At 42.9% G+C, this 144,179-nt stretch overlaps 3 protein-coding genes and 3 pseudogenes across 3 annotated transcripts; 3 read left to right on the forward strand and 3 right to left on the reverse strand.

The window, feature by feature from the left end:
• Window positions 1-39,200: 39,200 nt before the first annotated feature.
• Window positions 39,201-40,270, reverse strand: LOC117034621 (THO complex subunit 4-like; annotated as a pseudogene).
• Window positions 40,271-41,042: 772 nt separating this feature from the next.
• ZNF550 (zinc finger protein 550) lies at window positions 41,043-51,776 on the reverse strand. Its single transcript, XM_033127766.1, has 4 exons — window positions 50,841-51,776; window positions 48,416-48,542; window positions 46,142-46,237; window positions 41,043-42,787 (listed from the first exon to the last, which is right to left on the reverse strand). Exons 1-4 carry the CDS (start codon window positions 51,000-51,002, stop codon window positions 41,703-41,705), a joined length of 1,470 nt encoding a protein of 489 aa, XP_032983657.1. The 5' UTR covers window positions 51,003-51,776; the 3' UTR covers window positions 41,043-41,702.
• A 7,314-nt stretch (window positions 51,777-59,090) lies between these two features.
• On the reverse strand, window positions 59,091-68,000 carry ZNF416 (zinc finger protein 416). Its single transcript, XM_033127729.1, has 4 exons — window positions 67,745-68,000; window positions 67,173-67,211; window positions 65,031-65,157; window positions 59,091-61,111 (listed from the first exon to the last, which is right to left on the reverse strand). The coding sequence occupies exons 1-4, from the start codon at window positions 67,775-67,777 to the stop codon at window positions 59,538-59,540; spliced, it is 1,773 nt and encodes a 590-aa protein (XP_032983620.1). The 5' UTR covers window positions 67,778-68,000; the 3' UTR covers window positions 59,091-59,537.
• Window positions 68,001-68,129: 129 nt separating this feature from the next.
• On the forward strand, window positions 68,130-71,322 carry LOC117034616 (developmental pluripotency-associated protein 2-like; annotated as a pseudogene).
• Window positions 71,323-81,541: 10,219 nt separating this feature from the next.
• LOC117035451 (zinc finger and SCAN domain-containing protein 4-like) lies at window positions 81,542-83,424 on the forward strand (annotated as a pseudogene).
• A 23,356-nt stretch (window positions 83,425-106,780) lies between these two features.
• Window positions 106,781-115,415, forward strand: LOC117034602 (zinc finger protein 530-like). Its single transcript, XM_033127758.1, has 3 exons — window positions 106,781-107,031; window positions 109,443-109,569; window positions 110,515-115,415. The coding sequence occupies exons 1-3, from the start codon at window positions 106,999-107,001 to the stop codon at window positions 111,897-111,899; spliced, it is 1,545 nt and encodes a 514-aa protein (XP_032983649.1). The 5' UTR covers window positions 106,781-106,998; the 3' UTR covers window positions 111,900-115,415.
• The last annotated feature ends 28,764 nt before the right edge of the window (window positions 115,416-144,179 follow it).

The following is a 144,179-nucleotide window of genomic DNA, read 5'->3' on the forward strand; positions in this document are numbered from 1 at the left end:
GGAAATGATCATGCTTGGATCTGTGTAGGCCCAGACAAGTTTGGCGTCTAGACACCTCTTTTCCAATTTTTAATGTCTCTGTCTCTTTCAATTCAAACTGAATGAATCTGGTAAAATTCTTTCCACATGTTGTGATCTCTCTATATCATTACGATCAAATCCATTAGAAAAATCTACCACCAAGTTTATTTCTGAAAAGTTTCCATTTCCTATTCAGGCCAAACCACGAAGTGCAATGTTTAATGCCTTTAAAACTGAAAAAGCTTTTGCATGTGTTTGAAAAGGTCTAGGAGCATGGGACTTGAGAATATTAGAGGACTTATTGTCTATCAGAGAGGGTCTTATAGGAACTATTCTAACATCCTTTGGTAAAATTCACATAAGCAAATATGCCATTTGTACCATGATAAAGTACAATTTAGTGACAATTAATATACCCACAGCTCTGTGCAATCATCAATCACCTCATCAAATAACCTCTATATAATTCATAACAATCAAGTGGAAAGTCTATACCATGGAGCAAATCCTTCCCATTCTCCCTTTCCTGTAGGTTCTGACAAACACTAACCTGTATATGGATTCTCTCTATATGGATTTGCTTATTCTGGCTGTGTCATGTAAATTCAGTCACATGATATGTGGCCATGTTTTCACTAGCTTCTTTCACTTACCATGGTTTCAAGACATTTCATCACATTGCCCATGTGATGGGCAATATCAGTACTTCATTCATTTTTGTGAGTGAATAATAGTTCATTTTAAGGATATACCATATTTGTTTATTCAATCACCAGCTGATGGGAATTTTGGTTTCCAATTTTTGATGATTGTGAATAGTGCTGCTATGAACATTTGCTTGCAAGTTTTGGAACACCTGTATGCAGTTATTTTGGGTATATATCTCTGGTCACATGGAATTCCTACGATCAACTTACTGGAGAAATGCCAAAACTTTTTCCACAGCAGTTATGCCACCTTACATTTCCACCAGTGATATACGAGCATTCCACTTCCTCCACGTCATATCCTCATCAGCACTTGATATTTTCTGTTTTTGTTGATCATAGCCATGCGTGTGTGTATGACATAGTACCTCTTTCAGGTTTTAATTCACATTTTACTGACTACTATGTGGTAGTATATTCATATCAAAATGTCACAGACTGTGTGGCTTAAATAACAGAAATATATTTCTCCACATTTCTGGAAATCCAAAATGAAGAGGTCATCAGAGTTGATTTTTAAAGAGGGTCATGTGACAGGGACCTGGTCACTGAAGTCTGCCCCTGAGGGCATCAGTAAAAAGACCCTGACTGAGCAGAACCTCAGAATCCGTTTTCCGTCCAATTCATCATGTGTCTGCATGGCACTGGGTCTTTATCCTTCCAAGCACCCACCTGGCCAATCCCAGCTGAGCCACCACATATGTCACAATAAGATATCTGTGACATCATCAGTCTCCTCTCCCAGTGGCTCCATCCACAGAAGGTTCTCGTCCACTTTCTGCCCCAGAGCCATATGCCACTACAGTCCTTCCCCCGCTGCTCTGACCTCCATCTGTGCCATTCTCGGTACTCTGTAGAACCACATACCCCACTGTATGGAGACACATTTGGGGCCCAGAAGCAATGAGTTTCCTAGGGTCACCTTGACATTTTGAAGACAAGAAATGTCTCAAACACACTGTCTGCTGCAGATTCGTTATCTCAGAGGGTCCATGACCAAGAGAGTGCAGGGACGAATTTGAGCACTGGAAACCATGTGGAAGGGGGCTTTGAGTTTTTGGTGTAGATTAAAATAAAATCAGAAAGACTTGGGTGTCAGTAATCGGGTCAGGTAACCCACATAAATTGAGTGAGGTCATGGGGTCATTGGTGGACAGAGAGGCAGGTTCCTCATATATCAGGCCCTCTGCCAGGTCTGGTGGGCAGGCTGTGCTCATCAGGACTGATAAGTAGAAAATATTAAGCTTGTGTTTTCCAAAGGGTAATTTCACAGTTCTGGAATTTCACAGTTCTGGATGTAGGGATTCCAGCCTACATCAAGAGTTGAGAAAGGGGAAGTGTCACTTTCTTTACGTGATGACTCAGGAGCTAGCACTGTTTATTCACGGGTCAAATTCTACTATTGGTCAAAGCAGACTGCCAAGTGTAGAGGGTAAGGTACTCACACCACTCTTTATGGGAGATATACCAAAGAATTTGGAGGTACAATACATTCTGTGTCAACAAATTATGTTACCGCGTGCAAAATATACAGACCGTCTCTCAAAAGAGTGAAAATTGGGAATGGTTGCTGAGATCAAACTATCTGAAAATTGAAGGAACACAGCACCCCATACCCAAAATGTAACAAAAGAAACAAATAGGTTTGCTGAAGTTTATGCTAACTTCTAAGGGGTTGAGAGTGTGAGAAGCACAGGAGGCCCACAACACCTCGATTATAGCATAGTCCAGACTGAAGTTACTTCACTATTGCCCAGGCCATCTTCCTGGTAAGGACTGCAGTTCATAGCTCTGCCCATTGACCCATCGCTACGATCCACAAGGAAAGGATCATGCTTGCATCTGTTTAGGCCTAGACAAGTTTGGTGACCAGAGACCTCTTTCTAATTTCTAATGTCTCTGTCTCTTTCAGTTCAAACTGAATGAAGCTGGTAAAATGTTTTCAAAATGTTGTAGCCTCTCTATAACACTACAATCTACTCCATTAGAGAAATACACCACCAGGGCTAATTTGAAATGGCCCCATCTCCTGTTTAGGCCACACCATGAGGTGCATTGGTTAATCTGTTTAAAACTGAAAAAGCTTTCTCATGCATTTGAAAGGGTCTAGGAATCTGGGACTTAAGAATATTACAGGACTTAGTTTCTATCAGAGAGGGTCTACTAGGATCAATTCTAATATTCTTTGGTTAAATGCACATAAGCAACTATGCAATTTGTACCACGATAAAGTACAATTCAGAGACATTTAGCATACCCAAAGTGGCCTGCAATCATCAATCCCCTCTATCTAATACCAAGCATCTAATTCGAAATCATCAAATGGAAACCCCAAACCATGGAACAATTTCTTCCCATTCTCCCCATTTTGCAGGGTCTTCCAAACACTAACCTGCATTCTGTCTCTATAGATTTGTTATTCTGCATGTGTCATGTAAATGCAGTCACAGGAATTGTGGTCATTTATTACTCACCTCTTGAAGCAATTCCTTCCCATTGTCTCCTTCCTATAGGTTCTGACAAACACTCATCCACATTTTGTCTATTTGGATTTGTGAATTCGGGATGTGTCCTGTAAAGATAGTCACACGATATGTGGCCATTTGTCACTAGCTTCTCTCACTTACCATGGTTTCAAGACTCATCCATGTGGTGGGCAATATCAGTACTTCATTCATTTTTATGAGTGAATAATATTTGATTTTAAGGATATACCATATTTGTTTATTTATTCATTAGTTGATGGGAATTTGGTTTTAACCTTTTGGTGATTGTGAAGAGCACAATTATGAACATTTGCTTACAATATTTTGAAAAACCTGTTTTCACTTCTTTTGGGTATATATCCCTGGTCACATGTAATTTCTACATTCAACTTACTGTAGAAACACCAAACCTTTCTCCACAGTAGCTACGCCATCTCACATTTCTACCAGTGATATATGAGAATTCCTCTTCTTCCACATCAAATCCTCAACTTTTTTTTTTTTTAATTTTTATTTATTTATTTTTAAAAAATTTATTGGGGTGACAATTGTTAGTAAAATTACATAGATTTCAGGTGTACAATTCTGTATCACATCATCTATAAATTACATTGTGTGTTCACCACCCAGAGTCAGTTCTCCTTCCATCACCATATATTTGATCCCCCTTACCCTCATCTCCCACCCCCCACCCCCTTACCCTCTGGTAACCACTAAACTATTGTCTGTATCTATGAGGTTTTTCTGTTTGTTTGTTTGGGTTTTTTTTTTTTTGGTTTTGTTTTTTTACTTAGACGTTTATCATTCATATCCCTCACACTGTGGACCCCCCGCCCCCCATCCACTATCTCTCTGACATCGCACCGAGCCATCCCATTTCCACTATCTTCACTCCCAATGCTGTACTCTGCCTATTGTAAATGTATACATACCTATATATACATATATATATATATATATAATATTATAGTTGGCATTCATTATTGTTCAGCTTCAGGTGTACAGTGCAGTGATCAGGCATCTACATCTTCCCTGAGATGGTCTCCCAAATGGGACACATGTCTATCGGATACCTTACAAAATCTTTACACCATTAGTGATTACGTTCCCCAGATTAATTTTCAAAACCCCGTGGCCATCTTGTGGTTACTGATTGTTTTCTAATCCCCTCACCTTATCCCCCCCATCTAGCAACCCTCAGTTTTTCCTCTTTGTCTCCAAAACTGTTTCTGATTAGTTCATTCACTTAGTCTTTTCTTTAGATTCCGCGTATAAGTGAGATCATATGATACTTATCTTTCTCTGTCTGACTTATTTCACTTAACATAATGTTCTCTAGGTCCATCCATGTTGTTGCAAATGGTAAGATTTCTTTCTTCTTTATGGCTGTGTAGTACTCCATTGTATAAATGTACCACAATTTCGTAATCCAGTCATCTCCTGATGGGCATTTCGGTTGTTTCCATGTCTTGGCTATTGTGTATAGTGCTGCAATAAACATAGGAGTGCATAAAGATTTTTGAATTGGAGTTTTGGATTTCTCCGGATAGATACCTAGGAGTGGAATTACTGGATCATAGGGTAGTTCCATTTTCAGATTTTTGACATACCTCCATACTGTTTTCCACAGTGGCTGCACCAATCTGCAATCCCACCAACAGTGCACAAGCGTTCCCTTCTCTCCACAACCGCGTCAGCACTTGTTGTTTGCTGATTTATTGATGATAGCCATTTTGATTGGGGTGAGGTGGTATCTCATTGTGGTTTTTATTTGCATTTCTCTGATGGTTAGTGAGGTTGAGCATTTCTTCATATGTCTGTTTGACATCTGTATGTCCTTTTTAGCAAAATGTCTCTTTAAGTCTTCTGCCCATTTTTTAATTGGGTCGTTTGTTTTTTGGAGTTGAGTTGAGTGAGTTTTCTATAGATTTGTGATATTAATCCCTTATCAGATATATCATTGGCAAATATCTTTTCCCATTCAGTAGGATCCCTTTTTGTTTTATTGATGGTTTCCTTTGCTGTGAAAAAACTTTTTAGTTTGATATAATCCCACATGTTTATTTTTTCTCTCACTTCCCTCGCGCAAGGGGATATATCAGTAAAAATCTTACTCCGGGTAATGTCTGTGAAGTTTCTTCCTATATTTTCTTCTAAGTAGTTTATGGTTTCAGATCTTACATTTAAGTCTTTAGGCCATTTTGAATTTATTTTTGTATATGGTGTAAGGAGGTGGTCCAGCTTCATTTTTTTGCATGTGTCTGTCCAGGTTTCCCAGCACCATTTATTGAATAGACTGTCTTTACCCCATTGTACATTCTTGTTTCCATTGTCATAGATTAAATGGCCATATAGGCATGGATTTATTTCTGGACTCTCTATTCTGTTCCATTGATCTATGTGTCTGTTTTTATGCCAGTACCATGCTGTTTTGATTACTGTAGCCTTGTAGTATAATTTGAAGTCAGGTATTGTTATACCTCCCACTTTGTTCTTATTTCTCAAGATTGCTGAGGCTATGTGGGGTCTTTTATTGTCCCATATAACTTTTAGGATTATATGTTCTATTTCTGTGAAAAACGTCGTTGGTCGTTTGATAGGAATTGCGTTGAATATGTATATTGCCTTAGGCAGTATGGACATTTTAACTATATTAATTCTTCCTATCCATGAACATGATATGTGTTTCCATCTATTTATGTCTTCTTTTATTCCTTTCTTCAGCGTCTTATAATTTTCTGAGTACAGATCTTTTACTTCTTTGGTTAAATTTATTCCCAGGTATTTTATAGTCATTGGAGCAATTGTAAATGGGATTGTTTTTTAATTTCTCCTTCTGATGTTTTATTATTGTTATATACAAATGCAACTGATTTCTGAATATTAATTTTGTATCCTGCCACTTTACTAAATTCATCTATCAGCTCTAATAGCTTCTTGGTGGAGTCTTTAGGGTTCTCTATATATAGTATCATATCATCTGCATATAATGACAATTTTACTTCCTCCTTACTGATTTGGATGCCTTTTATTTCTTTTTCTTGTCTGATTGCTGTGGCTAGAACTTCCAGCACTGTGTTGAATAGAAGCGGAGATAGTGGGCAACCTTGCCTTGTTCCTGATCTTAGGGGGGAATGGTTTTAGCTTTTCCCCGTTGAGTATGATGTTAGCTGTGGGTTTGTCATATATGGCCTTTATTATGTTGAGATATGATCCCACTATTCCCACTTTCTTAACGGTTTTTATCATAAATCGCTGTTGGATTTTATCAAATGCTTTTTCTGCATCTATTGATATGATCATGTGATTTTTAGTTTTCATTTTGTTAATGTGGTGTATCACATTAATTGATTTGCGGATGTTAAACCACACTTGCATACAGGGATGAATCCCACTTGATCATGGTGTATGATCTTTTTAATGTATTGCTGAATTCTGTTTGCTAATATTTTGTTGAGGATTTTTGCATCTATGTTCATTAGAGGTATCGGCCTGTAGTTTTCTTTTTTTGTGGTGTCTTTGTCTGATTTTGGGATCAGGGTGATAGTGGCTTCGTAAAAAGTGTTTGGGAGTCTTCTCTCCTTCTGGATTTTTTGGAAGAGCTTGAGGAGAATAGGTGATAATTCTTTTTTGAACGTTTTGTAAAATTCACCTGTAAAGCCATCTGGTCCAGGGCTTTTGTTTGTTGGGAGATTGTTGATTACTGATTCAATTTCCGTGGTGGTAATCAGTCTATTCAGGTTTTTCTGTTTCTTCTTGAGTTAGCCTTGGAAGGTTGTACGTCTCTAGAAAATTGTCCATTTCTTTCAGATTGTCAAATTTGTTGGCATATAGTTGCTCATAGTAATTTCTTAAAATTTTTTGTATTTCTGCGGTGTCTATTGTCACTTCTCCTCTTTCATTTCTGATTTTATTAATTTGGGTCCTCTCTCTCTTTTTTTTTAATGAGTCTGGCTAAAGGTTTGTCAATTTTGTTTATCTTCTCTAAGAACCAACTCTTGGATTCATTGATCTTTTGTATTGTTTTTCTGGTTTCTATTTCATTTATTTCTGCTGTGATCTTTATTATCTCCTTCCTTGTGCTCCCTTTGGGCTTATTTTGCTGTTCTTTTTCCAGATCCCTTAAGTGTGACGATAAACTGTTGATTAGTGATGTTTCTTGTTTCTTTAGGTAGGCCTGCAATGCTATGAATTTCCCTCTTAGGACTGCTTTCGCGGCATTCCATAGATTTTGCGTCGTCTTGTTTTCATTTTCGTTTGTCTCGAAATATCTTTTGATTTCTTCCTTGATCTCCTGCTTGACCCATTCATTATTTAGTAATAAGTTATTCAACCTTCATGAATTGGTGTGTCTTCCAGTTTTTTTCCTGTAGTCCAATATACAAAACACATACTACATTAGATCACTCAGCAAAGACTGAGAACCCTAGGGGTCTACCTAATACATCGAAGCAAACACAGAGAGTCAGCCAGAATGGGGAACAAAGAAACACATCCCAAATAAAAGAACAGAAGAAACCACCAGAATTGAAACCAAATGAAATAGAGTAAACAACCTATGAGAGACAGAGTTCAGAACACTGATGATAAGAATGTTTAAGGAGCTTAGTGACGATATAAAGAAGGATAGAGAAATCATAAAGAACAACAGTTAGAACTAAAGAATACAATAACTGAAATAAAGAACACACTTGAAGGAATTACCAGCAGTTTAGATGAGGCAGAGGATAGAATCAGAGATTTAGAAGACAAGTTAGCAGATATCACCCAAGTGGAACAACAGAAAGAAAAAAGAGTAAATATAAGATGGCATAGATATTGTGGAAAAGGATTTGCCATTTCTTCAGTAAGTTGAACCTAAAAGTTCTTGTGACCACAATTATACACCCAAAAGAACACAAAACAGGTGTTCCAAAACTTGTAAGCCAATGTTCATAGCAATGCTATTCAGAATCGCCAAAATGTAGAAACCAAAATTCCATCAACTGATGAATGAATAATGAAATAACTGATGAATGATGAATGGAAAAATATGGTACATTGTTAAAAAGGAATACATTCACTCATAAAAATGAATGAAGTACTGATACTGCCCACCAAATGGATGAGTCTGAAAAATCATGGTAAGTGAGAGAAGCTAGCGATAAATTTCCACATATCAAGTGACTGCATTTACATGACATCCAGAAGAGGCAAATCAATTTAGACAGAATGAAGGCTAGTGTTTTCCAGAACCTTCAGGCGGTGACAATGGGAAGTAATTGGTCAATGGAATGGGGTTTCTATTTGGTGGTTTCCAATTAGATAGAGGTTACTAGATAGAGTGATTGATGATTGCACACTGCTGTGGTTATACTAAATGTTACTGAGTTGTACTTTATCATGGTACAAATAGCATATTTGCTTATGTGCATTTTACCAAAGAACATTAGAATTATTCCCAGTAGACCATCTCTGATAGACTATAAGTCCTCCAATATTCTCAAGTCCCGGGATCCTAGACCCTTTAAAATACATGTGAAACTTTTTCAGTTTTAAAGGCAGTAACAACTGCACCACATGGTTTGGCCTAAAGAGGAGATGGGGGTTTTCAGAAATAAACCTGGTGGTAGATTTGTGTAATGGAGTATCTTGCAGTGTTATAGAGAGGCCACAACATTTGGAAAGAATTTTACCAGATTTCATTCAATTTGAATTGAAAGAGACAGAGACCTTAGAAATTGGAAAGAGGTCTCAAGACAACAAACTTGTCTGGGCCTATACAGATGCAAGCATGATTTTTTCCTTGTGGATATTAACAATAGGTCAGTGGGCAGAGGTATGAGCTGCAGTCCTTACCACGGAGAAGGCCTGGGCAATACTGAATGAACTTCAGTCTTTACTAGGTTCAAACCGAGGCACTGTGTGCCTCCTGTGCTTATCCCACTCTCAACTCTTTAGAAATTATGGTGCCTTCAACAAACCAATCTGTTTCCTCTGTTACGTTTTGGGAATGTAGGGTTGGGTTTCTTAAATTCTCAGATTGTCTGATTGCAAGAATCATTCCCACCTTTCACTCTTTGTGGAGAGGGTCTTATTATTTTGCATGTGGGAATATAATTTGTTGCCCCATAATGTGTTGTGGCTGCAAATTCTTTGGTGTATCTCCCATAGAAAGTGACATGAGTGCCTTCCCTTCTGCATTGGGCAGTTTGCTTTGACCTCCAGAAGAAGTCTACCCATGGAATAAATAGTACTAGCTTCTGAGCCAAGACTTAAAAAAGTGACTTCCCTTTCTGAACTCTTAGTACAGGCTGGAATACCAAACATACACTGTAGAAGACCCAACACTCTAATATCACATTGCAGAAAACACAAGCATAGGGTTTCTGCTTGTCAGAAATGCTAGCCTCGCCTGCTCATCGGACCTGGCAGAGTGCTAGATACATGAGAGACCTGCCGCTCTGTCCACCAATAACCTCATGACCTCACTCAATTCATGTGGATGTGCCTTGAAACCATGGTAAGTGAGAGAGGCTAGTGAGAAATGGCCACATATCTTATGTCTGCATTTGCATGACACATCCAAAATAGGCAAATCCATATAGACAGAATGCAGGTTAGTGTTAGCCAGAACCTACAGAAAGGGAGGGTGGGAAGGAATTGCTCCATAGTATGGGGTTTAATTTGATGGTTTCAAATTAGATAGAGGGTAGTAGATAAAGAAGATTGATGATTTCACACCACTGTGAGTATACTAAATGTCACTGAATTTTAGTTTATCATGGTACAGATGGCATATTTGCTAATGTGCATTTTACCAAAGAATATTAGCATTCTTCCTAGTAGACCCTCTTTGATACATAATATGCCCTCTAATATTCTCAAGTTCCAGGTTCCTAGACCCTTTCAAATACGTGAGAAGGTTTTTTAGTTTTAAAGGCATTAACCACTGCACTGCATGGTTTGGCCTAAAATGGAGATGGGGACAGTGCTGAACAGACACAAGATATAATGTTTATGTCTGATTTTCAGACCAGGGTGATAGTGGCCTTGTAAAAAGTGTTTGGGAAGCTTCCCTCCTTCTGGATTTTTTGGAATAGTTTGAGGAGAATAGGTGATAATCCTTTTTTGAATGTTTTGTAAAATTCACCTGTAAATCCACCTGGTCCAGGGCTTTTGTTTGTTGGGAGCTTGTTAATTACTGATTCAATTTCCCTGGTAGTAATTAGTCTATTCAAGTTTTCCGTTTCTTCTTGAGTTAGCCTTGGGAGGTTGCATCCTGCTAGAAAATTGTCCATTTCTTCCAGATTGTCTAATTTGTTTGCATAGTTGTTTATAATAATTTTTTTAAATTTTGCTTATTTCTGTGGTGTCTGTTGTCACTTCTCTTTCATTTCTGATTTTATTAATTTGGGTCCTCTCTTTTTTTTGATGAGTCTGGCTAAAGTTTTGTCAATTTTTTTTAATCTTCTCTAAAAACCAGCTCTTGGATTCATTGATCTTTTGTATTCTTTTTTTTTTTGGTCTATATTTCATTTATTTCCACTGTGATATTTATTATCTCTTTCCTTGTCCTCCCTTTGGATTCATATTGCTGTCCTTTTTTTCAGATCCATTAAGTGTAAGAATAAGCTCTTGATTTGTGATTTTTTTGTTTCTTTAAATAGGCCTGCATTGCTATGAATTTTCCTCTTAGAACTGCTTTTGCTGCATTCCATAAATTTTGGGTCATTGTGTTTTCAATTTCATTTGTCTCAAGATATCCTTTGATTTCTTCCTTGATCTCATTGTTGACCATTAAATATTTAGTAACATGTTATTCAGCCCTCACGTATTTCTGTGTTTTCCCATTTTCCCCCCTGTAGTTGATTCTAATTTCATAGCACTGTGGCCAGAGAAGACACTTGATATGATATCAATTTTTTAAATTTATTGAGACTTGTTTTGTGGCATAACATGTGGTCTAGCTTAGAAAGTGTTCCATGTGAGCTTGAGAAGAATGTGTATTCTGCAGCTTTGGGGTGAAATGCTCTGAAAATATCGATTAAATCCAACTGGTCCAATGTGTCATTCAAGGCCGTTGTTCCCATATTTATCTTCAGTCTGGAGATCCTGTCCCTTGTTGTCAGTGGGGTGTTGAAGTCCCCTACTATGATAGCATTACTGTTGATCTCTGTATTTATGTGAGTCAATATCTGTTTTATATATGTAGGTGCTCCTATGTTGGGTGCATAGATGTTTACTAGTATTATGTCCTCTTGTTGGATCAATCCCTTTATTATTATGTAGTGCCCATCTTTATCTTTTAATATATTCTTCATTTTAACGTCCATTTTGTCAGATATAAGTATTGTAACTCCAGATTTTTCTCATTTCCATTTGCATGAAATATCTTACTCCAACCTTTCAGTTTCAGTGTGTGTGTGTCATTTGATCTGAGGTGAGTCTCTTGTATACAGCATATGCAAGGGTCTTGTTTTATTATACACTCAGTCACACTATGTCTTTTGATTGGAGCATATAACCCGTTTACATTTAAAGTGATTATTGGTAGGTACATAGTTATTGCCAGTTTGTTATTTGTATTTCTGGTCTTCATTAGTTAGATTGTTTTCATCTTTCTTCTGTTTACAGAAGCCCTTTTAACATTTACTGCATTGCTGGCTTGATGGTCATGAATTCCTTTAGCTTATTCTTTTTTGGGAAGCTCTTTATCTCTCCTTCAATTTTAAATGATAGCCTTACTGGATAAAGCAATCTAGGTTGTAGGTCTCTGTTTTTCATCACTTTGAATACCTTTTGCCGCTCCCTTCTGGCCTGCAAAGTTTCTGTAGAAAAGTCATTTGATAGTCTTATAGGAGTTCCCTCGTATGTAACCCACTGTCTTTCTCTTTCTGCTTTTAGGATTCTATCTTTGTCTTTAACATTTGCCATTTTAACTAGAATGTGTCTTGGTGTGAGCCTGTTTGGGTTCATCTTGGTTGGAACTCTCTGCACTTCCTGGACTTGTATATCAATTTCCTTCCCCAAGTTAGGGAAGTTTTCAATCATTATTACTTCAAATATGTTCAAGATCCCTTGCTCCCTCTCCCACCTTCTGGTATTCCTATGATGCACATGTTTTGCACTTGATGCTATCCCTGAGGTCTGTTAAATCATTTCATTGCTTTTTATTCTTTTTTTGTTTTTGTTGTTCCACTTGTGCGATTTCTGCTAACTTGTCTTCTAAATCATTGATTCGATCCTCAACCTGCTGGTAATTCTTTCAAGTGTTTTCTTTATTTCAGTTATTGTGTTCTTTAGTTCTAACTGGCTGTTTTATGATTTCTCTATCCTACTTTATGTCATCACCAAACTCCTTAAATGTTTGTATCATCAGTGTTCTAAACTCTGTCTCTGATAGGTTGTTTTCCTTTATTTCATTTGATTCCAATTTTGGATGTTTCTCCTGTTTTTTTCTTTGGGACATATTTCTTTTTACCCCATTCTGGCTGACTGTTTTCTTCGATGTATTAGGTAGATCCACTAGGGTTCTCAGTCTTTGCTAAATGATCACTTGTAGTATGTATTTCTTTCTATTGGACTTGCACCAATTCCCTAATCTCCTGTGCATTTGCTCCAAAGGTATCCCTTGTGTAGTTTGTATTCTCCTGTTGAAGTTGGGCTTTAATTGTTTTTGGCTTGTCAGTAGGTGGGATTGACTCTCAGTCAGACTTGTGCCTACAGTGGAGGAGCTGCTGCGTGAGGGTTGATGGCTCAGATGAGACCTGACCACTTTGTGCTCTTGTGAATGTAGAGAATTCCCTCTGGTTGTGTCACTTGTAGGTCAAACCAGATAATATTCAGGTTTGGTCTGGAGTTGCCCTTGGGATGTGTTGAATCTTGTGCTTTGTGTGCTGGGCCCTGGTGTAGGGCAGTTTCAAAACAAAACAAATCAACAAGCACAACAACAACAACATCAAGAACAAAGAAAAAACCAAATACAGTCACATGTAAAAACAACAAATAATCAGCACTCAATGCAGGCAAAAATATCAAAAATACAACAAGAACAACAAAAAGTAGAAACAAACTGAATACAGAAAAATGGAAAGAGGGAGATAAGTAGGGCAAGGAGAGAAAAAAAAAGAGAGAAATGGGAAAATTACATATATATATACGTATATATACATATATATAGTAAAAATGATAGTAATACTGAACTAACTAACTAAATAAATAAATAAAAGCAGTGCCAGTCTTGCTTGAGCCCACCAAGCTATCTCCAGGTTTTCCTCTGCTGTATAAAAACACCTCTGTGCCTGGTGGAAGCAGAGTCAGCCACCTGGTATCCAGAGTGACCCTGAAACTGCATTCTATATGAATGCCTTTTGGGGTGTGCTTGGCAGTTTTTACAAAGTCACTGCAGTTTCTGCACTCACCCGCACAAATGTGTGCTTCTAGCACCATATCCAGCCACTGGGAGGTGGTCTTACTTTTTGTGCCCTGGTCTCCTGAATCTTAGGGCACTTGTTCCATTGGGGGTGTGGGAGGCGTGAGATTTCTGAGGTGCTGAAAGCCAAGTGCTGCCTCTGCAGCCTGCTGCTAACCCCTGGGTGTGTCTCCAAAGCAGTAATTGCTCTGCTGCAGGCAGGCCAGAAAAGGAGGAGGCTGGGAAGGGAGGTGCCTTCCATCTCTGGCCTGGTCTCTTCCCTAGGTCCCAACTGCAACTGGTGTTTCCAGGTCCTGAGCACTACAGTTCCTCTGGTACGTGACACTACTCCTCAGTTCAGGGACCAGCTTGTGACGCTAGAAGGGTGGGGTAGGATTGCTTTGGGAGTGTGAAGGAGGGAGAGGCTCAGGTATGGCATTGTTTTCTTGTCCTACCTAGGGCCCTGCTGGGGATCTCAGCTGAGGTTACTGCCTCAAACACTGGTTATGCTGCTTTCTTGGTAGGAGAGATTAGCTGTGGAACACAGGGAAAGAGCACACCACCTGGCTCTTGTTTTATCTGTTCTGTGTCCGGGGCCTCTGTTTCTAGGCAGCCATGGATGCAGGCCGCCTCTTTGCACCGCATCCTTCCCTCTTCATCTGCAAGCCTGGTTTGCCTACCTTCAAGTAATCCTTGTGAAAGTCTCTTAGGTATTCTGCGTGATGAGCAGAGAGTCTTTGGATGACTTATAGATGTTCAATTTGTGGTAAGTTCCAAAGGAGAACTCAATAAGCACACCTCGCTGTGCCCATTCGTATGACATCTACAAATTCTTTCATATATCTCCCATAGAAGGTGGCATGAGTCCCTTCCCCTCTGCCCTGGGCAGTCTGTTTTGACCTGTATAGGGAGTCAACCCATGGAATAAACTGTTGAGCTTCTGAGCCAAGACCTTAAGAAAGTGACTCTTCCCTTTCTCAGCTCTTTGTACAGCCGAGAAACCCTGACATACACTGTAAAAAGTTCAATACTTTGAAATCACCCTGTGGAAAACACTAGCATAGGATTTTCTGCTTGTCAGACCCCTGGGCCCACCTGTGCATTAGACCTGGCAGATGGGAGATATATGAGAGCCTGCCTTTGTGTCCACATAACACTGTGACATCACTCAATTCTTGTGGATTAATTGACTTGATTCCTGACCCCCATGTATCTGAGCTATAATGAACAAATTTTGATTTAATCACCACCAAAAACTCCATGCCTCCTCCTACATGGTTTTCAGTGTTCACCTTCATCCCTGTGTCTTCTTCTTTACAGCACCTCTGAGACACAGCATCCCCTGCAGATTGTGTGTTTGGGACATTTCTTGTCTTCCAACTGGCAAAGAGAATGTTGGCAACTCATTGCTTCTGGGTACCAATAGTGTAACTGTACATTGGGAAATCTGGTTCTACAGAGTACCAAGAATGGCACAGATGAATGTCAGAGCAGAAGTGGAAGGACATTAGTGGCATAAGTCTCTCAGGCAGAAAGTGGAATGAAGGATCTCTGTGGGTGAAGCCACTGGGAGAGGAGCCTGATGATGAAACAGAGATCACATTGTGACACACAAAGTGGCGAGGCTGGGATTGACCAGGTGACCTCAAAGAGATACTATGTCACACCCACAAGCATGGCTATGATCATCAAAGTCAGCAAATATCCAGTGTTGATGAGAATGTGGCGTGGAGGAAGTGGAATGCTGGTGGAAATGTAAGACGGCATAGCTACTTTGGAAAAAGGTTAGGCATTTCTCCAGTAAGTTGAACATAAAATTACCAATGAACAGAGATATATACCCAAAAGAACTGACAACAGGTGTTCAAAAACTTGTAAGCAAATGTTCATAGCAGCACCTTCACAATCAACAAAATGTAGAAAACAAAATTCCCATCAACTGATGAATGAATAAACAAATATGGTATATCTTTAAAATGAAATATATTCACTCATAAAAATAAATGAATTACTGATGCTGCCAACCACATGGATGAGTCTGAAAAACCATGGTAAGTGAGAGAAGCTAGCGACAAATGGCCACATATCACATGACGTCCCAATAGGCAAATCCATTTAGACAGAATGAAGTCTAGTGTTTGGTAGAAACTTCAGGAGGGGAGAATGGGATGTAATTAGTCAATGGTATGGGGTTTCCATTTGGTGATTTCCAAATAGATAGAATTTAATAGATAGAATGATGATGATTGCACACCGCTGTGGTTATACTAAATGTGACTGAATTGTACTTTATCATGGTACAAATGGCATATTTGCTTCTGTGCATTTTACCAAAGAGTGTTAGAACTGTTCCCAATTTTCCTTTTGTTATAGAAAATAAGTCCTCTAATATTCTGAAATCCAAGGATCCTAGACCCTTGCAAATATATGAGAAAACTTTTTCAGTTTAAAAGACATTAACCACTGCACCTCATGGTTTGGCCTAAAGAGGAGATTGGGCCATTTCAGAAACAAACCTGTTGTTGGATTTGTGTAATGGAGTAGCTTGCAGTGTTATAGAGAGGCCACAATATTTGGAAAGAATATTACCATATTTCTTTCCATCTGAATTGAAAGAGACAGAGATATTAGAAATTGGAAAGAGGTCTCTAGACTCCAACTTGTTCTCGCCTGCACAGGTGAAAGCCTGATCCTTTTTTGAGGGTTGTAGTGATGGGTCATTGGGAAGAGCTATGACCTACAGTCCTTACCAGTCAGAAGGCCTTGCAATACTGAAGAAACTTCAGTCTGCACTAGGCTGGAACCAAAGCCCTCTGGGCCACCTGTGCTTATCCTACTCTTTACCATTTAGAAGATAGTGTTGCCTTCAGTAAACCAATCTGTTTCCTCTGTTACATTTTGGGCATGTGGGTTTCTGCTTCTTCAATACTCAGATTGTCTGATTTCAAGAACAATTTCCAAATCTCACTCTTTTGAGAGAGGGTTAATATATTTTGCATGCAGGAATATAATTTATTGCCTCAGAATATATTGCAGCTACAAACTGTTTGGTGTATCTCCCATAGAAGGTGTCAAGAGTGCCTTACCCTCCACACTGGGTAGTCTGCTTTGACCTGTAGAAGAAGGTGACCCATGGAATGAACTGTGGTAACTTCTAAGCCAAAACCTGAAGAAACTGATGCTTGCCATTCCCAACTCTTGGTACAAGCTGGAATCACTGACATAAACTGTACAAAGTCCAGCACATTGAAATCACCCTGCAGAAAACACAAGCATAAGGTTTTCTTCTTGTTCGTCCCGCTGAGCCCACCCTGCCCATCAGAACTGGCAGAGGGCCAGTTATATGAGCGACCTTCCTCTCTGTCTACCAGCAACCCCTCGAAGTCACTCAATTCATGTGGATTAACTGATAGATTACTTTCTTTCAAATCTCTGAGGTATAATAAGGGGATTTTGTTTTAATCACTACCAAAAACACCATGCCCCCTTCTACATGGTTTCCAGTGCTCACCTTCATCCCTGTGCCCTTTTGGTTATAGCCCCTCTGAGCTACACCATCTCCAGCAGATGGTGTGTTTGGGATATTTCTTGTCTTCCAATTGGCAAGGTGTCTCTAAGTAACAGTGCTTTTGGGCCCCAAGTGTATCCCTGTACATTGGGGAATCTGGTTCCTCAGAATGCCGAGAAAGGCACGATGGAGGTTGGAGGAGAAGGGCAAGGATGGTAGTGGCATACGGCCGTGGGGCAGAAATTGGGACGAGGCACTTCTGTGGATGAAGCTACTGGGAGAGGAGACTGACAATGTCAAAGATATCCAATTGTGACACACACATTGACTCATCTGGGATTGGCCAGGTGGGTGCCGGGGAACATAAGAACCCCAGTGCCATGCTGACACAAGTGCGGGAGACTGGATGGAAAGGGGATTCTGTGGTTCTGCTCAGGCAGGGCCTTAATACTGATGCCCTGAGGGTCAAACCTCACTGACCATGTCTCTCTCACCTGATCCTCATTAGAAATCAACACTGATGGCTCATTCATCTTGGATGTCCAGAAATGTAGAGAAATATATTTTAGTTATTTAAGTGACACAGTCTATGACATTTTGTTATGAATAGACTAACATCAGAAGTAAGGGAAAGGTGAATGAAAACCACAGAGAGATTCTATGTCACACCCACAAGCATGGCTATGATGAACAAAAACAGAAGATATCAAGAGTTGGTGAGGATGTGACATGAAAGAAGTGGAACTCTCATACTAGAAAGGTAAGATGGCATAGCTACTGTGGGAAAAGATTTGTCATTTTTCCAGTAACTTGAATGTAGAAATTCCACGTGACCAGGGATATATACCCAAAAGAAGTGAAAAGAGGTTTTCAAAAAATAGTAAGCAGGGCCGGCCCGGTGGCTCACTTGGTTAGAGTTCCATGCTCCTAACTTTGAAGGCTGCCAGTTCGATTCCCACATGGGCCAGTGGGCTCTTAACCACAAGGTTGCCAGTTCAATTCCTGAGTCCCGCAAGGGATGGTGGGCAGCGCCCTCTGCAACTAAGATTGAACACGACACCTTCAGCTGAGCTGCCGCTGAGCTCCCGGATGGCTCAGTTGGTTGGAGCGCGTCCTCTCAACCACAAGGTTGCCAGTTCAACTCCCACAAGGGATGGTGGGCTGCGCTCCCTGCAACTAGCAATGGCAACTGGACCTGGAGCTGAGCTGCGCCCTCCACAACTAAGACTGAAAGGACAACAACTTGAAGCTGAACGGCACCCTCCACAACTAAGATTGAAAAAAAAATTGTTAGCAAATGTTCATAGCAGTGCTATTCACAATCGCCAAAATGTTGAAACAAAATTCCCATCAACTGTTGAATGAATAAACAAACATGGTATATCTTTAAAATGAAATATTATTCCCTCACAAAAATGAATGAAGTACTGATACTGCCCACCACATGGATGAGTCTTGAAACCATGGTGAGAGAATCTAGCAACAAATGGCCACGTATCGTGTGACTGCATTTACATGACACATCCAGAATAGGCAAATCCATATAGACAGAATGCAGGTTTGTGTTTGCATTCTGTGTGAGTGCATATAGTGTTTGCCAGAACCTACAAAAAGGGGAGAATGGGAAGGAATATCTCCATGACACAGGGTTTCCATTGGATGATTTTGAATTAGATAATTAGTAGATAGAGGTGATTGATGTTTGCATACGCCTGTGGGTATATAAATGTCACTGAATTGTACTTTATAAGGGTACAAATGGCATATTTTCTTATGTCCATTTTCCCAAAGAATATTAGAATTTTTCCTGGTAGGAATTCTCTGATAGACAATAAGACTTCCAATATTCTCACTTCCCAGGCTCCTAGACCCTTTGAAATATATGAAACAGGTTTTTCAGTTTTAAAAGCATTAACCACTACACTCCATGGTTTGACCTGAAGTGGAGATGGGATCATTTCAGAAATACACCTGGTGGTGGATTTGTCTAATGGAGTAGATTGTAGTGTTATAGAGACACCACAACATGTGGAAATAATTTTACCAGTTTCATTCCATTTGAATTCAAAGAGACAGAGACATTAGAAATTGAAAAGAGGTCTCTAGACATCAAACCTGTCTGGGCCTACACAGATGCAAGCATGGTCCTTTTCTTGTGGGTCATAGCGATAGGTCAATGGACAGAGCTATGAGCTGCAGTCCTTACCAGGGAGAAGGCCTGGGCAATAGTGAATGAACTTCAGTCTGGACTAGGCTGGAACTGAGGTGCTGTGGGCCTCCTCGGCTATTCCCACTCTCTACCCTTTAGAAGTTAGCATCGTCTTCATCAAACCTATTTGTTTCGTCTGTTACATTTAGGGCATGGGGGTCTGTATTCCTTCAATCCTCAGATTGTCTGGACTGTGAGGCATGTTTGTGGTTCTGCTCAGCCTGGGCCTTCCTGCTGAGGCCCTCAGTGGCAGACCTCACTGACAGGTTCACTCTCACCTGACCTTATATTTGACTTGCACCACTTACCTATTTTCTTGTGCGTGTGCTCCAAATGTGACCCTTATGCTGTGTGTATTCTCCTGTTAAAGTCGAGCTTTAATTGTTTTTGGCTTGTCAGTAGGTGGGACTGACTCCTTGGCTGACTAGTTGTGAGAATTGGCTATGCCCACTGTGGATGAGCTGCTGACTGTAGAGAGCTGCTGACTGTAGACACACCTCTGGGTGTGTCACTTGCAGGTCAAACCCAGTAATACTCTGGTTTGGTCTGGAGTTGGCCTCTGGGTGTGTTGAATCTTGTGCCTCTTTTGGCTGGTCTCTGGTGTAGGAACAAAACAGATCAACAAGTACAACAACAAAGAAAAAATCAAATACACTCACATGTAAAAACAACTGATAACCAACACTCAACACAGGCAAAAATATAAAAAATACAACAAAAAAAGGAGGAAAAATTAATACAGAAAAATGGAAGGAGGGAGGAAATGTAGGGCAGGGAAGAGAAAAAAGAAGAAAGAAAGAAGAAAAAAAAATATATGCTAAAAATGATAGTAATACCAAAAAAGAAAGAGAGAAAGAAAGAAAAGCAGCGCTAGTCTTGTTTGAAACCACTAAGCTATTTCTAGGTTGTCATCTGTGGTACAAAGACTTCGCTGCTTCTTGTGGGTGTCCAGAGTGACCCTTGCACTGCAGTTCTAGATGAGTGGGGCTATGTGGAATGGTCTGTAGTTTTTACAAAGTCAATGCAGTTTCTGCACTTGGCTGAAAAAATGTGTACTTAGAGCACCACAGTCAGCCACTGGGTGGTGGACTTATTCCCTCTTCCCAGGTCTCCTGAGTCTTATGGCACTTATTCTGTAGGGGGGTCTGGAAGGCACGAGATTTCTGAGGTGCTGAAAGCCCCAGTTTGCCTCTGTCATCTACTGCTGATCCCAGGGTGTGTCTCCTCATCAGAAATTGCCCTGCTGCATGCAGGCCAGAAAAGGTGAAGGTTGGGAAGAGAGGTACCTTCAATCTCCTGGTCCAGGTTTCCCTAGGTCACAACTGCAACTGGCATTTTCCAGGTCCTGACCACTACAGCTCCTCTGTAATCTGGCACTACTCCTCAGTTCAGGGACCAGCTCACAACTCTGGAAAGGCAAGGGTTATATTGCTGTGGAAGAGTGGGGGAAGGTGTGGCATATGCTTTTTTGGCCTACTTAGGGCCAAGGTGGAGATCTCATTTGAGATTACTGCCTCAAGTGCTGGATACACTGCTCTCCTGGCAGGAGAGATCAGCTTTGGGACACAGGGAAAGAGGGCCTCGCCTGACTCTTGTGATCTCTGTTCTGTGTCCTGGAGCCCCTGTGCCTCCACAACCTCGGATGTGGCTGCTTCTCCATACCACACTGTTCGCTTTTCCCCTGCTCACCCAGTTTGCCCACCTTCAGGTGATCATTGTGTGAGGCTCTTAGCTGTTCTGTGTGATGAATAGAGGCTTTGGATGGGTTATAGATGTTCAATTTGTGGTAAGTTCCGGAGGAGAACTCAAAAAGCCCACCTTGCTGCCACCATTGTTATGACATCTGCAAATTTTTTGGTATATCTTCCATAGAAGGTGGCATGGGTGCCTTCCCCTCTGCCCTGGGCAGTCTGCTTAGACCTGTTTGACCCATGGAACAAACTGTGTGGGCTTCTGAGCCAAGACATGAAGAAAGTGACTCTTCCTTTTCTAAACTGTTGGTACATGCTGGAATCACTGACATACACTGTAGAAAGTCCAACACGTAAAATCACTCTGCGGAAAACACAAGCATAGGGTATTCTGCTTGTCTGAGCTCAGCCTGCCCATCAGAAGTGGCAGAGGGCAAGATATATGGGCGACCTGCCTCTTTGTCCACCAATAATCCCGTGACATCACTCAATTCATGTGGATTAACTGACCTTATATTTGACCCCTATTATTCTGAGGTATAATAAGGAAATTTTGTTTTAAACATCACCAAAAACCCCATGCCACCTTTTACATGGTTTCCAGTGCTCACATTCATCCCTGTGCCCTTTTGGTTACAGCACTTCTGAGATAGAGCATTCTCCAGTAGACAGTATGTTTGCGACATTTCTTTTCTTCCAACTGGCAAGGTGACCCTAGGCAACTCACTGCTTCTGGGCCCCAAGTGTGTCTCTGTACATTGGGGTATCTGGTTCTACAGAGTATGAAGAATGACAGAGATGGGAAGAATGACAGAGCAGAAGGGGAAAGATGGTGGTGGCATATGGCTCTGGGGCAGAAAGTGGGACAATACCCTTCTCTGGATGAAGCCACTGGGAGAGAAGACTGACGATGTCACAGATATCCCAGTGTGACACACGCTGAGGTTCAGCTGGGATTTGCAAGGTGGGTGCTGGGGAGGATCACAGACCCAGTACAGTGTAGACACGAGATTTTGAGTCTGGACTGAGAGTGGATTCTGTGGTTCTGCTCAGGCTGGGCCTTCCTACTGACACCCTTGAGCGCCAACCTCACTGACTAGGTCCCTCTCACATGACCCTCATTAGAAATGAGCTCTAATGGCATCTTCATCTTGGATTTCCAGAAAGGAGGAGAAATACATTTCTGTTATTTAAGTCACACAGTCTATGACATTTTGTTATGAAAAGACTAACATGTTAGTTGTCAGGGAAACGTGAATGAAAACTTCTAAGAGATACTATGTCACACACACAAGCATGGTTATGATCAACATAATCAGAAAATAGCAAGTGTTGATGAGAATGTGGCGTGGAGGAAGTGGAATGCTCGTATATCACTGGTGGAAATGTAAGGTGGCATAACTGCTGTGAAACACGATTTGGCATTTCTCCAGTAAGTTGAGCATAGACATTCCATGTGGTAGAGATATATACCCAAAAGAAATGAAAACAAATGTTCCAAAACTTGTAAGCAAATGTTCATAGCAGCACTATTCACAATTGCCAAAATATTGAAACCAAAATTACCATCAACAGATGAATGAATAAACAAATATGGTATATCTTTAAAAAGAAATATATTCACTCAGAAAAATGAATGAATTACTGATACTGCCCACAACATGGATGAGTCTGAAAAACCATGGTGAGAGAAGCTAGCGACAAATGGGCACATATCGAGTGACTGCATTTACATGACATCCAGAAGAGGCAAATCAATTTATACAATATGAAGGCTAGTGTTTGCAAGTACCTTCAGGAGGGGAAAATGGGAAGTAACTGGTCAATGGTATGGCATTTCCATTTGGTGGTTTCCAACTAGATAGAGGTTACTAGATAGAGTGATTGATGATTGCACACTGCTGTGGTTATACTAAATGTTACTGAATTATATTTTATCATTGTACAAATGGAATATTTGCTTATGTGCATTTTACCAAAGAGTATTAGAATTGTTCTTAGTAGACCCTCTCTGAGAGAATAAGTCCTCTAATATTCTCAAATCCTGGGATCCTGGACCCCTTCAAATACATGAGAAACCTGTTTCAGTTTTAAAGGCATTACTGACTGTAACTCATGGTTTGGCTTAAAGAGGAGATGGGGTCATTTCAGAAATAAACCTGTTGGTGGATTTGTGTAATGGAGTAGATTATAGTGTTATAGATAGTCCACAATATTTGGAAAAAATTTTCATCAGATTTCATTCAATTTGAATTGAAAGAGACAGAGATAATAAAAATTGGAAAGAGGTCTCTAGACACCAAACTTGTCTGTGCCTACACAGATTCATGCCTGATCTTTTTTTTGTAGGTCTTAGGGATGGGTCAGTGGGAAGAGCTACCAGCTGCAGTCCTGACCAGTCAGAAGGCCTGGGCAATACTGAAGAAACTTCAGTCTGGAATAGGCTGGAACCGAAGTGTTTAGGCCACTGTGCGTTTCCTACTCTCTACCATTTAGATGTTAGCATCACTTTCAGGAAACCAATCTGTTTCCTCTGTTACATTTGGGGATGTGGGTCTCTGTTTCTTCAATACTCAGATTGGAGAAGTACACTGATTTCAAGAACCATTTCCAAATCTCACTATGTTCTTAGAGTGTCTGTATATTTTGCATGCAGGATTATATTTTGTTGCCAAAGAATATATTGCGGTGACAAATTGTTTAGTGTATCTTCCATAGAAGGTGGCATGAGCACCTTCCCCTCTGCAATGGGTGGTCTGCTTTGACCTGTAGAAAAAGCTGACCCATGGAATAAACTGTGCTAGCTTCTGAGCCAAGACCTGAAGAAAGTGACTCTTAACTTTCTGAATTCCTGGTACAGGCTGGAATCACTGACATACACTGTAAAAAGTCCAACAGTCTGAAATCACCATGTAGGAAACACAAGCATAGGGTTTTCTTCTTGTTAGTCCCACTGAGCCCAGCCTGCCCATCAGAACTGGAAGAGGGCCAGTTATATGAGCGACAATTCCTTTCTGTCCACGAGTAACCCCGTGATGTCACTCAATTCATGTGGATTAACTGACCTGATTCCTGTCTTTCAAATCTCAACTATAATAAGAGTATTTTGTTTTAATCACCACCAAAAACACGCTGCCCCCTTCTACATAGTTTCCAGTGTTCACCTTCATTCCTGCACCCTCTTGGTTATAGCACCTCTGAGATATAGCATTGCTATCAGAGAGTGTGTTTGGGATATTTCTTGTCTTTCAACCAACAAGGTGGCCCTAGGCAACTCTATGTTTTTGTTCCCTAAATTTGTCTCTGTACATTGGGGTATCTGTTTCTACAGAGTACTGAGAATGGTACAGATGGAGGTCAGAGAAGAAGGGGAAGTATGGTAATGGGGAAGAAAGTGAGAAGAGGCACTCCTGTGGATGAAGCCACTGGAAGAGGAGACTGACGGTGTCACAGATATCCCATTGTCATACCCGCAGTCGCTCAATTGAGATCAGCCAGGTGGTGCTGGGGGTGTAGAACAGCCCCAGTGTTGTGGAGACACAGTGGGTGAGTCTGGACTGTGAGGCATCTTTGTGGTTCTGCTCAGCCTGGGCCTTCCTACTGAGGCCCTCAGGGGCTGACCTCACTGACATGTTCTCTCTCACCTGACCTTCATTAGAAATAAACTCTGATGGCAATTTCATCTTCGTTTTCTCCAGATGTGGGGAAATATATTTTGTTTTTTTTAAGCCACACAGTCCATGACATTTTGTTATGAATAGACTAACACATTAGTAGTCAGGGAGATGTGAATCAAAATCTGAAAGAGATGAAATATCCTACTCAGAAGCATGGCTTTGGTAAACAAACAAAAAGAAAATATCAAGTGTTGATGAGGATGTGACCTGTATGAAGTGGAAAGTTTATACATAGGAAGTGGAAATGTAAGATGGCATAGCTACTGTGGAAAACTTTTGGTATTTCTGCAGTAAGATGGACGTAGAATTTCCATGTGACCGGAGATGTATACCCATAAGAACTGAAAACAGGTGTTCAAAAACATGTAAGCAAATGTTCATAGCAGCTCTATTCATAATAGCCAAAATGTAGAAACCAAAATTCCCATTAACTGAGGCATGAATAAAAAAATATGGTATATCCTTTAAATGAAATATTATTCTCTCATAAAAATGAATGGAGTACTGATACTGTCCACCAAAATGGATGTGTCTTGAAACCATGGTAAGTGAGAGAAACTAGTGACAAAAGGCCACATATCATTTGACTGCATTTACATGACACATCCAGAATAGGCAAATTGATATAGACAGAATGTATACTAGTGTGTCCCAGTACTGCCAGGAAGGGGAGAATGGGAAGTATTTGGTCAATGTTATGAGATTTCCATTATGTGGTTATGAATTAGGTAGAGGATAGTAGATAGCGTGATTGATGATTGCACACTGCTGTGGGTATACTAAATGTCATTGAATTATATTTTATCATTGTACAAATGGAATATTTGTTCATGAGCATTTCCCAAAGAATATTAGAATTGTTCCTAGTAGAACCTCTCTGATAGATAACAAGTTCTCTAATATTTTCAAATCCCAGTCTCCTAGACCCTTTCAAACACAAGAGAAAGCTTTTTCAGTTAAACCTTTAACCACTGCACCACATGGTTTGGCCTATAGAGGAAATGCAGCCATTTCTGAAATAAACCTGGTGGTGCATTTGTCCAATGGATTAGATTGTACACTTATAGAGAAGTCAAAATATGTGAAAACCAGATTTCATTCAATTTGAAATGAAAGAGACAGAGACATTAGAAATTGGAAAGTAGTCTCTAGACACCAAACATGTTTAGGGCTACACAGATACAAGCATGATCATTTCTGTATAGGTCGTGGCGATTTTTCAGTCAGTAGAGATATGACCTGAGGTACTTACTAGGGAGAAGGCCTGGGCAATACTGAAAAACATCAGTCTGGACTAGGCTGGATCTGAGGTGCTGTGGGCCTCCTGTGATTCTCCGACTCTCTACCCTTTAGAACTTAGTATTACCTTCAGCAAACCTATCTGTTTCCTCTGTTACATATTGGGCAAGTGGGGATGTGTTCCTTCAATTCTCAGATTGTCTGATTTCAAGAACCATTCCCAATTATCACTATTTGGCAGAGGGTCTGTATATTTTGCATGTGGGAATATAATTTGTAGCCACAGAATGTATTTCAGCTGCAAATTGTCTGGTATATCTCCCATACAAGGTGGTATGAGTGTCTTCCCTTCTGCAATGGGTGGTTTGCTTTGATCTGCAGAAGAAGTCAACCCATGAATAAACTTTTCCAGAATCTGAGCCAAGACCTCAAGAAAGTGACACCTCCTTTCTCAACTCTTGGTACAGGCTGGAATTGCCAAGATACATTGTAGAAAGTCCAACACTCTGAAATCACCTTGCAGAAAACACAACCATAGAATTTTCTGATCTTCCGTCCCGCCGAGGCCACTGGAGCATCAGACCTGGTAGATGTGACATATATGAGTGGCCTGCCTCTCTGTCTACCAATACCCCCTAATCTTACTCAAATCATATGTATTAATTGACCCAATATTTGACCCCCAAATCTCTGTGCAATAATAAGGGGATTTTTTAAAAAATGAACACCAACAACTCCATGCCCCCTTCTGAAGAGTTTCCAGTGCTCATGTTCATTCCTGCCCCTCTTGGTTACAGCACCTCTGAGGTACAGCACCTCCAAGATACAGCACCTCCAACAGACACTGTATTTGTGACATTTCTAGTCTTCCAACTGGCAATGTGACCCTAGGCAACTGATGGCTTCTGGGCCCCTAGTGTGTTTCTGTACATGGGGGTTTGTGGTTCTACAGAGTACTGAGAATGGCACAGATGGAGAACAGAGCACCAGAGGAATGACGGTAGTGACATATGACTCTGGGGCATAAAGTAGCATGAGACTTTTCTGTGGATGACACTACTGGGGAGGAGACTGAAAATGTCTGCTATATCCCATTGTGACACACGAGGTGGCTCAGCTGGGATTGGCCATGTGGGTGCTGAAGAGGATAACAGCCTCAGTGTCATGCCAACACAGGATGGTGAGGCTGGACGGAAAGGGGATTCTGGGCTTCTGCTCAGCCTTGGCCTTCCTAGTGACGCCTTCAGTGGCAGACCTCACTGACCGGGTCTCTCTAAACTGACCTTCATTAAAAGTCAACTCTAATGGCAACTTCATCTTGCATATCCAAAAATGTGGAGAAATACATTTCTGTTATTTAAGCCACGCAGTTATGACTTTTTGTTATGAATAGACTAACACATTAGTAGTCAGGCAAACATGAATGTAAACCTCAAAGAGATATTATGTCACACACACAAGCCTGGGTATTATTAACAAAAACAGAAAATAGCAAGTGTTGATGAGGATGTGACATTGTAGAGGTGGAACGTTCATACATTGCAGTTGTAATTGTAAGATGGCATAGCTACTGTGGGAAAAGATTTGTCGTACTACAGTAAGTTGAAGATAGGAATTCCATGTGACCAGAGATATATACCCAAAAGAACTGAAAACAGATATTCAAAAACATGGAAGCAAATGTTCATAGCAGCACAATTCACAATCGCCAAAATGTGGAAACAAAAATTCCCATCAACTGATGAATGAATAAAGAAATATGGTATAAACTAAAAATGAAACATTATTCATTCATAAAAATGAATGCAGTACAGATATTGCCCACCATATGAATGAATCTTGCAATCATGGTAAGTGAGAAAACCTAGCAAAAATGGCCACATATTGTGTGACTGCATTTACATGACACATCCAGAATAGGTAATCCATATAAACAGAATGCAGGTTAGTGTTTGACAGAATCAACAGGAAGGGGAGAATGGGAAACAACTGCTCCGTGGTATGGGTTTCCATTTGATGGTTTTGAATTAGATAGAGGTTAGTATATGGAGGTGGTTGATGACTGTGCACCTCTGTGGGCAAACTAAGTGCCACTGAATTATACTTTATCATTGTACAAGTGGTATAATTTCTCATGTACATTTTCCCAGAAATTATTAGAATTGTTCTTAGTAGAGCCTCTTTGATACACAATAAGTCCTCTAATATTCTCAAGACAGGCTCCTACAACATTTCAAATACCTGAGAAAGTTTTTCCATTTTCAAGGCATTAAACACTGTGCCTCATGATTAAGCCAAAAAAGTAGATAGGGACATTTCATAAATAAACCTGGTGGTGGATTTGTCTAATGGAATAGATTGTAGTTGTTATAGAATGGCCCAACATATGGAAAGAATTTTACCAGATATCATTCAATTTGAGTTGAAAGAGACAAGACATTAGAAATTGGAAAGAGGTCTCCAGGCACGAAAATGGTCTGGCCCTACACAGATCCAAGCATGATCCTTTCCTAGGGGTCATAACAATAGGTCAGTGGGCAGAACTATAAGCTGCAGTTTTTCCCAGGGAGAAGGCCTGGCAAAAGAGAAGGACCTTCAGTGTGGACTAGGATGGGACTGAGATGCTGTGAACCTCCTGTGCTTCTCCCCCTCTCCTTAGAAGTTAGCATCCCAGGTGACATCATAAAACTGGCGGTGTGAGTTGAGCCTCTGGAAATCTCCCCTGGAATTTATAACAAATTGAACAACTGTGACTCCATAAAAGACTCCCTGCACAGCAGACAGGCAAGACTGGGAAGCTCACTTCTGAAATCACCTAAAGGTGGGCAAATTGTGCAAACTGGGGAGGCGGGAAGGGAAAGGTGCAGAGACGGGGTCACATGGGCACAGGATGCAGACCTAGCTCGGTGCTCCGAGCTCACTGCATCCCAGAACTACTGCAGCTGTAGGAGAGGGAAGAACTCGGACTGCTAGGGCTCTGCTTATGGCCCACAGGGCTGAGGGGGCAGCATATAACACAGCTGAACCCAACGTTCACGGCAGAAAACTTGGGGCAAAAACTGAGGTAAGGCTGAAAACGGAGGAGTAAGCCCTCGCTACTGAGCAGAGAACGGAAGTCTTAGGCACTGAGATTAGCCACCCCACCCCTACCCTCCCAGAGCCCACCCCGCCCCATCTGCCCAATGCTAGAAGCGGAACAGTAGCAGTGTCAGATCAAAAGAACAGAATATTTGCAGTTCTGAGAACTGTGGTCCACAGACACAGACGCGCAGCCGAACTAGTTCTGGCAAAGGGGAGAGAGCTGTGGAAGCAGGACTGGATGTGGTGGTGGTTGCCGCCATTGCACTGGCCACCTCTCACAACCTATCCCACCCTTGTTCCCAACTGTCTGGATGGATCACTGCAGGAGTAAACAGAGCTACTGATGCACACAGGCTCTGAATCTGGGGCAGGAAAAGCTTTGGAACCTCAGAAGCTCTCCACATCCCCCCACAGAGGTAGTGCCGTATGACCATGGCCAACTGTTCACAAAGGAGAAGCCCACCTTCCAGGGAATCTCCCCATTGTGTGAGAAGCCAGAATAGTGCAGAGAAATAGCACTTCAGTGTGAGAGATAATGAAAGGCTGCATTCTGAGAGAAAATAAAACATTCTACCAACACCTACTGGAAAAAAAAAGAAAGATCTCTTTCTATCAACCTGTTGCAGAACCCACTCCTGTCGATGTCTAGGAAAAGAAATAATAAATCATTAATGGCCATGAATAACCAAGGCAACAAGACAGCTCAGAAAGAAAATGAATACTCTTCAGAAAATAAACTTAAAGATATGGATATATGTGACTTAAATAACAGAAAATTCAAGATTGCAGTTCTTAAAAAACTCAACAAAATGCAAGAAAATACAGAGAGGCATTTTAATGAACTCAGAAACACAATCAAAGAACAAATTGAACATTTTACCAAAGAGATTGAAATTTTAAAAAAGAACCAAATAGAAGTACTGGCGATTAAGAACACAATAGAAGAAATTAAGAATGAAATAGCCAGCTTAGGTAGTAGAGTTGACCAGATGGAGGAAAGAATCAGTGACATCGAAGATAGAAATCTGGAAATGACATGGATGGAAGAAGAAAGAGACTTGTGACTTAAAAGAAATGAAAGAACTCTATAAGAACTTTTGACTCCATCAGAAACAGCAATATAACAATAATAGGCATACCAGGAGAAGAAAGAGAGAAGGGAACAGAGAGTATATTCAAACAAACAGTTGATGAGAACTACCCAAACTTGTGGAAAGAACTGGATACTTGAATCCAAGAAACAAATAGAACACCTAATTACCTTAACCCCAACAGGCCTTCTCCAAGGCACATTGTATTGAAGCTGTCAAAAATCAACGACAAAGAAAGAATCCTAAAGGCAGCCAGGGAAAAGAAGATGGTAACCTACAAAGGAAAGCCCATTGGAATATCATCAAACTTTTTCAGCAAAAATGCTGCAAGTCAGAAGGGAGTGGAACCAAATATTCAAACTATTGAAAGAGAGAAATTATGAGTCAAGAATAATATATCCAGCAAAGATATCCTTTAGATATGAAGGAGGAATAAAGACCTTTCCAACATACAGAAGCTGAGGGAATTTTCTAAAACACAACCTGCCCTACAAGAAATACTAAAGAGGCTATTCAACCACCATCAACAGGGACTATTTGTGGCAACCAAATCATAAAAGGGGGGAGAGGAAAGGCCTGAACCAGAATATGGGACTAGAGAAAATAAGCATGATGAAGAAAATGGAAGACTCTAAATATCAAACTTTCTTTTACATAAACTTAATGGTTACTACTCAAAAACAAAAAAAAATCCAGAACTGAAATATATACTGTAATAAAAGAAGAAACAGAGGGAAAAATCATAGAATACCACCACACAGAAATAATAGACAACAAAAAGGCAAAGAAACAATGGACACACAGTCTTACCAGGAAACTAAAGATAGAATGATAGGAAATCCTCATATATCAATAATCACCCTAAATGTAAATAGATTGAACTCACCAATGAAAAGGCACAGAGAAGTAGATTGGATCAAAAAAATAAACCCAACCATATGCTGTCTCAAAGAGACACATCACAGCTACAAGGACACACATAGATTTCAAAGTGAAAGGGTGTAAACTGACACTCGAAGCAAATGGTATTCAGAGAAAATCAGGTGTAGACATACTGATGTCAGATGAAACAGACTTCAGGGTGAAAAAGGTAACAAGAGAATAAGATGGACATTTCATAATGGTAAACGGGACTATACAACAAGAAGACATAACAGTCATCAATATTTATGCCCCCAATCAGGGAGCACCGAAATATACCAAACAACCACTAACAGAAGTAAAGGGAGAAATTGACCAAAACACAATTATAGTAGGGGACCTAAATACATCACTGACAGCTATAGATAGATCATCCAAACAGAAAACAAATAAAGAAGTAGCAGCCCTAAATGACACATTAGATGAAATGGACATAATTGACATTTATAGAGCACTTCATCCTGGAACATCAAACTATACATTTTTTTCTAGTGTACATGGAACATTTTCAAGGATAGAGCATATATTGGGACACATAACTCGCCTCAGCAAATCTAAGAAGACTGAAATCATACCAAGCATATTCTCTGATCACAAGGCTTTGAAATTCGATATCAACTGCAAAAAGAAAGCAGGAAAAACCACAAATACGTGGAGATTAAACAACATACTTTTAAAGAACGACTGGGTCAAAGAAGAAATTAGAGGAGAGATCAAAAGATACACAGAAACAAATGACATTGAAAATACATCCTACCAAAATTTTTAGGATGCAGTGAAAGCAGTTTCAAGAGGGAAATTTATATCATTACAGGCCTATCTCAAGAAACAAGAAAAATCCCAAATAAATAACCTCATGTTACACCTTAAAGAACTAGAAAAAGAAGAACAAGTGAAACCCAAGGTCAGCAGAAGAAAGGAAATAACAAAAATCAGAGCAGAACTAAATGAAATAGAGAACAAAAAGACAGTAGAAAAAATTAATGTGACAAAGAGCTGGTTTTTTAAAAAAGATTAACAAAATCGACAAACCCTAGGCTAGGCTCACTAAGATAAAAAGAGAGAAGACATTAATTAACAAAATCAGAAATGAAAAAGAGGAAGTTATCACGGATGCCACAGAAATACAAAGGATCATCCAAGAATACTATGAAGGACTGTATGCCACCAAATTCAATAACCTAGAAGAAATGGACAAGTTCTTAGAAACATATAGCCTTCCAAGGTTGAATGAACCATGAAGAACTGGAAAACCTAAACAGATAAATCACCAGTAAGGAAATTGAATCAGTCATTCAAAACCTTCTCAAAAGCAAAAGTCTGGGACCAGATGGCTTCACTAGTGAATTCTACCAAACCTTCAAAGAGGATCTAATACCAATCCTGCTCAAACTCTTCCAAAAAACTGAAGAGACAGTATTCCCTAACTCATTTTATGAGGCTAACAGTACCCTGATAGCAAAACCTGGCAAGGACAACACAAAAAAAGAGAACTACAGACCAATATCTCTAATGAATACAGATGTAAAAATCCTAAACAAAATTCTAGCAAATCGAATGCAACAATGCATTAAAAATATTATTCATCACGACCAAGTGGGATTCATCCCAGGGGCACAAGGATGGTTCAACATACGCAAATCCATCAATGTGATACATCACATAAACAAAATAAAGGACAAAAATCATATTATATCAATTGATGCAGAAAAAGCATTTGACAAGATAGAACATCCATTTATGATTAAAACACTTAATAAAATAGGTATAGAAGGAAAATACCTTAACATAATAAAGGCCATATATAACAAAACCTCAGCTAATCTTATAATTAACGGTGAAAAACTGAAGCTCTTTGCTTTACGTTCACGAACACGACAGGGCTATTCCCTATCACCTCTGCTTTTCAACATAGTGTTGGAAGTCCTCGCCAGAGCAATCAGGCAAGACAAAGAAATAAAAAGCATCCAAATGTGGAATGAAGAAGTTAAATTGTCACTCTTTGCAGATGACATGATGCTGTATATAGAAAATTCTAAAAACTCCACCAAAGAGCTGTTAGAAACAATCAACGAATACAGTAACATGGCTGGCTACAAAATCAACGTACAAAAGTCCATTGCATTCCTATATACTAACAATGAAACCTCAGAAAAAGTAATAAAAAAAATTCCTTTTGCAATTGCAGCAAAAAGAATAAAATACCTAGGAATAAACTACCAAGGATGTGAAAGACTATATGTTGAAAACTACAAGACATTTTTAAAGAAATTGAAGAAGACACAAAGAAATGGAAAAACATTCTGTGCTCATGGATTGGAAGAATCAACATTATTAAAATGGCCATATTGCCCAAAGGAATATACAGATTTAATGCAATCCCAATGAAAATCCCAATGGCAATTTTTAAAGAAATAGAACAAAAAAATCATCACATTTGTTTGGAACCACAAAAGACCCCGAATAGCCAAAGCAATCTTAAGAAAAAAGAACAATGCTGGAGGTATCACACTCCCTGACTTTAGCTTGTACTACAGGGCAGCAATAATCAAAACAGCATGGTATTGGCAAAAAACAGACATGTAAACCAATGGAATAGAATTGAGAACCCAGAAATAAGCCCCATCAATATGGACAGATAATTTTTGACAAAGAAGCAAAAAATATGCAATGGAGAAAAGACAACCTCTTCAATAAATGGTGCTGGGAGAACTGGAAAGCCACATGCAAAAGAATGAAACTGGACTGCTATGTGTCACCATGTACCAAAATTAATTCAAAATGGATCAAAGACTTAAGCATAAGACCTGAAACAATAAACTGCATAGAAGAAAACATAGGTACTAAACTTATGGACCTTGGGTTCAAAGAACATTTCATGAATTTGACTCCAAAGGCAAGGGTGGTAAAAGCTAAAATGAATGAATGGGACTATATCAAACTTAAAAGCTTCTGCACAGCAGAAGAAACCATCAACAAAATAAAGAGGCAACCAACTGAATGGGAGAAGATTTTTGCAAACAGTGCCTCCAATAAGGGGCTAATATCCAAAATATACAAGGAACTCATGCAACTCAATAACAAAAAAACAAACAACCCAATTGAAAAATGGGCAGAGGACCTGAAGAGACATTTCTCCAAAGAGGATATACAAATGCAAATAGACATATGAAAAAATGCTCAACATCACTAATCATCAGAGAAATGCAAATAAAAACCACAATGAGATATCACCTCACACCAGTTAGAATGGCTATCATCAATAAGACAAATAGTAACAAGTGTTGGAGAGGCTGTTGAGAAAAACGAACCCTCATACACTGTTGGTGGGAATGCAGACTGGTGCAGCTGCAATGGAAGGCAGTGTGGAGGTTCCTCAAAAAGTTACAAATAGAATTACCATATGACCCAGCAATCCCTCTCCTGGGTATCTACCCAAAAAATCTGAAAACATTTATTCATAGAGACACGTGTGCTCCAATGTTCATTGCAGCTTTATTTACGGTGGCCAAGACATAGAAACAACCAAAATGTCCTTCGATATATGAATGGATAAAGAAGTTGTGGTATATATACACAATGGAATACTATTCGGCGGTAAGAAAAGATGAAATAGGATCATTTGTGACAACATGGATAGATCTTGAGCATATAATGCTAAGCGAAATAAGTCAGACAGAAAAAGCAGAGAACCATATGATTTCACTGATATGTGGTATATAAACCAAAAACAAGAAAAGAACAAGACAAACAAATGAGAGAAAAAAAACTCATAGACACAGACAATAATTTAGTGGTGTCATGCGGGGCGGCCTGAGGGGTCTCATCTCCCGCTCCCCACATAAGAACGCAAGATGTGACTAGGCCAAAAAGGAACACCCATGGAGCTATAGGTAGGGGAGTCATACAACTATAGTCTCACTGGAGGCTGAAGTCACCCGACGTGCGACCTGCTGTCTGCTTTTCTGCCAACTGACCGACTCTCACTTGCTAGCTGCAATCCACCATGCTAAGTGCAATCCGCTCTTGCTACTCAGCCACCATCTTCATGCTGGCCCCCAGTTTTGCTGCTAGCGTAGCCACAGCAGTTATATTCGTGGCCAATGGCTCACTGGTTACAGCTGACGGCCAACTCGCCACAGCTGATGGCCATCCAATCACAGTTGATGGCCATTTACTACCTGAGCCAGCACCTTTCTATGTGAGGCTGAGAGCCTGGAAACTGCTCTCTGGGGTTCTGTCCCCACAAGTGGTTACCAGAGAGTAAGGGGGGGAGGGGGTGGTAGATGAGGGTAAAGGGGATCAAATACATGGTGATGGAAGGAGAACTGACTCTGGGTGGTGAACACACAATGGGATTTATAGATGATGTAATACAGAATTGTATAACTGAAATCTATGTAACTTTACTAACAATTGTCACTCCAATAAACTTTAATTAAAAAATAATTTAAAAAAAAGAATTCTAACTTTTGTCCTAAGAATAATTACAAGACCATTACAAAGTCAAACAGAAGAGAGAATCTGCACTGGCTATTCCCACTTTCCAGTGGGTTCTTTGCCCAGTCTCTTAACATCACTCAAACTCATGTTCCCATTGATGCCTTCTCTGGGCAAATCAATACATAAGTCAAATCACATGAAAGTTCCCGCTCCATTCCCAGGCTTTTTTTTTTTTTTTTTTTTTTTTTTAATAGTCAGGTTTTCCATTTTAAATATTCTCTTTAAAAATACTGTTTATACTCTGGATTTATTCTTGTCAAGGGGAAGTGCCTATGAATATCTTTCACTGCTGCACAGAACAGTTACAAAGAGTAGGTGACAAATAAATATGTTTGTTTAATAAATTAATTTTGTCATTTGCAAAAACAGCCCATTTTATATAAGAAGTAACAGTGGATTCATATATAATACCTTGTATGCTGACAGACTCAGATGCTCTAAGAATAAATGTAAAATTAAAAGTAATTTTTAAAAATGCTAGGAGCATAATTTTGTTATGCCTGGATAATTTAAAAATCCAGGAAACATAAACATCTTAATAAAAATGATAAATATTTCCAATTAGTTTTTTTTTGATGGTTAGCATTTTTTGGTCAAAGTATTTTTTAATTAAGATATGTGCATTGTTTTTTCAGACATAATGCTATTGTACATTTTTTTTCCCCAAAGAGACACTTTTTTTAAAATGATTTTTATTGGGGAAGAAAAACAGGACTTTATTGGGGAACAGTGTGTACTTCCAGGACTTTTTTTCCAAGTCAAGTTGTTGTCCTTTCAATCTTAGTTGTGGAGGGTGCCGTTCAGCTTCAAGTTGTCCTTTCAGTGTTGCTAGTTGCAGGGGGCGGAGCCCACCATCCCTTGCGGGACTCGAGGAGTTGAACCGGCAACATTGAGGTTGAGAGCCCACTGGCCCAGGTGGGAATCAAAATGGCAGCCTTCGGAGTTAGGAGCATGGAGCTCCAACCACCTGAGCCACCGGGCCGGCCCTAAATAGTTTCATTCCATAAAACTAAAGACAGGCAAAATTTTAATACCAATGACAGAAAAGGCAAACTACATTGAAAAAAAATCAGAGTAGTGATTGACTGAGATTTACTGACTCAGGCAAGTGGGCATTCTCTGGCAACATGAAATTGTTCTATACCTTGATTGGGAAGTTGTTTCATGGAAAATGCATTTGTTGGTCACCAAATTGTGCAGTTAGCATTTATGCATACCCTGAATATAAATTGTGTTGTCAAAGAAGGCCTAGATGCAATGTTTCACCTGTGTCCTTATGAACATCCAATAGCCAGTTCTTGATTTCTCAATACCTTTCACTGCCAAAAAGAAGAAAAACTCCTTAGAAAAAAGGCTGATTCCTGGAAGGGCAAGGAAAGTTACAAGATGAAACTGTAACAGCTTTTGTACCAGAAAGAAGTGCCCAAAATGTGATGGTAACATGAAAAGAGGACAAAGAACCAGCTTGAAGGAACTCTCGTGGACTCAATCTGGGAAAATCTGAGCATCAATATAAATGACAGTGCTGGATTGCAACCCACTTAAAGATTTAAGGATCCATTGGGCCATACTGACATAAATTAATAAAAAATGAATCAATAGACAATTCATTGGAAAAGCTTACTTTCAAAGCAGAATGCCAACTAATAAATGTGGAAGATTGATGGAATCTGAAAGTCATCAGTGGTGATAAACTAGGGGGTGAAATATTGATGTGGATCAGTATATTTACATAGTTTCAAAATATATTCTGAATAATTGTTTATTAAAAATAAAGGGAAAGAGAATTTTTAGAGTCAAGGACACAAACTTACAGAATTGACTAAAATTAATATCAATATTGATAAACATGAACATCATGTGCCTCCTGATAAAAGTAACTTGGAAAAAGACACACTATCACTTTTGTGATTTCAACATAAAGCAATGCAAAAGTGAAATGCAATCAATAGGAAACATCAGAAAAACAGAGGGAAATTTTACAAAATAAATGATCTGTATTTATCAAACTGTCAAGTCCAAGGAACTCAATGAGACTGATAAACTGTTTCATTAAAGGAGTGTCTGGATTTGGTCGTGGACCAGGAAAAATACCAAGGGACAATATTAGGATGAATGATGACATTTGAATGTAGACTGTGAATTAAATAATAGTATCTTAACAATATTGAATTACTTAACTTTTGGCTTTTTAAAAAAGTTGATTGGATTTTCCTTAACATCTAAAAAATCTACCAAAAACTTGTACAATGCACTCAATATAATGTTACTAAGTCTTTCCCCTAAGAGCAGGCACAAAAGAAAAATAATTCCTATCTCTTCTGTCCTTCAATTGTATGGCAAGAAAAAAACCTATGCATATCCATTAGAAAGGAAAAAATAAACTGTCTTCTCTCACCTCTTTAAAATATGTGCTATAATAGTATAATCCACATCAGTCCAAATATTAATGTTGTAACGTGCCTTACCCTCATGTTTTTCTTTACCCATGTCCTGCTCTCTTCCTTTTTCCGTAGAACCCACCACATTCTAACATAGTATGTAACCCAAGAACATTACTAATTGACTATTTCCCTCAACTACAATGTAGGTTCTATGAGGACATGTCAATGTTTTGTGCATATGCATCTCATATACCTAGAAAAGTGCAATAGCACCAAATAATGTCACCTTAATTTTTGTACCCATTTGTACCACTCTGCTACTCATGCTAACTTTACTGATTCACTGCCCCCTTCAGATTCAGCACCGAGTGCCCTCAAATATGGAAAAAAGGTGATATTTGGGAGACAAAAGTCTTCAAGGTGATTAAGAATCTAGCAAAGCCAGAAAACTATGCACACTGTCCTGAAAACAAACAAAAAATAGAGCTCTTACTAACTTATCAGGAAGTACAGTTGTACTACGTGCATCCCAAAAATGTGCATGACCATGACAAAAATTTGAAGTGTGTATGTAGCCTTTTTAAAGGCTCTGAGGAAGGTCCCATGTCAGGATATTATAATCTTATATTTTTCTGAACAATAAATTTTTAAATCTAAGTTAACATTGATTATCTCGTGTAGCTTGAAAACTAATCTCAAAGAAAATCCCATCGAATGAATTTCAAAAGACCACATCCAATGCTAGAACCAAAGAAATGAGTTTATGGTGGCCACTGTGCAACCCACGCAAAACCTGCCACCTGCACATATACAGTCTGGATTCTCCTGTTAAAATCCCTGGCATTTTATTTTGTTAACCAAACATCACTCAAATATTTACATGATCAGATAATGTAAATCTTTCTCTGTATTTGTTTTTCTGAGCTTAAAATGAATTTACCTCAACTGTGTGTCTTATTTTACTGCTTTTACCTATAATTCAACCCCTAGAAAGCTGGGGGAGGGGAAACTTAGAAATGCCCAGTCCTCTACACAGGACTAAAGAACCCGAGAAACACCAGGAAAAGGAAAGAATTAGCACCCACCTGAGAAGGCCACACACCCACAGATAATCTCCACACTGTCAGAGGAAAATAAAGAAAACAAACAAGTAGCATGGACTCAAGAAAAAGTGGGAGTGTTGGGCATTTAAAACCACACGAAAAAGGATATTACTTATTAAAAAGCCTTAGACAGTCTTAAGGGCTGCACATTTTAATGCGGCAATCCATATGTGGATCCCTTTCTCTTTAGACATAAAAAATTGTCATGTGATTTTGAGCATTCTAATTTTTTTTTTCCAGTTCTACACACACTTCTACTTTACTATGGCAAAGGCGAAAACGCCACCTTCTCAACAGCAACCAGTAGAATTTATCCCCAAAATAACTCAGTACAAAACAGGTCTGTTTCAGAATTTTAAAAAGAAAAAAAAAAACCTTTACATGAGTTTTAAATCCTATTTTAAAACATAAGAGAGAAAACTCCATAATTGGCTATACAGCCCCAGTTCGCCATCCCCTCCTGCGAGGGAGCATGGACCAGCCGCCTGGATCCTGTCCTGTGCACAGGCTTGCTTGTCTGTTTACCTGGTGTCCGTTCTCGCGTTGTAAGCATCCAGATGGGCGTCCAACTCTTCTACAGAAAGCTGCTGCTTTGAACTCCTGCGGGTGCCTCTGCCTCTGTCCGGCTGCCTCCACGGGCGCCTCTCCGAGTGACACCGCCACCATAACCTCCAGAACCACGCTTTCTAGTCATCCCGCTTGTTTACACTCCGTGCTGGTCTCTGCTGTGTGTCAATCTGTGATATGATGAGCTGAATGTTCATCGGGCGGCCATCCAGAGGGACCCCGTTGTACTGTTTCACAGCTTTCAGGGCGTCTGCCTCCCATTCAAAGTGCACGTCGGCTGTTCACAGATTGCGACTGGAGTGGTCGTAGTTCACGACCGCCTTCTTCAGAGTGTCAAACTCAGCAGAGCTCCTGAATATCACCGTCCGACACTCCAAAATCCACACTGGACACCAGCAGTTTCCCACCCATCTCCAAGCCGGCACCACCCCAAAGCCACTGTCGAAAAGGTCATGTTGCCACTTGTCAGGAAGTTGTCTCAGCCTGCCGTAGGGTGCCGGGCGGTTCCTGCCACTGCTAACGCGGTGGCCTCCCTGAGATCCAGCCCCGCCGTGCGCCCCACCCCCAACCCCCGCTGCGTCTGCCTGGCTGGGTCCGGTTCAGCTTAATGATGTCATCGAGAAACACGTCTGTTTTGTCGCCCATGGCAGGCGTGGAATTGGCCTCAGCTCTGAGCATTTTGATTTTTTATAACTTCAAGGACCCCATGACGTGAGCCTTCATAGTTCTCACAAATTATGCTACTCATGGAGTATAACGCATAAATGGGACAAAGGCTTTCAACAAATGTTTGTACAGCTGGCCTCACTGTCCAACTTTCCTAACAGGACACCAGTGAACACATAAAAAACAAACAGCTGAGTTCTTTTTCTTTTGAACATTACCTCACCAAAAAATAAAAGTGATGAAAAGCTGCAATAGCCTGGGCACGGAAACCTGAGTTTGTGAAAGTTATACATATATATTTTCATTTATAATCTATGTCTGTTTCCTCCTTTTACTTTTCTTTTAAAAATAATGCTGAGATGGCATTCTCAGTGTAAACCTAGGGGAAGACCAGTGGCTGAAGGTTCTTGTAAGTGCACAGTAACCAGTGGGTCTGTGTCCTATGTACTCTCTCACAGGTATAGCAAGGCCCAAGCTGTGTCAAATTCCAATAGAACCCTCCATGACAAGTGGTAACCTGTCACAGGTTTTCTCACAGCAATAACAATTATGTGGCTCTTCACTATGAATTCTCAGATGGCAAGTAAGATCTTTTTCTTTTGGCTAAAGGCTGTCCTTAGTAGTTATATTCACAACAATTTCCCCAGTAAGTTCTCTGATGTTGACGGAGGTGGGCCCACTGATGGTGACATGCCTTCTCTCCTCTCTCTCAGGTAGGAGTCCTTCTGTTACCGGGAATAATGTTTGTACCTCAATTCTTGTTTTAACGAAGGAAACAATTCAGTCAAGAGACAGTTTGTGCAGCATAGGACACCAAGAAGTTTATTAGTAAAAGCAAGTACACTCCAAGACATGGAGTGGGCTGACCCAAGAGAGGAAAGCAGCCTCTCCTTACATTGTGTGAGGATTTTTATTTCTATGGGTAGAATTGTCTCCACCTCTCCGTTATCTTCCTCTCTCTCTGCTGAGGTGTCCCATCCTCCCTTCTGGTCCCCAAGGTTGTTTCTCCAGATGTAAGCATGAACCCATTAATTTCCCATGATTTATTTGAGAAGCTCATTAAAATGGTCCTGAGAAGCAGGATGTACGAGGTGTGATCAAGAAATATGGTTAATGTTTAATTCTTTTTAAATTACAGTAAAAGATACATTGCCATTAATGTCCCAAGTGAGAGCAGCTGCAAGAGGCCTCCTAACCAGGGCTAGCTCCCTCCTCCTGCTCATTTCTACCTTCCTACCTACCCTATCACTTCCAAGAGGGAGGGCTGAGCAGCGGCTAAAGGCTTCCTTACATGCACTGCATTTACAGGGCTTCTCTCCAAACTGACTACTCATGTGTTTGAAGAGTTGACCAAAAAAAACCTTTCCAACATTCTTTGCACTTAAAGGGGTTTTTCCTCCATTGTGGATCCCCTTACGAAAGGCCTTTCTATAGTCTTAGCACTGCCGGGGCTTCTCAGGTGTGGACCCTCTGGTGCTGCAGGAGGTAGGACCTGCGTTTGAAGGCCTTCCCACACGTGAGGCACCTGTACGGCGTCTCCCCAGTGTGGATGACAGAGTGCTGCAGGAGGTACGTGCTCCGGTGGAAGGCCTTCCCACACACCGCACACTCGTATGGCTTCTCGCCTGTGTGGACCCGCTGGTGCTGCAGGAGCTCAGCGCTGCACCGGAAGGCCTTCCCACAGGCTGTGCACTCATACGGCTTCTTCCCTGTGTGGATGACGTAGTGCTGGATGAGGTGTGCTCTGTTGCTGAATGACTTTGCACATTCTTTGCACTCGAAGGGTCTTTCTCCAGTGTGGGTCCTGTTGTGGCGAATGAAGGTCGAGCGGTGGCTGAAGGCCTTCCGACATTGGCTGCACTCATAGGGCTTCTCCCCTGTGTGGATGGGGCGGTGCTGCACGAGGTAGGACCTGCGCCTGAAGGCCTTCCCGCACTCTGTGCACGTGTAGGGTTTCTCCCCGCTGTGGATGAGGTAGTGCCGGATAAGGGTGGAGCTCTGACTGAAGGCTTTCCCACATGCGTCGCATTTGTAGGGCTTCATTCCCGTGTGAACTCGCTGATGGCGAACGAGGTACCACTTCCTGCTGAAGGCTTTCCCACATGCGTTGCATTCATAAGGCTTCATTCCCACATGAACCTGCTGATGGCGAACGAGGTACCACTTCCTGCTGAAACCTTTCCCACACTGCTTGCATTTGTAGAGGTTACTCCCTGTGTGAATTGTGGGGCCTTTCCCTGGTTCTTGCAGGTCACATTCCTGGAGAACATCTCCCCTAGAGACTCTCTCCTGTAACACCATGGAGTGCAGACCATTGTCTGTCCCTAATCCATCATCTTCAAGGCTCATTTTCCCAGGATGGGTCTCCTTATGGGAGTCTGTCTCTGGCCTCATTTCCAAACATCCTTCCCAATCACTGGCTTGCCCCAACTTGGAGTCCCTTGGAGATCCTGGAGTCAGGCTTCCCTTGAACAAGGCTCCTTCATACAAAGCTGGCTGAGAAGTGCTTTGCTCGCTGGTCTGAAGTTTTGTTCTGTCACCTGAAGAGAATCCAGGACATAAAGGGGGACTTTTAATGATACAACTTGGAAGAAACAAAAACACTTCAGTGGGCAAATGAGGATGAAAACAGCACTCTGACATTTGCTGTGTTTTTATGTCCCTATAACGTAGGTTTCTCATGATCTTTTATGGTCCTTGTACCCTTGATACCATTAAAGGGAAAATCTGGATGGCAGGCTGGACCAGGGCACAGAAGACCTGGAGTGGAGACTCCTCCTCACAGTCCAGAGTAAGGCAGGGAGGGCAGTTTTGATAACACTGGGGGACATGTGCCCCAAGAATTGGTATCTCTTGGTATTTCAAGAGTATTGGGAAGTGGCCTAACAAGACTGGGAAGACAAAGGTCATCTTCCCAGAGGAAGTGCCCCGTGAGATGGGTCCTGATGGAGAAGTCAGAATTGCCAGGACAAGGAAGGGGCACCGGTTGAAATGGAAGGAGTTAGCATGGGTAGATCCACACTTGAAGACTGCTGAAGAATTAAAGAAGAAAAGGTCACCAGATGCCTGGTGAAGCTGACATAGAAGGGATGGTTTCAGGAGGAAGGCAATAAAGACCCCAGAAGAGGGGCCCAGAGGGACACAAAGGGCCAAATGGCACAAGAGACAAGTTTCTGCTCTGAGGCATCAGTGTGATGGTGAAGAGTGAGGGCTCAGGGTTCAGAACACCTGGGTTCCAGCCCTGCCACCATCCAGTGAGCTAATCTTGGACGGACTTCTTTCTTCTTTAAGTCATAATTTCCTCGTCTGAGAGACTTGACTATGATACACCCCGTTTCCCACACTGCCATGAAGAGTAGATGAGAAAATGTCTGTAAAAGCGCTTGGCACACTTCTTGACAGGAGTGTTTACTAAATTATGTGTCATTATCCTTATTCTTTGTGATACTTAATTTTATATGTAAACTTTGCCAGGCTATCATGCTGAGCTGTCTGGTCAAACACCACTGTAGATGTTACTGTGAGGTACTTTTTAAATGTGATTAACACTTAAATCAGCAGACATTGAGAAAAGCAAACTACCCTTCATTATGTGGGTGGGCCTCAGCCAACCAACTCATGGTGTTAGGATGAGACCCCCACACTCAAGTCTGCAACATCAACTCTTCCAGCTCACTAGTCTGCCTCACAGATTTTGAAATCACTGAGCCATTACAATCGCAACAGCCAACTCTAAGATAAATCTCTATGTACATATACATCTTATTGGTTCTTCTCATTGTTGCACTGGGCAATTAGGATGACAGCAGTGACATCAGCAAGAACAAGCCAAGGAGAGGGATCTCAGTAAAAACCAACTCTGCTGACACTTTGATCTCGAACTTTCAGCCACCAAATGTGAGAAAATAAATTTGTCGTTCAAGGAGTGTGAACATGCACATGCGCACGTTCATGCACACAGATACACACACCGAAAAGAAAAAAAAGAACAATAAAACCAATCCACAGTGATAAAGTAGAAACAGTGGTTACCACTGTAGCAGGAGCTATTGACAAGGATGGGGCACCAGGAACCTGCCACGGTCCTGGAAATATTCACAATCTTGACCAGAGTAGCAGACACTTCAGTTTCAATATATTGTAAAAATTTTAAGCTGAACCCTTAAGATTTGTGCACATTACTATACAGCTCCTATATAAAAAAAAAAAATCAAGGAGATTTTAAACAATACATATACAAGTCAAGTGTATATACCTTTTCCAGAAATGAGACAACTCCTTCAAGGAACTTGTCTTTGTTAGTAGAGCGCACGTTAGTTGTGGGCTTTCACAGATCGAAAAGCATTTGTTTGATTTTTCCCCAAGTGTAAGTACCTTGAGCATATTTATATGTTGAGTAGACAGAGGATGAAGCACAGACAAGGCAGAAAACAAGAAGCAAGTTCCCTGAGAAGGTAAAGGTGTGATGTGGGCTCTGCTGGAGAGACTAGCCATGAGCAGAGGTAAGACATCGTCCACAGAGGACAAGAAGGGAAAGCACAGGTGTGAGACAGTCATAGATGAGCCTCTAAAGAGTCAGGGGCAGAAAGTAAAAGCACGTAGCCTTTGACATGATGTTGATTATGTGCTAAGATGTCAGTGACCGAGGAAGTGGTGACGATTGAGTGGCTGCAGAAGCCTGTGCCACAAAAAGAGTGACCAGAGGCACAGAGTAGACGGGGATGCCAGGAGTGTCTGGCATCATCCAGGCAGGAGACGAAGGACGAAGGTGGAGGTGATGAATTCAGGAGACAGAGATAGTGTCAAATGGGCTGGACTGCAGGTGGATGGCTGCTTGGTCTGATGGAGGCAGAGATGTTGAGGTGCTCAGTCTTCTCACCTGCTTGGATGGCAGGACATTCTCTGACCTGGGCGTGGGGACGAGTGGGCATGATCACGAGTGTCTTCTAAGCATGGTGAGCCCTCTGAGACACTTAAGTAGAGATGAGGTTCGGAACCTAGGGCTGATGGCGGGGTTGGCCAGACACTCACTGCCTGAAGGACCACGAGAGAGGAAAGACCGTGCGTCACTGTGGAGGACTCCAGTTACACGCAGAAGCACAGATGTGGGGCCAAGAAGGTCACACATCACCGAGGTGTTTCTCAGGACAAGTAGGGCAAGGAGAAACAGTGCAAGGGGCTGCTTCTGGGTGTCTGACGGACAAACAGGATGGATGGATGGATGAAGGCGGGAATGAGTGGGCTACCGAGGGCACATGGTGCAGTAGTACTTTCAGGGTGAAGAAAGGCCTCTTTTCCTCTGAGTCCAAGAAGTGAAGTGGTGTCACTATCACTCATGGTTAACGTAATTACATGGTTACAATAAAAACTGACTTTTGTCGACCCTTTCTACAGACCAGGCACTGGGCTAATACCTCATTACAACTTCAAACCACCCAGTCACATAGGAACTACCGTCACTAATATTCCAAGAGCAGGCTGAGATGACATAAGCCCAGCCTACTGGCTCTGTTCCCGGTCACACAGCTAAACCATATCCCCAGTCCTGAGCACCCAGGTGTAGCCAAATGCCCGGATCCTGTCAAAAGAACACATGGAAGGGAAGGATACGTGCAAAGGGGTGTGATTTCTCCCTCCCCCTATTGTTTCCCCTCTATCAGCTGAGTTATGCTCAAGTCACCGCAAAGCTGCATCCAGACACTAGAAGGTACCTGGGTCTCTACATAATGGTGTGGCTCAGAGCTGACCTGTTGATGTACATATACCTTGATGTGACAGAGAAACAACCAGAACTCCTAAGAGGTCACACAGTTTCACACACAAGTCCAGAGGCAGTGGTGCCCTTGTATTCTGAAGACTGCCATAACTCCACCTGACCACCTGGTGGCGCCCACCTGGACAGGTGCTACGTGAGATGCCTCTCTCCACCGTCCACAGCTTTTGCCCATGCTCTAGCAGGTGGGTCAACTCTGTCTTGGGAACCGGATGCCCTGTTGATGGAGAAAGAAATCAGACACAGGTGTTTTGCTAAGAATGAAACCTCTCCATCCTGTTTGGGACTTCATGACAAAGACAAGACCATGAATGAAGCTGCTCCCAAAATAAAGAAAATGCTGAGGTGAGACCTGGAAACCAAGGGCACAAGTCCTACTCTTGGGGTACAACTGCTGTGGAGGGTGGTGTTGTCTGTCTACACAACACCACTCCCCTTTGAACTTCACCAGTCAGAGCTACCACTCTACTTTCACACATAGCCACGGGCACCAGGAGGCGAGCCCATCCTTCCAGAAGGTTCTCTGACACCCCTTGATTCAGAATCCCCTATGGATGCCTGATTCCAACTTCAAACCAATAGAAACAAACTCTCCTGGGATGAGGCCTATGAACAGTATCTGTGAAATGTCCCCAGGGAATTCCCATGCCCAAAGAGAACTGAAAACTACTGGTGTAAATAAATGAGCAGATAGCATCCCGGATCATCAGTAATGAGAGGTAGGCAGGGAAGCTGAGCTGGATTCTCATTCTGAAGAGAAAGCCCTTATCCCCACGTGGGAAGAGAGGGCTGCACAAGGGGGCCTCAGTCACTGCCACCTCCTACACCCCAAGGGCACCAGTGCCCGGTCCCGAGAGAAGAGCAGAGAGCCTCATGCCACTGAGGACATAAGCGTGCTGCTGCTTGCCCAAATCCATGCGCCAGTCCCACCTGGGGCTTCCCATTAGGTGCCGTGTAAACATCCTTCAGGGGGAAGGCAGTGTGAGCCAGTCTTTCTGTAACGTGCAGCCAAATACATGTCAATAGAGATGGGAGGGTTCTTTGAACAAGGCCAGGGACTGAGCTACCAGGACCCAATGAAGTTGCAACTGGCAGGTTCTGATCCATAGCCCAGGATCCGTTCACACAAGTCTCAGTAAAAGTCACCGATGTGTGCTCCGTGCCCGGCACTGAGCTGCAGGGCTCAGGGAGGAGGAGAAAAGGTGAGTTACAGGGTCCTTTGGCTCTGCCAGGAGCCGAGCTAGCTCTCACCTTAGGGCCTTTTCTCATGCTGATTCCTCCACCTGGAGAAATCAGCCTTCACCTCCCCTTCTAGCTAGCTCTTAGCCTTTGAGTCTTAGCTCCAATGTCACTTCCTCAGATGCCTTTTTTGAAGCATCTGTGATACGTTATGACCCCATGGTTATACACTCCTAAACTCCTCTTACTTTTCCTTCTACAACTCATCATAATTCATCTAAGAACTGATGTCTATCTTTCCAGCTGAACTCAGAGTGATGGGTCTGCAAAGCACACAGCGTGCCATCATTACTGATGGTTTCTCTTTAAGCCAACACATTTTTTATTGTTCCTAAATATTTTATTCTAAAAGGAACTGTTTTGCTCTGGTAAATGAAAAAAGTCAATTTCACTTCCCACAATAGAAAGTCACCATCAAAATACAACCATGAAATAAAAATAATGCCAGTAAGTCCCAGCGAGCTCATGTAAATGGCTGAGGACGGTGAGCTGGAGGCTGTTTCCTGTGTTGAAAAGAGAAATTAGGCACAATTAGGGGACACAGAAGACTCAGCACTGATCTGATACTTTCTGTTGACAATGACAGTACGCCAGACAGAGAAGGAGAAAGGACTAGCTTTCTCAGGGTGTCTACCCATGGCACTTCATGACATCTCTATGTACTTGCTATGTCATTTCCTACCCCAATGGAGGACTATGGTCCAGGCCTCAGGAAACGTGATGATTATGTGACACCAGGGGCCTTTTTACCAAGATTGTGTTGTTTAGGAAGAGCCCTAGGTGGCACTAATGACAAATGCCATGTGGGGACCTGCCTGACTCACCCTCTCTTCGGAGAACAGCCAGATCACCCACAGCCCTGCTAACTGGGTCGTAGGGACATGTAACCCAACCAGGCTGCGCCAGTCAGCTCCCCTCCTGTGGAATCTAGAATACAGACCTCAGACTGAGGCCTGAGTGTGCTGGGCACTGGGATGAGGGTTTGTGTTTCAAAGGATATTGTTTCTACCCCAATGATCCCTGATGCAAACATAAGGAGACCAGGCAGGAGGAGAAGGGACCAAAAAACAGCAGGGGCTGTGGGGAAGTGGGAAGGTAGCTTCTGTGACCTTCTTGAGTAGCCAGAAATCAAGAAGGTTGAGATGTGAGCACTTACCCAGGGAGACCAGGAAGCTGCAGGTCTCCAGCATCACTTCCCAATACAGGGACCTCTGGTCCAGGTCAAGCTGTCCCCACTCTTCCTGAGTAAAGGTCACAGCCACATCCTTGAAGGTCACCAACGCCTGGAAAGTCAAACAAAGGTAATGGTGTTGGCTTTGTGTACTTGGATGGGATCAGAACCTGCCACTTAGTCGCTGGTGAAGGTGCAGAGGCCCAGGCCTGAACCACCGAGGTCTTCTGAGGGCTGAGCTCTACACAGGGCTCTGAGGAATAGGAGGACACGGTCTGTGGACAGAGAAAGAGAAAAACCTGCCTGGAAAAGCCACTGGAATTGACACAGACAATGACATTCCCAGGAGGACTGTGTAGCAGACAGTAAGTACTCTGGGATATCAGAGGAACAGGGAAATAATCATGAAAATAATTCCAACAGTGAAAACAGCAGCAGCAGCAGCTGAGCCTCCCTGGTGCTCACCGTCTGCCTGCCCGCAGCTAAGGGCCTCACACGCCGTGGTAGAGGGATTGTCTCCAGCTCTGGGGCCAGACTCCTGGGTTTTTGAATCAAAACCCCTGACTCTGACACTTGCCAGCTGCTATGTGAATGTGGGGAGGACATCATATCATTTCTCTAGGCCTCGATTTCCACGTCGGCACAGTAATCATTTCCATTTCACCAGGTAAGTCTGAGAACTAAAGAAGAAATGTTCACACAGCAAATACTGCAATGCCTGGCACTCCAATGTAATTTGGGACTTTTACTAACCCTCCAACAACCCAGGAGGTAAACGTCATCGTCACCTCCATGTCACAGTCAGCAGCCCAGGGCTCAGGCAGCTCTAGAAATTCACCCGGAATCTCACAATTAAGGAGGAGAGGCAGGATTTGAACATCCGTCAAAAGAAGGCCCAGAATTGCCAAAAGATGGGCAGGTGGGGGTCAGGGGTACCTTAGCTACAACTAAAGCGGCTAGGAAAAGACTATCGTCAGAGGTTACACTGATACACAGAAAGGATTCGGAGAGACAGCCCTGCAGAGACCTAGGGACAGGGACTCAGACAAAGGGAAGTGCAAGGGCAAAAGTTGCAAAATGGGAAGGAGTTTGGCAAGTTCAGGACCACCTGGCTGGGTGCCACGAACAAAGGAAGATCCGAAGAGGAGGAGCATGGAGGTGTCACCGGGCTGATCCAGGAGAGCCCTTCCGTCCACAGTGGGAGTTTGTACTTATTGTAAGAGTAATGGGAGCTCCTGAGAGCGAGACCCATTCATTCATTCAACCATTTACTGAGTACCTTCTACAAGCCCAGACCTTTCTAGGTCTTGACATAGAGCAGCAATAGGCACTCATGGTCCAGGGCTGGAAACAGATCCTAAACAAGCAACTAAGTAAATGAGCAAGACAACGTCAGAAGGCCCTAAAAATTCCAAAGACAAGAAAATAGAGCAAGGAGACTGAAGAGATTACAGTCCACTTTACATGGGGTGACAGGGAAGGCCTTTCAGGAAGGCACACTGGAGTGAGTCTGAAAGTGAGGGAGGGAACCACCTGGACGGGAAATTAACGAGTAAGACAAGTACTGACAGTGATCAAAGCAATAATGAGGGGTACTTAGGTTGACTGCGAGAGAATTACCTGGGCATCTCTTGTGCATTTATGTCCAAAAGGACACTACACTCCTATCATTACTATTTGCATAAACTCACTTTTCAAATAAGATTGAACCTCTTAAACAGGAAGATGGATTCACTACTGTCTTGGGACACCAGTTCCATTTGCTGTGAAATAAAAGATAAATTCCTTGGCCTTCTTGGCTCCCAGCCTGCCTGTCACCTTTTCTTCCCTAGTGTAGGAGCAATTCCAAAAACGTTACTCTTGCCTCTCCCCTACCCCAGTTCTTAGCTTTGTAGAGGCTAGAGGCCAGGGAGGCCCAGGGGTCAGCCTCCCGCTGTGGGGAGCCTCTAAGACCGACACAGGCCCGGGAGGCATCTCTTCGTGGAAACAGCTCCCGGAGCGATGCTCCCTGGCCCGTGCTGGACACTGGGCACGTATCACCCACGTACCCTTTTTTAGTTCCCTCAACCCAGAACGAGAAATTGTTACTATTCCTATTTTATACCCAGAAAAACAGAAGCTCAGGGCAGCAGCTCAGGGGGGCTTGCTCAAGGTCACAGCCTCGGAAGAGTTGTCCCACGCACGCAACGTGGGGTTAGGAGTCAAGGGAATTACAAAACCTACGTCTCTCCCTTCCATACATCATGGCAGAAGCAGGACCCGACGCCTGGAGCCCCTGACCTATATGCCGACTTTGAGCCGAATGTGACCTCATCCCGGGGCTCCGAGACACCACGGCCGGGACAGGGCAAGAAGTCTCCAGACACTGTCGTCCCGAGCGGGCGAGGGGCCTGGGGCACCGTCCACTCACCTGCGCCGTCTCCATCGTAGTTGCCATTGGACTGCGTGGTGGAGCTGGGCGTCCCGCGGGCTCAGCCGACCTTCCCCGGGTCCCACGAAGGCGCGGGCGGGGCCGTCCCTCTGTTCCAACCCCGCTTAGTCCCGAAAGACCCGCCACGACACCAACGGACATCCACTCAGGCAACGCCGGAAGTCCCCAACGCGAGCTAACAACGTCCCCTTTCTATGGCGTCATCGGTCTGGCGCACACCGCCCTTCGCGGAGCACAGCCTTCTGGGTAATGTAGTTGTGGGTTTTTTTTCTTGCATCCAGGAACATGAGCGATGCTGCGTCTCTTCTAGGAGCTAAGGGCCGAGAGGCCTAGGAGGAACGCTGGGAAGGGGCGTGCAGAAGCTCCAAAGAAGGAGGCGGGAACCTTCGGATATTCCTCAAGTGGACCGGTTGTATTTTTTGCTTCTTGTTATTTCATATACTTTTAATGGAGCGAGTAGACACACTATATTGTAAGTTTTTAAAACTTCGTCTTTTCCTTCTGCCTCAACATCCCCATAAATATGCTGTTAGCACCCCACTCAGGTGACCAGGTGCACCAGTGGGATCAGGCTGGCCCCTGACATAAGTTCCCTTTTTCGTCCTCCCCTTTGAGACAGGGTATGTAGCCTAGGAAATTGACAGCCCCCTCCAAGATACAAAGTGAAGTGCTTCACTGGTTACAACAGTAACAAAGTGAATGTATCCAGTACCTGCAGCTGGAGAAAAATAAGCACCATTTTCTTCCAGCTAGGCTGATCCCTATGACTGGGACCTGACCCTTAGCTAATTATAGTGTCATTATCATCTCATTTGCATTGTGGTTACTGCAACTCCCATCATGTATCTGTCGTATCAGTACCAGAAGAACCAAATAAGGAAGAAAAAGCAGAAATGGAAGATCTCTCCCAGGGGAGCAGATAAATGAACTATATCAATGGGACGTCTCCAATACCCCTGCCCTGGGATAGATAAATACCCCGATCTTGACCTCCTCGGAGCGACTCCTCTCTGAGTTCACCAACATTTTCCTCTGAAGTGTGTATTTTAATTTTAAATAAATCACTTTAACTGTCCTGCACCTGTCTCTTGAATTCTTTCTTGTGCGGAGACAACAACCCAGTCACCGCTGCTCCGGGTTGAGTACTCTCTTGATCAAGTCGAAACCTTGACCTAGAGACATTCCAACACATCAATGAAATCCCCTCATGCCATTTGCCTGTGTACTCACTCCCAACTCCCAATAATGACACTTACCTAAGAGTCCTCATTTTCTCTCTCTCTCTGGGCTCTCCTCCTGTTGAGTCCCATCCCTGGGCACTCATCCCATCTGGCCCCTACAGTGGGGTGGGGTGTCCTTATAAAAGAGGCCCCAGAAAGTTCTCTTGCTCCTTCCTCCAGGTGAAGACACAGAAAGAAGGCTGTTTGTGAACCAGAAAGAGGGCTCTTACCAGACACAAAATCTGCTGACACCTTGATCTTGGACTTCCAGCTTCCAGAAGTGTGAGACCAAATGCTTTTTTCCTATTATGACAGCGCCTGTGTGCAAAGGGGGCATCTTATTCCCAAGATAAACATTTGGTTATTGTTTGAGGATGATGTCAGTGATACAAATAATTATTCTAGAAATTGCTAAATAGAGTGAGGGTATCAAGCTCTTTTTTCTCTCTTTTCTGTACAGACTGTATTTTGAGGTAACTGAACAGATTACGGAAAATTCTTCTTCATAGAGGATTTCTAGACAATAAAGGCAAAATAGCAATACGATACAAATGTTTCAACAGCTCATAAAATAATCAACCACCCAATGATCATCACTGCATGCAGACACAGATAAAAGATGCATGGCAAATTGGTATTGGATAAGAAAACACTAACATTAGGACCTAATCACTAAAAACAGACACGCAGACAGACATCAGAGTGGGCTTATGTGATGCAGTCACAATTTCTCAGCACTGTGTGTGTTTGGAGTATTATGGCCAAAGGCTGAATCTGGATTTCAAACTTATTTGGATGGCAAGACTATTCACTGAAATAGGGGACGTTGGAGGCAAGATGGTGCAATTCTGTTACTCATGATGAGCTCAAGGTGTGTTTGAGACATTCAAGTGGAGATATTGGATTGACATGGGGGAGCATATGGAACAGATTCAGGATCTGAGTTGGAGCTGAACACAGACACCGACTGGCTGAGGAACCTGAAGGACAACTACAAAGGAAAAGCTACAACATGGCAGTGAAGCCAATCCCATCTTTTGATGGCTTAGTTGCCTCTGCAGTCAGATGTGGAATAGACAAGATCAAATATCATAATGATCTTTTTAAGGACACACAGGGCAGGGAGACATTGTGCAAAGGAATGCCTTTGAGTCTGATGGACGAAGAGGATGACAAATAAATGAATGAAGAATGTGAGAAACAGTGGGATGCACAGTATAGTAGATAGTTGTTTCAAGGTGAAGAAATATCCTTTTTCTAGAGTTGGGAATGCAGTCTACAAGAAAAATGTATGAGGTGTGACCAAAAAATACAGTGAATGTTTAAATTTAAAAATATATTACAATAAAAGACACATTGCCATTAATCCCCCTCAAATACTCCCCCTCACTTCAAACACACTTATCCCATCATTTCCTGCCACCTGCTAAAGCAGTTCTGGAAGTCCTCTTTTGTGTTGTACTATCGTGGCTGCCTTGATGTCCTGAATTGATTCAAAACTTTTACCTTTCATGGTCATTTTGACTTTGGGGAAGAGCCAGAAGTTGCACGGTGCCAGATCCAGTGAATAAGGTGGATGAGGACACACTGTAATGTTTTTGACAGAAACTGCCATACCAGAAGCGATGTGTGACATGGAGTATTGTCATGCTGGAGGATGAAACCATTTGCCCATTTCTCAGGCCATTTTCTATGCACATCATTTCATTTTTTAAAAAAATATATATATTATATTCATTTTTTAATTTTTAAATTTTTTATTGGGGAATGTTGGGGAACTGTGTTTTTCCAGGGCCCATCAGCTCCAAGTGGTTGTCCTTTAATCTAGTTTTGGAGGACGCAACTCAGCTCCAAGTCATCGCCGTTTTCAATCTTTAGTTGCAGGGGGCGCAGCCCACCATCCCATGCAGGAATTGAACCGGCAACCTTGTTAAGAGCTCACGCTCTAACCAACTGAGCCATCCTGCCACCCCTCCAGCAGCTCAGTGGCAGCTCACTGTCTTCAGTCTAGTTGTGGAGGGCACAGCTCACTGGCCCATGTGGGAATCCAACCAGCATCCCTGTTGTTAAGAGCTCGCACCCTAACCGAGCCATCCAGCCACCACACATCATTTCTTAAATGCTCTAATAAGCTGTTATAATATTCAGAGTTCACTGTAGTGATCCTGGGTACAAACTCAGCTTGCACAATTCCATCAAGGTAAAAAAACACAATTAACATCACCTTGATGTTAGATCTTGATTGATGCACTTTTTTCCCACAATAACTGGGAGACTTCCATTAAGAACTCTGAACCTTGGTCTCAGCATCATAACTATAGACCCAAGTTCCATCTCCTGAGATAACATGTCTTAAAAAGCTGGAATCTGAAGTGGCATGATCATGCAACTCCAACGAAAATGACAAACACTGTTGCTTTTCTGACAGTCAGAATACATGGAACAAATTTCGCACTCACTCACCTCATGTTCAAATCTGTTTTAAAATGCTTCGAACAAAGCCATAAGAGATGTTCAGATCCTCAGAAATTTCCCTAATAGTCAATCACCTGTTTGATCAAATCATTTTGCTTACTCTTTCAACATTCTCTTGAGTTTTTGATGTTGAAGGAGGTCCTGATCTCTCCTCATCTTCAATCGATTCACAACCCTTACAAAATCACTCAAACCAGTTGTAAACTATCTTCATGGTCACTGCAGCATCACCATAAACTAATTTTAACATTTTGTCTGTTTCTTTAGCACTTTTTTGCAGTTTGAAACAAAAATTCATGTTAATATGTTGTTTGTGATCCATGAGTTATGGCACACTTTAAAACACACCTTCTCAGGCGGCCGGATAGTTCAGTTGGTTAGAGCACGAGCTTCTGAGCAACAGGGTTGCTGGTTCGATTCCCACATGGGGCCAGTGAGCTGTGCCCTCCACAACTAGAGTGAAGACAACGAGCTGTAACTGAGCTGCCACTGAGCTCCTGGGTGGCCGGATGGCTCAGTTGGTTAAAGTGCATGCTCTCAACAACAAGGTTGCCAGTTCTACTCCCACAAGGGATGGTGGGCGCCCCCTGCAACTAAGTTTGAACACGGCACCTTGAATTGAGCTGCAGCTGAGCTGCCGAGGGGTGGCCCGATGGCTCTTGGTTACAGCGCATGCTCTCAACAAGGTTGCTGGTTCTACTCCCACATGGGATGGTGGGCTGTGCCCCCAGCAACTAGGTTGAAAACGGCAACTGGACTTGGAGCTGAGCGTGCCCTCCACAACTAAGATTGAAAGGACAACAACTGGACTTGGAGCTGATGGGTCCTGGGAAAAAACACACTGTTCCCCAATAAAGTCCTGGCAATACACACCGTTCCCCAATAAAGACCTGTTTCCCTTCCCCAATAAAATCTTAAAACACACACACACACACACACACACACACCCCTCTTAACTATAGCTCACACCCAACTGACTGCACCAAACAAGTTGAAACTTGTCACACACTGTTACTGTTACTAAGGTTCGATGTGCCACTTGCCAAATTGAATATCCCTGCCTTTCCATTGGATGGCACTCGGCAGCAGCATTCACCATATATTTTGAAGAGCCACTGTATATTACTACTATCCATTATGATTAATATTATTACATGGATATGTGGGAGCATAGATGGGTACATCCAGTTTAGATCACAGTTTGGCAGTTTTTTAAGTACTGAAACATGCACATACTTTGAAGTATTAGCACAAGAGAAATAAAACACATATTTATATAAAGAATTCTTCTATGCAGTTTATTGTTTCAGGTCTTATGCTTAAGTCTTTGATCCATTTTGAATTAATTTTGGTACATGGTGACAGATAGCAGTCCAGTTTCATTCTTTTGCATGTGGCTTTCCAATTCTCCCAGCACCATTTATTGAAGAGGGTGTCTTTTCTCCATCGTATGTTTTTTGCTTCTTTGTCAAAAATTATCTGTCCATATTTATGGGGGTTAATTTCTGGGTTCTCAGTTCTATTCCATTGGTCTATGTGTCTGTTTTTCTGCCAATACCATGCTGTTTTGATTATTGTTGCCCTGTAGTACAAGCTAAAGTCAAGGAGTGTGGTACCTCCAGCATTGTTCTTTTTTCTTAAGATTGCTTTGGCTATTCGGGATCTTTTGTGGTTCCAAACAAACCTGATGATTTTTTGTTCTATTTCTTTTAAAAATGCCATTGGGATTTTGATGGGGATTGCATTAAATCTGTATATTGCTTTGGGTAATACACTGTTGGTGGGAATGCAGACTGGTGCAGCCACTATGGAAGGCAGCGTGGAGGTTCCTCAAAAAGTTACAAATAGAATTATTGTATGACCCAGCAATCCCACTCCTAGGTATCTACCCAAAAAATCTGAAAACATTTATCCATAAAGACACGTGTGCTCCAATGTTCATTGCAGCTTTATTTACGGTGGCCAAGACATGGAAACAACCAAAATGTCCTTTGATAGATGAATGGATAAAGAAGGTGTGGTATATATACACAATGGAATACTATTCAGCGGTAAGAAAACATGAAATAGGACCATTTGTGACAACATGGATGGATCTTGAGAATATAATGCTAAGCGAAATAAGTCAGACAGAAAAAGCAGAGAACCATATGATTTCACTGATATGTGGTATATAAACTAAAAACAACAAAAGAACAAGACAAACAAATGAGAAACAAAAACTCATAGACACAGACAATAGTTTAGTGGTGACCAGAGGGTAAAGGGGTGGTGAGATATGGTGATAGAAGGAGGACTGACTCTGGGTGGTGAACACACAGTGGGATTTATAGATGATGTAATACAGAATTGTACACCTGAATTCTATGTAACTTTACTAACAATTGTCAACCCAATAAACTTTAATTAAAAAAAAAATTCTATGCCTATGTTCATTGCAGCTTTATTTCTAACAGCACCAAACTGGAAACAACCGAACAGCCCATTAACAGGTGAATGGGCAAACAAATAATGGAATAGCTAGAGAGAAGAATACTACTCAACAATAAAAAGAATGAACTATCCACATAAGCAACACTGATGAATCTCAAATAATTATGCTATGTGAAAAATATCAGAAAAAAGGGTAAGCACTTCCTAATTCAATTTATATAAAATTCTCGACAATGCCAACTAATTTTTTGTTAAAGAAAGTAAATCACTGGAATCCTATAGTTCTGGGAAGGACAAGGAGAGATTATAAAAGGGCACAAGATAAATCATGAATATGTTCAATGTGATTATGATGGTTTTATGAGCTTACATGCCTGACAAAATTTTTCAAATTGTACACTTTTGAGTATTTATAGGTTATTGCATGCCAATTATGCCTTAGTTAATTTTCTAAAAAATAGTTCAAAAAAACAAATCTGGATCTCCCACTCATTTTGGAAACCAGCAGTTTTAACAAGCCAATATTGAATCCACTCTTTTTCCTTATTCCTAGGGAAGGGCAACCCTGAATCAGCACAGGAAATCCTGGCAAGTAATGATCTGGGAAACACTGGCTGGATCCGTGGACAATGGGATCTCCATTCTCTGCTCTCATTTCCCTGCCTTTACTGCAATGCACTTAAGGTGAACAGTCCAGAAGGACAACAGGAATTCACACAAATTTAGACTATTTGCTCTGACAGTGACTTCAGCTACAGGAGATACACAGCTCAGGAGATCCTGTGGTTCCTCACAGTCATAGTCATAAGATTTGTGGAAGCACATTTAGAAGAGGCACATTCCATCTAGTTACCTGCAGGTTCCTCCACTACCTATTAATCACACCCAGGATTTCAGTACCAATTATGGTTGGAATCTGGTTCCCATAGTCTGAGAAATGACAGCAGTCTACAGAATTATGAACATCAGGACACTTGGCTCCTTTGTAGAACCTGGGGAAAAGCTTCCCCTCAACAGTGCTGGACATTATATGCCACCCTCTGGGAACAAGAGGAAAAATCATGCTGTTATAAAGGCACTGGAGCATGCCAAACAGGTGACCCATCCTCAGGGTGACCTATGATCTCAAAATAAATGGAGGCCACAAATCAGGACTACAAAGCATTGCATTGGTTCCTAGGTGATCTTGGGCAGAAATGCAAATTAGGCTGATATTGGAATGAGAACTACTCTCCATCATGTTGTCCCTGCTGAGGCACATGTGTTGAGGGCCCACCAAAGCAGTCCATCCCTTCATACAAACCAAGCCCAATTCTGTTTTCCATCCACCCTGCATAGTCAATACAACCCCCAAGATTAAAGGTAGCTTCAATAATAAGACTTTTATTATTGCACAAACCAGAACAACGGGAAGCAGACAGTTACGAGTTGTTGAATTGGAATGTAGAAAATCAACTACAATTGCCAGGAGAAACCAACAGTTTCCACGAAGAAGGTAACCTTCCCTGCAAGCCTACAACACAACCCACTCTTGGCCCAAACTGGGTCAGATTCATACACAATCAGAAAAGGGAAATTATTGTAAGGGTACAGACTACTCAAGATTTCCTCCAGCAAATGGGAGACAGCACAGACATACGAGGTGTGATCAAGAGATATGGTGAATGCTGTTGCTGAGTGCTATCCAATGGAAAGTTGATGTTGTGTTTTTTTTACCTTGATGGAATTGTGTGAGCTGAGTTTGTACCCAGGAACACTATGGTGAACTCTGAATCTTATAAGGGCTTATTAGAGCATTTAAGAAACAATGTGCATTAAAAACACCTCAAGAAATGGGCAAACGGTTTCATCCTCCATCATGACAATGCTCCATGTCTGTTGCTTCTGTTACACGGTTTTTTCTGTCAAATAAAAACATTACAGTTTGTCCTCATCCACCTTATTCACCAGATCTGGCACTATGTGACTTCTGGCTCTTCCCCAAAGTCAAAATGACCATGAAAAGTAAATGTTTTGAATCGATTCAGGACATCAAGACAGCCACAATAGCACAAAGGAGGACTTCCAGAACTGCTTCAGAAGCAAGAATGATGGGATAAGTGTGTTCGAAGCGGGGGGGGGGGGGGGATGGGGGGTATTTTGAGGGTGATTAATGGCAATGTGTCTTTTACTGTAATAATTTTTTTTTTTATTTAAACATTCACCATATTTTTTATCACACCTCATATGCCTTGCCTTAGGTACATCAGGGTAACTGATGAAATGCTGTGCAAGGTAGTAGAGGTGGATGGCTTCTACCAGAGAAACTGGCATGATGTAACTCTGGCAAGGGCCCTGGTGAGTTTAGAATATGCAATGCAGCTCCTGTAAGTCTCACACATACATGGAACTCATAGGAAATTTCCCCCCTCTGGATATTTGGAAGTATGAGGTTAAACTTCAGGTAGATAGCTCCCACACAAAAGCTGTCTAGTGTCATTATAAGGAACAAAGAGACAGTACCTTTCCTTCAGGTCTAAGGTCTTTCTCAATTGTGGACTCTCTGGTGTTAAACAACATTAGATGTTGGAGTGAAGGGTTTCCCATATTTCTTGCATTCACGGGGCCTCTCTGTGGTGTGAAATTTTCGGTGGAGATTGAGGCTTGAGCGTTGGCTAAAGGATTTGTTACATTTGCTGCATTCATATGGCCTTTCTCCCGTGTGAACTACCTGGTGTTGAATGAGGACAGACTTTTGCCTAAAGGATTTTCCACACTGGCCACACGCATAAGGCCTTGCTCCAGTGTGAATACTGTAGTGCTGAATAAGGCTAGTGCTTCGACTGAAGGATTTCCCACATTCACCACACTTATATGGCCTTTCTCCAGTGTGAATTCTCTGATGCTTAGTAAAGACGGCTCTTCTGCTAAAGGACTTCCCACACTGGTCACACTCATAAGGCCTTGCTCTACTGTGAATTCGCTGGTGCTCAACGAGGCTGTAGCTTTGTCTGAAAGATTTCCCACATTCAGTGCACTTGTAAGGCCTTTCTCCAGTGTGACTTCTGTTATGACGATCAAGTTTAGATTTGGATCCAAAGGCTTTCCCACATTCCCTGCATTCATAAAGCCTTTCATTAGTGTGAACTCTCTGGTGTCTAATGAGAGTGGCTCTTTGGTTAAAGGCTTTCCCACACTGGACACACCCATAAGGCCTTGCTGTGGTGTGAATTCTCTGATGTTGAACGAGGGTGAAGCTTTGTCTAAAGAATTTCCCACATTTGTTGCACTCATAAGGCTTTTCTCCAGTGTGAGTTCTCTGGTGCCGAACAAGATTGGATTTGCACCCAAAAGCTTTCCCACACACCTCACACTCATAAGGTCTTTCTCCACTATGAATTCTGCAGTGTTCAATAAGGTTGGAGCATTGACTAAAGGATTTCCCACATTCGCCACACTTATAAGGCCTTTCTCCAGTGTGAATTCTCTGGTGTATAATGAGGGTGGCTCTTTGCCTAAAAGATTTTTGACATTCACTGCACTCATAAGGCCTTTCTCCAGTGTGGACTCTCTGGAGCTGAACAACTGAATATTTACAGCAGAAGGCTTTCCCATATTTGCCAGACTCATAGACCCTTTTTCTAGTGGAGACTCTTGGGTGGTAAACAAGACTGTGTTTGTGGCTGGAGGCTTTCCCACATTCATGCAACTTTAAAGGACATTTTCCAACATGAAAAGGCTCCCCACACTTGGAGATTTTGTTTGGCTTCTCACTGTTGGGAATGACCTGGTACTGGAGAAGGCCCAATGTGGCAGGGAACTCCTTTCCAACTTTCCTACAGGTGAATGGATTCCCGGACACATGAAATATGCAGCTCTTTATAAACGATGCACTGTCCACGTCCCTCTTCTCTGTACTGAAATGAAGCTGGTGTATGTTTGCACGTGCACCAAGCAAGTATGGTATCTGCCCAGGTAGATCAGCCAGGTGCAAAATGTCTTTCAGGATGGGGACACACTTCTCACAGGGGTGAATCTTCTGGGTGGATGGACCTGCCTTTGGAGTCCTGACCTGTGACAAAGCTTGTACAGAAACACTCTGCTCAGGCAGTGTCTCTTCATTCTCCACTGCATGCCAACAAACTGAAAGAAGAGAAATGCTGATGAATCATGCTGACTATGATGGGAGAGTATCAATCATGTCTTTTTAACTATGTATAATATGATTTGATATCTTAAAAAACCTTGATAGTTGGGTAGACAGTGCACTTAAACAATAGTATAGACCAAATGCACCTAATAGACAAATACAGATCATTCCACTGAATGGCAGCAGAATATACACTCTACTCAAGAGCACAGCAAAATTCTCCAGTATAGATCATGTGATAGGCTACAAAACAAGTCTTAACAAAGTTAAGAAAACTGAAATCATGTCAAGTATCTTTTCTGAACAAAATGCGATAAAGGGGAAATTAATAACAGGAGGAGAACTGGAAAATTCACAAATATATGGAAATTAAACAACACACTCATGGACAAAAAAAAAATGAAGTAAAGATGAAATCAAAAAAAGAAATAAAAAAAATCTTGAGACAAATGAAAATGAAAAACACAATATACCAAAAGTTATGGGAACTAGTAAAAGAATTTCTGAGGAAAGTTTATAGCAGATACATATCTACGAGTACATTAAGAAAAAAAGAAAGATCTTAAGTAAACACCCTACCTTCATGGAACTGAAAAAGAAGAACAAACTAAGCCCAATGTTAGCAGAAGGAAGGAAATGAAGATCAAAGTGGAAATAAATAAAACGGAGAATAGGAAAACAATAGAAAAAAGTCAAAACTAAAGGATTTTCTTGAAAAAGATAAAATTGACAAGTCTTCAGTTAGGCTACAAAAAAGAGAGAAGACACAAATAAAATTATAAATGAAATATAGGACATGACAATTGACACCACAGAAATACAAGGATCATAAGAGACTACTACAAAAAATTATACACCAAGAAAACCTATAAAAAAATGAATAAATTCCTAGGAACATACAACCTAACAAGACTTAATCATGAAGACAAAAAATCTGAACAGACCAATAATGAGTAATGACATTGAATCAGTAATCAAAAATCTCCAAAAAAGAAAATCCCAGGAATTGATGGCTTTACTAGTGTATGCCAGAAACACTTAATACCAACCCTCCTCCAAAAAACTGAAGCAGAGGAAACACATCCAAAGTCATTTTACAAGGCCAGCATTACCCCAATACCAAAGCCAGATAAAAACTCTACAACACAAGAAAATTACAGGGTAGTATTCCTGATAAACACAGATGAAAAGATTCTTAACAAAATTCTAGTAAACCAAATTCAACAACACATTAAAAGGGTCATAAACCATGTCCAACTGGGATTTATCTCTGGGATAACAAATTAGGTAAGGATGTGGAGAAAAGGTAACCCTGGTACACTTTTGGTAGGAATGTAAATTGGTACAGCCATTATGGAAAACAGTATAGAGTTTCCTCAAAAAATTATAACTAGAACTACCATATGATCCAGCAATTCCATTTCTGGGTATTTTCCTAAAGGAATTTAAATCAGGTTCTCCAAGAGTTACCAGGACTCTCATGATCACTGCAGCATCATCACAATACCCAAGACATGGAAAAACCTTAATGTCCATAAAGGGAAGAATGGATAAAGAAGATGCAATATATACATACAATGGAATATTATTCAGACATGAGAAAGAAGGAAATCCTGCCATTTGCAACAACATGGATGGACCTCGGGGCATTATGCTAAGTGAGGTGAGCCAGACACAGAAAGACAAATACTGTATGATCTCACTTATATGTGGAATCTAAAGTACTCAAACTTAGAGTAGGAAAGAGTGGAATGATGTTTGCTGGGGCTGGGAGAATGGGCAAATGGGGAAGTGATGGCTGAAGGGTACAGAGTTAGCAAGATGAATAAGTTCTGGAGATCTATACAGTAGTGTCTATAGCTAACAACACTGTAATGTACTCATATTCTTAAAATTTGCTAAAAGGGTAAATCTTATGTTAAACATTCCTACCATACACACACACACACACAATATAATTTTTATAATAATAAAGAAGGGGTGGGAAGAAACTTTGGGAGGTACTGGATATGTTTATGTCCTTGACGGTGGTGATGATTTTCATGGATATATACTTAACCCCAAACCCATCAAGTTGTATCCATGAAATATGTAGCTTTTTACATGTCAATCATTCCTCAATAATGTGGTTTAAACATAAATAAATAAATAACCCATAACATTTACTAAAAGGTACCAATACCAATGGCCAAACTTTAAAAATGTAATCATTACTGGGGTTCAATTTATACCTGGGGATCCCACCACTTTTACACACTGTACCATTATAATCTTAAGAAAGTAACTAAATATAAAACAAAAAAATAGATATGCCTCACCTGAACTGTAGTCTTTCCTAAATTTTCCAAAGTCATAGCACCCATTACTGGAAAATATCCCATATTGGGTACAGATGCTCTAACATGATGAATAATAAGTTTACATTAACGTAAGTATTTCAAACAAAATGGCTTAATAAAATGGTACCCCATAGTCCACCCAGTTGAAATAGTTAATATGCCCTTATGTAAGTTAAAACAGGGCCTTCAAGGATTAAAACTTATTATATAAAAATCTAATATATAAAGGAGTGATTATCCTCACTGCTTCTCCTTTCTATAGCCCAACTGTGCCTGTTCTTAAATCTGGAAAAATTAGAGGGTACCTCTGGTGGATTACTATAGCCCTAATGCTTTGGCCTCATCATTAGGACCCTATATACAATATGAGGTGTGATCAAACAATACTGTGAATGTTTAAATTAAAAAAATACATATTACAGTAAAAGACACATTGCCATTAAACCCCTCGCTTCGAAGTGGCATTGTTCTTGCCACTTTCTGAAGCAGTACTGGAAGTCCTCTTTCATGAGTGTCTTTAGTTGTGCTGTTGTGGTTGCCTCCATGTCCTGAATCATTTTGACTTTGGGGAAGAGCCAGGTGTCACACTGTGCCAGATGCAGTGAATAAGGTGGATGAGGACACACCGTGATGTTTTTATTTGACAGAAATTGCCATAATAGAAGTGATGTGTGACATGGAGCATTGTCATGATGTAGGATGATTTAAGGCACAGTTTAAAACACACCTTCTCTCGGCCATAGCTCACTCTCTACTGCACCAAACAAGTTGAAACTTGTCACACACTGTTACTAAGGTTCAACACACCACTTCCCATATTGAAGATCCCCGCCTTTCCATTGGATAACACTCGGCAGCAGCATTCACTGTATTTTGTGATCACAATGCAAGGCTCCGTTTCACACATCACTTCTGGTATATGGCAATTTCTGTTAAATAAAAACATTATGGTGTGTCATCATCCACCTTATTCACTGGATCTGGCACTGTGTGACTTTTGGCTCTTTCCCAAAGTCAAAATGATCATGAAAGGTAAATGTTTTGAATCGATTCGGGACATCGAGGCAGCCACAGTGGCGCAACTAAAGACATGAAAGAGAACTTCCAGAAATGCTTCAGAAAGTGGCAAGAACAATGAGATAAGTGTGTTCGAAGCGAGCAGGAGTATTGAGGGGACTTAATGGCAATGTGCCTTTTATGGTAATAATTCTTTTTATTTATTTAAACATTCACCATATTTTTTTATACCTTGTATCAATATTATTAAAATTACTGACTCAATCCAAACTTGAAACACAAGGTGCCAGGGATCTGGACACATTCATCCTGCCAGGGAGAAGGCAAATAAGGAAGGATTCATTAAGCTGATTGCCAGACTCCTGAATCCCTTCCTTAATGCTTGGGGCTACTTGGCATTGTACACACAGCTCAGCACTGGCACCCACAGCACATATGCTGAGAAAGTGGGAAAGTTAATAGAGCCCATGGTCTGGCTATGGAAAGGTCGAGCTGCCTCTTGGGGGGAAAGAGGACAGAGAGGCACCAGGATACTGGCGGGGTATGTGAGTCTTACCCAGCGAGGATATAAGTGCCAAGTTTTCCAGCATCACATTGAGGTACAGGTGCTTCTGAGCCTCATCAAGGAGCCACCACTCCTCTTGCGAGAAGAACACAGCCACATCATCAAAGGTCACACAGTCCTGCCATAATGGGGACAGATCATTCTATGATCAACTTTTCTCCTAGGATCCCAAGTTCATCCACTCAAACAACCACCCCCTGCTCACGCTCCTCCCAATGTCCCCATCTTAGAGGAGATATCAGGCCATAGATACCCACTCTCTTCTCACAGTTTCATGATCATTGTGTCTGCCCACAGCAATGACAGGCACATGGGCAGAGAGAAGCTATCTAAACTGAGCCTGGCTTTAGGGCATATCCCCTCTTGTCAGGCAATTCCCCTGGAGTCCCCCAGATCGTGCCTCCCAGACACAACCAAATGTGACCTCCCCCTTCACCCTTATGTCTTGAACGTCATGGGCTGACGTCATTCACTCTCTACGTCACCCTTTCTACCACACCTTTCTCTCAGTCTTGCTCCAGCAACCACTTATACCTTCCTGCCCACACCACAGGCCTCTCCCTGGCTTTCCCACATGTTACATGGCATCCAGATGGTGCTTGGTCAATTGAAACAGGATCCAGTACTATCCCAGAAGGCCAATGGTCCCCACTGTCAGATAGGATGAAACCTCTTCTGAAGGCCTCCCTGGCCAGTTCTGCTCCTTGCTTCAACCTCACCTACTCAGAACAACATCAGATCTCAGAGACCCATGGCCTTCCTCCCCTTGTGCAGCACTTGATGTCCCCTCTCCAGCCACTGCCTTCTTCTCTCCATCTAAACATCATTTAAAATCCTGTTGCAGAGGCCCAGTGACTTCCATAAATGGTCATTTATGCCCCTGTACTAATCCACCAAGCTGGGTGGAACACCCCAGGCCACACCAAGGGTCACAACAAAAACTGCTAAGTCCAAAGTGTGAATAAGCAATAATCGGGACCTCACTATTATCTTGTCTCAATTATTCCTGTCCTTTCACATTCCCCTTATATCTACACTTCCCATGAAAGCCTTGGACAGATCATCCACTCTCCCATAACCTTCCCACGGCCACTTCTCTCCTTCGTCTGTGTTTGTGATGCCCACCAGGTACCCAAGCATCAGACCCAGTCACAGCCCCTCCCTCCCCTCCCCCTGCCCCCGTTTTCCCTCTTGCTCAGCTGCTATTACCATTACCACGATGACCAGGATCCTCCTCCTAATTGTGACCCTCAGCTACACCCCAGTGCAGACAATGGCCACCACCTTTTGGATGTTTCCATACTGAACCTCTCCTCAGAGTTCTATACCTTTGTGGCCATCAACTAATCGCTCTCCACAATTGTTCTTTGGAACATCTCAGACTCTTAAGATAGCAAAACTGACATCCTCAATGAAAAGTAACCTTACTATTCTGGTTAATGGAGTTTCCATCCTTCCATCTGCTAACCTCTAAAACGCTGACTCCTACCTTTCTCTCTCTCATCCTTAAAATCTGAAAATTTGGGTGGCCCTCATTAAAAAGCTGATCCAGAATCCAACCAGTTCTCCCACCTCTAGGGCCACCTCACTGGTACAACTACCCACACTCACCTGAAGTATTGCTGACACCTCTTCTCTATTATTCCTCTCTCTTCCCCACACCTACAGTCTGTTCTCCATTCTGCAGCCACAAGGAGCCTGACCTGGGTGAGATCATCCCTGTCCTCTGCTCCCAACCTCGTACAGTATTTCTCTCATCACCTCTAGAGAGACAGCCAACTTCTTATGGAGCCAATCCAGGCCTGACACCTTCCCAGCTGCTCTCAGCTCTCCTTTCTGTCTCATGAGAAAGGATAACTGTAAGTCCCTGAACAAGCTCAGCCTCACCTCCCAGCATTAGCATATTCTGGTTCTTGTATCTGGAATAATCGTTTACACCTCCTCATATTGCTTACCAGCAATAGGAACCATTCTATATAACCTCCAGCCTGGATTTACGAACCTGGGCTTACAGTTTCTTCAGGGTCCCCAGGCCAAAGGATTGGAAGAGTGGCAGGCAGAGTCCCAGGACACAATCCTAGAGACAAAAAGTAGGATCAGGACCACCGAGGGGCTGGAATATCCTCCACTCACCTGGGTACAGTCCATAAGTGCTTCTGTAGTCTTGGGAATCTGGAGAAAGAGAGAAGTCATTAGAGGGATGTAATCATGGCAGTTCTCCATAGGCTCAGGCCTTCCCTTACCCCTGCGTAGCCCCGGAGTCAGGTGACCTGGGATGACGGCATTGTCTCTGAGCCTCAGTCCTCAGTGCTGTCTCTTACAGCTATGTGACCTTGGACAAGGACTCAACCTCCCCATGCCTCAGTGTTATCATCCCATTCCCAGTCTGTTCCAACTTTGAGCGACTTCGAAAATCTTGAAAAAATGTAATTCAGATCATGTGCCTCTTATGTTCACAACCTTCCATAACTACCAGCCCGTGGTTTTCTGAGATTGGAGATAAAACTCACTTTGCCATTCCAGGCGCTAATGCTTCTGGCTCAATCGCCCCTCCACAACTGGATTTCAGATATGGGGACCCTATCCATGAGCTCCCCACTGTCCTGGATGCTGGTACCTGTACTGAATAATCGCGAGCAGGTACCCTGCCCCCTTTAGGGTTCGGGTGGGGTAAGGACCTTGATGGCCAGGGAACGCGCACTCACCTGAACTGGGCCCCTCAGCGCGGTCGCCGCCATCCGACTCCGTGAGTGGAGCCGGGAGGGGAGGGAGGGCCCCCTAAGAGACAGGACAGTGCTCAGCCATCACCCACTGCCGACGACCCTCAGACTAGCCGTTGTGCAGTGGACACAACCCCTCCGCGAGCGCCTTCTCGATCTGGTCACCTCCAGCCCGATTCCCCGTCCCTAATATTGCGGCAGTACGCCAGAGCAGTCAAAGTGACAGTCACCAGAGCGGTGCCGGAAGTTCCGCCCAGATCCTCTGGTCCAAACGTGGAAACGCCCTGCTTCTGGGCGTTCGTTGGCTGCACGCCTGCGGGAGAGGGAGGGTGGGGGCTATCGGCACAAAGCATTATGGGTAACATCGTTTCCACAGCGCTACAGGCCCCCACGAAGGGCACTCGGCTAGAGAATCGCGGAGTGGCGGAGGACGCGGTAGGGCCGTGTGGTCCTGCAGCGTTCCACCTGTAGGCGGGCACTGAGATTTCCCGGAGGTGTGTGGAAGAGGAGCCGGATTCATGTGCGCCCCCTGGAGGTCACTTAGAAAGGTCGGGATTTGGCTTTGGAGGCTCTCGACAAGTTGAGATTTTGCCTCTGAGGGACCGGTGGGGACTCGGCCTCCGCTGGGAGGATTGCGGCTGAGTCGCCGGCGGCCGGGTCTGCGCCCGACCTCGGGCAGGAGTGCTACCTTCGTTCTCGGACTAGCGGTGGGGAAGTCGCACCCGGAGCCCGGAGGGTCCTGAGGGACACGGGAACCCCCGCGGGGTCTGGAGTCCCCTTCGCGCGTCCCGCAACTCTCCGCGCTGCTACCGGGAAATCCTCGGGACAGCTCGCGGCCGCGCCTCTCCTGGGCCAGGAAGGGCGCCCCCTGAGGCCGTGTGTGAAAGTCGGCGTTCGGCCGAAAAGGGGGAAACAAAGACTCTGGGAAGAGATGGAAACCCAGCTTCGACGGAGTACCCTTAAAGGCTTGGATGTCTCCTCAGGGTCGCGCTTCCCTGCCTTCCAGCGGAGGCACCGGGCTCCGTGGGGTCTGGACTTACAACACTTTCCTCCTGCCACCCACAATGTGCCCAGACCACACTGCCCCTCCCGGATGCGACCTCAGATCACACGTAGGTCTACTCAGAAGCATGTCTGTGCTGGTTCGGGAGGAAAAGAATTTACCAGCTTCCCTCAGGAAAACGAGAACAGGCAGAGCACAACGCTTTCTTCAGATTAAGGGATTATTTGATATAAAGAAAATAAAATAAATGTTGGACACCCTATTACTCCTAAGGTGAGGGCTTTCTAGGGTCTCCACTGACCGTTCAGGATTCTATTACCAGCACTGTGCTGCCTGTGCATCTGCGGATGCCAGTTCTGAGCCCCTGCAGCTATTCTCTACCTAGCCTTGTGAAGTCACCCTGCACATGCACAGCTTAGGTTTGTGCCAAACGCCTAGGTGACCACATATACCTTCAACGCCCATATCCTACTTTCTATGAGGTCCACCCAGAAATCCCAACCTCCTGAGCTCTGAGATCTGAGTACATGGTAATCCAGAGTACAGCATGAAACCTTGTTTGAAGCAGGAAGAGCCCCTTCTAAAAAGAGATTTACTTGAGTTAGGGAAATTATTTTGTGAGCTGAATAAGAAAGGAGGAAAATCCCAAAATGACAAACTCCAGTCATATATTACCACTATTTGCTAGTAGGTTATGTCCACTTCCTGTTGGAGATCTATTCTGCTATGTGGAGTGTACTCACTGGAAGCAAGATGGGTTTCTCCCGACTTCATTTGGGGGAATAGAAGACAGACTATGGGTGAAGAAATTTACCATGTGGGCTGCAAGCCTGATTGGGATGGGCAGTGGAGAAAAAGAGCCAGGGAGCCTCAGGAAATAGAACAGAGCTTTAAGGAGCTGGTGGAGGCAGAGAAACAGTTTCCTTTCAATGGAGTAGGTGTCAGTTCATGTTTATACACTGATGGGAGGTCAGAAAAGAGGAGAAAATAGATGATGAAAAGATAGACAACAGCAGGAGCAAATTCCTTAAGATGTCAGCATCATTGGTCATTAGGGAAATTCAAATCAAAACCACAGTGAGATATTAATGTACACCTACCAGGGTGACTTAAAAAAGGAAAAATAAGTATTGCGGAGACTGAAGAAATTGGAACTTTTGTACATTTAATATGGAAATGTAAAATGCTGCAATGTGAAAAACATTCTCCAGTGTAATCTCCCAAATTACCCATATATTCAGTTGGAGAGTTACCTCAAAGTCAAGATCATAAAGATAGACGTATAAATCAATGGAACAGAACTGAGAATCCAGGAACAAACTTTTGCATTTATAGTCAATTGATTTTCAACAAAGGTGTCAAGATAGTTCCATGGGGGAAAGGATATCCACATACAAAAACGTGAATTTAGACTCATATAATAAAGAATTAACTCAAGAGGTGAAAAGGAGTAAACTGCAGGTATCCTTAACTGCACTGGCTTTGCTGTCCTCTGAGTGTTTCTGGGAATGGCAAGCTCAACTTGTGATAGCAGCGAAAAGAATTTCTTTGAGGATGAATTAGGTGAGGAAAGTGTGATTCTTACATTGGTTCCAGTTAATGAGGAACCTACTGAAGAACATCAAATAGAACTAAGTGTTTCTTCAACCTCGGAAGCCAACCTGAAGACTCCTAGGACAAATGATAAAGTTTATCTTCCTCAAATGAATGAATAGTTCAAAGCTTGCCCAAAACCAGTCTTCCCCCACACCACCAACCGTTTTGCCTGCAATTAATAAAATACGTTGGGACACTTTGTGGAACTGGTGCCAACAATTTAATTTGAGGAGTGATGGCAAGAAAATAGAGGTTCATCTGAGATCAAGGAACATGCTTACTCTGAAGAAAAATGAGTGACTAAGGAGTATGGAGACTATAAAGAATATTCCTGAAACTCCACAGAAGGCCACATTGCATCAAGTTCAAGGAAATGCAAGATGGTGGCTAAGAGAGCAAGGAGTTAGAAAAGTTGTAAGATGAGTGAGAGAGGAAGTGACCAATAGAGTTGAAGTGATACCTTCAGCTCAGGAAGCCATGTTGGCAGCAAGGGCAAGAATTGCTGCAAGAGCTGTTTGTCATAATGCTGTGAATTCATGCTCCATTCCTACTTCTGCTGTGAACTTTCTGCTGTGAACCTCTAGTATCAGGTGGTATGTGGTCTATGGCAGACACAAAGGGTTGGATTCGTTTGTAGTTCTGTGCAGGTCAGGCCTAGGTAACGGACACTTTCCCATACCCAGACCTGAAACAGAATATGTTATGCCCTGAAGGTATTAAGAGGAATAAGAGGATGATGGAAAGATAAATTACAATAGGGAAGGAGAAGCAGCCTGGTTTGAATACACCCATATCATTCCTCTTGTATAGGCCATGTCTTGATAAAGAATAAATGGTGGACGGCTCACAGATAAATGGACTTGTATCCCAGTGATTGCTGTGCTCTGTCCTGGCCATCCTCAGTGTTGCCTGATGCCTTGGGTACAGATGTGAATGTCTGGATTCTGTACTTGAGGTTTGCCAAAAAGTTACTGCCACTGCTGCCTCAGGTATTTAGCTATATAGAATATAATTTGGTTTTGCTTTAATTAATAGATTTTTAAAGCAGTTTTAGACTTTCAGAAAAAATTGAGCAGACACTAGACTTCCCAAATACTGCACTCCCCCATTTTCTCTACTATCAGCATCCCACACCAGAATGGTACATTTGTTGAATCTATGTTGATTGACATGTCATTATCATGGAAAGTCCAAAGTTTCCATTAGGGTCCACTCTTTGTGTTTTACATTCTATGGATTTTGACAAATTTATAATGACATACCCACCAGTATAGTGTCATACAAAATAGCTTCACTGCCCTAAAAATTACATACTCCACCTATTCAACACTCCCTCCCCCCAACCCATGACCACGGATATTTTTTTCTGTATCCATAGCTTTGCCGTTTTCAGAATGTCTTACAGTTGGAATCATACAGTTTCCTTTTCATATTGACTTCTTTCATAGCAGTATAAATTTAGGATTCCTCCATGTCTTTTCACAGCTTGATAGCCCACTTCCTTTCAGCAGTAAATACTGCATTGTCTGCGTGTACCATAATTTGTTTATCCATTCACATATTGAAGGCCATCTTCCAAGTTTTGGCAATTAGGAATAAAACTGCCATAAACATTTGTGTTCAGGTTTTTATGAACATACATTTTGAATTTGGGTAAATATCAAGGAGCATGATTTTTGTGATCTTATGTTAAGAGTGTGTTTAGTTTTGTAAGGAACTGCCAAACTGTCTTCCAGAGTGGCTGTGCCATTTTGCATTCCCGGCAGCAATGAATGAGAGTTCATGTTGCTCCGTATCCTCACCAGCATATGGTGTTCTCAAAGCTTTGGATTTTGACCATTCTAATATGTGTATAGTGATATCTCATTGTTTTAATTTGCAATTCCTTAATAACATGATGTGGACAATCTTTTAATATGCTTGTTTGTAATCTGTAAATCTTAAGTGAGGTGTCCGTTCAGGTCTTTTACCCATTTTTTAAAACCTGGCTGTTCATTTTGTTATTAAGTTTTAAGAGTTTTTTTGTATTTTGGATAACAGTCCTTTATCAGATAAGTCTTTTGCAAACATTTTTCCCAGTCTGTGGCTTGTCTTCTAATTCTCTTGATTCATTGGTATATTTAGATCATTGATGTTTAAAGTGATTGGTAGAAATAGATTGAGATATTTTTCATGGCTCTCATTTTTTTAATTCCCTTTCTTTTCTTTCTTTTTTGTCTTCCCCTTTTTCTTTCCCTTCTCTGGGTTTAATGGAGTGTTTTATGTGGTGCCCATTAATAGAATGAATACTCATTAACAGAATTTAAATTACACACACACACACACACACACACACACACACATATATTAAAAAGACTAACACAAAATGGATTATAGACTTAAACATACAACCTAAAAGCTATAAAACAACTCAAGGAAACATTGGATAAAATCTTTGTGCTTTTGTGTTAGTCAGAGATTTTGTAGATACACCACCAAAAACATGATTCATAAAAGAAAAAAGAAATTAAAATTGTAACTTTACTAACCATTGTCACCCCAATAAACTTTAATTTAAAAAAAAGAAAAGAAATGACTCAATAAGAAAAATGAGGAAAATATTTGAAAGACATTTCATCAAGGAAAATATATGGCTATCAAATGAGCACATGTAAAGATGCTCCATATCATTATTCATTAGGGAATTGCATATTAAAAACTACAGCAAGACACCACTTCACATCCATTAGCATGGCCATAATTAGACAATTCTAAGTGTTCCCAAAGCTGGAACATTCATGCATTACTGCTGGGAATGGAAAATGGTGCCACCGTATTGCAAAGCAACTCTAGAATGTTAAACATAAATTTATCATATAAACAATTCTACTCCCAGGAGTCTACAGATGAAAAGTGAAAAATGCATGTCCCCACAAAGACTTACATGTGACTGTTCATAGCAGCGTTAAGCATACTAACCAAAAGTGAAAATAATCCAAATGTCTGTAAAACTGACTGGATAAACAAAATGTGGTATATCTGTACAATGGAATACCATTCAGCAATAAAATAGAATGAGCTATTGATATGAAAAGCAATATGGATGAATCTCAAGGTGAAGAAGCCAGACAAAAAGGAGTACATATGGTTTTATTCCATTTATATAAATTCTAGAAAATGAAAACATCCAGAGTGACAGAGTGGATCATTTGTTGCCTGGAGATAAGGTGATGGAGAGGTTTTAGGAGTTATAGATACATTCGATAATTTTAAGTATTTTCTCAGTTGTGTACATATAACAATATATACCAAATTGAACACTTTAAGGATAAACAATTTCAAAAATCTATGCCAATTATACTCCAATACAACTGTAAAAAATGTAAAAGTGAATTTCAAAAAATGTGTATATTCAGCACATAACATCTCAAATGTAAGCAAATAATAATTGAAGAGTGAAATTGTGAAGACTGTAAAATGTGTCTTAATTGACACCCTGGGATAGAAGCATGGGAGGAAAAAAGACAGAATATAGATAAAGAGACAGAGAAAGACAGAATTGAGAGAGAGAGAATCCTAATTCCAGTACAGCCAAGACAATATTTGGGATAAAATGTAGGCATTTTCAGAGTTCAGTGTTCAGACATGCAAACATTAGGTTTCCCCAATGTGAGCCTACCAGACACCCTGTCTGTCCCCCGCCTCATCCACCATGTGTCTTTCTGCCAAACCCCCTGAACTTCTTCAACTATCTCCTACCATATGCTTGAGGGCTGTGCAGCCTGAGAACCTCATGGCCTTTCCTGTCACAGGCTGCTTGCTGGCTCCCTCCACTCATGCACATGTATGACTCATGCACTGGGTCCTCCCAATTTTTTTCTTCTTTCCTTTTGGGACTCCTTGTAATCGTATTGTGCTCCCTCTATTTCTATTATCTTTATTACACAATTATTATTCAATACCAATTACAGTGGAAGTGCTGAAGATTAAAAATATATCGTCCTATGGCAGATCATTTTTTTTTTTTAGCTATTTTGTGCTTTCTATTCCTTTTTTCCTTTGTTTGTTTCCTTTGATTTTTTTTTTTAAATTTTTATTGGGTTAACAGTGTTTTTTTTTCCAGGACCCATCAGCTCCAAGTCAAGTAGTTGTCCTTCAACCTAGTTGTGGAGGGCACAACTCAGCGCCAAGTCCAGTTACCATTTTCAATCTCGTTACAAGGGGCGCAGCCCACCATCCCATGTGGGAATTGAACCGGCAACCTTGTTGTTAAGAGCTCATGCTCTAACCAACTGAGCTAACCAGCCGCCCCTGTTTCCTTTGATTTTTAGGTGCTCTCCTCAACCTGCTCATCTATCTTGCTACTAATTTAAAAAATATTTTCATTCTCCTTTTTATTGTCTTTAGACTTATCTTCCCTGACTAACATTTTATCAGGTTTATTTTTTTTGTTTTGTTTTTAGCATACCTTGTTTCCCGTGGCTTTTTTTTCTTTCCTTAACTCCCTAATTATTTTTATATGCTTATTGTAATATCTTCATTATTTTTTTCCTCTCTTTGTTCTAGATTGCATGGGCTATTTAATATGATTTGGGGTGGGTGGGGATCATGCATTTCTTCCCTCTCTAGTTACTTTATCCTGAATGTACAAAATCCTGCCTCCCATGTGTAGAGGAGAGATGCAGTTCAGCCATGTGCTGTTAGATCTGGTGAGTGTATAGTAATGAGGGGTCAGGGTGGACATCCTAGCTGCCTCCACACTAGGTGGCCCTGCTGGTCAGTTTTCAACTTTACATGGCCAGGGGGAAGCGGCACTGGGCAGAGGTGTGTCCATTCCAAGTCGTAGTCCCCCAGGTCTGTAAGGGGGACGATTTGATAGCCCAGGGGCCACAGAGTCACTGATCAGTTTAACTTTCTCATAGCCTCTTGCCATCGAAGACTGGAGCAGTGAAGGAAGGCAGCAACTGCCCCAAGGTGACATAGGTGACAAATTAAAGTTCTTTCTCAACTCCTCTCTTCCCTGTAGCCTTTGGCTCTCATCCAGAAAGCCTGAAGGAAACCTCGATTTCCCCAGGGTTTTCTCACAGGACTTTGCTAGTTTCTGGTATCTGAGTTTCCCTTTCTAACTTCTGATTTCTCTCTGGTGATTTGGGGACATAGCTAGCTGCCCATCTGTCTGTTCCCTGAGGCTGTGTTGAATTAGACTCTTCATAATTCCCTCTAATCTGATCCCCACCCCATTGCTGCCACACCATTTTGGGGGCTTTACCTTTTCTTGCTGGAATATTCATTTCAATTGGACACATACTGAATGAGACCTTCCAAGTGCTGGGTTCTGTGTAGGCCACTGATGAATAATATGGTGGGCTGCATAACAGATGAAAATCCCTGCCCTCCATTTGGCTAAATTCCATGGTGTGGGGAAGAGGAGCGATCAACAGAAAACAAAGATACATAGGCAGAATGTTAAGATTGCCTGATGGTGATAGGAATAAGGACAAAAATTAGCAGATAGGTTGCATAGGGACGTTGGGGTGCGCTTTGAAACTTTCGGAAGCATGTCCAGTACAGTTGTCACAAAGGAGATGTATGAACGAAGACCTGGAGGGAATATAGGGGGAACTGTGTGGGTAACTGGGGTGGTGTACCAGGCAAAGGGAGGAGATGATAAAGGGATGGCAGTGAAGCTGCTGGGTTCCAGACACTCTGGGTGGTCTGTGAGGCTGGAAAGAGCAAACAAAAGTGGGGAGAGGAGGAGCTGAGGTGGACAGGACATGGAGGCCAGGCAAACAGGGTCTCCAGGCCACTGTTAGGCATCTGGCTTCTACCCCAAGTCAGTGCTGCTCAGAGTGGTCAGCAGAACATGCCCATCCTCACTGTCTCCTCTGTGAGGTTGGCGTGGAACCTGAGTACAACTGAAGCAGAGCCTGGTTGGGACCCCGGGAGTAGACGCCTCATCACATCCACCCTGGCCTCATCTTTTCTTGACCTACCTATAGCTTAACAATAGATCATCCATCTCTCTGCAGCTTGAGCTTGCAATGTCCCATCACACTCAGTTCCCTGTTTTAGAAAATTACCCTGAAATTTATGATCAATATCATTAGGCTTATTGCTCACAATCTCAGTGGTCTACCAGGCTACTGCCATCATTGTTCCTGGGTTGCTGATGCCACCAGACAACCGTGTGGCCAGAGGGAAGGCTCCAGGCAGATCCCTGGAACCCTCATGTAACCTCTGGAGTGACGCCCAGATTTTCCCTTAAATACCCTCTGCAGGTCTGAGAATGTTAAGGCAGTTTTTGAAGGTGTTAACCTGCTGCCTCCTCAGATCACCAGTGCTCAGACAATAAATGCTTATCCTACAACCCAACTCCTGTGTTGGTCTATTGGCTGAGCGGCGCAGGCAGCACGAGCCCTGGATTCAGTTTGCCTCTGCTTTCACAATCATTTAGAAACCATCACAGCAAGTTGAGAGTCTGTTAAATCTAATGATATCAAAGGACTTCCATTATGTATGGCTTTCTTTTCTGGTTAGTTTTCTATTTCTAATAAGTCATTGGTATTGCATCTTGTGAGAGTGTGTCCATGATAGATGGGAAGGAGTGTGTGGTGTGGGGATGGGCGAGTGCTTCACCAGAAGCGGTTGGGAAGTTCTGCCCTGAGTGACTGTAAAATCACCTAGGACTTCCACAGTGATGGGGGACATGGTCAGACTTGGTTGTAACAAGGTCCCTCTTGTGGTATCTTTGAGAATAGACTGAAGACTGGCAGGACGTGAGGAGGCCAGTCTCTAGCTGACCTAGATAATCTAGGGGAGAGAGAGGTTACTCGGCTGAGGCTCCTGGCTGTGGAGGAGTGAAAAGTGGTTTGACTCTGGATATAACTTGAAAGTAGAAGACAGACACAATAGGCTGTTGTACAGGTCTCTTCCTTGTCCAATACAATTCCTTTGCTCCCCAAACTCCCGCAGCTTCTGCGGGGTGGTCTCTCACCCACATGAGTCAGGAAGTAGAAGTACTGAGTTTCATAGAATCTCTTTCTGTTGCCTTTTTTCCTACTCAGTAAAGGATGCCCCTCCCAGCCACCTTTTCAAACCTGGAGGCTGTCACCATTGTAACTCTATCTTCACTCTCAGTCCTTGCAAATCTATCAAACATCATGTGTTTCTCAACATAAATAAGCACTGATCTTTCCCTTCCCACTGAAACAATCTTAGTCTCATTCCTTGCGGTCTCTTTGCTGGACTAGGAACACCTCGTCTGGGTTCCTGGGGCCCCTCTGGGATTGGCACAGGATGAGCCTTGTTCTCTGCTACACTTGCAATCACCAGTCTCAGAAAATTAAAACGGTTAACAAGTTTGTACATGACTCACTTGACCAGAATTTATGTGAGACTGATTCTCATCTCTGCATTCCCAATTAGTGTGAATGTTGGTACATCTCACTGCAGACATGGGAGTGTGTTTGATGATGGTCTCTTGCCCCAGGCCCAGGGGTTATATACTAGGTATTAGAGCTGGAGCTGGAGCAGGATGAAAATGACATCAGGGATTCATCAACAGTCAGATTTTATCCAATCACATCTTTACAAGTAATTGCATCACTGACCCCACGCCCCATAAAAGGGAAGAGCCTTGGGAAGTCACTTCAGATGAACCCACTGCAGAAAGGCAGTCACACAGCAGCTCAGCATTGGGTTCAAGACTTTGAAGTTGAGTGTTCTCCAGCAGGTGAGTTTCTTGAAAGAAAAATTTCTAATTGTGTGTTCATGTTTTGTGCATGTGCATGTGGATGTAATTTTCTTTTTTGGGGGGGATTCCTAGGTAAAAAGATATAGGGCTTTTTCAGGAAGTGGATATGGGTTTTTTTGACAGCTGCTGTGACCTTAAAAACTTGATGTTGTAGATTCTGTAAAGCCTGGCCTGATTGAAAGAGTTTTCCTGCAAATCTTTATATGACTCTGTTGCCTTGTTAATTTTATATTTCTAGTAATTCATTTTTATGTCATCTTGTGAAAGTGTTGGTGTCATGCAGGGACTCTGGTCCCACTCCCTGCACAAGAACGCAGGATATGGTGAGGCCAAAAAGGAACACCAATGGAGCCATGGATAGGGGGTTCATACCACTGGAGTCTCGCTGGCGACTGGGTTGGAGAAACAGGAAGCAGGATCCACATGATCTATAATCTGCCATCCGCTTCTCTACCAACTAACCAACCCCCTAGCGTAGTGGCAGTTATAGTAGTGGCTAATGGCTAACTGGTTACAGCTGATGGCCAATCAGTCACAGATGATGGCCACAGACTACCCGAGCCAGCACCTTTCCACATGAGGTCGAGAGCCTGGAAACTCCTCTCCTGGCTCTGTCCCCACATTTGGTGTCATGCAGGGCAGCATGCGGGGTCTCTGGTCCCGCTCCCCACATAAGAAAGCAGGATATAGTGAGGCCAAAAAGGAACACCCACGGAGCCATAGATGGGGGAGTCATACCACTATATTCTCACTGGTGTCATCCACCTCTCTGCAATCCGCTCTTGCTAGCTCAGCCACCATCTTCTTGCTAACCCCCATTTTCTGCTAGCGTAGCCACGGCAGTTATATTAGTGGCCAATGGCTCACTGGTTACAGCTGACAGCCAACTAGCCACAGCTGATGGCCATCCAATCACAGTTGATGGCCATTTACTACCTGAGCCAGCAGCTTTCCATGTGAGGCCGAGAGCCTGGAAACTGCACTCCTGGCTCTGTCCCCACGGTTGGTCTTTGGGGTGAGAGTGGAGGCTAAAATTTAAATTGTAAATATCAGCTATTTAGAGCCTTACTCATTGAGCTTCAGTGACAACTCTGAGAGCTAGGTGCTTTTAGAGTCCTGTGACACAGATGGGGACCTCATGGATACCTTGCCTGAGTCAAGCAGCTGGTTCCACGTTGGACCCTGGCAATCTGCTTTTGAATTCCAAGGTCTTAACCACAATGTTCCACAGCTGGGTCCCTGTGAGATGAAGTGCATGTCTGCAAGGGTGACCATGTGTTCTGAGTTAGTCCTGAAAAAAAGAAATTGTGGGGAGACCCAGAAGAAGTAGAGGGCATGGGATCTACAATGGCCCTGGATATAGAGAACCAGCCACAACACCTAAGATGGGTGTGGAGGTGTGAGAGCAGGCCCAGGCAAGGCCCCCTAGTAACAGAAACGACTTAGTATTATACTTTTTCCTCAGAACAAGGGAAATGTGTGTAACCTGAGTAGATTACCATTATATTAAGGCATCTGGTAGTTTGTAACAAATGGATTAGAAAAAGGGAAGAATGTATTCAGTTTTCTCCTGGGGTTTTGGATTCACCTTTGCCTGTTATTGATCAGATAAAGGTGGTTAATCTGATCAGACAGCTAGATGAGATTAACACTAAATGTGAAATCAGTTTTCTGGTATAAAATTCTTTTTAAAATGCAAATCCTTGAATTACTAAACATATATAAAATGGAAAAGTACATAAAAATAGTAAGTTATATAGAAAATGGATTTAATCATTTTTATCAATTTGATCTTCCAAGTGTTATGTGTGCAGTTGCCCATTTAATGTTATTTGCTTGAAGCAGAAACCAATGTTACTCAGAGGAAGAGTAACTTTATGGAGAAAAAAATGCACAAGGTGATGAGGGAAGGTCTCCTAAGAAATACGTCTCTGGACTGACCAAGTGGTATAGCTAGAGTGGCCAGACAGATGTCTGTGCTCGAGTAGGATTTTTCAGCATAGAGGACTCATTTGTATGGATTCTGGGCTATCTTTTCTATTATACTCACTTTTCTGTACTTTTTCTAATACTTGATTTTCCTACAATAATTAAAAGAACATACATTAGACGAGATTATTGTCTTCATTTAATTGCATCCTTAGTGTCCTATTTTTCATAAATCAAGTGATTCTGTATATATCGCTCTATATTGGGACATCATTCTGTTGCTCTGTTTGTCTATCTTTAAGCCACCATGACACTATCTTAATTGTTAGCAGTAGTTGAATAATAAAATTTTATTATCTGGCCGTGTGAATCCTCCAATTTTTTTCTTCAGAAATATCTTGTCTATTTTTTGGCCTTTTGATATCCATGTCATTTTGGAATCACTTTGTCAATTTTCACACATACATACAAATTTTCTGGATTTTCCTTGAAATTACACTGAATATGTAAATCACTTTGCAGAGAACTGACACTTTCTACAATATTGAATTTTTCAATCAATCCATAAACATGGCTTTTCTTTCCGTATGTTAATATTTTGTAGTATCTGTGTATGAGTTTATATCTTGCATATCTTTCATTAGATTTGTTCCTAGACATTTGGTATTAGTAATAGAAGTGATAAATTTTTTACTTTAATTTATTTGCTTGTCTTGTTATAGAAATTGATTTTGGAATATTGACATCTAGTCTAATATTTGTAAAATATTTTGAATTTTTCTTCAAACAAAATCAGGCCATTTATAAATAATAGTTGACATATTTTCTGATCTTATTTCTCTGGTTAGGTTCCAATTTAATGTTGTATAGAGTTGACAATGGGCTTCCATCTCTGAGTCTCAACGACAAAACTTTTAAGAATAATTTTTTCTGTAGTTATATTCTGTTTCTAGTTTACTAAATGTCTTTCTCATGATTGAGTACTGACTTTATTAAGCATGTTTAATATATCTGCTAAAATGATAGCATGTTCTTTCAAATCTGTGTGGTAAATCACACTGCTTTTTGAAATTTAACCCAACTTGCATATAGAAGATAAAATCCACTATTCATGAGGTAGTATTTTCCTTACATATCACTGGGTTTGATTTGCAAATATTTAGTTTCGAATTTCCAAATCTATGGTCATGAGTAATGGCCAGTAGTGTTCCTTTCCTTAATGGACTTAAGGTTTTGTTATCAGGAAGGTTAATTAATTTATTAACCTCATTAATTAATAGAGGAGCATCTCCTCCTTCTGTACTCTGGGAGAATTTTGGTAAGATTAGAGTTATTTCTGTCGTAAATGTCTTATAAAATTTACATATGAAATAATCTGGTTCTGAAATTTATGGTTTATTGTTTTTTAAGTATGCCAGTGACAGAATTAAATATCTATTCTATTCCTAGCTTGCAGTCTTTAAGCATCCACCACTATCAACACAGGACTTCAAGAAATGAATCCTGAGAAATATTGTTAAGAATGGATTTAGATCTCAGAACCTCATTTCTATGTGGACCAGACAGGGATGACTGTGGGTCAGAAAATATAGACCATAAACCCCACCAAAGACCCACTCTGCAAAAGGCAAAGGGGATTTTTGGGTTCCAGAACACTCAGCACAACTCATTTCCAAACCGCAATAACTTGTGTCCAACACAGGAACTGCAAAGTCATTTCACTCATGGCTGCAGCCAGAGAAACACAGCAAGGATGAAATTATTTCTTGTTTGGTCCTGGAACAGTTTATGATCAATAGACACAGCAGTGACACATCCACATTGAAGGAGAAATGGGGGTAAAGTGGCAGAACCCTGGAGAAATTCATGGAAGACCTGAGTGATGATGACATGAAGCCCCCCGGTTTAGTGAGTGGAGGGTTCTGACCTCTGGGGGGAGGGGCGTAGTGCAGTCTGTTGGGGTTGCCTGGAAGTAGAGAAAGAAGAGTTACTGTAGACCCAGTTATCAGTCCTCACCAAGGACAATCTGTTTTAAGTAAGCAAGGAAAAGTTTTATAAACATTTATTCAGTGGGACATGTAGGAGCCAACATATATACTTGATTTTCATGGGCAAGGTGGTAGGAAATCTCACTCAGAAATTGTCAGTTGGGCAGAAACCTCAAGGATGAGAAATACCTTGGCAAGAGCTGGTTTTTCCCTCAGAAAGCCTTAGTATTTGTCTTTTTTTCACTAGGAATGAAGAGATTATGAAATTTAATATAAGTAGAGATAAGGGCAGAACAAAGAGGTGTAGGAGTCCATAGAATAGAGATCCTGGGAAAGCCTGACTAGGTAAGTTTTCCACCATGGCTTTTGACACACAGCAGGTCTATATATGACAGTGAGTGGGCATTTAAAAAACAAAACAAAACAAAACAGGTGCAAGTCCACATGCAGGGACAGAAAGCCCTCTTTTCTGAGAATATGCCCCTAAGAGAAGTCATTGTTCATCTAACAAAATAGTTGTCAATAGGAACCCCAATGGTGAGCATGGGGACACCCTCCTGGACTCCCCAAGATATTTTCTTGGAAAAAAGACAAGGTGAGTGAGGGGAGCCCAGGTACCAGAGGGACGTTCTGTGTGGAGTCTTTCTTGGGTACAACTTCACTGAGTCACTTCTTTATTTTCACAGGAGATGAAGATAAAGAAAATGGTGACATTTCTTTGGAAATTTGTCAAGTAAATGACAGTGTTACTAGTCAAGGCAATCAAACACCTTCCTTACTCATTATCCAGGAGGAGAGCTGTTCTAGGCCTAAAGAGGGAAGTGTTTCTTTGGAGAATCCACTCAGCTCCAGAAGAGTGAGTCTAGGCACCTCCAGGTCCCAGGAAAGGGACCCTCTTATCAAGGTGTCCTTATGGAGATGGGACCAGCATCTGTCTCCAAGCCAGACCAGGTCACCCCTGAGCCTGTTCCTACTCACCAGAGCAATGTGGGAAACTCCACGTGTGGGAGGCACCAAGAAAGATTCCACAGAGCCCAAAAGTCATACCAGTGAGAAGTGTCCCAAGATCTTTAGGTATTTCTCTCGATTAAAAGTCCACCAGAGAAGACATAATAACGAGAGGACATTTATTTGTGTCGAGTGTGACAAAGGCTTCTTCCAGGCCTCAGACCTACATGTGCATCAGAAGATTCATGCAGGAGAGAAGCCTTTCAGGTGCAGCACGTGCACAATGTCCTTCAGCCACAGAACCAACCTCCTGGCTCATGAGAGAATCCACACGGGAGAGAAGCCCTATGTGTGTTCCCTGTGCCAGAGACGCTACCGCCAGTCATCCACCTACCACCGCCACCTGAGGACGCACCAAAAGATTGCCTTCAGAAGTGTTTTCCCCACACCAGAAGCTTCCTCGATGTAATATATATATATATATATGTCTGTGAAAATGTTTATTTCCATAGTACTCCTTTATGATTTATAATTTCCTGATTACATTTTCCATTTATTGTCTCCCCCACTAAAATGAAAGCTAGGGAGGGCAGGGAATTTCTGAGTTTTGTTCACCAACTACCTCAAGGGCCTAAAAAGTGACTGACATTTCAAATGACCAATAAATGTCTGTTGAATAAATGAAAAATGTAATATCTGTTCATTTCTTAAAATCCAGGAATATATCCCTTGTGACAAAGCAATGAGGTCCAACCCCAGGACATAAACACCAGCTAGAGGTGGTCCAGTGATCTTTTCCCTGCCTCTCCCCAACCTCCACACCCATTATCTTTAGTGCAGCCACCGGCACTTTAAAACAAGGAGTAGAGGCAGAAATCCAGAAGTAGCCTTAGCCTGTTTAAATGATATAATCATTTCTTTAATTCAACTGGAAATATTAATAGCTAAACTGGACGTAAATATAACTGGTGACTGGAAATTGCAGAATGCCATTTTATTAGCAGATACCATAAAAATCAAATGTTTTCTATTCATTGCTTCCAGAGATGGCAGTTATGGGGGGAGGAGGAGCTTCTTTGCAGAACCAGTTTGAAAGGGCAGTTTGGAGAAAAAGGATTCTGTGCAGTGCTGAGGCAAAGGCAATCATGCTGGTTATTTGGAATCCATTTGTGAGCTGGTCTCTACTAGGAAATTAGCGCGGAATCCCACTGAGAATCTAGAAAGTGCCATGTAGAATCTGTCAGAACCACGGAAGGGGGCACTGTGCAGGGTAAATTGTGACACTTCTCTGATTCCTTGTATGGAACCGTAGAAGAGAGAACTATTAGGCTGCGGATAAGGCTCCACCTTGTGGAGAAAAACATTTATCCCTCCATCTTCCAGGACTGTTTCCAGGTATTGTGCTGTGGTGAACATTCTACCACATGCTTCCCAGTACACACGAGGGAAAGCTTTTTGTAAAGTCTTTTATGGCACAGAGGGGCAATTTTTTTCAAATTGGTTTTAGTAATTAGAAACCATAATTGACAAGATCCTGGCTGTTCACGTCTTCTGTAACACTCAGTATTGTGACTGATCTGACTTAAATACCCAGACCCTGGATACTATTTATTGGATTAAGCTGGTAAAATAAAGGGGTAAAAGAAATAAGTTCTTTCTATCCACCCTCTGCTTAGCCAATACGCATGGATTTTGCAAGTTAAACGCACGTTTGATAGTTCTCTCTAACATACTAGATGCTTGGCATCGTAGAAGCGTTGAAGTCACAAGAAGACAAAATGATCGTCAGGCGTCCACCTATGGCTGGATCTAAGTGTCTGTATCCAGAGTGCATGGATTCAAAGGTTTCCCTGTAAACTTTGTACATAGTAAGTCTTCATATATTTGGGACTGAGGGTTAAATCCACAGGATGAAAGGTTAGAACAAAGAGTTATGGGACATGTAGTCCAGCCTGCAGCGCGCGGTGCTCTCTGGGAGCTGTAGTCTCCAGGGAGATGTGCGCAGGCGCAGATGGGATCGCTTCTCAAGGGAGACTAGAGGCAACCGCGTTGCAGATGATTCCTCCCGCAGGCAGCGGCCAGTGGCGGGGTTGGAGGTGCGTACTTCTGGAACAACCAAAATCGTGGACCCGCAGGGTGGTGTCCCTGCTAGGCACAGCGGGAGGAATGAGTCGCAGGAGACCAAAATTGGTCTGTTACGTGTGTTTGAGCTCTGGGAGATCAGGCTAGAAAAGACCATAAACTCTCCGAGCAAAAAGAGGTATGGAATTTTATAGGAGGGCGTAAACGAGGCTGTTTCCCCTTCAATGTTTCAGGGTTATTTTTGTTGCATTGTCTCTCAAAACAAAGGGTTTCAGGGCATGTCTGGTTCCACATTCCAGCCCCCAAGCCGCAGTGTGGACTGCCCTGGCCCACTGATCATAAGACCCTAGGCCAGCAGGTACAAAGTACAAAATAAGACAAGATGGCTTTTAAGATAAGAAGGTTTCTGCTCCTGGCTTAAAATATGGCCTAACAGTCCCCTAAAACATCCCGTGGAGAGCTGACGCTCCGAAGTGTTCTAGGACCTGTAGTCCTAGCATCCAGCTGTGCGTTGCTCTCTGGGTAATGTCAGCAGTGAGCTCTATGCCAAAGGGCAGTGGTTCCCCCTGGGAACGTGAGATCCAAAGCTTCTGCATCAGAAGTCAAAGTCTGCATCCTGGATTAGCTTGTTTTTAGTGTGTCTGCTCGAATACTGGGAAGGAGAGGGCTCCTGTGTAGGGTAAAACAAAGATCAGTGGATTTATCTTGGTAGTTGCCATCTGTTTATTCCAAGTGAAGCTGGCATACCTTTTACAGAAGTGAATCCATGGCGTGGTATGACCTAAGGTATTTATATTTGAAAAATGAATCCATTAAAATATTTTAATTGTTATGTGCAGGAATGTTGTGCCTCAGGGTATAAATGCAACCTGCTTCAGGGTTACCCTCTAGCATGTAACCCTGTTTACATTCTCCGTATCCCTGGTCACCATAGGGGTTTTGTTTATTCATTTGTAATCCTCACTTCACCAGCCGGGACCAGTTTCATTTCATTTCAGTCCTTTCCGAGTTGCCTCATGTAAAATCGCCACAAGTCTGTTTGGTCTCCTCACTCTATTTTGTTGTTCTCAGAACCTTTAATTTGTATTCTTCAGAATCTTTCCACAATTTCCCCTTTACATTGTCTTTCAGTGAGTTCTATGTCAGCAAAAATAAATAAAAAGTCAACATTAAAATATGTAAGTAGTCTAACTCTGAAAATCCCCTATTAATTAGCTGATGTATAATGTAAGGAAGGCTGGCCAGGTGGCTCAGATGGTTGGAGCACTGTGCTCCTAACACAGGTCGCCGGCTGCCTCAGCCGGGGGCAGCGCAAGGCTCATAATACCAGCATGGGCCAGGGAGCTGTGTCCTACACAACTAAACTGAGAAACAACGGCTTGAACAGGACAGTGAGGAAGGTGGAAGAAGGGGGTGGAAATGTAAGGAATGTGGCTGAGTTTCATATTTTCCCCCCACATCTTTTAGAAACCAAAACATGGGATTTTTAACTAGCATCTGAAGCGAGGTCAGTTTTGTGAGACTGAGTCCTTCAACCGGTGGAGTCAGATGCTGACCCCAAGTAATGTTGGAATAGGATTAAATTATAGGACATCTAGTGGTGTCAGAGAGTCATAAGTGTTGTTGGGAAACAACCAAATAACCACTTGAGGAGTTGCAAGACACAGTGACCACTTGCACTACTTATGTTGTGCTCTATAAACCGCTCTTGATTGACCAAAATGAACTGCTTGGTTATGGATGACACTTCCAAGGTAAATGGACAGCTTCCCTTTTGGAAGGTGGCCACTCTGATTGAAGACAGACAAATCAATCACATAAATCAGTGCAGTGGGCTGAATTGTATGCTCTTTGCCTCTATGCCCAAGTTTTTACCAAATCATGGGTAGTGACCAATGGTACCACCCACGGAACTGATTGCTCCCCACCCCACATTCTTACATTTAATCCCGAACGCCAGTGTGGTCGTATGGAGAGTGGGACTCTAAGGAGAACATTAAGGTTAAATAGGTCATAAGGCTGGGACACTGATATAGCATTCTTGTCATTATAAGAAGTGACACCAGAGAGCACTTGCGTGCTTTCTTCCTTTACCCCTATCTGCCTCTATCTGCCATGTGTGGACTCAGCCAGAAAGTGGCCATAGTCATCCTATCTAATGCAATTTTTAAAAATGAACATTTAAAGATTAAAAGAGGTCAGTGATGTCATAAAAATGGCACAGTGCGGTGAGCCTCTTGATATCTCCCCTGGAATATACAACAAATTGAACAACTATAACTCCACAAAGGACTTCCTGTGTAGCAGACAGGCAAGACTAAGAGGTGCAGTACTGAAATCACCTAAAGGTGGGTGCTATTGCGCAAGCAGGGGAGGAGGGAAGGGAGAAGTGCAGAGATGGGGCCGCGCAGGCACAGAACACAGACCTAGCTCGTTGCTCTGAGCTCACTGCATTCCGGAACTACCACAGCTGCAGGACACAGAAAAGCTCAGACTGCCAGGGCTCTGCATGTGGCCCACAGGGCTGAGGGGACAGCATATAACACGGCTGAACCCAACGCTCATGGCAGAGCCCTCAAGCAAAGACTGAGGGAAGAAGGCTGAAAATGGTGGTTTAAGCCCTCACTGTGGAACAGAGAATGGAAGCCTTAGGCACTGAGACTAGCCGCCCTCTCTCTACCCTCCCAGAGCTCACCCCACCCCCACCTGCCCAGTGCTAGAAACAGAACAGTACCAGTATCAGATCAAAACAACAGAATATTTGCAGTTCTGAGAACTGTGGTCCACAGACACGGACTCATAGCCCAACTAGTTCCTGGCAAAGGGGAGGGAGTTGTGGAAGCAGGACTGGCTGTGGTAGTGGTCACCGCCATTGCTCTGGGCCATGTTTCACAACCCACTCCACCGTTGTCCCCACCTATCTGGGCGGATCACTGCAGGAGTAAACAGAGCTGCTGAAACACATGTACTCTGAATCTGGTACAGGAAGAGCTTTGGAACTTCAGAAGCTCTCTGCATCCCTACACGCAAGTGGCACCATATGACCCAGGCAAACTGTTCACAGAGGAGAAGCCCACCTTCCAGGGAATCCCCCAATTGTGTGAGAAGCTGAAATAGTGCAGAGAAAACATAACACTACAGTGTGAGAGAGAATAAAAGGCTGCCGTTGGAGACAGAATGAAACATTCTATCTATAACTACTGTAAAACAAAGAAAGACCTCTTTCTATCAACCTGTTGAAGAACTCACTACTGTAGATGTCTAGGAAGAGAAATAACAAATCGTTAATTGCCATGAATAACGAAGGCAATAAGACAGCTCAGAAAGAAAATGAAAAGTCTCCAGAAAATGACTGTCATGCGGGGTATCATGTGGGGTCTCAGCTACCGCTCCCCACATAAGAATGCAGGACATGGGAGCCGGCCCAGTGGCTCAGGCGGTTAGAGCTCCGTGATCCTAACTCCGAAGGCTGCCGGTGTGTTTCCCACATGGGCCAGTGGACTCTCAACCACAAGGTTGCCATTTCAATTCCTTGAATCCCACAAGGGATGGTGGGCTCCGCCCCCTGCAACTAAGATTGAATATGGCACCTTGAGCTGAGCTGCCTCCCGGATAGCTCAGTTGGTTGGAGCACGGGCTCTCAACCACAAGGTTGCCAGTTCGATTCCTCGAGTCCCGAAAGGGATAGAGGGCTGCGCCCCCTGCAACTATGATTGAACATGGCACCTTGAGCTGAGCTGCCGCTGAGCTCCCAGATGGCTCAGTTGGTTGGAATGCGTCCTCTCAACCACAATGTTGCCAGTTCGACTCCCACAAGGGATGGTGGGCTGCGCCCCCTGCAACTAGCAACGGCAACTGGACCTGGAGCTGAGCTGTGCCCTCCACAACTAAGACTGAAAGGACAACAACTTGAAGCTGAATGGCACCCTCCACAACTAGGATTGAAAGGACAACTTGACTTGGGGAAAAAAAAGTCCTGGAAGTACACACTGTTCCCCCTTAAAGTCCTGTTCCCCTTCCCCAATAAAATCTTTTTTTAAAAAAAACAACAACAACAAAAAACAAGAATGCAGGACATGGTGAGGCCAAAAGGAACACCACGTAGCCATAGATAGGGGATTCATACCACTATAGTCTCGCTGGCAGCTGGGTTAGAGATACAGAAAGCAGGAGCCATGGGATCTGCAACCCGCCGTCCACTTCTCTGCCAAACAACCTCACTTGCTAGCTGCAATCTGCTCTTGCTAGCTCAGCCATCTTCTTGCTAGTCCCCATTATTTTTGCTAGCATTGCCACGGCAGTTATATTAGTGGCCAACGGCTCACTGGTTACAGCTAGCCACAACTAGCCACAACAGATCAGCCACAACTGATGGCCATCAAATCACAGTTGGTGGCCATTTACTACCTGAGCCAACACCTTTCCACATGAGGCTTAGAGCCTGGAAACTGCACTTCTGGCTCTGTCCCCACACTCCACCCCTACAGGGTCTCGCCTCACAATCTACGCGACAAGCATCTTCCATGAGGGGCCCTGTGCGAGGACCCTGGAGGTGAATGCAATATCCTGGACACAGCCAGGATCTCTGGGTACAGCCATGGTTTCTCAGGGCACTACCAGTTCTTCTGGGCACAGCCAGACTTCCTGGGCTTCTAGGGTACCACCAGTCTCCCCAGGCACAGCCAGGGTTTCACAGGGCACCACCAGTCCTTCTGGGCACAGCCAGACTTCCTGGGCTTCTTAGGGTACGACCAGTCTCCCCAGGCACAGCCAGGGCCTCTCAGGGCACTGCCACTCTCTCTGGGCACAGCCAGGGTTTCTCAGTGTACCATCAGTCTTTCTGGGAAGAGCCAGACTTCTGGCACAGCCAGGGTTCTCAGGGCACCATGCTGGAACAATAATGGCTCACAGGCAAGGTGCTTACATATTCTAGATGGCAGCCAGTCGAGACACAGGAAGCAAACATCCACTGATTCCACTGCATGGTGTTATATCCCCAAGCAAACAGTCAAGTGGTCCATCATATCAGGGATGGAAGGCAATTCCCCATAGTCCACATGCATAGTCCAGTCATGCACCAGGGCTGTGCATTGGCCCCACAACGTGTGCCCTCTCTGCAGGGCGAGGGCTCCAAGTCCTCCCCAACCTGGGGGTGAGGGCCTCAGCAAGCACTTCCCAGCCCACAGGGCCACAACAACCTTCGCTTTCTCTGGCCCACACTGGTTGGGGAGCCGTCCATGTGTTCCCACCCCTCCACGGGGGTCCAGCTCTCCAGCAGCTACGTGGCTTTTCCTATGCTGGTCGGAGAACCGTCCACATCCTCTTGGTCTTTCTGAGACTCAGAGTTCATATGCACAAACTGCTCCACTGCCCTTAGGAGAGCTTTGTCCGGCACCATACCATGCTCGCTGCACCATGTGTCATGCAGGGCATGAGGAAGGGTCTCACATAAGAACGCAGGACATGGTGAGGCCAAAAAGGAACACCCACGGAGCCATAGCTAGGGGTATCATATGACTATGTTCTCGCTGGCGCTGGGTTGGAGACACAGGAAGCTGGAGCCACACTATCTGCAACCTGCCATCCATGTCTCTCTGCCAACCAACCTCACTTGCTAGCTGCAATCTGCCATGCTAACTGAAATCTGCTCTTGTTAGCTCAGCCACCACCTTCTTGCTAGCCCCCATTTTTCTGCAGTTATATTACTGGCCAATGGCTCACTGGTTACAGCTGATGGCCAACTAGCCACAGCTGATGGCCATCCAATCACAGTTGATGGCCTTTTATTACCTGAGCCAGCACTTTTCCATGTGAGGCTGAGATCCTAGAAACTGCACTCCTGACTCTGTCGCCGCAATGACTTAAAGATATGGAAACATGTGACTTAAATGACAAAGAATTCAAGATTGCAGTTCTTAAAAAAATCAACGAGATGCAAGAAAACACAAACAGGCAGTTAAATGAACTCAGAAAAACAAAGAACAAAATGGACATTTTACCAAACAGATTGAAATTTTAAAAAAGAAGCAAATAGAATTTCTGGAGATTAAGAACTCAATAAAAGAAATGAAGAATGAAATAGCCAGCTTAGGTAGTAGACTTGATCAGATGGAGGAAAGAATCAGTGACATCGAAGATAGAAATCTGGAAATGGCCCGATGGAAGAAGAAAGAGACTTGAGACATAAAAGAAATGAAAGAACTCTACAAGAACTTTCGACTCCATCAGAAAGAGCAATATAAGAATAATAGGCATACCAGAAGGAGAAGAAAGAGAGAAGGAAACAGAGAGTATATTCAAACAAATAGTCGACGAGAACTTCCCAAACTTGTGGAAAGAACTGGATACTAGAATCCAAGAAGCAAATAGAACACCTAATTACCTCAACCCCAACAGGCCTTCTCCAAGGCACATTGTATTGAAGATGTCTAAAATCAACAACAAAGAAAGAATCCTCAAGGCAGCCAGGGAAAAGAAGACGGTAACCTACAAAGGAAAGCCCATTAGATTACCATCAGATTTTTCAGCAGAATCTGTACAAGCCAGGAGGGAGTGGAACCAAATATTCAAACTATTGAAAGAGAGAAATTATGAGTCAAGAATAATATACCCAGCAAAGATATCCTTTAGATATGAAGGAGTAATAAAGACCTTTCCAGACACACAGAAGCTAAGGGAATTTTCTAATACACAATCTGCACTATAAGAAATACTGAAGGAGGCTATTCGACCAGCATCAATAGGGATAATTTGTGGCAACCAAAACATAAAAGGGGGGAGAGTAAAGGCCTGAACCAGAATATGGGAATGCAGAAGGTAAGCATGCTGAAGAAAATGGAATACTCTAAATATCAAACATTCTTTTACATAAACTTAATTGTAAACACTCAAAAAATATCTAAAACTGAAATATATAACATAATAAAAGAAGAAACAGAGGAGAAAATCATAGGATACCACCACACACAAATAATAGACAACAAGAAAAAGGCAAAATAACAATGGAGACACAGTGTTACCAGAAAACTAAACATAGAATTATAGGAAATCTTCACCCTAATCACCCTAAATGTAAACGGATTAACTCACCAATAAAAAGGCACAGAGTAGCAGATTGAATCAAAAACTAAACCCAACCATATACTGCCTCCAAGAGACACATCTCAGCTACAAGGACAAACATAGACTGAAAGTGAAAGGGTGGATATTGACACTCTAAGCAAATGGGATCCTGAGAAAATCACGTGTTGCCATACTGATATTAGATGAAACAGACTTCAGGATAAAACAGGAAACAAAAGACCAAAATGGACATTTCATAAAGATAAAGGGACTATACAACAAGAAGACATAACAGTCATCAATATTTATGCCCCCAATAAGGGAGCACCAAAATATACTAAGCAACTACTAACAGAACTAAAGGGAGAAATTGACCAAAACACAATTATAGTAGGAGACCTAAATACATCATTGACTGCTATGGATAGATCATCCAACAGAAAATAAATAAGGAACTAGCAGGCCTAAATGACACATTACATGAAATGGACATAATTGACATTTAGAGAGCACTTCATCCTAAAACATCAGACTACACATTTTTTTCTAGTGTACATGGAACATTCTTAAGGATAGGCCATATATTGGGACATAAAACTAGCCTCAGCAAATTTAAGAAGATTGAAATCATACCAAGCATATTCTCTGATCACAAGGCTTTGAAATTCGATATGAACTACAAAAAGAAAGCAGGAAAAACCACAAATATGTGGAGATTAAACAACATACTTTTAAAGAATGGCCCAGTCAAAGAGGAAATTATAGGAGCCATCAAAAGCTACATAGAAACAAATGAGAATGAAAATACATCCTACCAAAATTTTGGGATGCAGCAAAAGCAGTTTTAAGGGGGAAATTTATATAATTACAGGCCTATCTCAAGAAACAAGAAAAATTCCAAATAAATAATCTCACTTACACCTTAAAGAACTAGAGAAAGAAGAACCAATGAAACCCAAAGTTACCAGAAGAAAGGAAATAATAAAAATCAGAGCAGAACTAAATGAAATAGAGAACAAAAAGACAACAGAAAAATTGATGTGACAAAGAGCTGGTTCTTTGAAAAGGTTAATAAAAGTGACAAACCCTTGGCTAGACTCACTAAGATAAAAAGACAAAAGACACTAATAAAATCAGAAATGAAAGTGGGGAAGTTATCACGGATGCCACAGAAATACAAAGGATCATCCAAGAATACTATGAAGGACTATATGCCACCAAATTCAATAATCTAGGAGAAATGGACAAGTTCTTAGAAACATACAGCCTTCCTAGGCTGAACCATGAATAACTGGAAAATCTAAATAGACCGATCACCAGTAACGAAAATGAATCAATCATCCAAAACATTCCCAAAAGCATAAGTTCGGGACCAGATGTCTTCACTAGTGAATTCTACGAAACCTTCAAAGATGATCTAATACCTGTCCTTCTCAAACTCTTCCAAGAAATTGAAGAAGAGACAATAGTCACTAACTCATTTTATGAGGCCAACATTACCCTGATACAAAACCTGATAAGGATAACACAAAAGAAGAAAACTACAGACCAATATCTCTATGAATAAAGATGCAAAAATCCTAAACAAAATTCTAGCAAATCGAATGCAACAATACATTAAAAAGATTAGTCATCACGACTAAGTGGGTTCATCCCAGGGGCACAAGGATGGTTCAACATATGCACATCCATCAATGTGATACATCACATAAACAAAATAAAGGGCAAAAATATGATTATATCAATTGATGCAGAAAAAGCATTTGACAAGATACAACATCCATTTATGATTAAAACACTTAATAAAATAGGTATAGAAGGAAAATACCTTAACATAATAAAGGCCACATATAACAAACCCTCAGGTAATATCATAATTAATGGTGAAAACTGAAGCCCTTTGCTCTACATGATAGGGCTGTCCACTATCACCTCTGCTTTTCAACATAGTGTTGGAAGTCCTTGCCAGAGCAATCAGGCAAGACAAAGAAATAAAAGGCATCTAAATTGGGAATGAAGAAGTTAAATTGTCACTCTTTACAAATGACATGATACTTTACATAGAAAACCCTAAGATTCCACCAAAAAGCTATTAGAAACAATAAACGAATACAGTAAAGTTGCCGGCTACAAAACCAACATAAAAAAGTCCATTGCATTCCTATATACTAACAATGAAATCTCAGAAAAAGAAATAAAAAAAAAAATTCCTTTTGCAATTGCAACAAAAAGAATAAAATTCCTAGGAATAAACTTAACAAAGGATGTGAAAGAACTATATGCTGAAAACTGTAAGGCATTTTTAAAAGAAATTGAAGAAGACACAAAGAAATGGAAAGACATTCCATGCTTATGGATTGGAAGTATCAACATAGTTAAAATGGCCATATTACCCAAAGCAATATACAGATTTAATACAATCCCCATCAAAATCCCAATGGCATTTTCAAAAGAAACGGAACAAAAAAGCATCAGATTTGTATGGAACCATGAAAGACCCCGAATAGCCAAAGCAATCTTAAGAAAAAAGAGCAATGGGGGAGGTATCACACTTCCTGACTTTAGCTTGTACTACAGGGCAACAGTAATCAAAACAGCAAGGTATTGGCAGAAAAACAGACACATAGACCAATGGAATAGAATTGAGAACCCAGAAATAAAGCCACATAAATATGGGCAGATAATTTTTGACAAAGAATCAAAAACATACAATGGAGAAAGACAGCCTCTTCAATATATGGTGTTGGGAGAATTGGAAAGCCACGTGCAAAAGAATGAAACTGGACTGCTATCTATCACCATGTACCAAAATTAATTCAAAATGGATCAAAGACTTAGCATAAGACCTGAAACAATAAACTGCATAGAAGAAAACATGGGTATTAAAGTTACGGAGCTTGGGTTCAAAGAACATTTTATGAATCTGACTCCAAAGGCAGGGAAGTAAAAGCTAAAATAAATGAATGGGACTATATCAAACTTAACAGCTTCTGCATAGCAAAAGAAACCATCGACAAAATAAAGCGGCAACCAACTGAATGGGAGAAGATTTTTGCAAACAGTGCCTCTGATAAGGGGATAATATTCAAAATATATAAGGAACTCATACAACTCCACCACAAAAAAACAAACAGCCCAATTGAAAAATGGGCAGAGGACCTGAAGAGACATTTCTCCAAAGAGGACATACAAATGGCAAATAGACATATGAAAAAATGCTCAACATCACTAATCATCAGAGAAATGCAAATAAAAAGCACAATGAAATATCACCTCACCCCAGTCAGAATGGCTATCATCAACAAGACAAATAGTAACAAGTGTTGGAAAGGCTGTGGAGAAAAAGGAACCCTCATGCACTGTTGGTGGGAATGCAGACTGGTGCAGCCGCTATGGAAGGCAGTGTGGAGCTTCCTCAAAAAATTACCAATAGAATTACCATATGACCCAGCAATCCCTATCCTGGGTATCTACCTAAAACTCTGAAAATATTTATCCGTAAAGACAAATGTGCTCCAATGTTCATTGCAGCTTTATTTACGGTGGCCAGCACATGGAAACAACCAAAATGTCTTTCATGGATGAATGGATAAAGAAGTTGTCGTATATATACACAATGGAATATTATTCAGTGGTAAGAAAAGATGAAATAGGACCATTTGTGACAACATGGATGGATCTTGAGGTTATAATGCTAAGTGAAATAAGTCAGACAGAAAAAGTAGAGAACCATATGATTTTACAGATATGTGGTATATAAACCAAAAACAACAAAAGAAGAAGACAATCAAATGAAAAACAAAAACTCATAAACACAGACAATAATTTAATGGTTACCAGAGGATAAGAGGGGAGGGAGTGGTAGATGAAGGTAAACGGTACAAATACATGATGATGGAAGAACTGACTTTGGGATTTATAGATGATGTAATACTGAATTGTATATCTGAAAGCTATGTAACTTTACTAACAACTGTCACCCCAATAAACTTTAATTAAAAAAAAAAGATTAAAAGGAAGATTCAAACCTGCCCCCTCGCATGTTTTGTGTTTTTTTTTTTAAAGATTTTATTGGGGAATATTGGGGAATAGTGTGTTTCTCCAGGGCCCATCAGCTCCAAGTCATTGTCCTTCAATGTAGTTGTGGAGGGCGCAGCTCAGCTCCAAGTCCAGTCAACCTTGTTGTAGGGAGCTCACACTCTAATCACCTGAGCCACCAGCTGCCCTTCCGGCAGCCCATCAGCAGCTCATTGTCTTCATTCTAGTTGTGGAGGGCGCAGCTCTCTGGCCCAGGTGGGAATCGAACCGGCAATTCTGTTGTTCAGAGCTTGTGCTCTAAACAACTGAGCCATCTGGCCGTCCTACATCTTTAAAGTATTTGCTTCAGTATCATCTTCTCTAGGAGTCTTAGTGTGAATGTCCTATTTAATGTTGTAACCCTTCCTTGACCACTAAACTTTGTCATCTGGGTCTGCTTTTTTCTATTTTCTATAGAGAACATAACACTCGGAAAAACTAAGAATTTAATAACTTAATTTTATTTAGTGCTCTCTTTCCATCCACTATAAATTAGGTTCCATGTTTGTATACTGATGGTTCAGTGTCACTACGAAAGTGTCCAGCAGAGATAAGAACTCAGTAACTACCTAGGAGAACACTTAGGGAATATTACATAAGATTTCTGTTCATTTGAACCACCCAGGTATTCATTCTATCTCATCTCTTTTATCTCTTTCTATCTCATTTGCTCCTCTGCCTTCAATTCCAGTACCCTCAGTGAACTCAGGAATGGGAAGAAATCATATTTTGATACAAACTTTCAAAATGATTAATAATCCTGGATAATGAGGTGCTCAGTTTCATTCTATCACTTATTAGATTCCAGTGTTTTCTGGCCTGCTCTGTGTTCCATGAGATTTTTAAAAAATTTATGGCAGTATAGATGGTATACAATATTTAATTAGTTATATTAGTTTCAGGTATACAATATAGTGATTTGGCATTTAGAGATTTTTAAAAAATATTTCACAGGTAAGTTGTTCCCCAGCTATTTCTGCAGTTTTCAACAGAAATATTTATATAATTCAGTATTAATTGCTTTCAGTAACTTTACAATCTGCAGATGTTTTTCAAAGATAATCTCAATGCTCTATGCAGACACTGTCACTGAAATTACAGGTGACATAATAATCACTTCCCAACAAGGAGATGACATCATGCTGTCCCAAATCTTTATCTTGGGTTAGATGCCACTTTCCACACCTGCACAGGTGCTGTCCGAGCAATCTTGGTCCTGACTGCAAATGTCATTTGGTAAGTGTCTATTTTTTTTTTTTTAGATAGGTGTCAGGTTCATAGTAAAATTATTCACAGAAAATACAGTAAAAACCATATTATGTGTGTTTTCTGGGATTGGATCCCAAATATATTTTGTATATAATGAGGAATGATGCTTCCTGAGAACACCTGATGCATCCCACCCCTTTGCCCACCTGCTTTAAGGAGGCCTGACACCCCTCCTCTCTCCTCAGTTAAGCTTTTGTGAAGTCTTTTCGTTTTTCTCTAAAGATGCTGAATCTCACAGCGTTCACTTCAAAGACTTCACATGGCAGACTTTTGCCCAGCAGCTAATGCTGCTGCTGAGCTCCCAGCTCTGAGTAGTTGCCTAGGGTCTGAGCACAGGGGCTGATGCGCACATTTGGTTTTGTTATACTTAGTTGTGAGCCTTTTGTGCTACTGTTTGTAATGATTTAGCTCTAAAACTTCTGTCATCACTAGAAGAGTGTTAACAACTGTCTCCTGTTTAGAGACCTAAAAGTCTAATCTCATCCCACAACTGAAGAAATGATTATTTGAAGAACACTGTGTCTAATATTTGTAGGGTTTGGAAAAAAAAGAATAATCAGAGTTAACTTCAGTTTTCCTAAGATAGTAATATTACCCTGGCATGTAATGTAACCATATCTAAAAGTGCCATGCTATTCTCATTATGCTATGAACCTATTGTTCTCTCTACACTCCAAGATGTGTGTTTATCAAACTTAAAAGAGTAAAAACAATAAATTTCCAACTGGACAATGGTTGGGTGGACAGCTTCACACCCTTCTCTCTAAGAGCAGGAGTCACTTAATTTACAGCTTCCCTTTGTTGCCCCAAAGCCTGTGATCAGGGGAGCATCATGATGCTTTATTGTCACGTTTGGCTGAAGTCTTTAAGGGCTGGCATGATCAACAACCACAGCAATTTCTGGGTTCTCAGGATTCTGATCTGGGCTTTCTATTTAATCAAACTTTATTAATTCTTACACCATGTCTTCTTACCTAAGTGTTTTATATTTAAATTAATTTTATGACATCTCTGCCAAAAGATACCTGAATCTTTCTCTTTTCCCTTCTCATAGTTTGCTTCCTGTCCTAATTCTATTATATATATATATGTATATATATATAATATATAATATATATATATGTATGTATATGTATATATTTAAACTTTTTATTTATTTTAAGTGTGTTTTTCCAGGACCCATCTGCTCCAAGTCAAGTAGTTGTTTCAATCTAGTTGTGGAGGGCGCAGCTCACAGTGGCTCATATGGGGATCAAACTGGCAACCTTGTTGTTAAGAACACTGTGCTCTAACCAACTGAGCTAACCAGCCACCCCCATTACATACTTTTTATTCCATTAGTTATGTCCAAAATTTTTCTTTGAAATCTTAAGTGGTGTTTTTAAAATTATAAAATTTTAGATTAATAATTTTAAAACTATAAATTTCACTGTGAAATACTTAACAAATCAATGTATGCATAAATTTAAAGTAGATATTCACCGTGACCCCCACTACCTTGCCCCTTTCCACCTTCCCAGCCCAGATAGATAATCCTGCTTCACGTGGTGAGGATCCTTCTAGACCCATTTACAGTCACTAAGATCTCTGTTAGCTCACCTCTGCTGATTTACTGCTGAGTGAATTCATCTTCTGCATCCTCTTGTGAAACATACTAATCCATGCCCATGGGACACGAATGGACATCCCTAGTGAGATATGTTCTCCCTCTACAAACCTCCTGATTCTCAGTCTAGTAGTTTGTTTATCAAGGGTGAGGCATCGCCCCTCCCCCACTTAAATAATACAAATTATTCTTTATTTCAGTTACTGAAATCTGATTGCAATAAGATTCAATTTACTTAATCCTAAATTGCACAATCTGGAAAACAAGATTAGAAAAGATATATAAACTTTTATGCACTCAGCATTCTAAATGGTTTTCAAAAAATTTTAAATTTGCAGGTGTTTTCTATCCTTTCATGAGATGTGTCCACACAGGAGAATAAACTTTATTATACACCCAGGTCCTACAGAGGTAAAGCCACTGCTCACCACTAAGGGGCCATATGGTGGAGAAGCCAAGGCAGGTGACTCAACCAAGCAGGAGGGTTCAAAGAAGGGAAGAGATAGGATCAGTGGCCAAGTCCCCTACTGGGAGTCCAAACCAGGTGGAATACATACGCAAAGATGCATTAGAGCTGATTGTCCGGCTAGGTCTTATTTTTGGGAAAACAGGGTATAAACTTATCCTATAAAAATACCTGCAAAAGATAATTTGCAAGCTTGTTCTAGTCAATGTTTGTGTTTTACCAGAAGGAAATTGTAGTTATTATTATTCTTCATATATACTAAGGCAAGTCTTTTCGTCATACTGATTTTTAAAATTCGTGTACTTTTTATATTTGTAGAACTTCAGAACATTTTCATTGTAATCTTATTAGATAACATACTTATTAGTGTGAACTGAATTATGGTTTTTGAAGAGCAATTAATTTTTAATAAGGAAAACATGGAATTCTGAGTTATTAACATTTTTTTTACAGTAAAAGAATACTCAGTCTGTGGTCTGGAGATCTGCATTCTATTCATTGTTCCACTGATAACAGGAATAATTAATTGGGGTAAGTCAATTAGCATTTTGGTGCCTGAGTTTCATTGTCTGGACAATGGGGATAAAAATATCTGTGCTCTGTCATTCACAGGAGTAGTTTGAGGATAAAGTAAAACACTAGAAAGCACTTCAATTTTTTCAAAACACAATATAAATCCTATGTCATGATACTGTTAATAATTTTCCAGGTACGTCTTAGTGTTACCCAGGCAGATGTGTGCTTTGAACTAATAGTTTGCTCTGCTATTATTTAAAACAAATCCTATGATTTAAACAGTTTTGGTTTTTATTCTATGTTTTTCTCACATTATTTAGTTTTAATGTTGTTTTCCAATATTTTATTTGTTTTTCATAATGTATTTTTGCTTATACATTTAAGGAGACTGTTGCCTATATAAAGGAAAAACTTTGGTTCTTAATTTGTGACTGTTCTAAATTATATTATTGATCCTGATAACAATTTGTTTTTAGAGTGTTTCTCAAATGTATAACCATTTCAGTTCTCTATCACAGGAACTGAAATACATCTCACAGCTTCTATTCTTGTCATACTGAAGTGACCATGCCAGGAAAATGGTGACTCAGTAAGGGGCTGTCCTGCGTGTGGTTTTGTTCCTTCTCAATGCACCCATGTCCTCTACTTCATCATCCAATACTGAAATATCAGTGAACCTGGAAGAAGGGATTGTTCTCATCAGGGAGTCACTCCTAGAATGTTATTGAATTGGTTCTTTTATTATTGCATTTTGTATCTCTGTATCTTTACCCATGATATAAAATGTTATGTGACATCCACAGGTCTCATCCAAACAGACTGGGTTTGTGTGCCTGAACAGAGATTTCTTCATGCAAAATAGTCTGCTTCAGGAAAAATGCTTGATACTCACCTGACAGCAATTTTCAGAATAATGACTTGTTTCCCTCACATCTTCCAGCATTAACCTTGGCAATTACATTATATCAAGAAGTTTCAGGATGATCTTGGGAAGTTCTGACCTAGACCTGGAATAAGCTCCCCACCACCACCAGACACTCTGCTTTCTGATACTGAGCAACTGTGTTAAGAATCCACAAACTGGGTGCTAGAATTAGACATTGTTGTAGGGTTGTCCATAATCTCTAGATTTTTTTCATGAAAAGAGAAATGAAATATAAGTTTAAAGTCAAATACTATATGAATTAGTATGATTGTTCCTACTGAATGTAGGATTTAGACTTTTATTCCAATTCTTTGGCTTTATACTTACATTTATTTTGTCTTATACAGACAGACTTGTTTCCCATTTATATTAATACATTTGTTTGCAAAATGCCATACCAATACTTTTTAGTAAAATATGAAAAGTGTAAGAGTTATTTACAGGTACTTTTGCCTTCACATATCCACCTTAGGGACATTCAGCCAAAATTCTGTATTTTCAATTCACTTGCAGTATTTCCTTTATATAGAGAGACCACAAACTGGATATTCAAAATTCAACTTTGAATTTAGTGTGTTTTAAAATTTTAATTTGCTGTAATATTGTTTAATAATTATATACAATATGTCCATTTGTGTAAATAAAACAATATAATAAGATACTTTTCTTAAATGTCTAGCTTAAATTCTGCCCTTTCCTATACATGTTCTGTGTCTCTATTTTCATTCCACTATGTCTTGGGAAAACTTTCACATACTCTACACAGTTTCGTACTTGGCTTTTCACTTTAGAAATGATCCAGTTCTGTAGATCAGGCTGTAGAGGTCCTCCTGACTCATTTTACAAATGTGGAAAACTGTTGTGCAGATGGGCCATGATGCATTCACCCGGTTCCCATTGATAGACATTTGAAGTGTTTTCAAGTAGAACTTCCATGAACAGCTTCTGCACCCATGAACGCACATGCTAAATGCCCATTTACATTCAGATAGTATGTAGTAGGGTCAGCACTGGAGGATACTAGGTGTGACAGTGATGGCAACATATTTCTTGTTGTTGGCTGAACTGCCCTTCATCTGGCTTCCATCTGTGTCCCATAGATACTGATGTGATGGCTCCTGCCAAGTGGGAAATGAAGATTAACTTGCTCACTCTGATGAGAGTAGGAGTCTTAGGAAACTTCTCCTTCGTCTGATTAACTTCACACTTCTTACTGGACCAAGGTGAGACCCACAGACTTGATTCTCAGCCAGGTGGTCTGAGCCAACTCCTTGGTGATTTTATCCACAGGAATCCCTCGGACAATGGCAGCTTTTAGATCAAAACTTTTCCTGAATGAGACGATGTAAACTTGTCTTCTATTTCCACAGAGTGGCTAGAGGGGTTTGCCTCAGCGCTACTCTGCCCTCAATGTCTACCAGATAATTAAGCTTTGCCCCAATTTCTCAAGGTGGACAGAGCTCAGCATGCAATTCCCAAAATGCATTGGTTTCTGCTATTCTCTCTGCTGGATTGTGCATCTCTTGGTGAATATCTTTGTTCCTATTAATGTAAGTGGTCCAATGCACAGTGAAAACTTTAGTGTGAAAATAAATTATGGATACTGTTCCACACTTGATCTAGACAGACTTACCAGGTTTGTAGTTGCAGTCATGTTCTCCACAATTGACCTGATGTGTTTGGGCCTCATTGTCTGGGCCCATTGTCTTTTTCCTGCACAGGCTCCAGCAGTAGTACATGCGCAGTAACAGCTGATTTCATGAGGTCAGAGCCACGTGTATAATCTTAATCCTTAGGATCTCCTTTTTCTCCTTTTACTCACTGTCTTTTATTTGAATGATTCTATCTGTTAGTCAAGGCCAGTGGCTGGTGTACACTTCTTTGTTCTTGTCTTCATGTTTTCCGACTTTCAGCCCCTTTGGGCTCATCTGCAGTGATACTCGTGTCCCTCAGTTTTGTTTTACTTGCTTGACAAGAAAAACATTTTTTTTCTAATTTGTGACCATATGACCCTGTTCTCTACAAGAAATTTAGTTACTCCTTCCACCACCTGTCTTTCTTTAGGGGACTAATAATGTTCAGATTCTTGGTAGAAATTTATTATTCTACATAGAATGGGGTGGTGAGATCGTGGAAATTATAATCCTATAAGAGCCCTAACATGAACATTATATATGTGCTATAAAAAGATTATACTAACAGTTTTAGCTTCATCAAAGGAAAAGTTCACAACATATTGAAATAATAGAAGAAAATTTCTGAGTTTAGGAATTTGGAGAAAATCTCTTAGTTTGGGTGGTTTTGGTGTATATGATAGTAGTAAATTTTATGTAATACTAAATTTGCCATTTTAATCATTTTCAAGTGTACAATTTGGTGGCATTAGGTAAATTTGCAATGGTGTGCATCTACCAACATTATTTCAAAAAATTTTTAGAAACCCAAAGAAACTAATGGAAATTGTGTATCCATTAGTCTGTATCTCTCCATTTACCCCTCACTCCAGCGCCTCATAACATCTAATCTACGTTGTCTTTATGAGTTTGCTTATTCCAAATAGTTCTTATAAGTGGAACTATATGCTATTTATCCTCCGTGTCGGGTTTATGACACTTAGCGTAATGTTTTCAAGGTTCACCTATTTTGTGGCATTTATCAGAACTTTATTGATGAATAATATTCCTTTGTTTGGACATGTACATTTTATTTATCCATGCATATGTTAATGGATGCTTGGGTTGTTTCCACTTTTTGCCTGTTGTGATTCACGCTGCTATGACCATGGGTGTACAAAGATATGTTTGAGTCCCTGCTCTTAATTTTTTGGAGTATAGACCTGGAATGGAATTGCTTGGTCAGATGACATATGTGGGGACAGAGCCCCAAAAAGCAGTTTCCAGGCTCTCGGCCTCACATAGAAAGGTGCTGGCTCAGGTAGTAAATGGCCATCGACTGTGATCAAATGGCCAGCAGCTGTGGCTAGTTGGCCATCAGCTGTAACCAGTGAGCCATTAGCCATGAATATAACTGCCGTGGCTAGGCTAGCAGAAAAAGGGGGAGCTAGCAAGAAGATGGTGGCTGAGTCTGCAAGCGGCACAGTGAGGGTTGAGAATTGTGTTGCTCCTGGTTCCTGTGTCTTCAACCCAGCCGCCAGCGAGAGTATAGAGATATGACTCCCCTACTTATGGCTCCGTGGGTGTTCCTTTTTGGCCTAGCCATATCCTGCGTTTTTGTGTGGGGAGTGGGACCAGAGACCCCGCCGGACGCCCCGCATGACAACATATTTATATTAAACTTTTGAAGACCTGTTATACTGTTTTTCACATTGTAACATTTTACATTCCCATAAGAAATGTACAAAAGTTCCAGTTGGCACAACCTGGAGCCTCACAGGTCAAATGATTGAATGTGAACACCTGAGGACACGTGGGGGAACATAATCAGCCAGAGCCCTTGTCACAGAAGACTTGACTCAGAAATGACTCCTTACATGGGAATCTTTTCTCTAAACTCTAATTATATTATGTCCAGAGACAGTGTCCTCCTCCACCCTGAGGTGGCAGAAAACTCTGCCATCAAGACATCTCAGTGGTTCAGGCCTATGGCTCTCTACACCTTTTGTAGTGGCCAAGCAAAAAGTTCTGATCTCAGCCAACACCCAAAGGCTACCTGTGTTCCTGTGCAAAAAATCAGGCTGCTCAGAGCATTAAAGCCAAAACATGAGAGGTGATGTCGTGCGGGATGTCATGCTCGATGCGCCATTTGTCATGCAGGGCGGCCTGCAGGGTCTCTGCTCCCGCTCCCCACATAAGAACGCAGGACATGGTGAGACCAAAAAGGAACACCCACGGAGCCATAGATAGGGGAGTCATACCACTATATTCTCACTGGCGGCTGGGTTGGAGACACAGGAAACAGGAGCCACACGGTCCGCAACCCTCACTCCGCCGCTTGCTAGCTCAGCCATCATCTTCTTGCTAGCCCCCATTTTTTGCCAGCCTAGCCACGGCAGTTATATTACTGGCCAATGGCTCACTGGTTACAGCTGACGGCCAACTAGCCACAGCTGATGGCCATCCAATCACAGTTGATGGCCATTTACTACCTGAGCCAGCATCTTTCCACGTGAAGCCGAGAGCCTGGAAACTGCACTCCTGGCTCTGTCCCCACAAGTGAGTGTGGTGGAAAGAAAAGCATGTTTTATTCCAAAATGCCAGCATTAAGGGAAGGAAGTGTACTCCCTGTCACAAAGACTGCCTTCCCACTCTTAATACTGCCATAGGTTTTATAGACACGTAAGGAGGGGCAGAACAAAGGAAGGAGCAGTTGGACAGGAACTTCAAGAAAAAGCACGTCCTAGAGGCTGGTCTGCCCCAGGGTCAGGAGTGAATCCCATACAGATGCAAAAACCCCTCCCAAATTATCAGGTCAGGTGTACACACTGGTCTGAAGTAAACAGAACCATTGAAACTGGAATACATAGTAAATGCACAGTAAAAAGAATCATCAAGGTTTGGTAGGAGGAGGGGAAAGCAAAGAAAGGAAAAAAAATTAAAACTTTCAGAAAGTCCCAAGCCAAACCACTGTCAAATCGAATTACATCAGAGGTCCAAATTTCAAAAACAAAAGATACAGGGTCACCGTTACACTTACTGCCTCTGACTTTCCAGGCATTGGTGATATGACTGTAACCTTCACCTGGGAAAAATGTGAACAGTTAGACCTGGCCCAGAGTACCCAGTACTAGAATGTTGTCATGCAGGGTGTCATGTGGGGCCTCAGCTCCCACTCCCCTCGTAAGAACGCAGGATATGGTGAGGCCAAAAAGGAACACCCACGGAGCCATATATAGGGGAGTCATACCACTATAATCTCGCTGGTGGCTGGATTGAAGACACAGGATGCAGGAGCCACACCATCCGCAACCACCGACCGCTTTTCTGCCAACCAACCTCTCTTGCTAACTGCAATCCGAGCTTACTAGCTCAGCCACCATCCGCTGCTAGCATAGCCATGACAGTTATATTAGTGGCCAGTGGCTCACTGGTTACATCTGACAGCCAACTAGCCACAGCTGATGGCTGTCCATCACAGTTGATGGCCATTTACTACCCGAGCCAGCACCTTTCCACGTGAGGCCAAGAGCCTGGAAACTGTGCTGACTCTGTCCCCACAAATGTGATGCTAGGGAACTGTGGGCTCCTGCACTTGCTGGGTAAGGCTGCACTGTCCCACCTCTCACTTCTCTGTCCTGTCCCTTTGTGGAGTCTTTCTCTCTTGTTCTTCACCCAACATACTGAAATTCACAAAACTGATTCTAACACGTCAGGCTCCAGGCACTTGAAGAGAAAGAAAAATGTTTATTCGGTTCCAGTTAAGAGTGGATACATTTTGTGTCCGAGTGACTCTATTCAATGAAACATCCCTTTGGATTTATAGTCATTGGGAGCACCTGAAATAATACTTTCAGACTCCAGGAGGTATGCTAAGCTTCAAAGTCTGAAATAATGTCACTAAACACTTACCTAATCAGTTGCAGACAACACACCCTTAATCAAGTGTTGAGTACGGCCCCTTAAGGAAGAAGCGAAGTCCCTCCCCCTCCTCCCCTTGAGGTTAGAGACACTTCCCGGCATCTCTCGCGGTGCCAATTTCTCCTGGAGGTCCAGGTGAGGGGCTCCCGGATCCTGGACCTTTGCTGCTGTGAGAACTACACTACCCAGAAGACTCTGCGCCGGGCGCCAGCGTCATTAAGCCAATGAATGCTCAGGAGAGAGTCAATTCCCTGCGTGCGCATTGCGTTGGGGCGGGACTTCCGGCGTTTTCCGCGTGGCGGTCGTTTTGGCGGCCGTTGGGTCTGTGTACCTCACAGACTGAGGAGCGCTGGGTCGTATCTGAGGTGACGGACCCGAGGAGGCACGGGAGGAGTTGTCTCTGCTGCACAGAGGCGGGTCTGAGGCACTGGGCTGCGGAGACTCTGCTGCCAGGTCTCGGTCCGGATCTCCCGCCGCTCCCGGCCCTGCTCCGCCCACAGAGTCGGATGGCGGCGGCCGCGTTGAGGGACCCGGCTCAGGTGAGTGCGTGTCCCCCGGATCCTCACCGCCCTCACCCCACCCGAATCCTAAAGCCCCGGGTGCGGGGCGCCTGTTCACATCCTGCAGCCTAAGCCCCGGCGTCTAGGACAGTGAGGCACTCGTGGGTGACATCCGGTGTGACGGGATATAGGAGAGGGTTACAGGCAGAGGGGCCGGCCGAGTAAAGACATGGAGGGTCGACTGAGCCGGGAAGATTTGGAAAATCTGGTCGTATCCGCATGGAACAGAGAGTGTGAGTCAACGTGGTCCTGGGTGACAGGCTGCCATTGTCAGGACGCTGGGATCCATAGAAAGTTGTGAACAGAAAAGGCTACGCCTGAATTAAGCTTTACAACGTTTTTCAAAAGCTGCTAAGAGGAACAAACTGGAAAGGGAATGAAAATAGGAGACAGAGGGGGCTTTGTCCAGAGCCCATTGAACCCTGCCCCTCAGAACCTCTCTCTTCACACAGATTGTTATAAGTACAAAAGCACATATGGATCCTACAGAGGTGAGTGAGTGGAGGGTGTTCCAGAACCTCACTGGTCCTGATCCCACTCATGATCCCTGCACTCTTCACCTATCACTCTACCAGCCCTTAGGCCTGGGGACTCTGAACAAATCTTAAGCCCGGGATCCTCAGACCAGGCTGAGGGTTCCTATTACTAGCATCCAATCGTATGAGGTATGAAGGCAGGTTGCCCCAGATATAGGTACCAGTATGTTTAGACTCTTGGAGGTATGACTGAACTGGTACAAGGGAACCTCAAATTTCTTTTCATCATGGGAACAGAGTGCAAGAGTACAGGAGTCAGGCCTGGGACAGCTCCCTGAGAAGTTGGGTGTCTAATCTGGAAGTGATGGGAACAATGGAGGTTTGGAGCAGAGGAGGGAGTTGATCTGGCAAACCCCTCATCAGGCTCCCCGTGGCTACAGCATGGAGAACAGACTGAGGGTTTGAAGAAGATGGTAGGAAGACCAGGGAGGAGGCTAATGCAGTAGTCCAGATGAGTGTTGGTGATGTGGACCAATGTGGTATGGACTAGGAGGTGTAGAAATGCTTGGATTCTGAATCAGTTTTTTCAGTAGATCTGCTCTGATTTTCTGACTTGGAAGGGGAGAGAGAAAATAGTAGAAGTCAGGGATGACTGTAAGGTTTTTGGGTTTGGGAGCTGAAAGGATGGAAACTCCCATCAACTGGGATGTGGAAGTCGGTAGTAGGATTACTTTTCATTCAGGATATTAAGAGTTTTGCTTTGACTGTGTTAAGTATCTGAGTAGAGGTATTAAGTGAACAACTAGACATGCAGGTCTGGGGCTCTGGGGAGGGGTTCAGGATGGACATCAGCGAAAGGTGGTGGATAGTACTGTGTGGACCAGGGTAGAGCTTGTGTCTTAGTCAGCTTGGGCAGCTAAAACAAAATACCTTTATTTCTCACAGTTCTGAGGCTGGACAGTCCAAAATCAAACAGCTGGCAGATTCTGTTCCTGGTCAGGAACTCTTCCTGTCTTGCAGGTAGCTGTATTCGCATATGACCTTGGTGCGAGTGGAGAGAGCAAGGATTCTTTTTCTCTTTACATAAGTATGCTAATCCCATCATGTGGGTCTCACCCTCCTGGCCCAATCTAAAACTGATTAATTTCCCAATTACCCATCTTTAAATACCATCACATCAGGGGTTAGGTTTTAACATATGAATTTTGGGAGGATATATACATTGCTCCAAAAGACCCATTAGAGCTGATGGTCTGGCTAAGTCTCATTTTCGGGGAAACACAGTAAGTACCTGAGATCTACAAGTGGTTCTGAGTGGGTAAGGTTGAAGCAAGGAGCAGAGTCAGGCAGGAAGACCTGTAGAGCAGGATTCTGGGCTGCTGATGGCACTGAGGACCATTGGAGGTTTGGGCTAGTACTGGATCCTGTCTGAATTTGCCAGGTACTATCTATATGCCATGTGTTGGGTAACATTTGGGAAAGATAGGGAGATGCCTATGCTGCAGGGTAGGGTGGAGGTGTGACTCAGAGAGACGTGGTATAAAGTGATGTTCATGTGGAGAGGGAGTGAGAACTGGTGGCCTGAGGGCCCGAGCATTGAGGACATAGGGTGAAAAAGGAGCCAACACCCTTGGTTGTGTCTAGGAGGCATGATCTGGGGGATCCTAGGAGAATGACCTGACAAGGGGGAGTGCTTCCCTGCATGCAGGCCCAGGGCTCAGAGATCGTCTAATGTTGCCGTAGATGGGCACAGTGATCAGAGGGACCATGAGAAGAGAGTACACATCAGCAGCACCAGGGCCTGATATCTCCTCTGAGGTGGGGAAATTGGGAAGTGGGTGAGCAGGGGATAAGTGAATGGATGCACTTGGGGAGAGAAGCTGATCATGCAACGAACTGTCCTCATCATGGCAGGGCTGTGTGACCTTTGAAGATGTGGCCATTTATTTCTGCCAGGAGGAGTGGGGCCTCCTTGATGAGGCTCAGAGGTTCCTGTACCGTGATGTGATGCTAGAGAATTTTGCACTTACAGCATCCTTGGGTAAGACCTTCACATTCCTCTCAGTGTCCGTATCTGGTCTCTCTCTTTCCCCTGTCCCAGAGGCAGCTCTGCCCTTTCCACAGCCAGACTATTGGCTCTGCTGGCTTCGCCACTCCCTTGGCACATGTGCTGTGGGTGCCAGCGCTGAATCACGTGCGCTCCTCAAGCAGCCCTAGGTGTGTAGGTAAGGGCCTGGGAGTTAGGTGTTTGGCAGTCAGCCTAATGGATTTCACCTTTCCCTGTCCGTGGCAGGATGACTGTGTCGATGCCACCTTGTGCCCCAGATTCTGTCCTCTTCCAGCTAACATTTCCTTGTGAACACCTGTATCAGGAATTGTAAGTATTGTCACGGTTACTAATTACGTGGTCCATGGTCCTTTTGCTTTTGAGATTTTATTGTAATATTATATTTTTCCTATAGTTTATTGTTTCCTGAGTTGCTCTGGACCATTTTTGACCACTCACAAATCCTGTCTTTCCCTAAGGACTTGCTTCATTCAGGTCCTTACCCAGCTGGGAGTTTGGGGAGGAGAGCCCTGAGTCACAGAGTGGACATGCCAGGATGATCTCAGATCTGTGTTCAGATCATACCAGGAATCTGCCTTGTGTACACTAGTGTTTTGGTACAAGTACCACTGGACACACATAATATATATACGTTATTTCATACACTTCACACTTTTCTGATTTGTCATTTTATCTGGCTCTCCTCCCTGTGTGGCACCCCATACTTCTGCCTTTTGTACCTGAAAGTGTCCCCATTCTATGATCCCTAGAATCTCAGTACTACAAAGTAGCCCTCCCTTCAAATTGCTGCCTCATACTGAAAAATATCCCATGGATTCATTCTTTGGTTTGAATGTATGTGTATGACAGACATTTCGATGGGACTTCCTCCTCCCACCAAAGTTAACATGCACTTTATAAGCATTTCTCTTCTTCCAGACTGTTGGTGTGGTGCCGAGGATGACAAGTTACCTTCTGAGCAGAGTGTTTCTATAGGAGACTCACAGGTCAGGACTCCAAAGGCAGGTCCATCCATCCAGAAAACTCACCCCTGTGAGAAGTGTGTCCCAGCCTTAAAAGACATTTTACATCTGACTAAGCTCCAAGCGCCATGTCCTGGGCAGGAGTCATACTTAGGTGGGGCATCCAGAGGCTTCTGGTTCAGTGAAAACATTCACCAGCACCAAAAGCATGGTACTGGAAAGAAAATCTTCAAATTGGATATGGACAGGGCCTCGTGTATGACAAGCTGCAGATTCCACATGTCAGGGAAGCCATTCACCTGTGGGGAGGATGGAAAGGACTTTCTAGCTACCTTGGGCCTTCTCCAGCATCAGGTCACTCCTGATGGTGAAAAGCCACATAGCACCATCAAGTGTGGGGAGCCCTTTAACGGTGGAAAAAGTCATGACAAATGGATTGAAAGCAAGAGAGTTTTCAGCAACACATACCCACTTCCCCACCAGAGAGTCTGTACTGGAGAAGGGCTTGATGACTGCAGCAAATGTGGGAAAACCTTCAGCTGCAAATACAGACTTGTTCAGCATCAGCAAACTCACATTGGAGAAAGGACTTATGAGTGTGGTGAATGTGGCAAGTTCTTTAGCCGCAAAACCCACCTCATTCGACACTGGAGAGTTCACACTGGAGCAAAGCCCTATAAGTGCATTGAATGTGGGCGATCTTTTAGTCAGAAATCTGACCTCATTCAACATCAAAGAATTCACACTGGAGAAAGGCCTTATGAGTGCAGTGAATGCGGGAAATCCTTTATCCAGAAATCCATCCTCATTAAACACCAGAGAGTTCACACTAATGAAAGGCCTTATAAATGCAGTGAGTGTGGAAAATCGTTTAGCCAAAGTTCTGGCCTCCTGCAACATAAGAGAGTGCACACTAGAGCAAGACCTTATGAGTGCACTGAATGTGGGAAATCATTTAGCTGTAAAACTCACCTCATTCGACACTGGAGAGTTCACACTGGAGAAAGGCCTTATGAGTGCATTGAATGTGGGAAGTCTTTTAGTGAGAAATCTGTCCTCATTCAACACCAAAGAGTTCACACTGGAGAAAGGCCTTATGAGTGCTTTGATTGTGGGAAATCCTTTAGCCAGAAATCTGTCCTCATTCAGCACCAAAGAGTTCACACTGGAGAAAGGCCTCATGAGTGTAGTGAATGTGGGAAATTCTTTAGCCGCAAAACTCACCTCATTCGACACCGGACAGTTCACACTGGAGCAAAGCCTTATGAGTGCAGTGAATGTGGGAGATCTTTTAGCCAGAGCTCTGGCCTCCTTCGACATAGGAGAGCTCACATGCAATGAATGTGGGAAATTGTTTAGCTGCAAATCTGACCTCAGTCAACATCGAAGAGTTCACACTGGAGAAAGGCTCTTTCCTTAGTATAACAGTGTTGGAGGAAAGCCTCTGAGAAGAGCTGTCTGCTTGAATTGACTCATATATCCAGACATCCACAGACTGGAGATTACCCATAAGTTTTGGTTATGGGGGAAGTGTGTTTAACCTGTCCTGGGGTCCTTGCCAGACTTATGTTACTGGCAATTTCTGTGGCAGAAGCCATTTCACCCCTGTTACCTGGCAGGTCCACACAGCGTGCATCAGCCACCACCCTAACCAGCTCAAGGAAGCAGACCTCTGTTCTCCCTTTTGTTGCAGGAAATCCCGAGTGTCCTGAGCCCTTCTCTCTGACAAGTTAGGGCATGGACCTGAGCCTATGCTGGCCCAGAGAACTCTGAGTTCTGGTGGCTTTCAGAGGAGGACTAGCTTTTTCAGGGACATAGTTGGTCTCAGGTAGTGCTTGTGATGAAGTTTTCCAGCTTCCAAGTTACCAAATCAGAAACTTCCTGTTGCTCATTTTTCTGGTTTGTGCAATAAGGGCCTTTTCGTTTAAGCACCTTTAATCTTGGACTCTGTTCACTATGTGGGTAGTTTGAGAGCACAATAGGACTGCCAACTTGAAGGGGAAACATTTTGTGAGGATCCAAACTGTGCCTCAGAGGGGACAGTATGATGGTGGTCCTCCAGTTTGTCCTAGTTTACATTGCTGCCAGAGCCTCCTAAGAAAGACTGCTGTGTGGTCTTAAAATGTTTCCTGGATGCCAGAGGTCACCCTGAGGAAGGGGTAGTTGTGACACTTTCAGTGCTTCTGGAGTCAACATAATTTTCATCTTGCTCACAGGAGACAGCACATAATGTCCAGCACTGCTGAGTAAAATATAATCCAAGGCTCTGCAAAGGAGCCACATGCCCTGATACCCAGAGTTCAGTACGCTAGTGTCACTAATTGTAAGACTCCATGGGCAGTGGAGACCATAACTGGTACAGAAACATGGGATCAACAGAGTGGAGGAGACTGTAGAAAACTGCGTGGTATGTGCCTCTTCTAAAGATGCATCCACAGTTCCAGTTTCGAGCATGCCCCCAAATCTTGGGACTTCCAGGTATGTTTATCTTGTGTAGCTGAAGTCATTGGCAGACAAAATGGTCTTAGGGTTTTGTGAATTCCTGTAGACTGAGCTGTTCACCTCAAGGCCAAAAGTTTGGACAGGAGGGAGGCCCTCTAGTTTAGGGATGTGGCTTTGGTGACTCAACATTCTTCTTGACTCAGGTGGAAATGGCCTTCATTGTTTGCCAGTATTTCCTGCCACCAAGGAAAGGATGGCTTTCCCTCAAGGCATGAGTGAGATAGTGGAGTCAATACAGAGTTGCCAAACCTGATTTCTGAAGAGTGCTAGATTTAGATTTTATTGTAAACCATTTTTTTAAAGCTGTATTAAGGTATAATTAACAGGATAAGTTGTACGCATTTAAAGTATACAACTTGATAAGTTTTGACATGTATAAACTCATGAGACCATTAACATGATAATGGACATATCTGTCACTTGCATATTTTTCTCATGCCCTTTTATAATCTCTACCCAGCCCTCCAGGAAACCATGGATTATTTATGTTCCTTTACAATTGATTGCATTTCCTAGAAATTCATGACTGATCACAAAGTGTTTACTCTTTCTGGTTTCATTGATGCCGCATAAGTTAACCGAGATTCATAAACGGTGCTTGTATGAGTATTTCTTTTTTTTTCCCCCTTCTTCCGTCTCCTCCCCACTCCCCCACTCTGGTTCAAGCCATTGGTTCTCAGTCTAGTTGTGTAGGACACAGCGCCCTGACCCATGCTGGTGGTATTATGAACCTTGCATTCCCCCCAGCTGAAGAAGTCAGTTGCTAGTCATAGGTCGGCTGCTCATAGCAGCTCACGACAGCTCTCACTGGCTGCTGGCCACTCATAGCAGCACATGGTAGCCCACTCCAACCCACGCCGACCTCCAGCTGCTCACAACAGCCCAGCTCCAGGGAGAGCCATTGTTCATAATCTTTGCTGTAGAGGGCGCGGCTCACTCGCCCATGTAGGAATCGAACCGGTGACCGCGGTGTTAGGAACACGGTGCTCCAACCACCTGAGCCACCGGGCCAGCCCCTAATATTTCATTCTTATTTCTGAGTGGCTTTCTCTTCTGTGTATAGTCAACTATGTTTATCCATTCATCTGTTTATAGACATTTGGGTTATTTCAAGTGTTAGCTATTAAAAATAAAGCTGATAGGAACATTTGTTTATAATTCTTTATATGGGTATATGTTTCATTTATATTAATAACTCAGAGTGCAATGTCTGAGTCATGGGGTAGGTGAATATCTAACTTTTTAAGAAATTGCCGAGCTGTAATCTAAAATGGTTGTCTGCATTCCCGCCAACGGTTTGTGAGACTTCCAGTTCTTTTACATCCTTGTAAGTGACCTGGTAAGATCACTTTTTAATTTTTGCTCTTTTAAAATAAGTGTCTGGTGGTATCTTACTGGTTTTAATTGCCTTTTCCTAAGGATTTATGATGTTGAGCATTATATTATGTATTTGCAACTTGTTTGTCTTCTTCAGTAAAATGCCTGTTCTTATCTTTGGCCTGTTTTCTATTTTATGACATTTGGCTATTTGCCTTTTAGTAACGAGACAATGAAACAACAAAGACATGTTGGAATTTTACTCATTCTTCAGTGATGAGAACAACTTATTTTCTGCACATGAAATAGTTGTTTTTGAATAGTGGAAAAATATTTAGTCATTTTTTTGTGTGTGGTCTGCACAATATAATGGCCATCTATACCATGTACTGTTAAGTTTTATCAGCATTACGGTATTAACATATTCTTCATTACTTTTCTAGGAATAAACATGCAATATATTGCATTAAACAATACAATAAATCAAGCCCTAAATTGTGTGTTTGCTAATGTTCTTGGGGTAAATACTTCCACTGTGGCCAGTTTCAAACTGCTTACCTAAAGAGTTAGTGGTAGCACACCATTCTATTTCCACCTTATTGATCCAGTAGCCACAAAAAACCTCAGGAACATAGATAATACCAAAACTTAGTGAAATGATTAGGAAGTGTCGATGTTTCAGTATTTGTAGCTTAAACTGTTTAATTGACGTACAGTTGACTTTAATGCACATTTTAAATGTATATTTTGATACAAAAAAGTATCCTTGTGCCCTTTTTAAACTCGTTCTCAACATAAAATTACTGATATAAGGATATGGTCTACCTTTTGTAATGGCTATTTTCAAATATGCACAAAAGTGGGAAATACTGTCTTATGAAGACTCACGAACCCTTCCCCAGTCTTCCATCATTATTTACAGAATCTTGTTTCATTTCTCCTCATGTACATTAGTGGGGTATTTTACTTAGAAAACCCAGACATGTCATTTAATGCATACCTTCTTAATGCTTTCCTACAATGCTAGCACTTTTTCATAATGCCAATAACTTTCTTACACAAAATAAAAATATTTTAAAATATGATAAATGTGTTATCAGTGCTGAATTTTGTCAATTTTCTCAAAATTTTTTCTTTAAGGCAGACTAAATACAGTTAGTATACAAAATGTCGGACTCGTAAGTCTGTTAACTTATAGGCACTTACCTCTTTTTTATTATTTACTTGAAATAATGAACTGTGTCCATTACAGTTTGCAGCATGCCCAATTTGCCTCATTGCATCTCATTCTATTAATATGCTCACCCTCACCCCCAATATCCTGTGCACTAGATATTGATGAGTGATTGAGGTCTGGTCCCAGCAGACAGGTATGTGACAGTGGCACAACCTGGAAATGCATTCAAGTATTGGATGGGATGGGTGGATGGTGGTGACATTGCAGTGCAGCCTGGAGACACAGTCAGATTTGGGGACCCTGTGTGACGGATGTCAGATTGACAGTCCTTAGCACATCCTGGGGATACCTCACATACAGCCTGGGAACATGTGTGACCACGTAGGATGCTGACACCCTCCACACAACCCGGACACATGCATACACCACATCCACAACAAAATGTGTATGCACACAACCAGTATAAATAAAGCACACCCAGCACCTGAGAGTTATAAGTGAGGTATTGACACAAAGTAGGTATGAGGACACAGATGCACAAATACCCCACAGAGACTGTTTGGTTCTTGAATCTCCATGCAAGAAAAAAGAAAGCGTAGTTCTTGGTAGACTTCTTTGATTTCGAGAAACTTTTCCTGAACTAGGAATACTGTTCATCCACTGGGGAGACATGGAAGACGCCAGCATCAGTGGGTCCTAGAGCAGGAAAGGGCTCTGCTGGGGTGAAGGCAGTCCTGCCAATTGGGCCACATGGTTCAGCAGACCCTTTGAAGGTGGTACCATCTCTTTCTCCGTGTTTCCTTTATAACCTGTCATTCTTTCTTTCATGGTTGACCAAATGCACTGGACTTCCTAGATAAAGTCGCATTCTTAGAAGGAATATCTCAAGAGAATTCAACAAGTATATGAAAAACCAATTGTGATTTCTGGGTTTGGAACACACTGACAGGCAGAATGGACACATTCTGAGGGCCCCAGAGGTATGTGTCACTTCAAGTACTTGTTTTAGGGCTGCCTGGAGTCTCCTTGTGTTTCCTGTAACCTCTCTGGATTATTCTCCCTCATGGCTGACCACACACATTGAACCTCAGTGTCCATTCTAAGAGCTTCACAGGAAATGAAGAGCAAGGAGACTGTTTTACTCACAGCTTCTGAGTGGTCATTCAGCGCTCTGTAACAGTTGTTTGTATGTGCATGTTTTTGGTCTTTTGAGAGCATGATTTGCAATTAGGAGCAAACCCTTTGAAGGTGGTACCATCTCTGTAGGAGCATTTTACTAAGATGGGCTTTTCTCCTTTCCCCCAGACCTCATACCGTGTCTTAATTTTCATCATTTCGAGAGAGAGATGTACATTCGGCATCACTGTGGAGGCTAAACAGTGAATTTGGATGATAAAGTTTATCCAAGAGGAATGACACTATTAATCATTTTTTATTTTCTGTATATTTTGATGTTTGGACATCTTAAACCTTTCTGGCTGGGGAGAGTGTCCCTCCCTGGGAGAGTTCTTAAAAATAGCACAGGGCCCTGCTGGGAGCATGCTTTTTATCCCCCCCTCAGGGCTTTCGATAAACAAATTAACCAGTCCAGAACCAGACCTTCTCTGTCTGGCCCTCACACCCCAGGGGGCAATATTCTTCAGCCTTGGTCATGCCAGGACCAGGTACAAGGCAACCCTCTACCAGCTATAAGGACCTATAACCCAAAGTTCACCAAAACTTTGAGAATCCTAAACTTTTCCCTCTGCCTTGTCTTGCTTTTCCCTGGGAAACCCAAATAACGCCTGTGGCCTTGTCTCCCCTGGCGTCTGCTCCTGCTTCCACTTACCAAACATGGTATTCTGTGGCCTGGTGTCCTGCGTGGCGAGCCCTCATTTCTAGGGGAGCTGTGAATAACATTAAACTTTTCTTTCAATGGCAGTGACCTTTCCTTGTTTCTCACCTTTATACACAGGACAGTTGGCACAGTGATGGCCTTGTCTGTACCGCTCTTGGCTGGCTGACTGGATGCACTGAACAGCGGGTTTGACCCTAGTTTCCAGGCAGTGACTAAAGAGGTGATTAGTATCACTGGCCAATTTTCAAGACAAAGGCTCATCCCCAAAGGAAGCAAGGAGAGGCTTCCTCCAGAGGGACTGTTGGGGCCACTCTTGTCACCCACCAGTGCTGAGGTCAAAGGGCACTTGGGCACTCTACTGGGGTCTCCCATCCTTGTAAGCAATTGAGTACATGGGCCTTCTGGTCTAGAGTACTCCCTTGGTGGAGAGTCCTTGGTGGCCAGGTGGCTCTGGTCACCCTCAGTGGAAACCATAGCAACTCAAATGTAGCATTGTCTCAAAGGAAAATCTCTGTTGTTACTTGCTTTGCTGCTGTTAAAATTCATTCCCCAACCAAATAGGCTATAAAGGATCCCATCCTTGGAGATGTGTGGCTCAGTGTTTACTGAAAAAAAAGAAAAAGAAAGGAAGGAGCACCTTGACCCCATTCCTCTTAAAACACCAGAGGAGGTTTCTCAAGTGGTAGAGATGGCAAACCTCCCTGTCACTGTGCTGGCCACTTTGAGGTGTTACTACCTGTTAACATGCGAAGAGCCTCCTTCTTGAAACCAAATGGTCTCAAAATCAGGATGCCACCCCAAGGCTCCCTTGGAAGTAGCCACCAACGCCTCTGAAGATGTTTGGGATGCCCTGGAAAGGGAGGCCACTGCTCACAGCTGAGACCTCTCAGGAGCACCAGGAGCTTATCAGGTAAACACCCAAAAGAGGGAAAGAAAAGGAATACACGAGACCAAAAAGAAAAAAAGTGTGACTGCCTAGAGTTACAATCATTCTGAAAGATTTTGCTTAAGAAAAAAAAAAAAAAGGGAAAATGGACTGTCCAAGGGGAGGTTGGCTGGAGGCACCAGGCCCCTTACCCTTCCTCTTATCAGCCTGAGACAAACTAAAGATTGCCGCTTCAGGCAGCTTGAAGCTTAAAATACAGAAAAAGAAAAAAAAATGATTGCGCTTCAGGTAACCCCAAGCCCAAGGGAGAGAAAAAGGGAAGTTGAAACCTTAAGTACTAAACAGATGTCCAGTCTAGCAAACAATGCTAGTCATAGATTACCTACTGATTTAAAAACCAACCCTGTGATACAAAAGGTAATTAAATAATGTATACATGTATAGCACTTTATATCAAATTTTATATATAGTTAAAATGTTTTACGATTTGATCCAATTAAAATCCAAATTTTATATACTAAATGTGTATACTAAAATAATTTCTATAACAAAAAGATAAAAAGGTTATTGGCTTTTGTACCTCTACAACCTAGATTCTAAATGAACTTTAACATTTGCTAAAATGCACCAATTGACAACTCCATGGACTTAATACTGGGGCTCAAATTACAGTTACATCTGAGGATCCCACTAAATTTAAACATTGTGCCCCCTGTAATCTTAAGGTGACCAAATAGAAAATGGAGGGAAAATGGGTATGCCTTCTTTTGTAGACTTGCCTCAATTTCCCATAGTCATAGTCCCCATTGTTTTAAAATATCCCATATTGGGCACAGATGCTCTGACACAATAAGAAATGAAGTAAAATTAAAGTAACTCTTTGACATTTGCAAATTGACCTGATAAATGAGATCCCGTGAACACCCAGTTAAATATAGCCTTATATAAGTTAAAACAGAACCTTCAAGGATTAAAATATTATATGAGACCTAATTAATACAGGGGTGATTGTCCTCACTGCTTCTCCATTTATAGTCCAATTTTGTTCTTAAATCTGGAAGAAAAGGGCACCTCTTGATGGGTTCCTACAGACTTAATGCTGTGGTCCTGTCCATCAAGGCCCCATACCCAATCCCCAATACTATGAAAATCACCCATTCTATTCAATCAACAACCGGAAAATATTTTGCTCTTGTAGGTTTGGCTAACATGTCTGTTCAGTTCCTATTTCAACAGCCTCTGGACTGCAGTTTGCTTCCACCTCCAAAGGGACACAATACACCTTTTCCTTGCTACCCCAACATACACATTCCTCATTACAAATTTTACTTCCAAATAAAAATAAACAGGCACTCCTGCTAGTGCTCTGAGAACCTCCTTCACTTTAGAGGCTTTGGCAGCCTCTTCTCCTGCCTCCTGGAGCCTGGATGCTTATGGCTATGAGTTGTCCCAGGGCTTCTGGTACAGGAAATGCCCCTCTGTGCCTCATGCTATACACCATTAAAACCACAAATGACTGGCAACCTAGTGGGCTTTCCTGAAAACAGACGCTGTTATGGATTCTGAGCCTGTGACTCTCCATACACAGCTACCAGGCGTCCTAACGAAGATAGGATACATGAGGCCCCACTGCAAGGATAGTCCCCAGTTCCGCTCTGCCCCTTATGAGGCATGAGCACTGCAGAGTGGGGATGAGAATATCTTCCTTGTATGCCTGGCTATGTGCTAAATTGCAAATAATTTTAGGATCAGGTTCGGTCTATCAACAAGATAGTTCCTGATTCTGTCCACAACCTGACCTGCCATAAGTGCTTCAATATACGAGAGGAAAGGATGAATTCATAAATAGACAATATTCGGAGACATACATTCTAATGTGCACAGTGACCTGACCAGTTTACAGAAATGGTTTTGTGAAGCAGGCAAAGCAGAGCCCGGAGACATGGCTGTCTGTGCTGATGAGCACGAAGGGGCTCAGAGTAGGGAAGCGTGCAGCTATCAGGGCGCTGGTGTTCACCAGCCACCAGCCATGTTCATCAAAGTAAGTCATGCTAAAGGTAAAGAGTGAGGACAGTGAGTTAAAGGGGAAAAACATGTTCACCAGGATGAGGATGCTCTGGGTGGCTCTGGTCTCGGGGTAGCATTGGGGAAGATTTTTGCCATGAATGTGTAGGACATTCTTCTTATGTCTGTACAAGACAATCACCATCAAGCCACTGGCCCAAACCATCAACCCCAAACTCCACATTAATAGAAGAAAATATCAGTAATTTCAATAAGGATATAGTTCTGTCAGAAATGATCCTGGAGCAGTACCCATGCTCCTCTCTTCTATGTAGTTCTGGTTTTCCCTCATGTCTGTAATATATAGAGGAACAATACCATTCAGCAGCATGTAAAGGGTCCAGCAGAGGACAATGGAAAATCTAATGTCCTTGCGGGTTTTGGCTTTGAGCTCCATCCACTGGGATCTGCTAGGGCTGATGGCGATGGCCTGGAAGCCACTCAAGATACAGGTAATGCCAAGAGATCCCCCCGCCCCCAGACACTATGAAGATAGAAAACCAGTTTGCACGCTGAAGCATCCAGAAAGTACTTCATCCCCAAAGCTGCCATTGTCTGAGGAATTCCTTTAGAAGAACCAAACAGTTGGCTAACAGGTTCTTGAGAATCACGTCCTTGTGCCTGCTGTGTCCCTGCAGCGCAGTAAATGAAGGCATAACCGCAGAGCAGTCAGACATTGCCCAGGATCTCAGCTCCCATCTGAGAGACAAAGATGATTCCCATTATGAGGTCTCTGGATGGCATTCAGTCATGTGGACAGTAAGCACATTCAGAGACAGTAAATTCTAGAGAGAAATGCCAGTGGTGTATTTTTTTTTATTAAAATTTATTGGGGTGACAATGGTTAGTAAAATTACATAGGTTTCAAGTGTACAATTCTGTAATACATCATTTATATATCTCATTGTGTGTTCACCACCCAGAGTCAGTTCTCCTTCCATCACCATATATTTGGTCCTCTTTACCGTCTTCTACAATCCCCTCCCTGCTTACCCTCTGGTAACCAATAAACTATTGTCTGTGTCTATGAGTTCCATTAAGGCAATTAAAGTGCATTGCTTACCACTAACCATTTCCCCCTCACTCAGAAATGGCTTGCTATGAAAATACCTTATTTTTCTAAGATTGAATTTGAATGCTTGTTGTATGAAAATGCAGGAATCCAAATTACAATATGGATGGCCTGTTTTAAAGTAGAATAGTAACAGAATAATTCACTATGAACAATTTGGATTAGTCGGTGTAACTACAGTTCCACTAAGGATGGCAAAATCAGAGACTTACTCCTGTTTCATTCAAGTGCAAATGTACAGTGGCCACTATCACAGCAAATATTGAAAAACATTACAATCTACCCCAAAAAATAGGGCATGCAAATTAAAATATAAAATACTGCAAAGCAAAAACATTTGTAGACAATATAATTACCTTCTTTTTATAGGTAGAGGATGTATTCAAAATTTAATAGTATTAATGATACCCAAATACAAGAAAAATACATGCAAAATCAATAGTTTCCATATATTTCAGCATCACTTAATTTAATTATTTTACAACATCCTTACATTTCCATAAAAACCTTAAATAATGAAGACAAGGGATGTGCATGACCTGAATAGTGAAAACTTAATTATAAAGACATTAATAGGATCCATAGAGACCCTAAGATATGATCATTAAAAGGAGCTCCAGTGTTACATAATGAATCTGTAACATTATTATAATTCTAATCAGCTACCAAGATCTTTCTAAATTGTTACATTTAAAATTATTTAAAGAATAATTAGGCCAAAAAAATGTGAACTGGCAAATTACACTAAAATTATTTAAAGAACAATTATAAAAATAAATGTGAAAAAGAGGGATGTATCAAATTATTCCATAAAGTTATATATTAAAATTTGGTGTTTTTTTAAAAAAAGATTTTTATTGGGGAAGGGGAACAGGACTTTATTGGGGAACAGTGTGTACTTCCAGGACGTTTTTCCAAGTCAAGTTGCTGTCCTTTCAATCTTAGTTGTGGAGGGCGCAGCTCAGCTCCAGGTGCAGTTGCCGTTGCTAGTTGTAGGGGGCGCAGCCCACCATCCCTTGCGGGACTCGAGGATTTGAACTGGCAACCTTGTGGTTGAGAGCCCACTGGCCCATGTGGGAATCGAACTGGCAGCCTTTGGAGTTAGGAACATGGAGTTCTAACCACCAGAACCACCGGGCTGGCCCCCAAAATTTGGTGTTTTAAGAGTAAAACACATCTACTGATACACTAAATAAAGAATCCTTAAATTGGACTCTTTGTGTTGTAAGCTTAAAGAAATAGGAAGCATTCTGGTCATACTAACCAAGACAGGGTCCTGTTTGGACAGTCCCCTATGAGGTGTGTTGTCGGATGGTGGCAGGAATGTTTTGAGGTTGCTCTCAGAGCGATATGGGAGAGGGTGGAGCTCTGGACTAAGATAATGACAACAGAAGTGTTGAACATTTTACAAATTATTGAGGAGAGTAGTGTCAAATCTCTCTCTCTGCATCACAGGTAACTTAATGCTTATGCCAGATCAAGAGGGGTTGAACGTCACTCATACATGTGGCAATTTGATGAACTCTAAACACAAGCTGTGGAATCAAATAGTTAAAATTTCAGTGTTGGAGTCCCAGTTTCTCATCAGTTAGCTGAACAACCATAAGTTATTTCTATTTCTTATTTCTTTTTGGCTTCTGAGCCTTCTAATTTCCACCCATTCTGTTTATTTCATTAACTGTGACATGAACCAGCATACATCTCTCCCATTTCTCTGCTGCAGAACTTAAATAAGACCTGAGAGAGAACCCACTCAACTCTTCATTGAATCAGCCAATAAAGGGCTTCTGGGAGGAGGCATGGAGAACTCTGGGTGAGGAAAAAAGAGCAGAATGTGAATAAATACACCAAAGAATGAGATTAGGAAACATTCATGAAAAGCAGACAAAGTGTCACAAGAAGTGTGAGAATGGTGTCCCTGCTAGAGATACTGTATGTTTTTGCTCTGAAACCTGCATTCATGAAATCACCTTCCCCTTTAACACTGTTTTCCTTTCTCCAAGAGAAATCCTTTTAAGGATCATGGATATTGTCTATAGAGAAAAACTCCCTGTCTGGAGCTCAGAGGTAGAGTAATAAACATTCACATTCCAACGATTATCATTCAAGTACATAGTGGCTGCCCATGATCTGAGAACTTATCAAATATCATATTTTCATCCATCAGCACACAATGTAAATTGCAATGGTATGACTCTTGCTGATCCTGAAAGTAGAGCCTGGAATTTTAACAACAGAATGATCATCTGAAATAACTAGAAAATCAGATCCTCTTTTCTCCACGTTCTTCACCAGCAATCAGCAACACTGATGACCACACCAACTGAAACAAAAAGAATCAGAGATGGACATGGAGTTTCTTACCTACAGGCTCTCTTCAGATGTCAGGTTTATGCTTTAGAAGATATCTCTCCTCTGTGTGTGGGAGCTTATGGCAGTTCTGGTACCAGCCAGATGTTACAGTGTCATCCCAATGTTCTCATTTTCCAACTTTTCTTTTCCTCTTCAAGATTGTTATTGTATGTGGTTCTCAGAAATAAAACATAATCATATTTGGGAGACAAAACCGTCAGGTTGGCCAGAAACACAGCCCAGCCCTGTTCTCAGCTTTCTGCCTTCACTTCCTGGACCTCACTGTCCTCATCCCACCTGTCATTTTCATCAGATCCTCTCCAGGTTTACAAACATGCCTCACCCTAGCTGTCTCTGCCTCGGCTCTCTCTGCAGAAACTAATTAGTCCCTATTAATATTGGTCAGTAATTTAAACACTTTGCAAATATTCATTTTTTCCCATATACAGGCATGTTCATTACATTTACACATGAAATGATAATCACTTCCCAGCAAAGAGCTGACCTCATGGTGGCCCAAATCTTTATCTTTTTTTTCTTTAAATTAAAGTTTATTGTGGCGACAATTGTTAGTAAATTTACACAGATTTCAGGTGTACAATTCTGTAATACATTATCTATATTTCACATTGTGTGTTCACCACCCAGAGTCCGTTCTCTTTCCATCACCATATATTAGACCCTGTTTACCCTCTTCTAGAGCCCCCCCTTTCTCCCGCTTTACCCTCTGGCAACCTTTAAGCTATTGTCTATGTCTACGAGGTTTTGTTCTTTTAGTTGCCAAACTTTTATCTTACAGATAAAATGCTTCCTTGCCACATGTGTTCAGTGACCATGACAGCCATTGTCCCCACAGGAAATGTAATTTGGTAAATGGACATTTTTAGGCAAAACACAGCTTTTTAGGTAAATGGAATATGTGGTACAAAATCTAATAAATACTGTGTGGAAATTTAATTATTTTTTCTCCTGGGGTTGCAATCTGAGCCCTGATAAACATAGATAGAAGGCATATTTTCTGAAGCTTCCTGAAATGTTCAGTTCTTCTCACCTTCCTGTCTGAGGGATGCCTGACATCTAACCTGTCTTTGCTATAACCCCATCTAAAGGCTTCTTTCTAAGTAAATACACTGGACTCAAAATCTTCATCCTCTTGCTTGTGAGATGTGTAAGCAAACTGAGTGTACACTTATTGTCTGATGACGAATTATGATTTATAGTATGTATGTGTGCCATAAATGGGGAGTAAGTCCACTTGTGGGAGCTTTAAGATTCCAACAGGGCTGCAGAAATTACACTTGCAGAGGCATATGAAATTAAAGGATTTATTATACTCATATGTCCTAGAGGAGAAAGGCCCTGCAACCAGGAAGGGGGCCGTAGGGGAAGAGCACCCAGAGATTGGGCTCAACTAAGCACATGGGGAGCCAGAGAGACAGAGAGTGAGGACCCATGGGCAAGTGCCTTTATTGGGGATCAGGAGGGAGTACACAGCAAATGGTAGGAAGGGACTTTATTAGTGTGTTTGGATGTCACTAGGTCACAGTTAGCGGAGGACAAGAAGGGGAACTTTGGGCAGGGACCAGACTGTGACACTGGTGCACCTTGTCATCTGAGCAGGGTGCTCTCAGCCCATTAGTGGAGAGGTTGAAGAATCAGAAAAAAATTGAAGTTTTAAAACTTTGCAATACAATCCATCCTGTGATGCCTCAATATCATTAACAACATTATTTGGATGGGTACCAGTTGTCACCTGGGTTGTGGAGATGTTAAAAGTCAGTGGGACAGCTTGACTTAGCCACAGTAGGCAAACTTTGACAAAGGGGACAACTAAGAGTCCTATGAGCATATGACGAAAGTTTGGAACCCAGTGTGTGAAGAACCATGGGAATCCTCAGTGTAAGTGAGACAGGTTAGTTAGTATGAAATCAGGCAATTAGAGATTCCTTGGTAAACTGAGCAAAAACAGAACAAAAACAGAACACAAGGCAACTCTACCAGGACAACTGTACCAGGACAAAAATGTCATAAATCATACTCTGGAACAAATGGGTTTGTTTCAAAGGCCTTCCCCAAGCTGAGTAGTAGAGTGAGTCTGGGAAACATTGTATCCATAGGCACCCGCATCCCAACATCCCCCTCCCAGGTAAAAATAAAGGTGTATAAACACAAGCTTTTGCCTTAGCTAATGGGCATCCCAGCTTCGGGTACCCCCTCCCGCTCAGGAGTTGTAACTCCTTGCTTACTATAATAAACTATCTTCCTGTGCAACTCTTTGCCTCTCCTTGGTCCATGTATCCATTCTTAGGCTCCACAAGACTACGAACCGCATTCCCTAAGCAACATCCTACATCATTTTGGGGCTCATCCGGGATCTGGGAAACGTAAATATGATCTGTGCTTGTCTACTTGCCCACTTACAGGCTTTTATTATTTTTGTGTCTTTCTCCTGTCACACAAATATTGGGCTGCCGTCAGCCAGTTAAAAGTGAATAATGGCTGCCAACCTTAACACTCAGAGGGCAGGCTTTGCAGAAGGGCTCTGGTCAATCCCCTCTGGCGCAGAGCCAGAGGAACGTTGGCCATAGTCCAACTGCCTTTCCTCTTGCCTTCTCTCTAGTGAGGAGGGGCGCCCGAAGATGGGGCAAGGTTGGAGTGAATGGCTGTTGGCAGCAATTGAGGGGCTCTGATGGTGGCTACTCTGCGGTGGGTCCCAAAGACTCCCTGGGTCTTCCTCTGGCCCAACTGCCCGGAAGGGTGCCATCCAGAGACTCTCCCCCCTCTATGCTGCTTTCTCCTACACCTCTGCTGTTTTTTTGTTTTTTTCCTTTCTGCGAGGAAGCTGAATACTGGCACGTGGCCGGGATTGTGGGCCTTTGCAGACGACTGAGGGACCCTGTTCGTGGCTACTCTGTGGTGGGTCCCAAAGGTATCTCTGGCCCCTTCCCAGCCTAATCGCCCGTAAGGGTGCCAGTAGGATGACTCCTCCATCTATACTGCTTTTTTCATCCTGACGCCGTCTCTCTTCAGCTCTTGAAATGCTGGTCCATGCTCTCTTACCAGTAAAACCTCCTCAACACCTCAACCAGCCTCAAGACACCTTAAGATAAAAACATGGATCTTTGTCTCTATAGGACATCCTTTGTTGCTTAGGATAAGATTTTCTGGCATTTAGCTCACCCTCTTATATCCTCTTATTGGGATCTCCTTCAAAGTGTAGGTGGAAGTGTCCTGATACACACCCCAAATTTCTGTTGTTTTTGCGACCTTCCTAGTAAGACAAATAAACAGTTAACCGGAGCAGGCTTGTGAGCTGGTAGAATGGGACAGGCAAAGAGTTAACAGAAGTAAGCTTATGGGCTAACAGGAACAAGCTAAACATTAACCACTTGGCTCTGACTCCCTTGGCCAGCACAGCACCTATAAGATGACAAACACCTTACATTCATCATTGGTGGAAACAAAATAGTTCCCAATCACAACAGCAACCCCCTACATCTTTTTGTTTGACCGAATGCCATCCTTACAAGCTTTAAGCATGTACTCCCTCCTTTACTATCTTTATTTAGAAGGCCACTATTATATTAATCGTGCCTTCAATTTTTGTGATGCCCGGAGTCGGGGCATACACCCCTCTACCTTAAAGCACCTCATTATCGGGCACAGCCTTTATCGGCCTGTGGGCCAACACCAGACATTCAGGCAGGGACACACACATACACTGATTTGGGTAGGAGCCACCCAGAGGCATGGGCCAAGCCGCCCAGGTAAGCGCGAATAAATCCTGGCATACCGTGTCTCCCCACCCACCTCGGAACTGGTCACGAGTTGTCCGTGGCCCAAGTTTTCTAGGGGACGCCCTAAACCAAGTTGTGGAAGATGAATTGCAAAGGGACGCCTTTCTGTTCTTCCTCCCTTCCAGATGGGCAATCAGCTCTCACACGCCTTCACCCCCCCGAATTGCATCTTGAAACATTGGGACAAATTTGATCCTCAGACTTTAAAGAAGCTGTGCCTGGTTTTCTTTTGCTCTGAGGTTTGACCTCAACACAAATTGGAAAATGGGGAAACTTGGCCTTCTGAGGGAGTACTAACTATAATACTATCATGCAATTAGATCTATTTTGTAGACAAGAAGGCAAATGGTCAAAAGTTCCTTATATATAGGCCTTCTTTGCTCTAAGAGATAACCCAAGTCTTTGCCAAAAGTGTAAGATAGACCCAGCCATTGTGAATGTAGTCTCTTGTTCCCCTCTTTCAAAGGAGATTACCTCAAAGGAATCCCCAATGGGACCCTCCTCCTTAAAGGAGGCTCCCCCATCAGATCCTCAGCCAGAGGAACATCCCGAAGCTCTATACCCTACTCTTCCTCCTGAGCCAGCTCCTACCCCAGCTTTGTCTTATTACCCTCCATATACGGGACCTCCTGTATGAAAGTGCTTCCAATTAAGAACAAATCTCCTTCCCTTACAGAAAATGCAAGGAGAATTTGGGCCTGTCAGGGTTCAAGTCCCTTTCTCCTTAGAGGATCTCAGACAAATAAAGGGGGACCTAGGGAAGTTTTAAGATGACCCTGACAAATATATAGAAGCCTTCCCGAACTTAATCCAGGTCTTTGACCTTTCTTGGAAGGATGTTATGTGACTTTTAAATCAGACACTCACTAACTCTAAAAAGCAGGTAGCTTTACAAGGAGCCGAAAAATTTGGAAATGATCAGTTCCTCACATATCATGATGAACAAACAGAACGAGACCCCACTCTGGAGCCTTTCTCTACAGAAAAGCAAGCAGTGCCTACTGCAGATCTACAGTGAGGTCCTGATACAGCTACGGGAAATTGGCAGAAAAAAACACTTTCTGGCATGCATTTTAGAAGGTCTAAAGAGGATGAGGACTAAACCCATCAATTATTCAAAACTTTCTACCATTAGCCAGAATTTGGAAGAAAATCCCTCAGCCTTTTTAGAATGACTCAGGGAATCCCTAATCAAGTACACTCCTATTGGGCCAGACTCCCTGAAGCAGAGATCCTTTTAGAGGATAAATTTATAACTCAGGCTGCCCCAGATATCAGCAGGAAATTATAGAAATTGGCTATTGGTTCCGAAGGCACCTTGGATCAGTTACTCAAGGTAGCCAACACTGTCTTTTACAATTGGGACCAGAAGGAAGCCCGGGATAAGGAGAGGAAGATAAGAAAAAAGATGGAGGTATTAGCAGCTGCCTTACAAACCACAGCTCAACGGGGTACGCGAGGAAAGTCTGATTGCCACCATTGTGGCTACAGGTGAAAGGAATGTCCTTGGCAACCAGAGCTGACTTGGAGACCTCCGCGGCCCTGTCCCATTTGCCAAGGGGATCACTGGAAGTCAGACTATCCCTGGAGGCCTCCACCGCCAGGGCCAGCCTCGCCCAGCCGAAACCCCCGCTCAGGACTGATGGGGCCCGGGGCTGCTACCAATGACTCCCTCATCCCATTTCACTCTCGGGACTCCCGAGCCCCGGGCAATCCTAGAAGTGAAAGGAAAAATCCATTAATTTCCTTCTAGATACAGAAGCCACTTTCTCCGTCCTCCTTCTCCAACCCAGGGGTCCTCTCCAACCAACATGTTACTATCTGCGAAGTAAACGGCAAGCCAATTACTAAATATTTCTCTCAGCCCTTAGGCTGCATATGGGGTGACCTAATGTTCTCCCATTCTTTCTTGATTATGCCAGAAAGCCCTACCCCACTATTAGGAAGAGACATTATGACTGAGACGGGAATTATTGTTCTCTTAGCCCCTCGAAGTATTCCTAGCTGCCTCCCGGTAGTAAAAGCTGACATCAACTCTAATGTTTGGGCCACACGGAGTAGTTGGTTGTGCCTTAACAGCCACCCAATGTAGTCACACAACAGCCTAGTCGTTTGTCCCCCCACACCTTTTCCTAAGGAAAGAAGAGTCTGTGAGACTGTGTCTCTCTGGGACTGTGTTTGCTACACCTTATGTCTCTTTGTCTAGTCTCCAAAAGAGGGTTTGAAGCCAATGACGAGTAAGATTCCCCACATGGGGAACGACTCAAGCCAGGAGGAACCGCATGGAGACCCCCAATGAGCTGCCTTGGAAGATCTGGGAAGGAGACTTGTCTCCCCTTCCCCCATACTTGAGAACAACCACTGTTATCTCTGGCTGCCCCCTCTCACCTAAATGTGAGAGGAGTCTTTAGAGCGATAAGATCAAGCTCTCTCTGCTCCAGCTCTATAGAATAGTTTCGACATGAGAGATTTATCCCCCAGGAAGTTGCATACTGCACCTCAGTCATCATGGGACTTTCTGTTTCGGCTGTTTTGGACAAATAATTGGTTTGAGGTAGTTTTCTAACGAAGTGGATGAGTCTCATAGACAGTGTAAAACAATGCTACTTCCTTGTATGCTTATCAATAAAAGCCGTCAGTTGGTCCGATTCAGGGCTCCAGTCTTTCAAGGCTGCGAGACCCCTTGGCCCTCTGAGATTTAACTGCATTAAGTCTCTGTTTCTTTCTTTCTTAAAAACTTAACCCAAAGCCACCCCTTCTCGCACCCTCACTGCCCGTGTTGCGCTGGATGTGACAACCCAGGTCCACATTCATATTAAGGACTCCACTCTATTTCCTTACCAGAGACAATACCCTCTAAAACCTGAGGCACTGAAAGGACTAACACCAATCATAACAATGTCAAACGACAAGGCCTTCTTAGAGAATGCAGTAGTCCTTGCAATACCCCCACCTTAGGAATTCCCAAACCAAATGGGGAATGGAGGTTAGTTCAAGACCTCCAAGCCATCAACGAGGCAGTTACTCCTCTACACCCTATAGTTCCAAATCCTTACACACTCTTAGCCCAAATATCTGAGGCTGCCGGATGGTTCACAGTTTTAAACTTAAAAGATGCCTTCTTCTGCATACCTGTGCACCGCAACTCACAATATCTCTTTGCTTTTGAGGATCCTGAAAACCAGACTTTACAGCTCAACTGGATGGTCCTCCCCCAGGGATTTAGAGATAGTCCTCCCCTCTTTGGACAGGCCCTCTCTAAGGACCTGTCAGCTGAACAAATTTACATGAAACATCCCTAGAGAACCCAAATTGGACACTCTTCACTGATGGGAGTTCTTTTGTAGAAAATGACATTTGGAAAGCTGGATATGCTGTTGTTACTTTACATAATATATTAGAAAATGGAAGCCTCCCTTCTGATGCCAGTACACAACTGGCTAAGTTAATAGCTCTCACCTGACCGTTAGAGTTAAGTAAAGGAAAAAAAAAAAGCCAATATATATACTGATTAAAAATGTGCTTTTTTCGTGTTACATGCTGTGGGGACAGAGCCCCAGAAAGCAGTTTCCAGGCTCTCGGCCTCATGTGGAAAGGTGCTGGCTCAGGTAGTAAATGGCCATCAGCTGTGGCTGGTTGGCCGTCAGCTGTAACCATTGAGCCATTGGCCACTAATATAACTGCCGCGGCTACGGAGGGAAGTCGAGGAGAGAGGAGGAGACTGAAGGAGAGTGGAGGAGAGTGGAGGAGAGTCGGTCGGTTGGCAGCAAAGCGGACAGCAGGTCGCACGTTGCGTAAACCCAGCGAGACCATAGTGGTATGACTTCCCTACCTATGGCTCCGTGGGTATTCCTTTTTGGCCTAGCCATATCCTGCGTTCTTGTGTGGGGAGCAGGACCAGAGACCCTGCCTGACACCCCGCATGACACTTGGCGTAGTCGGCAGGATACCCCACCTGACACCCCGCAGGCCGCCCCTCACGACACCCCACATGACAAATGGCGCAGCGAGCAGGGTATGGTATCGGCCGAAACTCTCCGGAATGTACTGGAGCAGTTTACACGCATAAAAGCTCAGTTTCGTAAGCAGCGTGTGGTGCAGGCCAAAACCTACCAAAGCATGGTGGAGCGGTTTGTACGTGTGAGAGCCCAGCTTCAGGAGGCCCGTGAGGCGCGACACCGGGAACGGGAGGCGCGGTCCGCCTGGGAGACTCAAGCCTCCAGCTGGCACACCACCTTCTTGGCCATGGAAGGCGTTGCCTTAATTTTGATGATCTGCTGTGGCCTTAGGATCCGATGGTTGTGGACATCTTATAAGGAGGCCTCCACCCACTCAGACACCTGTCACGGTGAGCAAGATTCCGACCAGGTAGGAATGGAGTCTGACTCTGGGCAGGAGGACGTGTGGCCCCCACACAGTGCGTGGTGTCCGGTGGCCACTGTTCTCAGGAGTTGGACCCCCAAGGAGAGGTGGGAGGACATGGATGGCTCTCCAGCCAGCGTGGAGAGCCCCCTGAAGGCTCTGGCTGAGCGGTTGCCGGAGGAGGAGAAGGCTACAGCCGGCCGTGTGGGCTGGCTGTTCCTCACGGCCTTGAGTCTCAATACGGAAAATGCGCTTAATGAAATGGCCCAGGTGCCGGACCAGGTGTCCCAGTTGGAAGCGGTGGAAGCTCAGGTCCGCTTGTTGGAAGCGGGGCCCCACAGTGGAGACTCTGAGGCAGAGGCAGAGGAAGCCAGTGGAGACAATGTAGCTCCCAACCCCCAAGCCCGGCCAATCTTGAAGCAAAGAGTAAAACGTGAGCAACCTTTGGGCCCCGGGCGTGTTGCTGCAGGCAACCCAGCTGTGACTGAGTTCACAACCTGCACCCCTTACACTCCCACTGAGTTGCAGGAGCTGGGGAGGCGGTACAGACAGAGCCCTGGAGAGCCAGTCTCGGCTTGGCTATTACATTTATGGGATGAGGGGGCAGACAGCATTCTCTGCTCCCCGGGCGAGATGGAAAAGCTAGCCTTTGTGACAGTGCATCCGTCCCTGCGACAAAGGTTACAGAACTGCCATAGGTTGGCCCACGACCAGGGCAACCATTCTCTAATGGAGTGGCTCACTGCTGCGGTACGCACAGTATGGGGACAGGCTGGCGAGCTGCCAGACACTGTGAGTCAATGGCAGTCATATACGGAACTTACGCAAATCATCCGTGAAATGGGTATGAGACATGCTATTTTTAACCTTAACAAGCAGGGGCCGGATGACGAGCTTTTTACAGCCAGCATGAGAGATCTGGTTTTGGATACTGCACCTGCAAGTGCTTTTGGATCCTTGGTTGCTATTCTTACACCTTATGTAGGGCGACAGATCCATGAAGTTACAACTGCCATGGCCACCCTAGGGGATGTTGAAAGCCGGAGGCGAAGGAGACTAAGACAGGAGGTTCGCACAGTTGAGACCTGGAAGCCCAAACCAAAGGTAAAGGGGTGAGGTCGCGGACCTCAGAGAGTAACACGCGCACAGATGTGGCGTGATCTTGTGGCAGCAGGGGTCGATCGGGAGAAAATAGACGGAAAACCCAATGCACTCCTGCTGGAACTTTGGAAACAGTTGCGTCCAGAACAACAATACCGGAGAAGCATAAAGGAGACGTCTGGGCAAGCGCGACCCGTGTCCCTCCAGGACTTCATGCAGCCACTTGAGGACAACTCCTTTCAGCTTGATTAGAGGTGGGGCCAAGGTACCCGGTCAGAGGGGACGAGTAGGGACCGGAGGCCCCACGTGGAACTGTCCATACATGGTCCCCTTCTAATGTGCAGAGGGTTTTGGCCCTAGTTGACACTGGTACAGACTGCAGTCTTGTTTATGGGAACCCAGAACTGTTCCCTGGACCAGCAATCTGCATTGATGGCTACGGGGGAAAGACTGTGACTGTGAAAGCCGTTTTCTTACCACTGGGTATAGGAAGGCTTCCCCCTCGTACCTACAAGGTTTATGTCTCCCCCGTTCTGGAGTATATTCTAGGAGTGGATGCGCTACATGGCTTCAGTTTACAGACGACGGTAGGAGAGTTCCGTCTCCGGATCCGGGTGGTGAAAGCGGTGACACGCGGGCATGCTCACCACCCTCCTCAAGTGTTGCCACAGCCCCGGCGCGTGGTTACAGTGCGACAGTACCGCCTTCCAGGAGGGCAGGAGGAGATTGGTCGTACAATATTGGAACTGGAGAAGGCACATATTGTGAGGCCAACGCACAGTCCCTTTAACTCCCCAGTATGGCCTGTCAAGAAGCCAGATGGGACCTGGCGAATGACTGTGGACTATAGGGAGTTAAATAAGGTGACGCCACCTTTGCACACGGCAGTGCCTTCAATACATGATTTAATGGATCGTCTGACTGTCCGCCTGGGGACATATCACTATGTAGGGGACTTGGCCAATGCTTTTTTCTCCATTGACATTGCACCCGAGTGTCAAGAGCAGTTTGCTTTTACTTAGGATGGGCGGCAGTGGACTTTTCAAGTCCTTCCGCAAGGATACTTGCACAGCCCCACTATCTGCCACGGGCTCGTGGCCCAGGATTTGGCACAGTGGGATCGCCCATCCTCTGTGGCCTTGTTTCATTATGTCGATGATATTCCGTTAACATCAGATTCTCTTTCTGATTTAGAGCAAGCAGCTCCCTCACTTCTCCGCCACCTGAAGTCACGCGGCTGGGCGGTGAATGAGGAAAAAGTCCAAGGCCCTGGCTTATCCGTCAAGTTTTTGGGTGTTGTGTGGTCGGGTAAGACAAAGGTTATACCTGAGGCAATCATTGATAAGATACAAGCCTTTCCCCGGCCGACCAAGGTCTCCCAATTGCAGACATATTTGGGTCTGCTAGGATATTGGCGGGCGTTTGTACCCCATTTAGCACAAATGGCAAGGCCCTTGTATAATATGATAAAAAAAGGGGGCCTCATGGGATTGGACAGAGGCTGTAGAGCAAGGCTTCGTTGCCACAAAACGGGCAGTGCAGCAGGCACAGGCTCTGCAAGTAGTGGACCCCGGCCGCCCATTTGAACTTGATGTTCACGTAACCCAAGAGGGGTACGGATGGGGCCTCTGGCAACGGCAGGAGCGTCTCCGGTTGCCAGTGGGATTTTGGTCCCAATTATGGAAAGGAGCAGAGGTCCGCTACTCACTAATAGAGAAACAGCTGGCTGCTGTGTACGTAGCCCTAGTGGCCACAGAAGCCATCACAGGAACGGCACGGGTGTTGGTTCGAACAACCTATCCTGTCCAGGGGTGGGTCCGTACGTAGACCCAGGGACCCAAAATGGGGGTGACACAGACCACCACCCTCGCCAAGTGGGGTGCCTACTTGGAGCAACGTAGCACCCTTAGTTCAAGCCCTTTGAGGACAGAGCTACAACAGGTCCTGGGGCCTGTGGAGCTTGTAGCCCAGGCTGAGCCAAGCGCTCTGCCTAGAGGGGAGGACTTGGAGCCCTTGCCCTATAAAGGACAGTCCCCAGTACCTGAGGATGCGTGGTTTACCGATGGTTCTAGCCGAGGGGCTGCAGCTGTTTGGACGGCTATTGGTGTGCAGCCCAAAACAGACACCATTTGGTTTCATACTGGGGTGGGCCAGAGTAGCCAGTGGGCTGAGCTACAGGCTGTGTGGATGGTAATCAGCCACGGGCCCGGGCCCCTAGTTATTTGTACTGACAGCTGGGTGGTGTTCCGGGGCCTAACGCTGTGGCTCCCTACGTGGAAACACCAAAACTGGTTGGTAGGACACCGTCCACTGTGGGGTCAAGCCATGTGGCAGGACCTTTGGGACCTAGGGCAGAGAAAAGAGGTGACCCTAATGCATGTCACAGGTCACTCTCCCTTAGTGTCCCCAGGTAATGATGAAGCAGATACCCTAGCATGGGTCCGATGGTTAGAACGGGCTCCTGCCACTGATGTGGCCCATTGGCTGCATAGGAAATTGCAGCACGCCGGAAGCCGAACCATGTGGCAGGTGAGCAGATGCTGGGGTCTGCCTTTGAAATGGCAGGAGATAGCAGATGCCTGTTATGACTGTGCCATCTGTGCCCAGGACAACCCCCAAAGGCGGAGGCTCCCCTGGGAGACACAGCAGATTACGTGAGGCAGGGTGCCCCTCACTAGCTGGCAAGTGGATTACATTGGACCCCTGCCTAAGGCCCGCAATGCAATATACGCATTTACAGCAGTGGACACTGCTACGGGATTGATGTTTGCTTGGCCATGTCCAGCTGCGGATCAGCGGCATACAGTGGTCGCTCTTACACGGCTGTGCGCCCTCTATGGGCGCCCCCCAAGTCATTGAAAGTGACAGGGGTACCCATTTTACGGGGCAAGAAGTGCAGCGCTGGGCTGCCAGGATGGACGTGCAATGGTTGTTTCATGCTCCGTATAACCCACAAGCAGCTGGCATGATTGAACGCTATAACAGCCTTTTGAAGCAAAGTCTCCGGGTGTCAAAACACCCTCCCACAATGCGTGACTGGGCCTCGCATCTATGGGACGTCCTGAGAGTCCTGAATGAGAGACCACGGAAGGGAGGGCCCACACCAGTGGAAGCTCTGCTACATCGAACGGCTGCTCCCATTCAATTACAAGTTAACACCGGTGAGACTGTTAAAGCCAGGATACGGCAGGAATGGAAACATTTTGCTGCCAGCACCCACATGCTTGAAAGCAGGGAAACGGCAGCAATGGACTTGGCCCTGGCAGGTCAAAAGCCCCCACTGTCGATGGTTGGGCCTGATAGCCCCATGGGTGGCCGGTTTGACTCATGATTTGCAAGTGACGCCAGGGGTGGTGGCTGAGTGGCCACCACAAGTGACTGTAGTATACGAAGGTCCTGATACTGGGATGATTTTGCGGGGAGACTATGTGCTCTCACTATGGCCTATTATGGGGTCCCCTGTTCTGTTACATGTTGAAACTATGCAAGGGACCCCAAGCACTGCCATAAAGGTTTGGTACCACAAACCGGGAAAGGTGCCAGTGGCAGCAACCCTCCTTTCCCAGGACAAAAAGCTAGCGTGCATCCTCCCAGATGGAAGGGATTTGCCACTGTTGGTTCCTAAAACTACCGTTTCTTTTCGTCCGTAGGAGTCAATAGGCTAATATGGCACAGGGACCCTCGCGGAAGACGCTTGTCGCGTAGATTATGAGGCGAGAACCTGTAGGGGTGGAGTGTGGGGACAGAGCCCCAGAAAGCAGTTTCCAGGCTCTCGGCCTCATGTGGAAAGGTGCTGGCTCAGGTAGTAAATGGCCATCAGCTGTGGCTGGTTGGCCGTCAGCTGTAACCATTGAGCCATTGGCCACTAATATAACTGCCGTGGCTACGGAGGGAAGTCGAGGAGAGAGGAGGAGAGAGGAGGAGACTGAAGGAGAGTGGAGGAGAGTCGGTCGGTTGGCAGCAAAGCGGACAGCAGGTCGCACGTTGTGTAAACCCAGCGAGACCATAGTGGTATGACTTCCCTACCTATGGCTCCGTGGGTATTCCTTTTTGGCCTAGCCATATCCTGCGTTCTTGTGTGGGGAGCGGGACCAGAGACCCTGCCTGACACCCCGCATGACACATGCCCGTGACACCATTTGAAAAGAAATGTTCTTCCTAGTAGCTAATGGATCATCCATCAGATATCACCAGGAGATCAACCGACTGCTACAGACAGTACATTCTCCTCAGGAACTAACAGTTATATACTACAAAAGACATCAAAAGGAAAGTGATGAAATTTCTAAAAATAATAAATTAACAAATCAGGCAGCTACAAATGCTGCCAAACCGTGTCTCAATCCTACATTAGCTCCTCTAGTTTGGGATGGGATTGTAAACCAAATTAAGTCCCATCAAGGTAGACATCACAGAGAGCTTACTTTAGATTCTAGCTGCAACAGTGAGGTATATTTATTCAGCCCAGCTGAACATACATTCTTATCTCTTCTTGTGGTTCCTGCCATGACCATTGCCTTAAATGCAGAAATTAGTCACATGGCTTGCTCAATGGCAAAGGCCCTGAATGCTACTTCACAGGCACTTCATGTCATGGGACAAAAGTTAGGACAGGTCAGAGAAGCAGTTCTCGAAAACAGAGCTGTCATAGACTACCTACTCCTCAAACATAATCAAGGATGTGAACATTTTAAAGGATTATGCTGTTTCAATCTTTCTGACAATTCTCAGCTAATTGAGGATAAATTTCAACAAATTCATAACATAGTTTCCAACATTAAACAGCGGACAGGATTTTTCGGCGTGGATCTATCCTTCCTTACTTCCTGGCTTCCTAGCTTGATGGGACTTAAAGAAGCTTTTCTAATTTTTCTTTTATTCATTATTATAGGAATTACTTCATGCTGTTGCCTACAGTGTATCTCGGCTTGCAGACCAGCCCTCAGGCAGCTAAGATGGCCTGGGAAACAATACTGCCCCCATCCGCAATCGCTCGTCTACTGGGGTCCTTTAGATAGACCTCTGGGCAAGTGCTAGCTGCCCATCCCTCTGTGTCCCTCTTCAGCCTGAAGTAGCCAGAGCGGTCATCGCCCCCACTCCCTAAGGGCAGTTAGGGTTTCGTCTTCAGAGGGGGAATTGAGACAGGTTAGTTAGTATTAAATCAGGCAGTTAAAGACTCCTTGGTAGACTGAGCAAAAACAGAACAAAAACAGAACACAGGACAACCATACCAGGACAACCGTACCAGGATATAAATATCATCAATGATAATCTGGGACAAATGGGTTTGTTTCAAAGGCCTCCCTCAAGCTGAGCTGTAGAGCGAGTCTGGGAAACATCGCAACATCCCCCTCCCAGGTAAAAATAAAGGTATATAAACACAAGTTTTTGCCTTAGCTAGTGGACATCTCAGCTTCAGGTACTCCCTCCTGCTAGGGAGCTGTAACTCTTTGCTTGCTATAATAAGCTATCTTCCTGCGCAACTCTTTACCTCTCCCTGGTCCGTGTATCCATTCTTCAGCTCCACAAGACTACAAACCTCAGCATTCACTAAGCAACATCCTACATCATAAGCATTGCACACTGGAGTATGGCTTTGTTAAGGAAAACGGGAGCGGGGGCAGAAAAGAAAAACACACAAGGTGCTATACCTGTGAGTTTGGGCCACAACAGAACCCAAAAAGTGTTATTATTTAGAGCATAATGTTCCAGTGAGAATGTGGTATTGTGTCTAACCAAAAGGAAAGAGAGACTGTGGTGGTCTTGGTCAGAGACTGGGGGGGAAGCTGGAGAGGCATAGTGAGAAATAGCATCAGGGAGTGGGCAGTCCTCTCCCCATGGATGAGGGGTTGACTGACATGAGGCAGGTGCCTCGTGGGGAAGGAATAATTTCCATTAATTTTTAGAATGGCACAGATAGTAGTAACCTCTACCAGATTTCCCTCTGTGAATGGGAGTATAGGAATGGATGTTTTAGTGGAGGGTAAGGAATATACCAAGATCAAGAGCTAAGAAGACAGCAAGCTCAGAAACATAATAGAATCCCTAATATCAAAGGAAGGAAAGCAATAAACATCCTGTGTCAAATTTGTGTCTTAGGCTACACAGTCCATGATCATTACTGGCGTGAAGGTTTTAGTGTCTGGCTGTAGCCACCTCTGGCACAAGGGTGAAGTCCTCTCCACTGGAGAACTCTTGGGTTCTGTCAATGTCATTTGAGGTGACGTCATCTCCAGTGGTGAGATTTCAGGCCAGGGTGTTGTGGGACTGGGGTATCTTTTCCAAGTGTACCCATTAGAGTTGATGTGGGCCTCAGCATTTAGTTGAAACAATGGGTTATTTGGTAGGTTTAGGCTTCTGGATTATAATGAAAGTTCTCAGACAAAGAACGATAAACTCAACAGTCAGAGTAATGGTTTGTAAAGCAGTGATAACACCCATACTAGTAGTAGCAGGATCCATAGTTAACACAATAGTGCACATCTGTACTTGACAACGTTTTTTGGGTGTTTTTGTGGAAGTGTAGGTTCAAATGGGATTGTATCAAATGAGCAGCTGCCTCTGCCTGTGGGACAGTCTATGGTTAATGAATTCCAGGAAAGTATGGGCCCTGCATCTGGCCTCCAGTCCTCATGGGATGGGAGTAAGATCAAAAATGTATAAAAATACTTGTACAGTGTCAGATGGGTAATAGACTTATTGGGGTTATTACTTTGTGAGGTATATAAATGTCTAACCACTATATTGTTTTGTACATCTGAAACTAACAAAAAAGAATTTTTAAGAAAATAAATAGGTTAAGGATGGGGGCGAGATAGAGAACTTTAGGGGGTCTGTTCATTGGAAGGGAATTTGAGGAGTTGTTTGAGGAGACAACTCTGGCTCTCAATGAAGCTAGTTATCTGGGAATTATCAGGGACATAAAAGTTTTATTGAATACTTCTTCTAAGAGCCCAGCTTTGTGTATTTTGAAAAATAAAAGTGTGTGTTTTGGTTACAATTAGTAATGTTTTTTTAACTCTGAATGGAATAAAGAGGGTCCTGGCAAGGCCTTGTATTGTGATCTTAGGATATGTAGAGGCAAATGTGATTTCCATTTATATTTTGTGTATCTTTGGTCAGGAAATTCCCAGAGTCTTATACTTCTATTGTCCTGAAGGGGACAATCTTTAGGTAATGGCCCAATAGTTTACAATCAACGTGAAAATGGGGCCATAGTGGGCCAGCACTTCCAGCATTGAAGTTTGGTCAAGGGTCCTTAGGTCCCACCCTTCATCAGGGATATCCTAGCTAAGGGATGGAAAGCTGCAATGGTCCACTCTTCCATCCACTGAGCTGCGTCATAATCTACTAATGTCCATTGCTGTTCACTCAGTTAATCCCAAGGGGATCCCCAGATAGTCAAGGGGTCTGGAGGAGGGGTGACCTCTTTCAGCACCATGGCAACTGGTGAAAACTAAGTAGAGGGGAAGCCACCCCTCCTGCAGGTGGAATATACCCAGGAGCCTACGTTGGGTTCCATCCTGTCTTAGGGAGGCCTCTAAGTAGCTGTGCTGAGCTTGCAGGGTGCTCTTTCCATGACCCAAAGCATAACAGGCAGTTGGGTGTGGAGGGTCACAAGCTTGGGGTCTGTGAGAGCCTCTGCTTCCCAAGATCCCAATAATTAGCCAGTCATTGTGGTTTTAATACTGTACAGCCCAAGAAGGAGAGGGGCAGTTTCTTGTACCAGAAGCCCTTGGACAACTTAGCCATCATAAGGCAGGAGAAGAGGCTGCCAAAGCCTCTGTAGTGAGGGGTTTCTGAGAGCACTCGCAGGAGTGGCTGACGATTTTAATTTGGAAATAAAATTTGTAAATAAGGAATATGTTGGCACCAGAACCCCAAAAGAAATAAAAGATGTCGGACTTACATGTCATTTGAATCTCTCTGAGGGATGATGTCATCACTGTCCTGTGCTTTTGAGGCATGACAAGATTTAGTCAAGATGTAGTCAAGATTCATCTGCAAAGATTGTGTGCCATGGCAGGGCTGTTGAGATAGCCCAGGGGTAGCCCCAAAAAGGTATATTGTGTCCCTTTGGAGGTGGAAGCAAACTGCAGTCGAGAGATTGTTGAAATAGGAACTAAACAGACATGTTAGCCAAACCTGTAAGAGCAAAATATTTACCAGCTGTTGATTGAATAGAATGGATGATTTTCATAATATTGGGTATTGGGTATGGGGCCTGATGGAGGGAACCACAGCATTAAAGCTTTAGAAACCCATCAAGAGGTGCCCTTTTCTTCCAGATTTAAGAACAAACAAAATTGGGCTGTAAATGGAGAAGCAGTGGGGACAATCACCCCTGTATTGACTAGGCTTTCTATAAATTTTAACTCTGAAGGGCCTGGATTAATGATTTAGGCCATATTCACTATTTTAATGGCTGTTCATGGAGTCCCATTTATTAAGTATCCAAAGCTTACTTCATTTTTCATTATCATTGTGGTAGAGCTTCTATAGCCCACACAGAATATTTACGGCAATGGGTACCATGACTATGGAAAATTTAGGCAAGGCTACATTTACAGTGAGGAATAACCATTATTTTCTTTTTTTTATTTAGTTACTTTAGTTTATAAGCATACAATATTTAAATTGAATGGGATTCCCAGTTAAAACTATAATTTGGGTCCCAGTATTAAGTCCCTAAAGTTTTGTCAATTGGTGCAGTTTTAGCAGATGTTAACTTTATTTTAGAACCTAGGTTGTATAGGCACCAAAGCCAATGTCCTTTTTATCTTTTTTTGTTATAGAAATTCTTTCATATGTAAATTTTGGATTTCCAATTAGGTCAAATTATGCAAACTTGTTTTAACTTAGTTATAATACATGCACACACATATATACACACAGTTTATTTAATTACCTTTTATTTTTCTCCCCCCTCTATCGAGGGGTTTGTTTTTAAATCAATAAGTAATTTAGAGCTAGCATTGTTTGTAGACTGGACATTTGCTTAGTACATAAGGTGTAAAGTTCCCCTTTTCCCTTTTTTTTCAAGGCTTTTAGTGGCCAGAAGCTGTGGTTGCATTCTTAGCTTCTGTGTCTGGCTGATAAGTATAAAAGGGGAAGGAGGAAGAGCCCTGGTCCCAACTGCAGGATAATCAGTCCTTTTTCACCATTTAATGAATTCATTTATTACTTTATTTTTTCTATTAGCAAAATCTATTAAAATGGCCTTTATCTCTAGGTGGCTTATCTTTTCCCCCTATCGTGGATGACCACCTGACCCCTCCCGGTGGTCCCGTCGGCCTGTTGTGCACGGTGCGCTCCTCTCCAGGGTGTTTCCGTCGGCCTCGGAGGCGACGGCAGGAGGGATGTTGGGGGAAAGGGGCTTCGGGCAGCTGGATCCTTAGGAGGGGACCTGGATGATTGTCCGGAGTGGGCCGCCTGCCCCCTTGGGGAGGTGGGCGAGTTATCCTTGTCCCAGGCGTTATTCGGAGACGCGCGTCACTCGGCCAACGCGCGGCGAGGCACACGGGACAAGCACAGAGCGGGGAACTCGGCTTCTATCCGCAGAGGTCCTCCCAAAAGCGCCATCAGCAGAGACGCGCGGAGAAGTATGGGTTCTCATGTCTGGGGACTGGGACCTGGGGATGTAAAGAGAGGATGATCGCCCCTCTTGCAGGATCACGGCTGGTCAACCGCATCCTGGGTGCGTTATTGGGTTTGGACAGGATCAGAACTTGAGTGTGGAAATCTTGGCAACCCCCGGAAGGAGGGCGCAACACAAAGCAGCGCAGAGCAGAGCAAGGATCGCCAACAAAACCCAGGACCCGGAGCTTCCCCAGGATGTGGAGCCCATTAGTCACCATGCGCACACAAGGGCGTCTCCCAAGGACTTTGCCCAAGGTTCAGAATAATTCCACCTTTGTCACCAATGGTGTTGTAAATGGGGGAATAAATCCCCCTTATGGGGTCTTTAAGGATCTCTCCAACAGGACCCCAGAAATTACCCTTATAGAGGCATATGAGATTAAAGAATTTATTCTCTCACAGGTCCTAGAGGAGGAAGACCAGAGGAAGACTCAGGGGCCAGATGAGAGGAGCGCCCAGGGAACCCTGAGAGAGAGACAGACACAGAGAGACAGTCACGGGGAGGTCAAGAAGGGGAACTTGTGGCAGGGGCCAGCCTTATCACACTGGTGCATTTGGTTACCTGGTGCTCAGAGCCTGTTTGTGGGGATGTTGAAGCATCAGGAAAATATGAAGTTTTAAAAATTTTACCATGCAGTGTGTGTGAGTTTGGGTTTTTTTGTTTATTTGTTTTTGTTTTGTTTTTTAATCTTAGGGACTATGTTGTGCTTTGAGTGTCTATAACAGTTATGTCTCTATAAAAAGTCAGTGATAAAGGTGAGACTGAAAACGTCCATCTTCTCTCTCTTTTGTTTGTGGGTATAGGGTTACCTTTATGGACTCCATAATATTACATCTGTAGTAAATTTCTGTGGCCAATGCAAGGAAGGTTAAACTTCATCTCCTGCTTAGAGAAATTTAAGTGTTAAATACAAAAGTGATTAAAAGCTTGCAAGAGTTGGAGATCAGGAATGACCAAGAATTGTAGCTAGGTTAAGGTCCAAATGTGACTCTGTAACCAGATGTAAAAATGCTTTGTTAGATCCTGAAATTAGCACCTGTTTTGGGTCTGTTGGATTTGCTGGAATTTTTAAAGCTATCACATCCTCTCAGCTTTTGATCAGTGATAATTTAGTGTTCTAATTCTTAAATTCCAGCTAAAGAAACTATGGGGTGGGGACTTTCCTATTACTGTCCCTTAATGAAAGATGTACCCAACTTAGTCCCTAACTGACGCTCCACAGTAACTACTTTGATCAAAGAAATGAGATGGGACTTTATTTGTCCATGAATGATTGCAGTCCTTGAAGGGCATGTTCATCTAGGATTCACAGGGATTCACAAGCCTTTCATGGAGTCAGTTCACCTTTTTATTTTTTAATTGTTTGATGTCTTTCATCTTACATAAATTGTACATTTTTAAATACTCTAATTTGGTTAAATTATTTTAATTCCTATTTTTTGCATTGCTTATTAAGTATTTTCCGTAACTCTTGTTGTAAGAAATGTTCTATATGGTTTTTTATGTGATCTATA

This window comes from Rhinolophus ferrumequinum, chromosome 15 (genome assembly GCF_004115265.2).
Source record: "Rhinolophus ferrumequinum isolate MPI-CBG mRhiFer1 chromosome 15, mRhiFer1_v1.p, whole genome shotgun sequence".
Lineage (NCBI taxonomy): Eukaryota > Metazoa > Chordata > Mammalia > Chiroptera > Rhinolophidae > Rhinolophus > Rhinolophus ferrumequinum.

Excerpts from the sequence above, each read along its gene's own strand:
- ZNF416 (XM_033127729.1), bottom strand. The coding sequence starts at position 67,777 with ATGGCGGCGACCGCGCTGAGGGGCCCAGTTCAG. Across the intron at positions 65,158-67,172 it reads CACTTATGGACTGTACCCAG|GACTGTGTGACCTTTGATGA; the intron begins GTGAGTGGAGGA and ends CCATTATGGCAG. Across the intron at positions 61,112-65,030 it reads GGCACTTATATCCTCGCTGG|TTTGTTGGCATGCAGTGGAG; the intron begins GTAAGACTCACA and ends CTCTTCTTTCAG.
- LOC117034602 (XM_033127758.1), top strand. The coding sequence starts at position 106,999 with ATGGCGGCGGCCGCGTTGAGGGACCCGGCTCAG. Across the intron at positions 107,032-109,442 it reads CGTTGAGGGACCCGGCTCAG|GGCTGTGTGACCTTTGAAGA; the intron begins GTGAGTGCGTGT and ends TCATCATGGCAG. Across the intron at positions 109,570-110,514 it reads TGCACTTACAGCATCCTTGG|ACTGTTGGTGTGGTGCCGAG; the intron begins GTAAGACCTTCA and ends CTCTTCTTCCAG.
- ZNF550 (XM_033127766.1), bottom strand. The coding sequence starts at position 51,002 with ATGTCCGTTGGTGTCGTGGCGGGTCTTTCGGGACTAAGCGGGGTTGGA. Across the intron at positions 48,543-50,840 it reads CTACGATGGAGACGGCGCAG|GCGTTGGTGACCTTCAAGGA; the intron begins GTGAGTGGACGG and ends TTGACTTTCCAG. Across the intron at positions 42,788-46,141 it reads CTCACGTAGCACCTGTCCAG|GTGACAGAACAAAACTTCAG; the intron begins GTGGGCGCCACC and ends GATTCTCTTCAG.